This window comes from Protopterus annectens, chromosome 11.part0 (genome assembly GCF_019279795.1).
Source record: "Protopterus annectens isolate FY-2018-M chromosome 11.part0, PAN1.0, whole genome shotgun sequence".
NCBI lineage: Eukaryota > Metazoa > Chordata > Ceratodontiformes > Protopteridae > Protopterus > Protopterus annectens.
The window spans coordinates 539,455,286-539,599,464 of record NC_056745.1 but is presented as its reverse complement, the minus strand read 5'-3'; positions in this window follow the sequence as shown (position 1 = coordinate 539,599,464).

Below are 144,179 nucleotides of genomic sequence, written 5' to 3'. Positions count from 1 at the left end.
CTGCAGATGTCTTGTGAGGTACATTCCAAAAGGGGTGTTGTACTCTATAATGGGTCTAATGAGTGATGAGTAGAGGGGAACAATGACCTCTTTTTTGATGAGAACCCTTTTATGATGAGGTGTGCCACGTAGAAGGACTTCCTGACTACTGTGGCGATGTGACTATCAAAGGAGAGACTACTGTCCACCTGGGTCCCAAGGTCTCTTATCACGCATTCGGTGTTAAGTAGATTGCTGCCTATGTGGTAGTTCATGGGTACAGAGTTTTTACCAAAGGGGATGACACTGCACTTTTTGGCATTGAGCTTGTGGCCATGGCTCTGACACCAGGCATCTGTCTCAGTGAGGCCCTTCTGTAGGATGTCCACATCATTTGGGGACTTAACTATGGCTCCTAGTTTGCAGTCATCTGCGAACTTCGTTAGCCAGAGGCCTTCTGTTAGCCTGTACTTCAGAGAAGTCACTGCTTTTCGGTCAGATTTGGAGACTGCAACCTTTACAGTGTGGGATCTGTCAGTGAGCCACTTGGCAACCCATCTTGTGACATAGGGATTTATACCTAGTTTAGCTATAATTCCAGAATGGGGGATGGTGTCAAAAGCCTTGGCTTGATGAAAATGAAGAAGCTGGCAGAGGTACATGTGAAAGAGCTAACCATTTTTTTGAGTTGTCTATCGTTAAAATTGTTTATATAAGTTCTACACTCTGGCCGTGTGTCAGTACTTGTGTGGTTTTATTTTACTTGTATTATAAGATATATGATAAATATATATATATATATGTGTGTGTGTGTGTGTGTGTGTGTGTGTGTGTAATATAGATGTGTATATACCTGTGTATGTGCATGCATCCATCCACAACCCCTTTTAGCCATTTTTGTAGATGGGATCAGCCGGTCAGGTTGTCACATCACCAGTGACAATCTAGAGCATGGTTTACACCACTGGGGAATTAGCCCTACCACATGCATGTATGTGTGTTTGTTTGTATATGTATATACACACACACACACACTCACACACATATATATATATATATATATATATATATATATATATCAGTAGATAGATATATGCATAGACTATATATAGACACACACACACACACATATATGTATGTGTGTGTGTATATATATTTATATATATGTATATATATATATATATATATAAAATATATATATTTATATATATATATATATATATATATATATATATATATATATATATATATATATATATATATATATATATATATATATATATATATATATATATATATATATATATATATATATATATATATATATATATATATATATATATATATATATATCTATATATATATATATATATATATATATATATATATATATATATATATATATATTTATATATATATTTATATATATATTTATATATATAAATATATATGGTCAACATTTCAGAATGTCGGCATTCATATGGCCGAGACCATATGATCAATATTCAAAATGTTGACCACGTGGAACCGGCATATCCCTACAGTGTGGAATGGAAAGATTTCCATCTTCTGCACTGTAGTTTGATCTTGGAGTTATTTTTCATTTCTGGGGATGTGGTGGGTGGAGTCCCCCACGGGGGGTGTGCAGGGAGGCATAGCCCCCCTGCTAGCAGCGTGAAGGTACTTTTTTTGTGTTTTTTATTTTGTACTTGCATAGTTGACATTTCTCGGCATATGAATGTCGACATTTTGAAATGTCGACCATATCAAGTGATATATATATATATATATATATATATATATATATATATATATATATATATATATATATATATATATATATATATATATATATATATATATATTTATTTTTATTTTATTTTACATTTGTTAACCGGGCTAGTCTAGCTGGATATATTTCCATTTTCAGTAGAGGCCCGGGGAGAACAGCTCCAAAAAGAAAATGTAAAAAAAAAGTACTTACATGGTAAATAAAGCAAAAAGGTACAACAAGGGCACTTAGCCTAGTACTAATCTATGAACCTATGAACCAGTAATTAATACATACAAAAGATATTGACACTTTAAAAAAGCAGCAGTAAGAAATATTTACACTTAAGAGAGCAACAAAAAAGTATAACACAGTAAGGATCATGTGCAATTGTTCACATCAGGAGGAAAGGTTTTAGCAGTAAGTTGATTATAGTTTAAACAGTAACAGTCTTACTTATAAGACTAAGCATTAAAGTGTTTGGAAGTTAGTATAGAGGAGGAAGAAACAGAGGTGAAGAGTGTGGTTAGTCAGGGTTAGTACAAGGGCATATATATATATATATATATATATATATATATATATATATATATATATATATATATCCTGATATGTGCATTGAGGTCAGCCATTATCAACAGCAGTTCCCATTGCCCTGCTTTATATAGTAATAAAAATATCCTATATGTCTATGTCGATTCTATATGTATATATAAATATATATTATGTGTGTGTGTGTGTGTGTGTGTGCGCGCGCACACGCATGTGTTTCTACATTTCTCTCTCTTTCTGGCTGTCTCTATACATATATACACACACACTCCTGTGTGTGTGTGTGTGTATGTATATATATATATATATATATATATATATATATATATATATATATAATGTTATAGGGTTAGGACTGGGTAAGAGGATTGAGTGAGTGTGATTCTGAGTGTTTAGGGTTAGGTTATATGATAAATTTAGTGTGTGTGTGTGTGTGTGTGTGTGTGTGTGCGTGTGTGTGTGTGTGTGTGTGTGTGTGTGTGTGTGCGCACACGTGCAAATGTGTGATGATTCCCAAAAGTCTTCTGTAGTGGTTATCTTATGGGAACAGCTGTTTTTTTTTTGGTTAAAGATGCAGGTTAAAGTTAGAAGCAGGGTTATCTTGTGTTACTACTGTGGCACTAGGAGGCTTTGCTTGTTTCAATGGGTCTAATAATCCAAAAACTCTCATGCATGCATAAACCAATTAGCGCAGCTAATAGTAGAAGCATAGATGTAAATCCAATACAAAAAATAAGTGCACATGGTTGATGTACAGATTTACAACATAGTGCTTATCTACCTCTGTAGAACAAACTAACTGTGCAAGTTAAACAGTGTGACAAACACTGTGCCTTTATAAAGGATAACTGGTTGGGTGTTCATAAATTTACTCCCTGGCACGACTGGCCCTTCTTGAAAAGTGTGGAAAGGCTTAAGGGTGGGTAATGGCAAAGAGGAAATGTCCTTGCAGCTGAATTTATTTGCAACTCCTGTGAGCCTAGGACATCTGACTAAGTCACATCCTTGTATTGAAGCAGAGTTAGTGGGAATAACACGCTTAGGCCTTCTTTCCTGGTGACTCTTTGGTGAACTGCATGGACTTTCGATATGTGGGAATGGAGAAGTATGTGCTGTCTTGTCTGTACTGATGGCTGAGATCTTTTTCAAAAGACTTGGACAAAATGTATATGCATGGTATTTTAGACAGTATGTGCACTAGTGAGTGCATTTCAAAACTATAACACGTTTACATGACTACAACAAAAAAGGTATATCACCCAAAATGCTTTTGTGTTTCAGGCCATCTTGAGATGCCAGTATCTATAAGCTTAAACCAACTCATACATCTATAGGTTTTGGTTCTTTCAGGGGGAGCACATCATTAAATTGAATGTGTTTCTTCTCTTGCCAACCTCTGTTTCTCAACTCTCCTCTTGGGCAACTATTTATTTTCACTGAAATTATATTTTCACATTTCTTGTAAGTGTTACAAGCCTATGAATAGGGCTCTTTCAACCCTTAATAGCTTTATTATCATTTGCTGAAGATATCAGTTTCCACTGAAAATTGGTTCTTAAATTTTATGTTCATTAAAACATTGATTAAATATATAAAAATAGCCACACAATTCTCAGTTTGTGATGAGAAGCCTGAGTCAACTGGTTTGCTTGTTAATTGTTCTAAAATTGCTACAGTCATCCTTGAATTTCTGTTACATGTTTGTGATCTTGGACATACTGGATTAAACAATGGGTGTCAGCAGAGGTGAAAATTGTCATATCCAACTTGATGAGGTGATAAGTGCATTGGTTTCTGGCGTGGTATTGACTTTCATTTCACTGAATGAGATATTTAAATGCTGAGCTGTTTAAGATGTCTCATGCATTTAATGTATGAATTTATCTGAATGTGTTAACCAGTGTAATCTATTCATGATTTAAGTACAAAGTAGTAAAGTCAGATATTGTGTAGGTGCATCATGTGGAGAGACAAGGTTTGGCTTAATTGTTTGGGGTGGCTATGCTGTTTTATAAAATGTGTGTTGCTGTCTATAGGATTCTGCTCAGTTGTGGAACTCATAATCATAAGGGAAGGCTGGAGAAGCAGTTAGTGCAGTCTTTTTTAATTAAATTACTACTTTTTTTAAAGAATTCTAGTTTCATGTGGCTTATTAGCTATTTTTTTATACAATATTTATAGTGTTTTCCTTTTGTGGATAGTGACAATATGTTTATAATTAGTTTTGTTGAGTGGTTGTGAAATCAGAGTTGTCACTTCACCTCTTGTGATGTATGTGATAGTGATTATGGCCATGCTTTATTGCTCAGATACTGGGTAGGTTTCCCTGCTGGCTCAATTGAAACAACAGTCTGCTGCACACGACAACATGGCTGTAGTGAGACATTCTGGTACATGTTTACAAGCCTACTGAATGATGCTACAGGTTAGTGCATGTATTTATCTATGACATCATTTAAATTCTCTTTCATTGTTTATGTCAAATATTGAATTTGGATTATATGTTGTAGGAAGAGGTAAGTATGAATGATGCATTCAGTATATAGTTGCGCCATGTTTTGTGCATAACTAGCACCACATTGGAGCCTTTACAAGTCCAAAATCAGGTATAACTTTTAAGTATTACCCTAATTCACATTAGTAGGAGAATAACCTGACTGGCAACTAACTGTGACTTTCTCGTTATCCAGCCTGGTTATAGGCACAGCTGTGTGTCTCCTAGTGGAGTCTCCTATGACTAATATGTTGCGTTTATGGTAAACCCTTAGTGGTTGTGAGGTATGGGTATGTGGACTATGTGTGGTATGTGGTGTTAAGGGCTGTGGAGATCGCATGTATTTTTGCCATGGAGGTCTCCTTTGTTTGGGTATGTTTATGTGGAGTACCTCCGCATATGTAGGTGTGTGTTGTGTAGGTGCAGGTGGTGTTTGAGGTGTAGTGATTGTGTTGAGAACCTTTTCAGTGCCAGATATACTGGCTTGAGGTGGAGATAGCTTGGACTGTAGATTCCTAATGTAAATGTATCTCTCACAAATTGTGTTCCTAGCTGGTAGTAGTAGATGGTTGTCCGTATATGTGAGGCAGTTGCTACACTGTCTCAGGATGCCCATATCAACCAGACTGGCAGTAGAAACTGTAGGAAATTGTCCATCCATATTTGGCAGAATCTGAGGAAGAAAGGCCAGGGAGAGTTAAGGAGTGGGCCTAAAGGCCAAGTGCTTAAACCAAAACCAAAACTAAAAGCTTAGAATAACACTTACGAATAATTTAGACAGGCTGTAAACAAGCAGTAATAAATGCAACAGAAAATATGCAGTTGAACACTTTAGAGAACAGGCAGCAAGTAGCAGGAAAAAAGCAAAGCAAGATGAAGTAACAGAATAGTGGGAAGAAACACAAATTAGAAAAATATAAGCAGCTGAATAAAGTGTTTTTTTTTTTTTTTTTTGAGAGTTTTTGGATCAGTAAGAGATTCCAAGTTTTTGTTGATTTTTTTTTAATGCATTATTTGTATGTGCATGAGAAATGTAAGATTATAGGTTCATAGGTAAGGTAAGTACTACGATAGCTTCTCTTGCTGGCCATTTTATCTAGCTAATTTCCACTTTTGTGTTTGAAATAACCTATCCCAATAGGTTATTAATTGGCATTACCTGTCCCAAGGTTGATAATTTAAATATTACCCCTAAAGAGAATAACTGGGATCACACCATAGATAAGGATAGGGACCATAGATAGGGAATCTTGAGGCAATGTTACAACTGCCTTATGTACACAGACCACCCTGTCCTCCTCCCAACAAGCTCAAACATATGTGAGAGATGCAACTATATAGCCAATCTGGAGGCTGAGCTCTCTCAACCCAGTACTGGCACAGCCGGTCAGGAGGAAAGGGTAACCACACACACCACAAATCCAGTATCACATAGTCCCATCGCATCAGCAAACCAAACACACAAACACACAAAAACATACTCGGAGGCTCTAAACAAAAATCTGCCTAAGCCGCAGAGACCTCCAAAGCAGACATCTAAGCAACCCCCACCATGCAACAATACCCACGTAACACATAACTCACAAAGTCAGTGTGCCACATGGTCACAGCCCTTAAGGCTAAACAACACACTGGATACACTTGTAATAGGTGACTCTATTGTCAAACACACTGACGTCCCACTCACCAGACTGAATAAGGAGATGGTCACTGTAAAGCTGCCTGTCTGGTGCCAGGATCCGCCACATAACACATGCACTTAGGTCACTCCAAAGCAAGTACAAATATGACTCCGTCATTGTCCATGCTGGTGTGAATGACCTGAGACGTACCTCCCTGGACTACATGAAAAGAGACATAGAGGAGCTCTCTGATCATGTAGCCCAGGCCGGTATGACCCTGGCCTTGATTAGCATCTTGCCCTCACCAAGAATGATGCCACAGTATAAAGACAAAATGATCAATTTTAACAATTGGCTAAAGTGTAGGTGTCATTCAAAGGGGATCCAGTATCTGTCAGCCTGGGATGACATGCTCGACAAGCCACGTTGCTTCACAAGGGACGGCTTGCACCTGTCACCCCTGGGTTTTCGAATACTGGCAAAGGCTCTTGCCTCCTCCATAGTGCCTTTTTTAGGCAAGGCTCAAAAGACAAACCCACCTCCATAGAAAACACAAAGAAAAAACTAAGGGTAATGTTGTTCAACGCCAGAAAAAACTAAGGGTAATGTTGCTCAATGCCAGAAGTCTAAACCTCAAGATGCACGCACTCGAGACTCTCCTCAGTATGGAGAATATCGATATCTGTGCAGTAACAGAAACCTGGTTTAAGGCTCCCGAAAGCACCCCAGCACTGCCAGGTTATGCTTCATACCATGCTTTTCGGCCACAAAACTCGGACAGAACCACAAAAGGAGGGGGAGTATCCATATACATCAAAGATACCCACACCTCCAAGTTAGTGGCACTGCACGAAGCATCGGAGACCATCCATGTACAACTAACAGTGGGCAAAACTGCCTTTCAGTTTGTAGCCTGTTACAGACCACCCTCCCAAACACAGGAACTCCACTCTGCTTTCCTGAGAACTCTGGAAAATATGAAGGTCTCTCCAAACACCATTATATTGGGTGACTTCAACTACCCAAACATTGATTGGGAAAACTACTCAAGCCCAAACATCCTCGCCCAACGGTTCCTAGAATTTATAAACTCATATGCTATGGAACAACTGGTCACCACTCCCACAAGAGGGGAAAACATATTGGATCTGGTCATCACCAACATGGGGTCTCTATGTTCCACACCAGAGGTATACCCCTCATTGGTAAGATCAGACCATAAATTAATCTCACTGGACATCCATATTCTGTCACCACCCCCAGCCAAGGAAACCACGGTGAAGAACTTCTCAAAAGCAAACTTCACACTTCTCAAAACCAAGGTGGAATCTTTCAAAGGCCCTGGGCCAGTGGAAACTGCGGTTCAAAATGCAGAATCCTTTACAAAAGCATTCTATGGACACCTACAGGAATGCATGGAGCATGCTATCCCAAATAAAACCAAGACTCACTCCTCCAAAGGCAAGAGACCTGTCTGGTGGACCCCGGCCATAAATAAGCTATATAACAGAAGGAGGAAGCTACTACATGATGGAGCAAAATCCCAAAAAGGGAAGGCGTCTCTGATCAGTACTAGCAAGAAACTGCAATCCCTCATAAAATCATCTAAGGCGAGCTTCGAAAGAAACATTGCACAAGACACTAAGGATAATCACAAGGCCTTCTTTATTTATGTCAGGAAACTGGGAGGCAACTCCCAGATATGCTCTGAGTTAGTGCAAAATGACAAAAAATACACTGAACCCACAGACATTGCCAACATCCTGGCAGAAAGGTACAGTGCAAACTTCTCCCCCCCTTCCCCTCCAAAAGAGCAAATGTCTATCCCAACAGAATGTAGCCTCCCTGTTATCACAGATGCACAGGTGAGAGCTGCCCTCTCCAAAGCAAAAAACACAGCATCAATGGGACCAGACAGTGTCCCGGGCTGCGTCTTACATGAGCTCCAAGAAGGAATAAACCCACACTTAGACACTGTTCAATCTCAGCCTTACTAAAGGATATGTACCCAAGGAATGGCGTACAACAACAGTTGTCCCATTCCACAAAGGTGGTGCCACATCGGACCCCAGAAACTATCGCCCTATAAGCCTGACCAGCCTGGTCTGCAAGGCTATGGAGTGTATCATCATGGAAATCATAAACAAGCACATTGGAAACCTCCAGACACTGGATCCTACACAATTCGGCTTTAAGGGCAGATCTTGCCTCTTGAACCTGGTCGACTTCTTTGAAACTGTTACCAAAGCCATAGATGAAGGGAAGGTAGTCCACACAGCTTACCTGGACCTCGCAAAAGCCTTCGACACAATACCCTACTTGGGCATCATAAATAAGCTCACCAGCTTAAATATCAACCCCTATGTCACAAGATGGGTTGCAAACTGGCTCAGGGATAGAACCCACATGGTCAGAATTGCAGGTGCCATGTCAGACTCTAAACCAGTTACAAGTGGTGTCCCACAAGGCTGAGTCCTGAGACCTCTCTTGTTCGGTATATATTTCTCCAAGGTACAGGCTAACATGGGTGGATTTTGGCTGACAAAGTTCACAGACAACTGCAAACTGGGTGCCATAATTGACTCTCCGGCTGACACGAGCATCCTCCAAAAGGGTCTCACAGAGATGGATAACTGGTGCCAGAGCCATGGCCTAAAGCTAAATGCCAAAAAGTGCATTGTCATCCCCTTTGGGAAAAACAAAGTGCCCACAAATTACCACATAGGTGGTAATCCATTAAGTACGGAAGACGTAATTAGGGACTTGGGGACCCAAGTAGATAGTAATCTCTCCTTTGACAATCACGTTGCCAAAGTAGTTAGAAAGACCTTCTATATAGCCCACCTTATCACAAAAGGGTTCACATCTAGATCAAGAGGTCATTGTGCCCCTCTACTCATCACTTATCAGGCCCATAATTTAATACAATGCCCCGTTTGGGATGTACCTTACCCGACACCTGCAGCAACTGGAAAGACCCCAAAAGTACCTCACCAAGAGGATCAAGGGACTCAAACAGATGCCCTATGCACTTTGGCTAAAGAAACTCCAGCTCTACTCAGTTGCGTACCGCCTACTCAGAGGCAATCTGTGTCTGACAGAATTAATGGACATGCTCCACCTCAAGAAATCCAAATCCCTTAGAGCTACACGCTCCAGGGACTTAAACCTCAGAACAGAAATAAATAGGACATGCTGGAGGGACAGATTCATATCTCAGAGGCTCCCCTCACTCTGGAACAAAATCCCAGTCCATGTTTGGCAGAGCCCCTCACTGACCCCATTCAGGAGAAATCTTGACAAGTGGATGGGAGACAGTAAATTTACCCCTGGGGATCTCTTCAGTGTCCTTGCTAGACAGAGGTACAGTTAACTAACCTTATTATGGCTACCTTCTCTGACCTACTATACAGAGGCACAGTCAACTAATCTAAAAGGGTGGCGAAAGCCAAACACACTCTGGCTAGGCTTATAAGTGCCCTAGGGCAGATAGCCTAGTATCAACCTATGAAGATTTATGCCTAAGGTAGTGTCCAATGTGGCTCTTAACCAAACCATTCATTTGCCTACTTTTTACCCAAACCCAAAGAATAACATGGAGAGACTTCTGCATTCTTTGGACATACACAGACAGCTATGCTTCTACTTGGACAAAACTAAAGCTTTCAGAAAGACTGAGCAACTTTTAGTGGCATATGCTGCAGGATCACAAGGAAAGGCCATCTCAAAGCAGACCATTTCAAAATGGATAGGACACTGCATTCATTTCTGCTATTCACAACATGGCAAATCAGTGCCTAAGGACATTAGATCACATTCTACCAGGGCAGCAGCCCACCTCAGCAGCCTTCCTTAGAGGAGTACCAACCAAGGATATTTTGGAGGCTGCAACTTGGACTTCAGTGCACACTTTTACTAAGCACTACCACTTACCTCTTTACTCTAAATCCAGAGCAGGCTTTGCCACTACAGTTCTGCATGGCCTTATAGCCACTCCTAATTCTATTTAGACCCAGCCGCCCAACCTCAGCTTTGGGATTCAACCCAAGTGTAATGACTGCAACAGTGAAACACGATGAACATAGTACAGTTGCCTGCCATAAATGTAGATGTTAGTGTATTCACTGTTGCAGTCCAGGTTACCCACCCACCATCCCCCTTTCTTTGCTGGGACTTATCTGTACTTCTCTATCCTATACAGCCTATGTGGTGTATTTGCTTATAGATGAAGGTATTGCTTATTTTAGTGCATGCTTTTATAAGAAATGTTTTTTAGCCTACCCTTTTGGGGGCACCTGACATCTAGGGCAAGAAAAACTGAAGAAAATGGCGTTGGCTGCATCTTTTATACCCCTGGCACACTGACTTCAGGGAAGAGGCGACTGCAATCGACGCCGGACCAGGACTTTGGAATTCAGGCCGACTGTGTGTAGCCTGCCAGCAGGATAACCCAAGTGTAATGACTGCAACAGTGAATACACTCGAACATCTACATTTGTGGTAGGTACACAACTGTACTTTTCTAACAAAGATGATCGAGACTCCAGCACATTCCTTACACAAACTGACTAAAGTCCCTGTCACTGTACTCTGTATCCTATAGATTACTTTGGGGAGACTTATGCCTGGCTCACAGAGCAGTCTCAGACCCAAGCCTAATGAATTTGCTGAACATCTGTAAATCAAACGGGACTACAGCTACCCATTCCAGGGACCTAAATGTGGCCTGTGACATTAATAGGACATGCTGCAGGGACAGATTTGTCTCCCAGTGACTGCCATTTCTTTGGAATAGGCTACCAATTTGTGTGAAACAGAGCACCTCTATGACACTGCCTGTTCCTTCCCCTGCTGTCTAGCTTCAAGTGAACATTTATACTGGTTTGCTGTGGAAGGCTCCAAATTATCTTCACATGGCACCTGACCAATTGCTTCCTGTTCCACTGGTTTCTCCTTAATGTGGATATCTATTACTCTATCCTATTGTAGTGCCCATTGTTAAGGGGTGATGTACGCCTAAAACAGAAGGTGTCCACAAATCCATCCCTGATGGAACTGTTACACATTCACAAAACAAACTGCACAAGGGTCACCCAATCTAGGGATCTAAGCCTGATCTGCGAAATGAGCAAAATATGTGGGAGAGAGAGATATGTGTCTCAGAGAATACCCCTTCTCTGAATCAGGCTTCCTATTCATGTAAAAAAGAACCCTTCCATGACCCTTTTCAAACAGAGTTTGGATTAATGGATGGGGAATCGTAAATTCACTCTAGTTTTCAAACCAAAAGGATCCTTGAACCAGTGCTAGATCTTTCTGGTCTAAACCCTTTTGTTTACACTTTGAAGTTCAATATGTTATCTTTCACTATCTTATACCACTATTCCCTCTACTACCTTTCATGGTAAAGCTGGATCTAAGACATGTCTATTGTCACATTCCTATTGCCAGGCATTTCATAATATTAGTAGTAATTCATAATAAGATTAAAACCGTATATGATGTTACTGTAGTTCGTGATAGTGGCATATTGCTACTCACTTTGTTCATAGCATATGAAGTGGTTCATTGAACATGTCTTGTGTACTGGGTGTTCCAGCTGCTTGAATGTCAGAAACATGCAGACAGGGACTCCAATGGCTGTAAACCCATGTGATCATCTGCTCAAGCTCAAACTTGAATGTGAGTTCAGCACAGCTGCTGCACCATCTGCTCTCTTCCTAGGAATCAGATGCAAGCAAGTGTTTGGCGTTGACCACATAAGTGGATTTAAGGGAGATGGGAAGGTGTTTTAGGTTGGGGAAAAAGGAGTGGAGTAGGGGCTACAATGTTATGGAGTAGGACAGGGATTTTAGGTTTAGGGAGCAATGGAAATGTCAGGGGTACGGACGGGACACGGATTTTATGTTTTACAAAATGATGAGTATTTTGTGGTTGGGGATAGGGATTCCAAGTTTAAAGACAGATCATAGACCAGAGTGGGAAGGTTTAAGAAGTGATGAGAATGCTATGGTTAGGGGGGATGGGGATTTTAGGTTTACTGAACCACAGAGAGCATGATGTGCAAGGCAGTTTAGGTTTAGGGAATGATCTAGAATGGGAGGAGAAGTGGAATGCAGGTATAAGGAGCAATTGGGGCTTTATGGTTGGGGAACAGGCATGTTAGGGATCTTCATTTATGACATTCTTTATGGTGATGATTATTTGTGTGTGTGTGTATGTTTTCTCATTTTATTTGTTTTCTGAGTGTACTAATTTGTTTATTTGTAAACAGTTTTTGCAAAGGACTGTAATAAACATGATTTTGTTCTGTAAAAGCATTAAAATAGGAAAAAAGTGGCCCAATCCTCTAATGTGGTAAATAGCTGCATATGTGTTAACACTGTGTGTGTGTGTGTGTGTGTGTGTGTGTGTGTGTGTGTGTGTGTGTGTGTGTGTGTGTGTGTGTGTGTGCGTCTGCGTGTGTGTTGTGTGTGTGTCATATCTTTCAATATTTAGACCCAGAGTTATAGACAAAAATAATTAGGGCAAACCCTTCATATTAGATACTTTTACTGGTGCTGTTATCTCAAAATAACTTCAGAATTTAGAATGGATGGAACAAAAGTTTGAGAACAAATTAGAGGTGTTCCCCCAAATTCAGGCGGGACGAGGGGTAAGTGTGGGCTTGTGTATTGGACCTTTATGGTTTATGACTGAAAGTAAATTACTTTTTAGTTTCAATAAATTAAATACATTGATACATACATACATGTGTACGCATATACACACGCACATAATTAAATATTTATTAGCAAGGCTTCAGTAACAAGATGCATGAGGGTTACTAAAGACATTTAGTACCTTCAGAGAAACCCAGCTGTGACCCCCCCCCCCACCTCTGACTGCCTTTTTGTGTTGTACAGAGACCAGTTTGCACACATTTAAATATCTTCAACTTGTGAATGTTCTTCTTTGTCATTTAATGAGATTGTTTACTACAGCTGTGGCCTATGCTGAGACAAATTTGGGTATGAGGATGATTTGTGATGACATTTTTTTGACCTAAACTGGCTGAAAAAATGTATTATGAAGTACATCTGACCTAAGTAATACATTTTTTGTTTATTTGTTGTATTGTACCAGACAGTACATAACATACCCAGACTCCCATTAGTAGTTCGTTTGTTGTATCGTACCAGACAGTACATAACATACCCAGACTCCCATTAGTAGTTTGTTTGTTGTATCGTACCAGACGGTACATAACATACACAGACTCCCATTAGTAGTTTGTTTGTTGTATCGTACCAGACGGTACATAACATACCCAGACTCCCATTAGTAGTTTGTTTGTTGTATCATACCAGACAGTACATAACATACCCAGACTCCCATTAGTAGTTTGTTTGTTGTATCGTACCAGACAGTACATAACATACCCAGACTCCCATTAGTAGTTTGTTTGTTGTATCGTACCAGACGGTACATAACATACCCAGACTCCCATTAGTAGTTTGTTTGTTGTATCGTACCAGACGGTACATAACATACACAGACTCCCATTAGTAGTTTGTTTGTTGTATCGTACCAGACGGTACATAACATACACAGACTCCCATTAGTAGTTTGTTTGTTGTATCGTACCAGACAGTACATAACATACCCAGACTCCCATTAGTAGTTTTCCCTGCTGGAAAATATAATCTTCAAAGATAAAACAAAAACATCTGCAGTTTAAATAATTACAATAAATGACAGTCATTTAATATTTATAGACATTTTAGACAGTTTGTAGAGAAATTATAGGTAAGTTAGTCTATTACAAACAGGAATTGCAATATGAAGTAAGGGAAAAACAAGGTTATGGTATATTTAGAGAGAAAGTCATGGATCAGAATTTGATGGAAGTAAAGAAGGAAGTAAGTGAAGAAGGGAGTGTAAAGAGGTCCAAGGATTGAAATTTTGTCCTGAATTCTTATAGTTATCCACATTGGTTTTAAAGGTTGCAAGGTAAATAGTTTTTGCTTGATATGTGAAGTCATTCTATTTTACACATGTGGAATGCACTGGGTAAGGTACTTGTCATGCCATCTGGAATCATTTATGTGATAGTGCAGGTTCACTACTAGTTTCATTGTGATGAAGGTGTTCTTAAAGTGCAAGGTCATTCATAGCATGAGAACTGTAGTGGACATGACCCTGTCAGGGATTTGTAGGATGCTTTGTAGAGGAACTGATTTTTTACTCTATCAGAATATCTGGGGGTACTGAAACCAGAGATTTTTTTTTTGAGGAAACAAACATTAAAGGGCTTTCTTTTGACAATTCCAAAACTGATGGGGCTCCACATTTAAGAGATTTTTCAACATCCAGATTGAGGAGGTCTGAACACAGTACAGGCTGCCTTAGTCTATCCCTCTCTGCTGACTGTCTTTGCTATTTTAACAAATGTTGCTGCTGTAGTCTGCACTGTTGTTAAGAAAAAGGTACCTCAGTTCACTAGTGGTAGTGGGTTGCTGTCTGTAGCACTAATAACTAGACATGGGGAGTGCTCTGTGGTACTCCACTGGTGTCAGAACTGGAGATATAGCCACTCACCTGAAATTTCTGGGTTGTAATTGGGAGTCAAGTAAGTCAGGTTCATAGGTTGTTACTAGGTTAACGACCACTAGGGCCCTTACAAGCCTAGCTGCTCACCCCTAACCATTTGGGTCTCAAGTGTCATGAACATCCATACTGGGGGAGGGCATGTTAGTAGGGAGTTAACTAAGGATTTTTGGGGCGGGTGTTAGGATAATACTTTTCTTATTGACAGTCTCTGTCCATAAGGGACATGCGAGTGAGAATGGGGGGTAAATTTATGATTTCCCATCCAGTTGTCACAATTTCATTTGGAAAAGGTCAGTTTTACATGGATGAGAAGCCTATTCTGTAACGTGAGGATCCCTTGGGGCACATATGTGTCTTTCCAGCTTGTCCTGCTTATGTCACAAGTGAAGTTCTGATTCCTGGACCTAGTGTTTTGGTGCTGTCTGTTTTGCCCATTTGCAACAGACCCATCAGGGATGAGTCTGATGAAGCCCTGTAAGTCAGGCAAAGATCCCCTATCAGCAGTCTGCAGGGGTCTGAATACAGTGACAGAGCCTTTAGGCGATCAGTGTAGGACAGAGTATTCATGCTCTGAACTCTCCTGGTGAGAATTGTTTGTGGGTATTCCAATGGTTGCAAGTGTCTGCTCAGATACATGGCACAGGGGGCATTGTACTCCATGATGGCCATGATAAGGGCCAAAAAGAGTGGAACTATAACTCCCTTAATGGCATCATCTTACCTATAAGTATTATGTGGGCGTTTTAATTACGGAGCCTCAGGAAGGTAGTATTAATACATTCCACTGCGTCATCAAGACTGAGGTACTTCAGAGGATGCCAGTTACATTCTTTGAGGGATGAGAAGAATGTGAGTGGGTTAAAGTTCATTTTTTGATGTAAGTTATGGTAGATGACCAGTTTAGATTGGTATAGGTGTTTTTTGAGTAGGAATGTTGTGGAGTGATCACTGAGGCTATCTGATAAGCTGCCTGTTATATATGACTGGGGGCTCTTACTGACTATTACCCAGTCCAGGTTAGTGTGCTTGTTGGAGTTTTTATTTATCCTGGTTGGTGACTGGACTAGTTGGGTAAAGCCATGAAAGTTGAAGTGATGGGTTGGCTGGTTGCCAGAACAGGTTTGCCAGTCAATATTGAAATCACCTACAATTATGGTTTCTTGTGGGAGATGGTGGGTAGGCCAGCTGATGAGTTTTTCTACCAGAGTGATGTTTTGGCCTGGTGGGAAGTAGCATCCAATTATGTTAATGGTTTTGTTTTCATTTATTTTGAGATTGGTATATATTATTTCTTCATTGCCTATTTGTGGAGCTGATGAATTTAACAACTGGATGTTTAGAAGCTGTTTAAATATTATAGCTACAGCGCCTCCTTTCTTGTTTTGCCAGTCTACTGTCAGTATGGCGTAACCGGTAGGGAGGATTTACTCACTGTTAATGTGAGGTTTTAGCCAGGTTTCTGTCAGGATGACTATATCTGGGAGTACAAGTATATGGTGGCATGGACTTCATGGACCTAGTTGGATATACTTCTAACATTTACGCTTAGTAGAAGGAAGTCACTTGGCTTTCTATTGGCTGTGATTTGGGAGAAATTGTGGTTTCTAGTCTGATTATGAGCAGTGTTGTTGGAGATGGTAGGGCCAGTGTTGGGGTGGATGTCTACACTTAGGGCTAGTTTTGATATGCATGAGGTTATTAGTTTTCTCAGTTTTTGAATGTGTTTGTTTACTAGGGAAATTTTATAATATGTGCTTTGTGGGTAATAGGTATGGTGGGAGGGTTACTATGTAGAGTTGTAGGGATGCTTTTTGTTTGAGTAATTTAGTGGATAGAATATGTGTGGGGTGCATAGGGATGGTTCTTGAATTGGTGGGAGAGGAGCTGAGTGAGGGTGAGCCATGAGTGGTGGTGTGAGTAGTAGTACAGTGGTAGTGGTTGAGTGGGGGAATAATGGAGTTTTGGCAGTATGTAAGACGAGTGTGTGTGTGCGGGGTGGGGGGAGCTGCTTACAAGCCAAAGCAGAGTGCTCTCCAGGGGATAATGAATACTCGCTCATACTGGTAGACACATACTCAAAGTTAACTTTAGGTGTTTGTGTTTGCAGGCAGTTCGGACCCGGACTGCTCTTTTCTTATAACAAAGTATCCACCGGTTGGATAAAAGATAAAGGTGGTACCACAGCTGAATGTTTAGAGTGGTGTTAGTTTGGAGAGACTCTGCTTCGCATCAAGGGCATCCTGTTACAGAGCATGGAGATACTGTGAGACACATCTATCTCATCAACAAGTCTTATTCATGTCACCCTTTGGGGGCATTCCAACTGTTGCATAAGTCTGATCAGGTACATGTGAAAGGGGACATTATACGCAAAGATCGGTCTAATAAGGTCAAAAAATGGTGCGACTATGACTTTATTTGACATGGATGCCATGCCCTAACTTCTAAGTTGGGCGACGTAGGATGATTGTCTTACTGTTTTGGACACAGGTTGATCAAAGGCCATGTTATTATCTACATATGTTCCCAGGTTCTTGGATACTGTGTCATCTGTTAGGGATTTCTTAGTGAAGAAGTACTTAGCCTGGGTAGTAGTTTAGCCAAAAAGCACTATATTGCACTTCTTGCCAATGAGTTATAGTACATGGCTTTGGAACGTGTTAGTTGTGGTAAACCTGCTTGTAAGATGTTTGTGTCATGGGAGAATCTGTTATATGTCCCAATTATCCAGTCATCTGCAAACTTGCTTAGACTTTACGTCTCAGAAGTATACGACAAATAGGAGTGATCTCAACATGGAGCCCTGAGGTACCTAGCTTGTGAATGGTCATTTACTGGACATGGTAACAACAATCGTGATTTCCTGAGTCCCGTCTGTGAGAACGCTTGCAATCCAGTCAGATATGTAGCAGTTTATGGCCAAGTCATTGATTTTGTCAGCTTTACCTGAGTGGGATATTGTATCAAATGTATTAGCCAGGTCCAGGTTGGTGTTACTGTGTGCACCGTTTCCCCCGCATGCATTGCCTAAGTGCATTTCAGAAAAAAAGTACAAGTTAAGTAGACATAGCCTTCTCTCAACTAAGGAAAATTCAATTTGTGTCCAGTGTCTTTGAACAGAACATTTCCCTGTGAATTCAGTCTTTTGCTTTTCATATTGGACTACTCAGACTCATAGGCTTGTAGTTTCTGTGCTCATTTTATCGTTCACCTCATAATACTGCCTGCTGGTGAGACACTTGAGTATGTTTGCGATGTGACACATGTTGGCAGTGTGCATACAGCCGATCATGGCCCTATTGTTTGGCCGGGCGAGTGGTACATCAAGGTCTGTACAATTGCACATACCTGTGACTACCACATGTTTGATTTCACCTGGGTGAACATCAATTTCAGACCTGGCATTTGTTCACATGTTGCCAGTCATGACAAAGTATGCAGGTTCTTTATGTTGCATCCTGATTTTTTCAGAATCCCTCTTGAGACACAGCAACACCGACAATGGAACCACAGATCTCAACACCTGTGAAATTGTTTTAGCTGTTACTGGCCTTTACCTTTTATCATGCACGTCATTATTTTAAAGAAATTCCAATTGCATTTAGTCTAAAGCCTAGCGGCATAAGTAGAGTTAGCTGCAGATGCACCTGGAGGCATCACTCGGTCATAAATTGGCTATAATAAGATGATTAGAGTTACTACATCTTAGGTAGCCCTACACTGACAGGATGCTTTGTTACTCAATCTGTAACAGCCATAGAACTAAATACCAGAGTAATCTAAGGAACATGAATCAATTCAGAAGCTTACACACAGAATGAATTTGTTTTTAGCTCTTGTAATATGTGTTTTGATGTATTATATTTTAATATTGCATATATATTTATCTCTAATTTGGTGAGATAATTATGTTTTTTGGCATAAATGGTGTCTTCCATCTTATTTCTTACTGACCCTGTCATCGAGCTAGGAAATCTTAGCTTGACAGTCTGCCACTGTGAACCGCATAATGGAACTCCGAAATTGTCCATTCTTCACCAGAAGTAATGTATGTTCAAGAATAAGAATGTCGCCATGGCTTTGTTGACCACTGAAGTTAAACACAATGGTCTGTTATGTTCTAGGTTGCCCATTGTACCAGCTTTGTACATAAGCACCGCGATTACTTGCATCCTATCCCATATATTGACAAATTCCTGAAAATTACTGCTATATAGTTCTTTCAGCAGTTAATCCAAAAACTTCAAAGTCAATTGTGGGATATGTGCGGAAAATTCCCTCTAGTCCATTTATGTTATCCTCCTTCAAATACCAGTTCCCTTCCCATCTCCTGTTACTACATTTTTCATCTGACCATCCAGATCCTGTTATCTTCCTGGATTTGGACTAGGCTGTATGATTCTATAATGAACACAGATGTGAACTTGTCATTTAGAATTTCATTTCTTCTTTGGTCTCCTTTTGACACTTACAGGTTAACTTATCAGTTTCACACTCTACCTTCTATTCTTTTCATATATACCTAGAGGAGGCCTCTTGCTTATTAACATTTATTTTTAATAGGTTCATATGTTCATAGGTAGGTACTTGGCTGTCTGCCCAAAGGCATTTATAAGCCTAGCCGGAATGTGTTGGCTTTTGCCACCCCCTTAGATTTGTTCCCTGTGCCTCTGTCCAGCAGAGCCATTGAAGTGATGCCTGGGGTAAACTTTCTGTTTCCCATCCACTCTGTCAAGCTTTCTCTTGAAGAGGGTTAGCGAGGAGCTCTGCCTAATGTAGATTGGAATCTTGTTCCAGAGTATGGGAAGTCTCTGGGACAGGAATCTATCCCTCCAGCACGTCCTATTTATTGTTGTGGTGAGGTTTACATCCCTGGAGCATGTGTCTCGAGGAGATATGGTTTTCTGTAGGTGGAGCATGTCCATCAATTCTGGGTTGGACATGGCCTTGTATGTCAGGCAGAGATCACCTCTGAGAGGGAGGTATGCAACTGAGTGCAGTTGGAGTTTCTTCAGTTGAGCTGCAAAGGGCATCTGCTTGAGGCCAGTGATCCTCTTGGTGAGGTACTTCTGTGGCCTTTCCAGTTGTTGCAGGTGTCTTTTAAGGTACATACCAAATGGGGCATTGTGCTCTATGATGGGTCTGATGAGTGATGCACAGAGGGACCCAAAGATCTCTTTCAATCTGGATGCAAACCCTTTTGTGATTAGGTGGGCCACATAGAAAGAGTTTCTAACCACTTTGGTAATGTAATTATCAAAGGAGAGGTTACTATCTGCTTGGATCCCCAGAACCCTTATTACGTCTTCTGTATTTAGTGGGCTACCACCTATGTGGTAGTTTGTGAGTACTTTGTTTTTTTCCAAAGGGGATGACTATGCACTTTTTGGCATTTAGCTTGTATCCTTATTTTGGCACACTGAATGGAGGCACACCCGTAGGATAAGTATATTGTTGGTCGAGCATGGTTTTGTGTCTTCAGGACTATTTCATATATGTAATTGCATCATTATTATTATTTGTGAGACCTTGGTATTGCAGATAGTCTGTTAGTTGCAGCAGGGCACTGAATTTGATTAGGCCATGCACAGGGATAAAGGCAAAAATCATACTAAGCAAAGCCGTTGTATGTACTGTAAACCAAAAATATTTTGAGCTTATGTAAGTAGTATGAACCAGTTTACATAGACACTCTTGCACAGTCATTGAGAAGGCATTGCTTGTTAGACATGAGCCTGAGTAGCAAGTGGGTGGTGATATGACACAGGAATCACAATGTTCAAAATCCTGTGTTGCAGTTATGCCCTCCTAACAGCATTTATAGTCCAAGCCTTTGTACAGTGTGCTCCCTGTCACCTGTGCAGATGATGATAGCTGGTAACCTTGACACACTGTAACTTGTGTGAACATGTACTAATGTCTGATGCACAGTGTGAGAGAGCGTAACATGATGCAGCAGTCACCAGTTTGATGGCAAAGGGGTTTGTGTGGTGTGAAACATGTATTTTATGTATTTAGGTATCCTTAAGTAATTTGTAGGGCCTACACACATTTACAGAAAGGGTAGAGCGCTATGACATGTGCTTTTGGATCTCAGGTGGCAATATTTAGGAGAACTTGGAGTAAGATGTGCAATATTGCCAAAAGGGCACACAGCACTGCCTGGCACAGTGACTTGTAATAACGTAGACAGGAAAATTATGGAGTCAAAATTGTCATTCTATACTCTTGACACTGACAGTAGTGTGCTTACTGCCTGACTTGACAAGTTTAGTTAGTACAACTGCAAACTGGATGCTGCGATCCGTATTTGATTGAAGGGTGTAAACCCTCTTACGTGGTGTTTTCTGCGAACGGCACATCTCTTTTGTTGTTTTAAAAAGACCAAAGTCACATTAGTAATGTGAAAAATATGAATAACTGTGTTTGGCTGAGTACTGTCTGCTGCCAATTAACAGCTCGATATATGACCAGTGGAGCAGTAAGATTTGAAATATGCACAAAGAAAGGCAGGGAGGGCCTCAAAGTAAATGTACTAATATGAATAAAAGACTAAAGGATTGCTAAATAGTTTCAGCTGAATTAGAGGAGATCATATTAAGATCCCAAATGCCTCAGTTATATGCATTATGCAAGTGATACATACATGCACAAAATAATTAGTAGCCCCCCCAAAAAAAAAAAAATTCACTGCATGGAGTATAGAAAACAGTGAGTTTTCAGTACATAATTTTACTGTGCCAGCATCATAGACACAGGTTTGCTATCTACTGTTTTACAGTCCTTCAAAATGTGTGGAGATGATGAAAACATCATGTAAAATACAAAAACATGTCACTAGGCTAATGTCCCTCAAAGAGATTGTAAAACAAACATAAGTGAACATAGTAATGTCTTGTAGAAATAAGGCGGAAATAAAAAGTGTACACAATGAAATAATCAAAAATTATCCTCAACTCTTTTACGAAATTTAATTTGAAATTTTTTACATAAATCTTTCTGCTGCTGTCTAACAAATGATTGTGCAGGCAGAGGGGAAGACATTTGAAATGGCACTCCCTTCCTTTCAATTGTGAGCTGTAAGTTGCAGTGGCAGTTTTCACATCTCTGTAGTAGTATGGGAGGAGGGGACTGTCAATTCAGGCAGGACTACAAAAGAACACTTAGAACAAAGGCATCCAATTTAGCTGCAACTCTGTCTGCTGCTATATAACTTCAAATTATACTGTAAAGCAAGCTGTGATCTAAACATAAGTGAGGGTGATTAGGAACAGAAAAGAAGCAGGCCTAACACAGACGAAATCCAAACTGACAGTGAGTCACAGATTTCCCATTATATGTCAATGGCATGGGAATTCACTGTTACTTCCTTATGTCTGGCATGAGTCACAGAAAGGAGACTTGAAATGCTTTATGGGAAAGAGAAAGGCTTGAAAGAGAAGAAGATCACATTTATATAGCAAGCCCCATCAGTAGCCATGTTGTGGTAAAATAGCTAAAATTAAAAATAAAGCACTTGGAGTCAATTTTAGGTGTTAAAATAGGTCTGGAAACAAAGATAGACTGAAAAAAACATATTTTTTAGTTCTAGGGTGGAGTGTTCCTTTAAGGAAATTGATAGAATAACCCTATCCAATAATAAACAAATCAAATGATGTAACTACCATATCCAAAAATAAACAAATCAAATGATGTAACTCATCATAGAATATAGTATCATCTAAAATGAGCCTTGACAGTCTGGCCTTTCACCACCAATCTTTTGTGAAAAAGAGGATGACAACTGTCAAAGGGCAGGTATGTGTTGGTAAAGGTCTCCCTTCTAAATATGGAAGAAGTGTAGCATGGGTGAATAACATCTTTCCCAAGGGTTAAATCCAAAAAATTAATGGAGTTAAAATCAAAAGTACAAGTAAACCTCAGGAAGTTCATAAACCTTCCCCATTGATTATAAAACTGCTCCCATTGTTCTGTGCTGCCTTTCCTTGCTGTCTGGGCAAATATAACAGGGGATTCATGGGTGCTAAGAATAATATCCAGAGGTTATTCCATTCTATTTTTCCAACTTCCTGTTTGCAAAAGGAAGAAGCTTTCTGATGTTCCACCCAGTCAGAGGAAAGCAGTTGCACAACAAATTCAAAAGCTGCTAGACAAGAGAGTCATCCAAGTAGTCCTACCAGATCAAGTAGGATTTAGAACTTACTCACACATCTTTTTAGTGCTCAAAAAGACAGGTGACCTCAGAACAATTTTGGATGTGAGCAAATTGAATTGGTATTTAAGAAACTCACAGTTCCGAATGGGCATGGATCAGTCCATTCTGCCATTTCTTTGCAAGGATGACTGGATGTGCTCCATAGATCTTCAGGATGTATACTATCACATCAAAATAAAGACACTCCAAAATATATCTGCACATTTGGCATGGAGTCAATCATTACCAATTCATTGCCCTGCCCTCTGGACTCACCACAGCTCCCAGGGTGTTACGAAATCTATAGCAGTGGTGGCTGCTCACATGAGACTCAAAGGATTCTGAGTGTTTCCCTATCTAGAGAACTGGCACCTCCCTGGTCCCCCCATGCATCGCTTTCAGCAATCCAAGGACTATTTATTTCAATTTTGCCAATCACTGGGGATAACAATAAATTCCACCAAATCAAAGTTAACTCCAGTACAGAGCCTGGAGTGTATTGGTGCACATCTAAACACAGCAACATAAACTGCATCATTACCAACTAATCGAATAAACATGCTCAGATCTCAGCTTCATCAAATTCTTTCCCATCAGTCTACTACAGCCAGATTTGATTTCAAGCACTGGGATCTGTGGCAGCAGCCGTAATATTACTTCCCTTAGCATAATGCTATATGTGTGTTCCTCAATGGACTCTAGCTGTTCAGTTGTCTGTTCTTTGACAATCACCATCCTTTCCAGTCAAGCTTACTTCAATTTGCAAATGTCACATCTAGTGGTGGATCCAATCTGGGATTTATTTAGGCCAGCCCTTCTTTTCAGCACTCCCCCCCACAGGCCACAGTGGCCATGGATGTCTCCCAGTTGGGGTGGGAGGGCATTTCTTGGGAAGGACAGTCCGAGGCATGCTGTTCCCCCCAAGAGACCAGTTTTCATGTCAATGTACAGGAGATGAGAGCAGTCCTTTTAGAGCTGCAGGCATGCCAAGATGCTCTTCCTCTAGGGACGATTGCAGTTCAGACCAACAACATGCCTGTTGTCTGGTACAATCTTACCCACTTTGCAGAGAGGCTATGAGAGTGTGGCAATGGGCGAACTCCTCAAACCGCTTTCTAGTTGCAAATCACATTCTAGGCAAAACCAACATGTAAGCAGACAAATTAAGTAGGTCCATTCTGATGCCTCATGAGTGGTCTCTCAAACAATCTGTGGTGGAAAAGATTTTACTTCACTGGGGCCAGCCTTGCTGCAACTTCTTTGCTCACCCCCACAAGTGCAGTAGGTAATTGGCCCTGATCCCCCCACTGAGAGATGATGTAGTCCATGTTTGGCCATCCAATTAGCTTTATGAGTATCCTCCTGTTCCCTTGATTCCCAGTTTTCTACAGAAAGCAATCTGTTTGAAGAGCTCAGTCATCCTTATTGCCCCCTGCTGGCCACACAGGTGTAGATCCCCTTCCTTTGCTTTCATCTCTGTTATCCTCCATGGATCCTGGACCCAATTCCTGATGATCTGTCACATCCTACAGGGATGAGTCAGCCCGATATACAGGCCCTCAAAGTGACCTTATGGTTTCTCCACTTCCAGTAATTGTCAGACAACCCAGGCTTTCTTCCTCAGTATGTACCATTATATTATTATCTTTAAAAGATTCCACTAAGAAAGTTTACAAGAGTAAGTGGAAAAGATTCTCCCTTTGGGCATTGAAAAATGGTGTTGACCTTTTTTTTTATTTATTTATTTTTTTTGCTCCAGTGTCTGCTGTCCTTGAAATTTTGGCTGCCCTTTTAAAGAAGGAGCCATTTTTTGTAAAATTAAACTGCAATTGGTAGCCATTTCCAGTTTTCATACAGAATACAGAAATTATTCTTTGGCTTCTTCTAAATTATGTAAAGCATTTCTAAAAGGCATTTTTTTCCTTAGACCAACAATAAAGGATATTCACCTCCCTGGGATCTGACTGTTATGCTACAAGGCCTAACTCAAGAACACTTTGACCTAAAATTCCTTTCATGGAAAACAGCCTTCTTAATAGCTATTCCTTCTGCAAGAAGGATTTCTGAACTACAGTCTCTTTAATCAGACTCCCTACATAATGTTCCTTAAAGATAAGGTTACTATACAAACAAATTCTTCATTTTTACCTAAAGTAGCTTCTGAATCAAACACTAACCAATCCATTCATTTACCAGTTTCTTTCTAAATTTTTTCAAATAAAGGAGAATATATGCATAGACAACTATGTATTTATCTACACAGAACAAAGCAAATCAGAAAGTCAGATAAGCTATTTGTTTCCCTCTCACCAAAAAGACTAGGTTATCCCGTTTCTAAAGTAAAAGGATTGCATTTCTTGAATCTATCTATTCTCAACAAGACAGTTCCCTGCCTAAACCACCTTCAGCCCACTCAACTAGATCCATGGCTACTTCAACTGCTTTTTGGGCAAGAACCTGTACTTTATTCGAAAGGCTCACCCAGACTCTGCTACACTTTGCTGTGAGGGAAATGTTGGTTTGCTTTTTATTTGTTGTATTTTGTATTAGTTTATTGCCTTTTTATATTTTGAGTGCTGTGATTTGTTTTCTTTACCTTGTGTTTTGCTTGTGTTCTGCTTTTAACTGCATATTAAAACTTCAAATGACCCTACAGCTCTGTCTCTTGTGAGTCAGGCAGAAATTTGCAGAAATGTTTCCCCACCAAATACCACTGTCTTTCTAGTTGCCTTATGTTAATTTGACTATATATCTCATTTCCTCTCTGCTTTCACTGGCTTGTCTGAGTAAGCACAAAATTATCATTTTGTGAAATCACTCCCCTTCAACTATTTAAATTTATTGGCCATTCTACTGTACTCCATAGTACCGGAATACAAAAGTGATCACCCCCTTTCAATCTATCTTGCTGTTTTAAAAAAAGTGACTCTCCACTAAAACTTAACTTTTTAGACATGTAAAACTTAAGTTACCTACTTTCACATCTAACTTCTCTAGTGCACACTGCAGTGTTTAGGATAAACATTTTTTTTTCATCTTACCTTTAAGCATCCCTGTGACTAGCACTTGCTCTAATATCTGCTGGAAAGCACTTGGAAGTCTTAAACTGATACAAGCACTCCGCTCTCCTTGTTAATAAGGAGAAATTAATCATAGGCACTAAACAGCCTATAAGTGCAAAGTACCTTGCTAAGGTAAGGGAAAATAGCTCCTGTACTTTTCAAAAAACAGCACCAAACCAGGCATGTCCAAGGGTCAGCTTCCGTTGATTTCTCCTGTCCACCTGGTGAATCTGGGGCATACTGGGGCAATGCAACAATTGCCTCATGTACACAGACAACCCTCTCCTCCTACCACTCAACACTACAACCTGTGAGAGATGCACTTGCATAGCCAAACTGGAAGCAAAGCACTCTCCACCCAAGATTGTGCTAGACAGCCAAGAGGAGAAGGGTAACACCCGCACTACACCTCAAGCAACACACAGCCCTTCTAAACTCACACCACCAGCACCCACATATAGCAACACTAAATCCACATATGCGGAGGCCCTTAACTGTAGCCTGCCCAAGCAATAAGGACCTCCGAAGCTGAAACACAAACAAACATTAATCACAACCAAAGTGTCACATAGCTCACAACACCAGTGTGCCACCCAGCAACAGCCCCTAAGGCAAGACAACGTACCTAACACTTTAGTCATAGGTGACTCTGTAGTCAGGCACACTGATGTCCCACTCACCAGGCTGAACAAGGAGAAAATTACAGTGAGCTGCTTGTCGGGTGCCAGGATCTGCCATATAACTCATGCACTCAAGTCACTCCACAGCAAGTACAAATATGACTCTGTCATTGTCCATGTTGGAGTGAATGACTTGAGACATACCTCCCTGGACTACATGTAAAGAGACATGGAAGAGCTCTCGGATCATGTGGCCCAGGCAGTTATGACCCTAGCCCTGAGTAGCATCCTGCCTTCACCCGGAATGATACTACAATATAAGGACAAAATGATTGACTTCAACAATTGGCTAAGCTTCTGGTGTCATTCAAAGGGGATCCAGTATCTGTCTGCCTGGGACGACATGATTGACAGACCACAATGCTTTGCCAGAGATGGTCTGCACCTCTCGCCCCTGGGATTCAGGTTACTGGCAAAGGCTCTTGCCACCCCTATAGTGCCGTTTTTAGGCAAAGTTCAAAGGACAAAACCACCACCATAACAGGTACAAGCATGCAAAATCTGAAGGTAATGCTACTCAATGCTAGAAGTCTAAACCTCAAAATGCACTCTCTCGAGGCACTCCTAAAAATGGAGAACATCGATATCTGTGCAGTAACTGAGACCTGGTTCAAGGCTCCAGAGAGCATTTTGAGGTTTAGACTTCTAGCATTGAGTAGCATTACCTTCAGATTTTGCATGCTTGTACCTATTACGGTGGTGGTTTTGTCCTTAGAACTTTGCCTAAAAAAGGCACTAGAGGGGGTGGCAAGAGCCTTTGCCAGTAATCTGAATCCCAGGCTACAACTCTTACCGCACTTTTCGGCCACCAAACCAGGATCGAAACACTAAAGGTGGTGGAGTGTCCATATTCACCAAGGATATTCACACAACCAGGTTAGTTGCCCAACACAATGCGTCTGAAATTCTCCAGGTGCAACTAACACTAGGTAAGACTGCAATCCAAATTGTAGTTTGCTACAGATCCCCCACAATGCCCCAAGAGTCTCACTACACCTTTCTAAACATACTGTAAAATATTAATATACAACCAAACACCCTAATACTGGGTGATTTGAACTACTCTGCCATTAACTGAGAAAAAACTACTCGTGTACCAACACCTTTGCCAAACGGTTCTTGGAATTCATAAATTCTAATGCCCTGGATCAACTAATCTATTGTCCCACCAGGGGCTCCAATATCCTAGACCTGGTCTTTACCAACATGGTAAATCGATGCTCTACACCTATGGTCACCCCCTCGGTCAGGTCAGACCATAAGATAATCACCCTTAACATCCACATCGCACCCCCACTGCCCCAGTAAAGAAACCTCCATAAAAAACTTCTCCAAAGCCAACTTTATGCTACTCAAGTCAGGAGTTGCAAACTTCATGACACCCATGCAGACGGGAACTGAAAGTTCGACTGCTGAGTCCTACACTAAGGCACTGTACGAGCACATCCACTCATGCATGAATCATGCCATCCCAAATAGAATCAAGATGCTCTCCTCCAAGAAAAGGAAGCAAATCTGGTGGTCCCCTGCCATAAACAAACTTTACAACAAAAGGAAGAAACTGTTGCGGAAAAGAGGAAACTCCCAAAATGCAAAAAACACCCTTACCAGCCTCAGTAAGAAGCTGAGATCCCTCATAAAATCTTCCAAAGCTAGTTACGAAAATAAAATTGCCAAAGATTCCAAAGACAACCACAAGTTATTCTATAACTATGTCAAGAATCTAAATGGCAATGCTCAGATCTGCTCTGAGCTACAACAGAATGGCATTAAACATGCTGATCCCAAGGATATTGCCAATATCATAGCAGATCGATTCAGTGCCAACTTCACCCCCCTCTCACCCCCTAAATGACCCATCTCAATACCGGAAGATTGCCAAATTCTGGTAATAACGGCCACACAGGTACAAAACGCACTCTCCAAAGCTAAGAATACAGCATCCATGGGACCAGATGACATCCCGGGCTGTGTACTACACGAACTAAAAAATTAACTGGCACCTGATCTACGTGTAATGTTTAATTATACCCTCACCTCAGGCTTCATGCCTACTGAGTGGCACACAGCTACAGTTATCTCACTCCACAAGGGGAGATCCATCTTGGATCCTGGGAACTACTGCTCCATCAGTCTGATGAGCATGATCTGCAAGATCATGGAACTTATAAACAAACACATTGGTAACCTTAAAACACTGGACCCCACCCAGTTTGGGTTTGTGAAGGGCTGATCCTGTCTCCTGAACCTGACTGACTTCTTCGAATCAGTCTCCAGAGCCATGGATGAGGGTAAGGCACACAGCCTATCTGGACCTCGCCAAGGCCCTTGACACCATCCCACACTCTGGAATCATAGATAAACTTACTAAGCTGGGCATTAATCCCTGCGTCACGCGATGGGTTGCCAACTTACTTACTGGCAGAACCCACACTGTAAAAGTATCTGACTCCAAATCCAGCTCCAGACAAGTGGAGTATCTCAGTGTTCAGTCCTGGGACCTCTCTTGTTTGGCATCTACTTCTCTGAAGTACAGGCCAACACTAAGGGACTCTGGCTAACAAAGGTCACAGATGACTGAAAACTGGGAGCCATTATTGAATCCCCAAATTATGTTGATACTCTACAAAAGGGCCTTACAGAAACAGATGCTTGGTGCCAGAGCCATGGGCTCAAGCTCAATGACAAGAAATGTATAGTTATCCCCTTTGGGAAAAAACATGTACCCGTGAATTATCACATAGGTGGCAGTACACTAAACACCGAAAGTGTGATAAGAGACTTAGGGACACAGGTGGACAGTGTCTTACCTTCAATAACCACATTGCCACAACAGTCAGGAAATCCTTCTATGTGGCACACCTCATCACTAAGGGCTTTTCATCCAGAAAAAAGGAGGCAATTGTCCAACTGTACTCATCCCTCATTAGACCCATTATAGAATACAATGCCTCATTTGGTATATACTTCTCAAGACATCTGCAACAACTAGAAAGGCCGAAGAAATACCTCACTAAAAGAATCACAGGCCTAAAGCAGATGCCCTATGCTGACCACCTTAAAAAACTCCAGCTATACTCTGTCACATATTATCTACTCCGAGGCGATCTCTGCTTAATATACAAGGCCATGTCAAACCCAGAGCTGTTGGACATGCTACACTTAAAGAAATCCCAATCCCTCAGAGCCACATGCTCCAGGGATCTAAACTTTGTCATCACAATAAACAAAACATGCTGGAGTGCTAGGTTCCTGACCCAGAGACTCCCCAGACTCTGGAATAGACTGCCCATACATGTTAAGCAGAGCATCTCTTTGGCCCTCTTCAAAAGGTACCTTGATGACTGGATGAGAGAAAGGAAATTCACCCAGGGATCACGTCAGTTGCCCTGCTAGACAGGGTTCCAGGGAAGTAAATAGTGTGGGAAGAAATAGCCAGGGAATTGTTATGGCTAGGCTTGTACAGGCCCTAGGGCCGATAGCCTGCTACCAACCTATGATGCTATTTGTGTAGCAGCCACATGGTCCAATGTTCATGCCTTTGTTACTCATTGTTACTCTTTATCACTCTGCTCTCCTACCCTACCCCCATCCCCCCCACTTTCATTAAATCTATACCTAACTAAACCCCACCCCTACATTCAACTACATTGATAGGCTATCTCCACCCCACCCACCCTCTATACAAACTACCACACCCCTACTAAACCCAGCCACCTCCCTTAACACACTTACCTTCACCTATCTAATCTCCTTACATACTCCTATCCCTACTTGCTCCTCCTCCATCTCCATCCAACACTGTCTCTGTTAGTAAATACTGCTACCCAAATATCCTCTATACCACTTTCTTTCTCAGCTTCCTCTTCCACCTCCTTCCTACCAAAAGACCACATCTATACCTCACCACCTGTCCCCTACCTCCAAACTCTCTACATATCTCTAAATGCAATCTTCAACCAACTCTTTCCACTCCTACAGGTTTCTCTCCTATCTCAGTATACCACTCTATCACTATGCCTCTCTACACTGATATCATAATCCTAACTATCTTCCTTCATCTCTACCTACTCCTCCACCTTACATCATATCACACAACCCTCATACCTTTCAAACCATTACACTCACCATCCATACACACAGACTCTTCCTAGTTATTCCACAGTAAGCTCTACCTTATTTTCTCCAGACATAATTCTACAAGCCAAAGTAAAAATCCTCCATCTACACAAAGCTCACTATAATTATCCTAAACTAGACTACCACCATAGAACTAAAAAAACACCACCCTATAAATCAAACCACCCTTTCTAACTTAATAATATGTGGAGACATACACCCAAACCCAGGGCCACAGTCCAAAATCCATAACCAACCCAACTCCATAAAATCCTTAAACTTCACTACCATCAACCTACAAAACACCAGAAATAAAATTCCCCACTTCCATGCATGGTTATGCCAAAATAAAACCGATTTCACTGCCATAATCGAGACTTGGCTTAAACCATTCATCAACGATACAGAATTTCTATGCCCCAACTATACATGCCTCAGGAATGACGGACCATATAGAAAAGGTGGTGGCGTTGACTTGATATGCCCAAATATGTACACAGAAGTCTCTTTCACTAAACCCATTCCACAGTTCTCCTAAGCAGAACTTTTAGTAACCTTCCTAAAACCAAATAACTATAAAACCCTCTGCATCATAGTGTTAGAGGATATTCTAGCTTGGTCATCCAAACATATTCAAAATGAAACAATCATCCAAGGGGATGTAATCATTGATTGGTTAGATGTCACTAACCGAAGCCCTCAAACTAAGACCAACCTATTCAGCTACACTCAGCTTATCTCTGATATAACTAAGCCAAATACCAAAAAGAACCAAGGCTCGGTCTTAGATTGGATCCTTGTATCTGACCCAAGTAAGATCTCCACCTTTGGAACATTACCAGCAGCATCAGTGACCACTTACCAGCCTTCACTATACGTAAAACTTCCACAACTACTAGCAACCACCAATTAAAACAAGACAGATACCTATCCCAATTCTCTCCATAAACCCTAAATGAAATTGTACATCATACCAACTGGGCACCATTAAAAATTATACCTCTTGATGATGCAGTTGAATTATTCAATTCAACATTTCTCAAAATCTTAGATAGGGTAGCACCACCACGACTAAAAAGAGTCTAGACTAATCATGCCACTTGGCTCACCAAAGCCACAAAACAAATCATGTCCACTAGAGACAAAGCTTGGAAATCATGACAAAAATATAAAAACCCAGCTGACCTCACACTATACAAACAACTACGTAATCAGGCCAAACGGCAGGTAACTAAAAACAAAAAGGAATACTTCCATAAACTACAGGAGGACCAGCATAGGCTAAACCCACAAAAATTCTGGGGGGCATTAAATTCCTTTATACACCCAGACTCTAACACCAATCCTTGCCCATACCTTGATAAAACCCCATTGATAGAGCCATTCTCTTTAACTCTTATTTCATTGACACCATTGCCAAGCTGACCATCATTTTCCCTCCTTCTAACCCGAACTCATCAGACCAACAATCTGCTCATCATAAACCCCCCTCTACCAAATTTTTCTTTCTCTCCCATACCCACATGCACCATAAAAAACTCGTTCTAAAACTTAAATCTTGCACCTGTGCTCCTGACATCTTACCTTCTGAATTCCTAAAAATATCTGCAAGCTCCATCGCTTACCCCATTAGTATACTTATGAACAGATCAATTCAAGAATCTCACATACCTTATATCTGGAAGAAAGCATACATTCTTCCTCTGCACAAAGGTGGCAAAAATGCAGACATCTCCAACTTTCGGCCCATCGCTATCCTCTCTCCTATTTCAAAAATATTAGAAAAATGTGTCCATACCCACCTTCTCAACTCTTTAATTAATAACCAACTTCTCACCCCAACCCAACATGACTTTAGACCAGGCCATAGCACCAACACAGCTCTCATCTCCTTTATGGATACAGTAAATCAAGCACATGATTCCAATCTGATTGTCTCCACACTATTCCTTGAACTTTCAAAAGCTTTTGATACCATTTCACACTCCCTTTTCCTATCTAAACTCAACAATCTAGGTGTATTACCCTCAACCCTAAACTGGTTCTCAAACTACCTCTCTGGCAAATATCAATCAACTAAATGGCAGCAATCCTATTCCTCCTTCCTCAGCACTTCAACAGGTGTCCCCCAAGGTTCCATACCGGGCCCCCTTCTATTCAATATATTCATCAATAACTTCCATAACTCCTTACACATGGCACTGTGATCCAATATGCAGATGATTCAATCATTATCTGCATTGCTAAAACCCTTTCTGAGCTACAACTACTAACCCAAAATGTCTTCACATCCACTGAAAAATGGATGTAATTCAATCAGCTAGCACTCAACCCAAACAAGGCTTCTTCTTCTTTCCCGGTTAGGGGTTGCCACAGGGGATCACCTGTCTGCTTATGATTGGCAGTGGAGTTTATGGTGTTGAGTTGCCAGCCCAGCGCCCAACCTTCCACAGAAGTCACACACATGCATGCACTCACGCCTAGGGCCAATTTAGTGTCCAATCCACCTACAGCATGTCTTTGGGATGTGGGAGGAAACCAGAGCACCCGGAGGAAACCCATTCGACCACAGGGAGGACATGCAGACTCTTCACAAAAGGCACCCCTGCCGAGAATCAAACTGGAGAACCTCTTGCTGTGAGGCAGCAACGCTAACCGTTGCACCACCGTGGCTGGCCCTAAACTGATCCTATTCACTCCCAGAAAAACAACCTCTCTAAATAGAACTGAATTCTCTCTCCACTCCCAAAATAATACCACCATTGAAATAGTCTTGAGTACTAAACTACTAGGAGTCATTATTGATGAAACCCTAACATTTGATCTCGACATACTCAATAACATCAAAAAAACACATCAGAAACTGGGCACCCTTGATAGACATAGCTATTACCTCAATAACATTGCTAAAAAGACTCTAGCCTCAGCCTTTCTACTTCCATCACTGCTGTATGGTACCCCCATACTCACACTCATCTTTTAAAACAAAGCTCAACTCATGTTACAATAAGGTCGCCAGATTTGCAACCAATATTAAAGCCTCATCATACCACTGTTCCTCGCTGCAATAACTAAATTGGCTAGAGCTACCACTCTATCTCAACTACCTACACTTAACTTGTTGTTTGTCTTTTCGGCTTTTCCAGGTTAGGGGTTGCCACAGTGAAACTCTGGTCCGCTAATGATTGGCAGTCGATTTTTATGGTGCTGAGTTGCCAGCCCGACGCCCAACCTTCAGTGAAGGCATGCCCATTCACGCATGTCTTTCGGAGGCCACTCGACCACGGGGAGGACATGCAGACTCCACACAGAAGGCACTCCAGCTGAGAATCGAACAGGAGAACCTCTTGCTGTGAGGCAGCAACACTACCACTGCACCACCACGGATAACTACCTACACTTAACTACAGCACATAAAATGATATATAAACCCACAGCATGTCCTTCTCTCTCCTCCTTACTGTCATTGTACCAACCAAATAGACCTCTTAGATCAGAAAATAAAACACTGCTTAAAGTACAAAAACCCCACCTCCCAGCTGGTGAAATGCTCTATTCCTTCACTGTTTCCAAACTTTGGGATACCCTACCGACCACAATAACCTCCATCACGTACCCTCCATTCTTTATAAAAATCTCTCAGACAGCACCTGTCCTCCTCCTGGTTATGCCCATGCCAAAAATAACCCTGTCACTTTCTTCCCCTACTGTGCCACTCCCACTTCACCGCTCCTCTATCCACTCAACTGGTCAATATGTAGGTACTCTGCATGTCCTTATATCACAGTTAAATCAATGCCTAAGACTGTTTACTGCACTGCCTTCTATCTTTCTATGTGACTGTAACCATATGTCTGTATCTATATGTATTTGCCTTCTAGCTATCTATGTAATGGTAACTAGCTTTCTATCTTTTATTGTAGTCTTCAGTTTGTTTAATGTCATGTGGAGCTTTTCTCCCCAGGCCTCCACTGAAAATGGGCTCACCTTGGCCCAGTGGACCTTCCCAATAAACAAATTCAATAAATAAAATGCAATAAATAAATTATAAATTTGATCTAATATGTAGAAGCAGAGTTGCCTTTGACTCAGCGTTTCTCTGGAATATCCTTCCATGACGGCTTCCCAAGATCAAAGTAGCTGGGACCTCTGTCCCATTTGTTGAGGAAGAATGAAAATTACAACAGCAGATTTAAATTATACACTCACCATAACTAGGCATTTTAAATTAATAATTCGGTATTAATTAATAATTAGGTATTTTTATTCTTCCTCAACTTCCCTCCCATCCATCCCCCATCCATAAATCTTCTGGAGGAAACTATTGGATGGCTTATTGGAACTTATAGTTCCACATTTGAGCCCTGTTCTTTCAGCTATACCTTTTCTATCTGTTTTGTAGGCATTTTTGGCAACAAACTTGATCTGAGGTATTTAGGATGATCAAAGGCATTATGGGTAGAGGGAGGAGCTCAAGAGTTGGATTCTAGAGTATGCGGCTGAGTCGAATCCAAAGATTGGATCCAAACCCATTTGTTGAGGAAGAATGAAAATGTATGATACAGATGCCTAGTTCATTTCCAAAGCTCATTTCTAATCCACCTGCTGTTAATTCACACCTATAATACATTGTTCCTGATATGATCTGTTTAACACCAAAAGCTGACTATTCATTGATGCTGTTATGGTTTTTAATGTTTATTACTGCTGTTAGTAATTCACTTTTGTTTATAAGCCATTGAAGTGGTCAGTTGGTAAGACTGACCACTAGGCATCTGTACTGCAATGATCACAGTGATTATACTGTGAAGTCGGGAAGAAAACAGTCCTGTTAGGCACCTTTCTGACAGCTTTGTTAAGCAGCCTGCCTCTGCTGTTAGGCTCTAGCCCTAAACTAAAGCATTAGCAGCAGTGAGCAGCCTGCAAAGTAGAACATTGGGAGCTATTAAACACATCATCCAGCTATCCAAAAATACTATGAAATCTGCTTTTAATGCTGTTTGTGCTTCCCACTGCTTCTTCTGGGGTGGCTGTTTACTATATGTTACTGATTTAAAACTTTACTGTTGAGGTTGGCATCCATGTCTCAAACACACAGCAAGATGGTTATGATCCAAGACCCAATCAGAATTCTGTATATTTTATTTTGTCTCTGTTTTATCAAACTGAAAAACTCTTAATTTTCTATTCAACTGTTTGCATTAAGTGCTATCACCATTTCTACTCTCTCTTGAATGGAGTTGCAGCATGCTTCCAGTTACGCCCTGCCACCTAAAGGACCTAACAATCACTGTCCTGCCCAAGTACGCCATCCAGCAGTAGGATTGCATGTACAGCGACTGGACTTGCTTCAACAGTTTCAGGTGATCCTCTCCAGCTGAAAGTCCAAGTCAAAATTATAATCTGTGCATGTCCAGCTCATTATACCTATTTATTTAATTGTAGTGTCCTTGTCCCACTGGAAGCATGCTGCAAAGAAATTCCTCTGTACGCCTCTCTCACTCTTATGCTTTAGCAATTTATAAACCCTTATTCTTAGCCCTCTTACACTTTACCTGTGAGCTGCTCCTTTTTTTTGAGCCTAACCATATAATTTTTATGTTGTATTTGCTTACTTTCATTGTATTTGCTTACTTTCTGCCCCGATCATAATACTTGCATCTTACTGTTTTCCCTTATTATCTAGCCATATAATCATAAACAGCTGTTTATAATTTTTCCAGCTTTATCCCTAACTCTGAGTCACACACTCATTTTCTCTATGCTAATAGCCCACATTACAGCATGCTATAGAAAATGTATGTTAAAATAGTGGCCTTTCTTATCTGCACTCTAATCTATCATTGGTGATAGTTTTTGTAATCTCTGCGGTGTTTTTCAGCTTTCAGAAGTCGGGCGCTGAGATTTTTCCTGCAGGCTATAACATTATTCACTCGGATAGACTCCATAAGAAGGGTGGCAGTGTAGCATTAATCTACCAAAACTCCCTAAATATTGCAACCTACTCCAAAGCAGTCCCTACTTTCGGAAACTTAGAACTATTAGTGATATCCCTTCACATCAGTAGTAAAAAAAAATCTAACTATTGCAGTAGTTTACATTCCCCCAGGCCAATATATTCCCATCTTAGAGGATTTTCTATCCTGGATAAACCAGAATATCTCACACGAAACCATAATCCTAGGTGACGCCAACATTAATTGGCTAAATCTAACTTCCTCTTCTCCAGTAAATACCATAAACTTGCATACCTTCACACAGCTTGTTACCACCCCTACCCATGGTCTATCCACTGAATCTGAATCTACCTTAGACTGGATACTAGAATCCCACCCTCAAAATTATACAAACTCAGGCACCCTACCCAACATACTAAGTGACTACCTCCCAGCATATAGCCATAGGAGTCACCCCCAAGTAATCAAAATACACTCCTACAAAATATCCAGAAATCTCACCCACTTCAACCAAAATAAATTCATAAGTTTTTTTAAAAGCTCAAAACTGGACCCCACCAAAAATGTTCCCCTTAGATAAGGCTGTCAGCTATTTCAACAAAGTTTTTCTGGATACTCTCAATAGCGTAGCCCTAATACGAACCAAGCAAACAAAAATTAATCATGCCCCCCTGGTTAACAAAACAGACAAAACAAAGTCTCCTACATATTGACAAGGCATGGAAGGTATGGGAAAAAATAAAACAAAACAAAATCAGCTACAAACAACTCAGAAATAAAACTAAAAAACTAGTTGTACAAGATAAAAGAAACTACTTTTCATCTCAACTATCCTCCTAACACAACAATCCAAAATAATTCTGGAAGTCTGTCTCCACCCTACTTAATTCTGGCACCTTACAAAATCCATCCCCTGTACCCGATAAGACTCCGCAACAAATTTGCTATGACTTCAACACCCATTTCAGTTCCACCATTCAAAAACTAATCAAATACTCATCACCAGACACAATTTCAGACTCACAATATTCCACTAATTCCTCACATATTAATAACAGACCCCATTCCTTAGACAACTCAACTAGTACTCCCTTATCTCCTTCATTTAATATTCAGCCTGTACCCACTTCTTTTATACTCAAACTCCTAAGCAAACTGAAACCCTGCTCCCTTCCCTCAGAATATCTACAACTAGCAGCAAGTGCTATCGCATATCTAGTCAGCATTCTTATAAATCGCTCTATCTCAGAATGCTATGTCCCCCGGTTGTGGAAAAAAATCTATTATTACACCATTACACAAAGGTGATAATTCCTATGATCTCTCAAACTACTACCCTATTTCTATACTTTCTCCTGTATCAAAAATCTTAGAAAAATGTGTTCAGGCACAATTACTTAAACACCTGCTTTTGCCCCCACCCAACATGGATTACATCCAGGACACAACACCATCATAGCCCTGCTCTCATTCACTGATACTGTTCACAAAGCCTTGGAGCCTAGTCATCTTACCTAGTAATTTTACTGGACCTATCCGACATAGTATCTCATACTAAACTACTAAACCAACTATCAAAACTAGGATGCTCCACTAATGTACTCAGCTGATTTACCTCCTACATGAACAACAGGGAACAATTATTAAGATGGCAAAATGTTCAATCTGACTATCAAGCTAACAACATAGGAGTCGCACAAGGATCCATATTAGGGCCACTACTCTTTTAATACCTTCATCAATGATCTGCACAAAGCTACCCAACTAGGTAAACTCATCCAATACGCTGATGATTCCACAATAATATCCACCTCTAATAATATCTCAGACCTCTTTGCAGTTACACAAAATACTTTCACATCAATCAAATCCTGGCTAAATAATGCACAGCTCCTGTTAAACCACCAAAAATCTAAACTTTTACTATTCTCCTCAAATCTGCCAGATATAGACTTCAAAATTTTTTCTAAAGATAGTACAGAAATTGAAATAGTGAAAACGGCTAAATCGTTAGGCATAACAATAGATGACAAACTCACTTTTGAGCCACATATTCTCAATTTAAATTAGGCAAACTTTATTGTCACAAACTTTACCTGGACAGCCATACCAAAACAAAACTTGTCAGTACCTTACTCATCCCTTCCCTCCTATATGGTAGTGCCATTTTTACTAACCTCCACTCAACCCTTAGTAATAAACTAGAATCTTGCTATTATAAAATAACTAAATTTGCCTCAGGAAAGCCTAACCACACACACCATTAACAAGCTATTAGAGAACTGAACTGGCTCGAGTTTTCCCAGCATTTGTTTTATACCCAGCTAACTTTAGCCCACAATCTAATTTTCCAACCCAACTCTTGCCCAGCACTCAACTCCGTCCTTCGAGAACATTAAGATCCTCAGGCAAACAACTGTTAACTATAACCAAACCCAACAAAAGAGCTGGACAATGTCTCTACTCTCATAGCATTGCTAAACTTTGAAATGCCTTACCCTCCCAATTAACTCAAATTGACTATGTAAAAACCTTTAAATCAGCACTAAAATTGCATTACCTAAACAACTCCTCCTGCCCCTGCCAAACAAACAAGCCCCCTTAAAACTGTCCCTTAACTAATTCCTATTATGAAAGGTTCTAATTGGCAAGTCATAAAAAGTTTCAGCCTTGAGTTTATTAAGCAAAATTTTCACACACACATACTATATATGGTACTGTTGCATATTTATTTTATTGCTGAACATGTAACTTCTTAGCAGTGCATTATGATGCTTAAAGATTAGTAATGTAAAATCTCTACTATTCTGCATATCTCTGCTTTCATACATGTATCCTTGATTATTTATGTTAATTTAGAATACATTGCAATACTTTGTAATATATTATGGAGCTTTTTTCCCTCGGCCTCCACATGAAAATGGGTTTCTGACCCAGTGGACTTTCCCGGTCAACAAATGTAAATAAATAAATATGCTATTACTTATTAAACCAGCCTTTTAGTAAAATGTAAACCTATTCAGCCTGTTAATCAATAAAATGCTGAAACAACTAGCAAGCAATGAACTGTCATTTGATTCTGTTCAATTTTGTTTCCTAATCAAAAGTAATTTTAAATGTATTAGTTAGACATTTGGTATCATAGGAGCTGTTTAATTGCTTTTCAGTTAAGTTCCTAACATCATTTATTTGCAACTAGGTCTTCCTACACTGAGATTCCTGCCAATATATCACCTAATCAGTAAATCAGTTTGTTAGCATTTAAAGTACTATTGTGTCAAGAGTTAAGTGCTGCAACCTGGGGACTATGTGATCAAAATAATAGTAATAATGACATCTTTCTTGACAGCTAATCATCAATGTCACATCATACCTCAGCATTAATTATGTAAAGCCGTAACAAGAATGCTGTCTCAGCAGTATCTAGAATTGGCACTATATTAATTGATTTGGTTCTATAAAAGGTGTCACCTATTAATTAATCTTTTTTAGTCCAGTTTGTAAAACTGGATTTATTCTGTAAACATATTCATGTAGTTAGGAGTTAAAGAGTTTTATTTAATAGAAAATCCTGTAGTAGTTAATAATTAATAGCTGATAAGGAAAGATATGATTATTTTGGAGAGGCCAAAGGTTTATAAGATAGCGCCTGTGTGCACGCAGCTTTCTGAAGAATACTTTAATCCTGGTAGCAGCAGTCTAGGTAAGATATATTTATGATGGTTTCCCCTTTTTTGTGGAAAGATATGAAATAAAATGTTTGCTACTGCAGTATCCATGAAATGTGTGAAAAATATTCTGTCTTAACAAAACATATTCATAAGTGATTTATTCATTACAGTATTATATAAAATCATTCTTGTATTATAATACTGATGCCTAGATAATTAATTTTGCTTTAACATTTATATTTCATTGTTATCAAAATTATTTCTATATTTGCAACTTATCTTGTTAGTGCTTGCTGCTATTTTTATCTCAGAATACCTTTAAACATGAAATAAATCTTATGGTTTAAAATGAATTCCATTAGTACATACTCCAGTAAATAAATCTGTAGGCATCTGTTATGAATAAGTGCTATATGTATATTATTTGTTATGTTAATTCAGATGGAAATAACATCACATGAAGGCATTACCTTTCCGAGTAGTGTATATATATATATATATATATATATATATATATATATATATAGTGAGAGAGAGAGAGAGTTTTTTTCATAACAAAACCTGAATAGCAGATTTGTGGTACTAAGTGAAAATTATCTATAGTCTTAACGTCTGATAAGTTAACTATGAAAAGCTTGTTGAAAAGGTAGACTTGTATGTGAACTGTTGTACATTGTGGTAATATGTCATAGTCTCTGCAAAATAATTTACAAAATCATCAGTATTTTTCAAGAGGAGTGATTTCTATACTTCATAAATCAATCATGATTTTGTATCTTTTCAAAATATTTGTCAGGTGAATTTCAACTGCACCCACCTATATGTATATACAGCAGGGGCGGCCCGTGCTATTGGACTGTCGGACTGCAACCCCCCCCCCAGCTGTAAAAATAAAGAAATTAAAGAAAATAAAAGTTAAAAAAAAAAATTAAATTTCGCAGACTTTCATGCATGTGCACTAGTCCGGACTGCTGCTGAGACAGTCTGGAGCATGCGCAGACTGTTTCAGCAGCAGTCCGGACTGGGAAACATGTAAGAGCAGAGATCCCAGAAGTCTATGCAGTTGTAACTGCATAGACTGTCGCTGGAAACGGATCGGACTGCAATGTCGGCAGGCTCGAGTCTCGTCGGGGGAAGAATATCTCACATGGTGGATGTGCTCCAATGGACGTAATGCGCGGGCAGGTTTGTAGTGCACTAAGAGCTATGGATTTAATGGCACAAAGGGATCGCTCCAGGTAAGAGGGACAGCTATGGATTTAATGGCATGAAGGGATGGGATCTACATCACTCCAGGTAATGTGTGTGTGTGTGTGTGTGTGTGTAAATGCCCCAGTTGCTATATGGTGGTGTGGTAGGGAATACCTCAGGCTTGAACCCTGTACCTTGTATGCAGGTGGTAAGGATCTGAATTCCCTACCCACCACCATTTGTAAAAAAAATTACAGATTTTTGCCTCATATTTAATCTGATCTATTCCTCATAATATCTGTGGTTTCCAAATGTTGCAGTGCTTGATATTTGATGGTGCAGTGGTAGCATTGTTGCCTCACAGCTGCCGGTTCTCAGGTTTGATTCTTGGCTGGGGTGCCTTCTGTGTGGGGTCTGCATCTTCTCCCTGTGTTTGTGTGGGTTTGCTTTTGTGTCCTCCCATGTTACAAAGACATGTCTGCATTATGTCTTCCTGGGCCTCTGCTGAAAATTGTTTTTTTGTTCCAAGTCAGACTGTCCTAATTAACAAATGTTAAATAAAATTGACAGGCATTTGAATTTCAGACTTCAGGTTTCTGAATGTTTAATTCCTTACATATTTGATGGTGCAGTGGTAGCATTGTTGCCTCACAGCTATAGGTTTTCTGGTTTGATTCTTGGCTGGGGTGCCTTCTGTGTGGAGTCTGCATCTCATCCCTGTGTTTGTGTGGAGTTGCTCTGTTGTCCTGCCATTTTATAAAGACATGTATCTGCAGTATTTCTCCCTGGGCCTCTGCTGAAAATTGTTTTTGTTCTGTCAGAAGTAAAATTGACAGGCATTTGAATTTCAGACTTCATATTCTTCAGAAAATACATAGTAACACAACCTTTTATGCTAGCAATTTTCTAAGTTTATAAGATAAATATTTGAAATTTGTCCTTATTTTTGGGACTGTATTACCCCATTATTGGCTTTGTCCAGGTTTTTTGTGCTAAGGTTGACAGCTATGGCAAGAGCTGAATTCACTGAATATGTTTGAGGGCTGTATTCCCTCATTACTGGGTTTGTCCAGGTGTTTTGTGCTAAGAGGTTGACAGCTATGGTGAGAACTGAATTCATTAAATGATAGCCATTTAAGTTTCAGTCTTCCGCTCTTTCACAAAGCAGCTGATTTGGCGTGGTGGTATGTTGCTCTGACTGTTTTTCACAGGGACCTTGGCAGCAAAATGGATGGTGGTAACACAGCATTTTTCTTTCACAAAGCAGGTGATTTGGAGTAGTGGTATGTTGCTCTGACTGTTTTGCACAGGACATTGGTAGTAAAATGTATGGTAGTAACACAGCATTTTTCTTTCACAGAGCAGCTGATTTGGCATAGTGGTATGTTGCTCTGACTCTCTTGCACAGGGACCTTGGCAGTAAAATGTATGGTGGTAACACAGCATTTTATTCTAGCAACTTTCCAAGATTATACAAGCACTGTTTAATGTGTCCCTGGTTTTTGGGCTTTTGACCCCCCCCCCAATAAATTTGGCTTTTTCCAGATTTCTTGTGCTGCAAAGTTGAGATGCAGTTGAGTACTGAGTAGATTTTACAAGGAGCTGAGAGCTGCAGGGGAAGAGAAGTTTAGTGCTGCTTATGCTGTCAGCTTGCATTGTTAATAGCACAACAGGTTGTGTACTTGCTTGGGATGCAGAAGGTTGTTGGTTCTACTCCCACAAGGGGTGAATGCTGCCGTACTGAAAAAGTTCAGATACTAACTATGAGCCTGTTATCAGTTTGCCATCCATTTCCTATTGCAATATTACTAGCTTATCATTTTTAATGTAATATAGGCAATTTATTCCTCAGGGGCATCAGACACTTTATTTTTCAATGAAACCATGAAATATAAAGGTGTTTGCTAGCAGCAACCTCTTCATTAGTTACAGATTTATTTAATTTGGAATTATTTAGATGACTTTTTTACTTCTTCAGAGATTGTGCATATGATATATAATGGTGGACTTTAGAAGTTTGAGTAGACTTTTATGATGGAAATGTTCTGAACTGGGCAGTTTTGGCATTATGGGTGCATGCATTTTGTTTCATTGTTTACTGGAAAGATGTTCTGAATTGGGCAGTTTCGTCATTATTGGTGCATGCATTTTGTTTCATAGTTTACTGGAAAAATGTTCAAAACAATAGGAAGGTGTATCAAAGAGCACATGTATGTTTCATATGCAAGGGACCTATGATTTGAAAACACCCCAGAATTAATCTTTATCTGCCACTGGTAAAATGTATTTTCTTTGAATGTGGGTTTCAATGCTGTTTCAATGAATGTGAGTTCCAAGGGCAGAGAAGTTTTAATGCTAAGTTTGTTTAGCAGATGTCTTGGTGTTTGTGCTGTAAAATGCAAAATAAAACTTTCAAATGAAGTCCAAATCATCATAGAAGTAAGTCAGTATACACATTGGTGTTTATGGTAAATGGAGTGAAATAGCCAAGTAATGGATCATTGGAATGGCTGCAGGGGGAGGCTCCATTCGACCATGATTTTGTGAGGGGGAAGGGCAGCAAACTTAGACAGCCTCAGCTGAACTATACCTCCCAAATGACCAGATTTTCAAAGAATTAATAGATTTTTGCTTCTTACTTTTGGTTTGTTCCTCATACTATTTGTGGTTTTCTGGCAACTCATTTAGGAATTAAGTCACTAAATAATGACACACTGAGTTTCAGACTTCATAACCTTCAGAACAATGCATGCTAAAGTAAGTTCTGTTGTTCTATCAACTGTCTCAGTTTATACAAGATCAATTTTTAGTACTGTTTATATGTTCCCCCAATATATTTGGCCTTGTCCAGATTTATTGCATTAACAGGTTGAAAGGTACATGCAAATAAATTGCTTTATAGAATTAGGCATAGCCAAACCTCTCAACTGTTCCTGATTTTGGCTCAAAATGTTGTTCTTCCCCCTAATAATCCCTCCGCAAAATAGCAATTTTGGAAGAAAATATGGAGGGTTTACAATTAAGAAATAACTGTAATAATCAGAGTTATAGATTACTTTTATTTCAGAAATGCATGTAGATTCTTTTATTTTGTCTATTAAAGTGCCCCATTCTTTGACAGGTTCCCAGCTGTATTGTGTGGCTATTTTATATTTTTACATCACATTTTGGTCCATTTTTCATAAAATTGTGTTTTTTTTGGCAAATTAGTGACAAATCATTAAAAACTGAAGTTAGAAAATAATGACAGACATTTGAATTTCAGATTTATACCTCTCAATTGTACAGATTTTTGCAGAATGTCCAGATAATTGGCTTATATTTTTGGCCTGTTCCTCTTTCTCCTTGGCAAATCACTGGGATGATCTCAGAATTGCAGTAACTAAATAATGACATACATTTGAGTTTCAGACTTCTAATCATTAAGAAAATGTATATTAAAACAAATCATGTTACTGTAGCAACTCTGTAAGTTTATAAGAGCAATATTCAAAATCTGTCCCTATTTGTACCCCCATTTTATCAAGCTTTGTCCAGAGTTTGTGCATTAAGAGATTGAGAGGTATTCATACCATTCAGAAAATTCATACTAATGCAAGACCTATTCTATTATCTTTATAAGTTTATAAGAGCTATATTTAAAAATTGTCCTTATTTTTGGGTCTTTGTCCCACTTCTTTGTATGGCTTTGTCCAGATTTCTTGCTCTGAGGTTGAGAGGTATGACAAATGTGTCAGGGCCATCACAGTCTGCCAGAGACATTTCAAATTGTGACATATTTGTTGCACCCCACTCCCCCATGTAGTGACTCTGGATGTGTCGAAGCAAGGCAAGGAGTAGTTATGCAGTGTAAATGTGCAGAGTATCCCCCCATCCAAGTAGACACAAGTACTAGAGTGGCTTTTCATCTGTCCTTGATTTTTGCAGAATGGTCTGGTTTCTGTCATATTTTTTGTACTGTTGATTTATGCTTATTACTCAGTGCCTGTTGCTCTGTGTTTAAGTAGCAATACTTTAATGACCATCAGGTAAGCTTGGCTGAGATCGTAAGATGCAAGTAAGCTTTAATAAGCATACTGTTAAAGAATTGCCAACATTGAAAGCCTTTCTGTTGTTGCCATGTAGAGAATACTTAACTAGATAATGTATACGCCTTGGGTATTGAAAAGCATATGACAGTATTTGTAATAAAGGACAGGATTACATTATTTTAAGAAGCTCATTACACTTGGAGACTTCCAGTCATCTCTGCAGGCTTTACCCGTAAACTAAACAGAATGCCAATTGTGTGGTCCATAACCTGTACAGTAATCCTTTTAAGCAATGTATCTTGAGCTTATTTCTTTTTGCTTTTCATTTTTTACTTTGATCATGTTTTCCCCATGAAACAAGTAGATAGTTGTCAGGCAGCAGGTCTTTTTTTGGATAAGAAACATTTTTACAAGTGGAGCATCAGAGATTTCTACTTTCAGCATGTTACTTGGTACTTTAATAAAGCTGAATATAAATTATAATTAGAACTGCAGTGCAAGAAGTGGTTTGAGTTGAGTGCTGCTTGTTTTTCTTATACTTGATTTTGACTGGCATTCCATTAATGTATTTAAAAAGTAATTTATTTTTCATGCCTCACAACCTTTTTGTTTCCATCTAGATATTAAGTAAGCTGGCATGCAGCCAATGCACTGAATATTTTTATTCTTCTACACTTCATTTTGTCTTGATTGGACTTTCATAATGGTGGTTTGGCACCCAGGGCAGTGTATTTAGTTAGTTTTTGTGGTTTTGAGCATAGCTCCTCCCCTTTCTAGTTGGTCACACCCCTTCCCATTGACCCCACCCATTCAGCTGTCTCCTGCAGCCCCCCTTTGATTTGAAGTCACCAGCTGCCACTGATATACAGCCTGTTAGGAAATCCTGATCAAAGATTTTGTAACTGTTTTGCTTATTTGCAATACATTATTATACACGTTCTGGAATTTGCAAGTATCTTGATTAATGTTGTAATTATTTCTGTGATCCAATGTTTAGATTATAATGTCATGTTTAAAAAATACTGTTTAACTTTCTCTGTCTAAATGCAATTAGATACTGTCCAATGGAAACAGATCTTTGTCAAAGGCACAAAATGCATTCACTTACAAACATTTTAGCTATTCATAGTAATTAAGTAATATGAACTAGTTTTGACAGCAAGTTAATTCACCAAGTGAGTCCCAGTAAAGCAGGTGTATAATGAAGCTGGTGTTAAGTTTATATATTTGCAAATATATAAAAAGCATGTCCCAAACATTTCTGCCTCCTTCCTCTCGGCTCAGGAGGCAACAACCTCAGAATTAGTATATAAAATTGGTGGAGCTAATGGACTCTCTCACACATTTCCACAATGTTTTGCATGAGCTAATTTTGAGGGGTTTTCAAGCATTTTGCTTTGGCCATATTGTAGTTTCGGTAAGGCTGATTTTTCAAAATCATATTTGAGGATATGTGCCTTCATGCTGGTGCTCTAATCCCCTTAATAAAGAGGAACTGCAGTGTTCTAGAATACTCTCCTTTTTATGAGCAAATGTACAACCCTTTTGCATATGCAGTATATGGTGTGTTCTGATTTAATTGCTGTTATCACCCAGTGCGGGTATAGATTAAACTAAAGTATTACACTGGTGTTACTGTTTTTTTTTTCTGGTGTGTAATATGTTTATGTTGTCCAAGCCAAACTATACTTTGCTAATTGCATATCATATTTGGATATTGATAATGCAAGGCGTAGCCATGGCAGTTATTGTTTGGTATCAAGGCTAAGGCATGAGTGACCAAACATAACTCCACTCAGTTTTCTGGTTTTTGCTGATGAGGCATTCTGTCCTCTAAGGCTTTCCAACTGCAAGTCCCTCCCAAGCATCTTTTGTTTTCTCCCTACTTATCTTCCTTCTCCAAACATCTCAAAGTCCACCTATAGCAGCAGTCTGAATGTACATGCATGGGAACTATAACCTAATTGCACATCTCTGCATTGGTCCACTTCACCTTTTGCCCTTTCCTAACCCTTTATGAATTGTACTTCATAATGCTTATGGTTATATGTACCATACTGGCATTAGTTAGCTTTGACTTCTTTGCTTCTTACTTTTTTACTGTACAAGTATTATGACTTCTGCTGGCAACTGTGACTTATTTTTATTTACTCATCTCCTGTTGACCAGGTTTGTCCCACTAGGCCAGTAATCTCTCTTCAGGTAAGACCCAAGGTGGTATTTATACTACTAGGGGAAATTTTGGTCAGGGCATTAGGGAATTTCCCCTACTCTTTGATAGGTGCCATGGGATCTTCTCCATCCACCTGAGCTGCCACCAGTTCAAGCAGATAGGGCCTCAATTTAACATCTCATCCAAAGGACAGCACACTTAGGAGTGCAGCACCCTCCTTATGCTGTGCTGCAGTGTCCGCAATCAATCTACTTGTTGTGGGAATGGAACCCACAACCTTCTGTGCCAAAGGCAAGTGTGATCCCTGTTGGGCCACTGATACAGACCTGCTAATATTCACCTTTAGTTGCTTTAACAAAATAATTTATTATTCAGTATGTTATCTCTACCTAGAGGAATGGAAATATCTGTCCATCTAGCTATCAAAAAGACAGCTCAGGTCCTTGTAGTCAGATGCAGTAGTTTTCCAGCCTTATGGCACAAAACATCTCTCACCAACAAAGAAAAACATTAAACCATAGAGAAAACTGGCACTTTATGAACAATGAAGTTGGCTGAGAACAAAGAACCGCAAACTATAGTCAAGCTCAGTTGAGACTTCAAAGTAATTATGCACTTATAACTTGTTTAAAAAATGATACTTCTTTATTGAAACTAAAAGATATTAAATAGATGAGTGTTTCTGCCCTTAACTGTTCTTCATCAGATCATGATAGAGAGAGAGAGACAGGCAGACAGTCCTGTTTTGCAAATACACTAATGTGGTATATTGTGCATTGAGCACTGGACAGCTTGGGTCCAACTCTTTCCTCAAGATGGGAATCTGGGGGAGTTCAGGGGTCTACAGCGCTGGTGCTGTTGGCCTCGGTTTCTACTATATCACCTATCTTTGAGGTAGCGGAGAGAGCTTCCTTTCTATCTAGGGAAAGGACATCCTTGTCCCCCGCAGATCCTGTTTCTGTTCCACTGTTGGGTATGCCACTGAGACAGCCTGCCCAAATGAGCCTGAAGTCAGTCTCTAGGGACTCCCTGTCACTACCGATATCTTGCCAGACCATCCCACTGATGAGGTCCCTAGGAAGAAGACATGTAAATAGGAGACACTTGGACTGACCTCAGGAATTTCTCACAGAGTACACTGATTTTGATGAAGGGGAGGGGTCCCCCAGATCTCCATCTGAGGATGTCTCTTTTGGAGAAATTCTGGAACTGCTAGAGCAAAAAGTTGGATGGTATTCTGACCACACTTCCCTGGAAGAGTCTGTGTTCCTGGAGGACTCGGGGTCTATCTCAGTTACATCTTGGGTGACCCCTCCGGCTGATGAGCTATTAGATCTTGTCTCACAATACACATGGAAGGAACCAAATACTGTGTAGCCCATTCCCAACTGACTAAATAGATTTTTTAGCCCTCCCAAAGAAAAGAACACACTGGAATAGGGGGGAGGTCCAGTAGACACCATAGCTGTAGCAGCAGCCACAAAAAAGAGCTTGCAGATCAGAGCACATCTTTCCATACCCTAAACAAGGAGTCTAGGGCTTTGGAAAGCATGTCTACACCTCAGTGACCTTTGCCCTGTGGTCGTTCAGTTACTTGGCACACTTTACCAGGTTGCAAAGAGATTTGACAAAAGAACTCTACAAATCTCTTTCAGGGTCCATGTCTGTGGAAGACCAGAATAAATTATTCACAACTGGCCACCTTTCAGTCTATATTTAATGCATCCATGAGGTTGATTTCCCATCCTGCCGAGGGTAACTCGAGGGTGGCAGATTCGGACATACTTGTCAGGAGATATGCCTGGATGTGCTTGTGTGATTTTACAGAACCCTTCAAAGCTTTGTTGATCAGTGCTCCCTTTGATAACTCTTCTGTATTCAAAGTAATTAGGCGCTTATAACTTGTTTAAAAATTGAAGTGAAGGTGAAGGAAATGCTGTCCCAAAGTGAGCAAGAAGGAAAGACCGTGTCTGCAGTTGGCATCTGTTTCTCTATTCATCAGATACCATTTTTATGAAATCAGTGAAGAGTTAGGAAAATGTGGTTTGGTTTCGTAAGTCCCAAGGTGGTTTCCAAAATTCATGAGCAGATGGTTCTCCCAGAGGCAGAGGGGGGAAGTCTAATGGAAGATGCCATCCTCATTGCAGAGGTGGTCCACAAAATCAGGGTTTCGGGGATTTTTTCTCAGACAAACCCTGTCAGCACTCCTGAAAGTTTGCCCAGCTGTTTTTCATTGGAGGTAATTGGTGTGAATTTGTCTCTGTGCCTAGAAGTCTGGGCGTCCATCACAACAGATGCTTGGGTGCAGAGGATCATATCCAGAGGTTATTTCATACCATTTTCCCAAATTCTTAGGAAGATCCTTGATGTTCCATCCAGTCAGAGAAAGGCAGTAGCTTTGAAAATAAGAAAGCTGCTAGAAAAAGTCATCCAGTAATTCCCCCAGGCCAAATAGGATCAGGAATTTATTCAAGATTCTTTTTAGTGCCAAAGAAGACAGGAGACTTGAGACCCATTCTGGATCTCAGAAAATTAAATCAGTAAGTAAAATATTCAAAGTTCCAGATGGACACAGTTCAGTGCATTTTGCCCCTGTTGCAAAAGAATGATTGGATGTGCTTGATAGATCTTCAGGATGTGTACTGTCAAATCAAAGTAGACAGGCCAGAAAGCAGATATCTGCACTTCTGGCTGGGAGACAGTGATTACCATTTCAGAGCACTGCCCTTTGGTTTCACCTCAACCCCCAGGGTGTTTATCAAATGCATGGCTTTGGTGGTAGATCACTTAGTTCATTACATCCGAGTGATGCCTCCAGGTGCATCTGCAGTTACCTCCTACTGATGCCTGTAGACATCAAATATTGCTTGTTCATATTTGCATCAGTAATTCCAAAACTATTCTATGTATAAGGTTTTTAAAGATTTCATCTTAAAGGTAACACAATGGCAAACTCAACTTCATTAATATTTAACATCTGTCTAGCGCAGGTAAATATTACCTGTTGTTTTTATGGTATTAATAGATATAATTTTCACATTTTTCTAAATATCTCAGCAACCAAGCAACACAGAACTTTTTAGCCTCATATGACAGCTCATAGCTAGATGAATAAAATGCTGCTGACAGTACTGCTGTAACTTGAGTGGTTGGTGAAATATTGTAAGTTGATCACAAAATATTAGAAATGTAATAGTTACTGTGTTTACTGTGACTTACAAAATTTGGTTTAAGACCTAGAACCTAAAGAATACTACCACTATAATAAGAAGTTATGTACTCACCATAATATTCCATGTGAGTTGTTCATCTCGTCTTCATTCTTTACTGATGGGTTCGGAGCCGATTGCAAAGCTCGAGGTTTACCAGTAGCTCGAGACCAAGCCCCTTATCCTATAATGCATTGCTGGAATTACCTCAGATCTTGTTTGCTGCATGTACTATAGCCATATAAGTGGACTTCCTTCCCAAGGAGAGGAAGAAGAATTGAGCAACCAGGATGAGACAAACCTCTAGGTCAACTATCAGCCAGGTGGGGGAAGGAGGGAGGGACGTAAGAAAGAAGGCGAGATGAACAACTCACATGGAACGTTATGATGAGTACATAACTTCTTAATGTGAAGTTGCTCATTCTTGCTGTTCATTCTTTACTGATGGGTAGTGTCCCTAGCACCCTCAATCTCGGGTGGCTCACGGGAGTACATTTTTCAGGACCGTAGACCCAAAAGAAGCTCTGCCCCTGGAGGCCTCATCAACTTTCTAGTGAGTAATAAAGGTATGAGGTTTAGACCAAGTGGCTGCAGCACAAATGTTATCAAGGGGCAATTTGCCTTGGAATGCAGATGATGTAGAAAGTGCTCTGGTTGAGTGAGCTTTAATCTTGTGTAGTAAGGGCATATTAGCAGCTGAATAAACAAAGGTGATACAATCAGCCATTTAGAAAGCGTTGTTTTAGCCACTGGTCTACCTTTTCTGGCTTCAGAGAATGACACAGAGCTGGTCTGATTTCCTAACATCTTTTGCTCTGTCCAAATAAAATCTGAGCTGTCTTGTGAACGTCATCCTGAACAAACTTTGGGCAAAAAGGAGGGGCTTGTCCTAAGAGATACTCTATCAGCATGAAAAATCAAATAAGGAGGGCTGATAGATAAAGCTTAAAGTTCTGACACTCTGCGGACAGACGTAATGGCTACCATAAATATGGTTTTCCATGATAATAATTTGAGCTCACAAGATGATGCTGGTTCAAACGGGTGGAGAATTATACGAGACAGCATAAAGTTTATATTCCAAGGAGAATAAGGAGTTTTCACTGGAGGCCTCATATGAAAAGTTCCTTTGAGAAAGGCCTTGGACAACTTGTGGGACATTATGTTTAGCCAGTCAGCTCTGAGATGAAATTTAGCTATAGCAGCTGCCACTCCTTTATTTAAAGATCATAGTCAAGAATTCTAATATGGATGTCAAGGGGGCTTAATAAGGATCAATGTTCTGCATATAAGCCCATATGGAAAATCTCTTCCACTTACTTAAATATAACCTTCTGGTGGACAGCTTACGGGAAGACAAAAGGATCTGTTTTATCTCATTGGAAAAGTTATGAAGTCTGGCTATGAGGGGAACTGGAGCAGCCAAGCTGTCAGCTTCAGTGACTGCAAGGAAGGATGGAGGTCCCCTGACGGATGTGTCAGAAGGTCCGGAACTGAGTCCAGAATCCATGGATCCTCCAAGAGATGATGATGAAGAAATCGGAACCAAATCTGCCAAGGCCAATGAGGGGCTATAAGAATGATGGTCCTTCCCAGAGATTTTGTTTTCTGTAGAAATCTGGGTATCAACAGGATGGGATTCCTCCTATGCATAGAGGAGACCCGGGGGCCAATCATATATGAGTGTGTCTCTCGGGGCTTCTCTTGAAGGGAGAGTCAGGGCAAAGTAGCTTCTGCATTTTGTGTTGATGTGACTGGCAAAAAGATCGCAGCAAGGCTGGCCCCATTTGCGGAAAATCCTGTCCTCAATCTTTCTTGAGGGACCAGTCATGCGGCAACAAAATCCCGGTACATGTGAGGCAGAGCACCTCGCTGGCCTTGTTCAAGAGAAATCTTGACCAATGGATGGGAGATCGCAGATATACCCCAGGGATTACCTCAGTGTCACTGCTTGACAGAGGCACAGCAAAATAATGGGCATAGTTTTCTTCAAACTAAAGGGGTGGCGAAAGCCACAAAACTCTGGGCTAGGCTTATAAATGCCCTTGGGCAGATAGCCTAGTATGAACCTATGAACCAGATTGCCCTGCTCAGTTTGTCTGCTATCACGTTGGATCTCCCCGGGATGTGCATTGCCAACAGAAAGCGCTGGGAGGAGACAGCCCACTGCCAAACTCCAAGGGCTTCTCGGCAAAGGGGATAAAACCTGGTTCCGCCTTGCTTGTTCAAGTACCAGACTACTGACATATTGTCTGTCTGAATTGCAATCGTTCCTAGAGGAAGAGAGTCCTGGAAGTACTGCAACTCCGGAAGTACTGCTCTCATCTCCAGGATATTGATATGCAAATGTGACTCTTGATCCATCCATGTGTCTTGGGCAGTCTTTCCCTGAAAATGCCCCCCCACCCTATCAGGGAAGCGTCCGTGATCATAGTGGCTATTGGAAGGGGTAGTACAAAGGAGCGTCTTATGGTTACATGAAGAGACGTCAACCATCACTGGAGAGCTCTCTTGCAAGAGTTTGTAATTAAAATCGTATGATTCCTTGGAAGTTCCTGATAAGACCATTGAGTGAACAGCAGCCATTGAAGAATCTGCATATGCATCCTTGCTAATGGTATAGCCAAGATCACTGCAGCCATCAAACCCAATACTTTTAGAACTTCTGCGGCTGATGCTCTGTCTTTCAATACCAATGAGCTGACATGCTGGTGAAGAAGAAAGACTGTCTCGATTGGTAGTCATAGAGTGGTGGTGGAAGTGTCTAACTCTGCCCCTATAAAAATGATATGCTGTGATGGTGACAAGGCAGACTTTTCTGAGTTGACTGTAATGCCTAAGTGATTGCAAAGTGTCAGAGTGTATTCCCTTGCCTGAATCAGTTGATGCCTGGTGGTGGAGATAAGGAGCCAATCGTCTAGGTACAGAAACACCTGGAATCCTAGATGCCTCAGGTGAGCCATGACCACTGCCATGCATTTAGTGAACACTCTGAGGGCTGTAGTGAGACCAAAGGGCAGGGCTCAAAATTGATAATGATTGGCTCCCAGCCGGAAATGCAGGTGATCTCTGGATGGCCTGGCCATTTTTATGTGGTAGTACACATCCTTGAGAACTATCGAGCACATCCAATTGTCTTTCCCTAAAAAGGGAAGTATAAACTGTAGCGTGACCATCCGGAACTTCTCTTTATTCACAAATTGGTTGAGTCTGCTGAGGTCCAAAATGGGTCTTCCTGTTTTCTTTGGAACCAAAAAGAATCTTGAGTAAGTTCCAGATACTGTTTGGTCTGCTGGGACTGGCTGGATGACTCTTTTTTTCTAGCAACTTGTGGACCTCTATAGTTGCTTGTTTAACTGGGTGGAACATCGGGGATTCTCCTTGTGGGTGGGGAGTGGAGTGGAGAATGGTATGAAATAACCCCTGGAAATAATACTTTGTACCCAGCTGTCTTTTATTATATCTTGCCAGGCATCTGAGTACAATGATAAGTGACCCCCGACTGCCTCCAGAGCAGGACAGTCGGGCCTCCTTTCAGGAGTGCTGATAGGGCTGACCAGAGAAGTGATCTCTGTCACCCTGGTGTTGCAGACCCCCTCTGCCACGAGGGTGGTGTCTTCCATTATTACCCCCCCCCCCTCCTCTGCCCCTAGAGGGGGGGGTTCACCATGTGTGTCCTGAAAGGCTCCTTGGGCTTTTTGGAACCAAATTTTTCCTCGCCTTTGGGGTAAGGCCGAGTATGGGTGGAAAAACGGACTCCGGTAGACAGAGTCTTTCCCTGGTCAAAGTTTCCTTCACTTTAGGCCTAAAGAGAGATGAGTCATCAAAAGCGGTATTCACGAATAAAGACTTAAAGGGCTCCGCGAAGGAACACAAGCGCATCCAGGAATGTCTTCTGAGAGCAATTCCTGTACCCGCTGCCCTACTCATCCCATCAGCTGCATATGATACGAGACGCATGGACGAGTTCACAATGGAATTTAGGGTACCAAGTTGAGTGACAGCTTTGTTGGAAGCCCCTGCAGCTACAGTACCCTGAAGAGTATCTCCCAACTCCTTAAGGAGATCTCTTTGCAACCTAGTGAAATGGGTCAAATAGTTCAGGGATCAGAGTGTAAACGTTGCTGAACTAAACATGCATTTTCTATATCTAGCCATGATCCTGGACTCTCTTGTAGGAGGATGGATAGACGAGGAAGTCTCAGGCATTTCCTTGTTTGTGGCTGCCGCCACCACCATGGCATCAACAGGGACTCCTTTGGACAAAAAGGATTTATCAATGGGAGCAGAAATAAACTTGTTAGGCCTCCGAGGGACAGGCTCCATGGACTCCGGGGACTCCCACGCCCTCCGAGAGACCAACTGCATGATCTCATCAAAGGGATGAGACACCCAAGAGGTGGAAGGTTGAGACCCGAAAGCCTTCAGGAGAACTGACTCATCCTCAGTAGGGCTTTAGAATGCCAATCACCCCTCTGCCTAAGGATCTCGAGTATCTCCGCAAAGGAGATCTCCTCATAGGGGGATTGTGGCGACCCTTTTCACTCATCCAAGTCAGTGTCAGTTGTCAAAGACTCCTGTGGGGAGTCCAAGTGTCTCCTCTTGCACAATCTCTTCCTGGAGACCTCCTCAGTGGGAGCCTCTGGAGAGGTCTCAGAAGAGCCCTATAAGGCAACCTGAGGCTCAGGGTCTCTACATCTATCCTGGACGACGGAAGCAGAAGTGGACACAGGCACTTTGGGGGAAGAGCAAACCAAACCTGATACTGAGGATGTCTTTGGGGACAAGGCTCTCCTCATGGCTTTGAAGGCATCACGGCTCTGATGAGGGGTCAATGGACCCAAAAGAACTGCCAGTCCCTCCCTGCACTGAGGCTGTGGGCTCTGAGCCCAAGGTAGGAGCCGAGCTCATCCAAGCTGAAGCCCGAGAGGAAGAGTTGGCACCGACAAGTCGGTGTGACTATCCTCTCCGAACCCGACAGGAGAGTGTTGGCTCCTAGAGTCCCCGGTCAGTGCCGAGGACATCAGAGTAGATGGAACCAAGGACACTGGAGCAGATCTCTGCTCCAAAGGCCCCACAATCAACAGGTCAGCCCCCTCCAGCTCTGAAGGTCCAGTATGGCTCGGAGGAGGAGCAGTCAAATCCGGGGTAGTGGTCTTCAGTTCTGATGCTAGGGTCAGAGCAGACAACAATTTAGCAAGGTCTGATGCCCGTAAGAGCTTCTGCACCAATCGGTCCATATCCAAATCCGAGAGGCTGACAGAAAACCTAGAAGAGAGTGCACTGATGGTGCCGATTGAAGAAGTGGAGATGCAGGTGTCTCTGATGCCGGCTCCAAAATTAAAAGACAGTTGGCTCTGAGATCTGTGGAGCCGATGTCACAAGATCTTCCAATTTCTTGGACTTCTTGGACAGTTTAGATTCCTTGCAGTCCCCTGAAGATTTCGAGGACTTGCTGGCCCCATCCTAGTCATTCAATGCTTCATGAAACAGATGCTTCAGCAAGCCTCTGTCAACTAGCTTTCTTTTCCTCTCCAATAAGACACTAGAGGAAAAGGAGTGTCAAATACTGCAAGACTCCTGCAAATGTACAGCACCTAAGCAGTAGACACAATAAACGTGGCCATCAGTTACAGACATCTTTTGCCTGCAGTCTGGACATTTCTTAAACCCAGACTTTGGGTGCTTGTCCTTATCCTCACACATATCCCAATAAACAAATGCCCTAGGCTTAACACCAAACAAAGCACACAATAAGCCTTATAAATGCACACTCAGAATATAAAATATCAAGAACCACCTAGGCTCAAAAACACCACACAAAGCTTAGAGAACAGCCAAATTTACGGTATAACAGTAATAAACACACAATAGTCCCAAAAAAACAAAGGCCAACACTAGCTAATGTATATATAAGAATGCAGATAATTAACTAGGCCAAAACACGAGGCCACTAAAACTATCTAAACTATGCTAAATAACACACTTGGGAAAAGGGGAGCTTGTAAGAAGCTACACAAAACTACCAATAACTATACTAGGAACAATAGAGAAATTTTTTTTTTAAAATAACTTACGAAAAAACGCTTTTTAGATGAAAACTGGCTCAAGCAAAACTGGAACCTCTGATCCATGCCGTGGCAAACTAGATCTAAGGTAATTCCAGCAGTGCATCATGGGATAAGGGGCTTGGTCTCTAGCTACTGGTAAACATCGAGCTTTGCAAACAGCCGTATCAGAGCCAATGGATTGGCTCTGAACCCATCAGTAAAGAATGAATGGCGAGATTGAACAACTTCATATAAATAGTTTGTGCTGAAGAGTTTGTCATTTATACTTCTTTTATTACCTCTATAGTTCCAGAAATATGAACATTTGTTTGAAGTGGAAGTTACAGTGCAAACTTCCTGAGCTCCATTGGAGTGAATGAGTTAAGACTGCTAGAATTCTGGCTATTTCTCTATCTGCTCGAGTGGCTCCTAACTGTTCCGACCAGGCATCTACTTTTACAAGCAAGGGACTACTTGCTCCACTTGTGTCACCATCTGGGCATCTCAGTCTACAGCAAGTCACAACTCACTCCTACACAGAACCTGAAGTTAATAGTTGTTTGGCAAGACTTACTCAATCATTTAGTGTCTTTCTCTGCAACAGGAGTACAAACTCTCAGATCTCAGGTAAAGGAAGTGGCTGCATATCCATCTCCTTCAGCACAACTAGTCTTGCAAGCCTTACAGTCCATTGCAGCAGCGATAACTCTAGTTCCAATGGCCAGATATTATATGCAGATTCTACAGTGGACTCTTGTCAGTTCAGTGGGCTGTTCTTCAAAAACCCTTATACACTCTTCCAATTATGCAAGTTTGCAAGGGACTCCTCCTTTGGTGGAGTGATGAAATGTCTCAGGGCTGTCCTTTGGTTTTGCTTCTCCCAGTAACCACAATGATGACGGACATCTCCCATCTGTGGTGGAGGGGTCATTTCTTGGGAAGGATAGTCCAAGGTATGTGATTCCCCTCATGAAACCAAATTGCATTTCAGTGTCCTGGAGATCAGAGCCATCCTACTAGCATTGCAGTCCTTTCAAGATGCTCCCCCATGAGACAACTGGAATATAATCAGACAATGTGTCTATGGTCTGGTACATCAACATACAGGGGGAACGAGGTCTTATCCTCTTTGTCACGAGGCAATGAGAGTGTGGCAAGGAGTGATCTATTCCAGTCGCTTTCTCATTGCAACACACATACCTGGGAAATATAATGTGCTTGCAGACAAATCAAGCAGATCTCTTCTGATCCTCACAAATGATCTCTCAATGTCAAAGTGGCGGAAAGAATTTTCCATCGATGGGGCCAGTCATGTTGGGATCTGTTTTTCTTACCCCCTCCACAACAAGTGCAACAGGTTCATCACCCTGATCCTCCCCTCTGGGGGAGTCACTGAGAGATGCTGTAGTACAAAATTTGCCCTCCAGTCTTTTCTCTGCCTATCCTCCACTACCTCTACTCCCCAGGTTTCTACAGAAGGCCTATCGGTCGAAGAGCACAGTTATCCTCATTGCACTTTTTTGACCTCATTGAATCTTGTTTTCCTTTCTGTGCCTTTATCTTCTGTGTTTGCCCTGGGTATGGGACCCCAGTGCAGACTCTCTGTCTCATCCAATGGTGGTAGATCATCTGGGCATAACAAGCCTCAAGTTAACTATATGGTTTTCTCCAGTTCCATTGATGGGTAAACAGCCCAGGCTTCCCTCCCCAATCCGACAGATCCTCTTGTCCTCTCAAAAGGCTTCTACTAACAAGGTTTATAGAAGTAAATGGAAGAGATTTTCTATTTGGGCCCTCCAGAGAGAGAGATGGATTCCTTTTCTGCCACAATCTCCATAGCCCTAGATTTATTAGCAACCCTCTTTAAACAGCGGGCTAGCTTTTTTACTATCAACGTCCAGCTGTCTGCCATTTCTAATTTTCATACCAGCGAATATCCAACTTCTTTGCCTTCTTTTAAGTTTTGCAAAAACTTTTTGAAAGGCACGTTTACTTAGGCCCCCAATCAAGGACCCTGCTCTTACTTGGGACTGTGTATCTTACTTCAAAGTTTGACACAAAGTCCATTTTAACCTTCGGCCAAGTCAGTCCTAATTTATGTCCTGGAAAACATTTTTCCTAGTTGCCATTATAACAGCCAGATGAATATCTGAGCTCAGGGCCTTTTTGTCCAAACCTCTTTACCTGATCTTTCATAAGAATAGGGGTTCTTTATGTACTAACCCATGTTTTCTTTTAACCTAAGGTGGCTTTGAGTCTAACATTATTCAGGCCATTAACCTTCCAGTTTTCTTCTGAAATTTTTCCAGTAAAGGTGAATATATACTACTTCATTTGGACCTACATAGACAAGTTCATTTTTATCTTCATTGAGCCAAAGATTTCAGAAAATCTGTCCAATTGTTTGTCTCCTTTTCTTATAGTAGATTGGACATGGCATTTTCCTTGATTGAATATCCTTTGTCTATAAACAGAGAGGCATGTCTTTGCCCAAGGCTCCTGTGATGTTTATGGTGACCTCTTCAGCCTTTTGCTCAAGAGCTTTGATTGATGATATTTGTGCAGCTGCATCTTGGTTTATTGCTCATTACAAATTGGAACTGATTTCTAGGAATAGAGCTGTCTTTGGCTCTTTAGCACTATGAAATATCCTTCCATGAGAACCACCCAAGGTTCATCTAGCTGGGGATTCTGTCCCATCAGTTGAGGAATGAATGAAAATGACAACATCAAATACAAAAGTTATGTACTCACCATAACAATAGATCTGTGTTGTCCATTTTCATTCTTCTTCAACTTCCCACCCTCCTAACCCCTTTCCCTTTCCTGCTGGAGGACACCTAAGGGGGTTGATCTGTAGAATCCATGTTTCCTTGTTTGAATTCCAGTTTTATCTCTGCTGTTTCCTGTCAATTGAATCTGAGGTATGTCATGTTGGGAGGACTTATGGGTAAGGGAGAAGCTTGAGAGTTGGTTCTGTGAATTTACAGAAAGCGGGTGCACCAGATTAGGGACCCATCAGTTGAGGAAGAATGAAAATGGAAAACACTGATCCATCGTTATGGTGACTACATAACTTTTGTTTACCATCCCTTAATGTAACTTAGTAGTTTTTTCAGGGATTAAAACATAGAGGACTTGTACTGTCATCAAGTGACAACATAATCTAAATGCTCTTAATGTGTTATACTACCAAATTAATTCTGAAATGTAGAACTGATACGCTATGCAACTGTTAATTTTTTGTTTGTTAAATTGAGTAAATTAACTAGTCCTAGGACCATTTTCAGCTACGTCCTGTGCCATTTGGCAAAAAAGCTATTGCATACTGTGAACACAGGAGTGACCAGAACTGCAGTGGTAATTCATATAGTGAGACCTGCACACATGTCTACAACAAATGCGTTTACACTGTGGAGTGACGTAATATAACTTGGTCAGCATCCTGGAAATAATACCAAGAAGGTCATTACAAAACCCTACAGAAACTTGTACTGATTGTTAGAACAAGCATGTCAATACATGAAGCACACATTACATGGCTTCATCACAGTTGTTGTAATGCCAATATAATGTCCTTCCATTCCACTGTTGCAGTATTCTTATAATAGGGATCCCCTGCCAAGGGTGGTCTGATGTCCAGCCAGTATACCAAAGTTTTTAGGTTGCTATGGATACGCCATATGTCACATGTATGCTCCCTGCGTACAGGGTAGGGCATAAGGGTTATGTCTGGATGTACCATCCTCAAAGATTCTTTGCCACCAGTCTGAATACCATCTTCAATCGTCGGTCTGAATGCTTGCTTAGTTTGCTGGTTTACCAAGCTTTCTTTCAGGTAATGGCCTGTTGGAATTTTTTCTTATCTTTTTTTCCTTTGTTTTGATGCTTGTGGCATTCATGTCATCCAGAAAGGGTAAATGTCAGTGCGGGAGACACATACTCCATAAAGACCATCATGAGAAGTGTTGATTTTGTCTAGTTGCTTCCCACAAACCATGCATTGTATTCTGTTTGCCAGACTTTCATCTCAAAGACTCTGAATAGTCAGCTTTCCTCTTTGGCCATATATTTAGAAAACAGTGTCTTAGGATTTTGGCAAGAGATGCAATGGAAGTAATTTCCCCACTCCGAGGGTCCGGCATGCATGAAGAAGGCTAGAAGAGCTAGGTCTCATTCTTAGGCTATGTCACCCCACCAGATGGTCTCTCTCAAGGCTAGTGAAAGCCTGGAAGACATCCCAGCTCCTTTGTAGGATTCCTCTGCCATGACCGCTTCAGATGCCGACATGGATCCAGCTCATGCACTTCCCTGGTGGCCTCACAGTTGCAGACATCTGCTTCAGATGCTCAGGGGAAATCATGGCTGATTTTTACAGAAGGGCCTACGGGTGTTCCTCAGATTTTGGTTAGGGAGGAGGTGCCAACTACCATTATAGCGTGTCATAAGGGGTCTGAACCTTCTAAGTTTTACAAGGGTGACATCCCCTTAAAGAAGAAACAAAAAACTAAACATGTTTCTCCTGTTCCTAAGGACTCTGAGTGAATGGCAGAATTTCACTCAAGGTATATTTAATGCCATTATGACTTTGAAACCTCCTCAGGGAGTTTCTGTTCCATCTCCCCCTTGGTCCTCTACTTTTCTGAATAGGTTAGGGAACAAGATTCCTCTGTGGTGGAGGAGGATTCGGATGAGGATCCTTGGCTTGTTTTTCCCAGATTCCTTCTCCTTTAATCTATGGTTCTGAGGAAGAGGAGTCCACTAGTCTGACTTTACTTTTGAGGAGATTTCCTTTGGGGACACAATTTCCAGAATGATGAAATGTTTCAAATGGGATTGTGCCCAAGTGTCTGAGGTTCAGACAAGTTATTATGAGCTTCTGCAAATGAACTCTCCTAGACCTTCTGATTTTCTTCCTGTTCTGACTGCCTTGTCGAATGCCTTTTGTACTGCTTCTCAGGTTCCTTATTCTCAATCCCCCACTTCCAAAAAAACTGATAGGTTTTATAAGGTGCCTGATGATTGCAGGTTTCCTTATAAATGCCCCTGTGCTGACCCTTCTGTGGTGTCTGTGGCATCTGCAAGCCTTCAAAGTTAGTGTGTTCTACAAAGTTGCTTCCTTCTGATAAAGATAGCAGAACTATGGAAAAACTGGGTAAGAGGGTATATGCTTCTGCTACCCTTGCTTTTAGGGCTGTCAGTTATCAGACCCATATGACAAGATATATTTTGGCTTTTCTATCTCAGGCCTGTCAGGTTATTTCTGACCTTCTTGACTCTGAGAGGAAGACTTCTGCTCTCTCTTTGTTAGGTATGTCTTCTCAGGTGGCTCACCATTTTATTAAATGCAGTTATACTGCAGCAGATGCTTCTTCTGTGGCTGCTGGTTTTGCTTCTGTGCTGAGGAGCTATTTCTGGCTTCGGCTTCAACCTTTGCCTGATGATATTAAGGCTAAGTTGATGGGTGTTTCTCTGGGTAACAAGCATTTGTTTGGTGCTGCTGCAGGTTTATTTAAGTCCCTACAGGAAAAGGGTAAGACCTTATCTAAAACAAAGGAATTGCCATAATAAGCCAGCCTTTGATTGTAGGCAGTCTGACCCACCCCACAAAGGTAAAAAGGATTGTAGAAAAGCTCCCCCTTCTAAGGCTATCCAGACTCTTTCAGCTCAGAAATCTCCTTTTCCTGATAAACCAGGTGCTGTCTGACTACCCTATTCTTCTCAGCCACATTCCTCTTTCTCTTTGTCTTCTCCTATTCCTTCCTGTTTGGATAGATATTACTCAAGAGTCCTAGTTTCTTTCCATCATTCGCCAAATGTACTACATGGTCTAGAAATCTCTTACCCCTTTCATGGGCATTCTTCAGCCCCCTCAGGAATAATTACCCTGTTTTCCAGAGGTGCTTCAGAGTCTCTTGATTCAAGGAGCTGTTCTTGATGTTCCAGTTTCTGAAAAGGGGAAGGGGCTTTATTCTGAAATGTACTTGGTCCCCAGGAAAGAGGGCACTTGGAGACCCATTCTGAAGGCCCCTTCCCCTTGGATGTTGTCCCTTCAGACTTTGTTTCCTCTGCTTCCTCAGGCTTTTCTAGTTTCTCTGTTCCTCAAGGATGCTTGTCTTCATATCACTATTCATCCTCTTTTCAGGAAGTTTTTACATTTCTCTGTTGCTTCTTGGCATTTTCATTCTCTGCTTTGCCCTTTGTCCTTTGTCCTCTCTACTGCCCCAGGGGTATTAACCAAATGCCTCACTCCCATGATTGATTTTTACAGGCTAAGGGGGTTACAGGTCCTTCCCTACCTAGACAACCTTCTCTTTCAGACCTCCTCTCCAGAGATTCTTCTGCAGCATCTTCACTGCCATTTCTATCCTGTAAAGCCTGGGGCTCACTATAAATTTTCAAAAGTCCTTCCTGTTTCCTTCACAGGATCATGTGTTTCTGGGATGCAGGATCCAGACTGTTCCAATGCTGGCCTCCTTCCAAGGCCTTAACTCTCATTGCCTTCTTTCAGTCCATTCTTGCCCTGACCTCAGTTTCAGCCAGGGAATTTCTAGGAGCTCTGGTTTCATGGTCTCCACCATTCCTGTGCTCTCTCTGGCCAAAATCCACATGAGAATGCTTCACTGGTTTCTAAAGTCAGTTTGGCTTCAGCAGTCTCATCCTCTAGATTTCTTAGACCCTCTTCCATGCCTCATTCTGGAATTTCAGTGGTGGTGGTTTTGGCAGCTGTCAGTCAATTCAGGGCTTCTTTTTCAAGCTCCACTTCCCTCTCGAGAGCTGTTCATGGACACTTAAGATGTGGGATGGGGGCTTCCTTCGATCCTGTAAAAGTGGTTGCTCTGGTCACTTCAACAAAAGAAATACCGCATCATTGTCAAAGAAATGAGAACTCTTCTGTTGGCTCTTCAAGCATTTCATCCTCTTTTCACTCCAAGGCTCCTCAAGATACTTGCAGACAGTACCACAGTGATGTAGTATGTCAACTAGCAAGGGGGGGACAAGTTCTTAATCTCCTTTGCAGTTTAGCATTTCAAGTGTGGGAGCTAGCTATCCAGTATCAAGTGACACTTCAAGCAGTTTACATTGCCTCAGACTTTCTGAGCAGGGTCCCTATCAAAATCCCACAAGTAGATTTTTCACAGTGGGGTACTCCTCAGGTAGATCTGTCACTTCTGAACAGACAACTTCCTCTTTTTTTGTGCCAGAGCCTCATGCACTCTGGTCTGGAAGGTGGACACCCTCTCTTTTTCTTGGAAGGGGATGTTTCTTTATGCCCTCCCCTTCCTCTCATTACAAATGTCCTTTTCAAGATAAAGCAGGATGCTCACAAAACCTTGTTGGAGACTCCCTTTAGGCCCAGACAGCCTTGGTTCCCTTTTCCTTTGCATTTAGCCAAGGGCAGTCATCACAAGTTACCTCACAGGGTGGACCTACTCACACAGGACAAGGGATCTCTCATCCATTCCCACCAACCCACTCTTCAACTTACACTGCGGATGATAAAATTTTGATTTCATATAGACACCTTTTTTTTCCTGAGGAAGTTCTTAGTTCTGCAGGAGGCCAGGAAACCCACTACTAGGAAATCCTACTTATCCAAATGGAAGAGGTTTTCTGTTTGATGTCTTTCTCGGAATACCCTTAGCAACCTAAAGGATTTGATGTACTGGCTGGATGTCAGGCAACCCTTGGCAGTGGGCCCCTATTGTAAGGAACACTGCAACAGGGAAGAGGACATCTACCATTATAGTAAGATTTTACACAACTGTACTTTCTTCACACAAAGTCTTCTGAGACCTACACAGATCTCTGCATTGAACAGATCGAGATCTGCAACCAATACCATATAACTTAGGCAGGATTCTTGAAATAATACCAAAAAGGTCATTGCAGGAACCTATTAAGATCTGTACAGATTTGTGCAACAAGCATATCTGCAGCTAGAACCCACATCACATAAGTTAAACAATATTTTTGAAATAAAGTAAGGACGTTTACTGCAATACCATTCTAAGACCTGTACAGATCTGCACAATAGACATATCAGCTCTTGGGATCTGTACCATGTAATTTTTTGAAACATAGCTAGTCTGTATCAGTTAAACACTTCACCTGTTTGGCAGTCCTTGATCCCCATCAGTGTTACAAGACACTTTCATCTTTATTTTCTAGTTTCTCAGGTACCAGGCACCACATATAGTGCACATTACCATTGGCCTACCCTGTTTGGCAACACACATACACTCCGGTTCTTCATAATGACTTGTTTTAGAGGTGCCTTGCTGCCTAACTGTAAAAGCTTGGAAGGCCCATTACTTGTGGTACCCCCTTTTTTAACTGCAGAATGTCATACCTGTGACAGCAACATGAATCCTTACATTTCTGAACATTTCCATGAAATATCTGGAGAAGTGCATTCACAAGTAACTTCTTCAACATATTCTTCAGCAGCTTTTCCTGAAGAATATGTTGAAGTTGCCTTTGAATACAGTTCTCCAGAATTTTTGACAAAGGAGATAATATGATGATAGGTCAGAAACTGGTTATATCAGATGTTCCTCCTTTATGAAGGGGGATGATAGATTCATAGGTTTATACTAGGCTATCTGCCCTAAGGCATTTATAAGCCTAGCCCAAATTTTTGTGGCTTATGCCACCCCTTATATGAAAAAATACTGTGCCCATTAGTTTGTTGTGCCTCTGTCCAGCAGTGACACAGAGATGATTCCTGGGGTAAACCTACAATCTCCCATCCACAGGTCAAGATTTCTCTTGAACAGAGCCAGCGAGGTGCTCTGCCTCACATGGACCGGGATTTTATTCCACAGCATAGGGGGTCTCTGAGTGATAAATCTATCTCTCCAGCACGTCCTATTTATATCCGTGCTAAGGTTTAAGTCACTTGCGCTAGTGGTTTTGGTGGATTTGGATTTTTTGAGGTGGAGCATGTCCATTAATTCTGGGTTGGACATGGCCTTGCATGTCAGGCACATGTCACCTCTGAGCAGACGGTATGCGACTGAATAGAGCTGGAGTTTCTTCAATCTGGCAGCATATGACAGATTTTGAAGTCCCTTTATCCTTTTGGTGAGGAACTTTTGGGGTCTCTCCAATTGCTGCAGATGTCGGGTGAGATACATCCCGAATGGGGCATTGTACTCGATCATTGGTCTGATAAGTAAAGAGTACAGGGGAACAATGACCTCACTAGATCTGGATGTGAATCCCTTCATGATCAGGTGGGCAATGTAGAAGGTCTTTCTAACCACTTTAGCAACGTGAGTGTCGAAAGAAAGGCCACTGTCAACCTGGGTCCCCAGGTCCCTGATAACCTCTTCTGTGCTTAGTGGATTGCCACCTATACGGTAGCTTGGGGTTACCTTGTTTTTCCCGAAGGGTATGACTATACATTTTTTGGCGTTTAACTTCAGGCCATGGCTCTGGCACCAGCTATCTGTTTCTGTGAGTCCCTTCTGAAGGATATCCATGTCCGATGCACTTTCCACTATGGCTCCCAGTTTGCAGTCGTCTGCAAACTTTGTCAGCCAAAGTCCTCCCATGTTGGCCTGTACTTCTGAGAAGTAGATGCCGAACAATAGGGGGCCAAGGACCGAGCCCTGTGGGACACCACTTGTGACCGGCTTGGAGTCTGACATAGCGCCAGCAACTCTAACCCTGTGGGTTCTGTCCTTAAGCCAGTTTGCAACTCATCTTGTGACATATGGGTTTACATTTAAGCTGGTAAGTTTTTTACAATACCCGAGTGGGGTATTGTGTCGAAAGCCTTTGCAAGGTCAAGGTAGGCTGTATGGACTGCCTTTCCCTCATCAATGGCCTTGGTGACTGTTTGAAGAAGTCGACCAAGTTCAAAAGGCATGATCTTCCCTTGAAAGCCAAACTGGGTCGGGTCCAATGTCTGCAAGTCCCCTATATCTTTGTTTATGAGCTCCATTATGATCCTCTCCATAGCTTTGCAGACTAGACTTGTTAAGCTTATGGGGCGGTAATTACCAGGGTCCGTAGAGGCACCACCTTTGTGGAGTGGGACCACAGTTGCCGTCGCCACTCCTTGGGCACGTATCCTGTGGTAAGGCTGAGATTAAACAGCTGCCTTATGTGCGGGTTTAATTCCTCATTTAGCTCATGTAGCACACAGCCGGGGACACCATCCGGTCCCATTGATGCTGTGTTTTTAGCTTTAGAGAGAGCAGCTTTCACCTGCGCATTTGAGATGTCTGGGAGGCTACACTCCGCTGGGATAGTTATCTCTCCTTTAGGGGGGGAGGGGGGTGAAGTTTGCACTGAACCTGTCTGCCAGTATGTTGGCAATGTCTGTGGGTTCAGTGATTTTTGTATCATTTTGGACTAATTCTGAGCATATCTGGGAGTTTCCACCCAGGTTCCTAACAGCTGAAAAAGGCCTTATGATTGTCCTTTGAATCCATGGCAATTTTTCTCTCAAAATTGGCCTTAGTTGATTTTATGAGTGCTCGTATTTTTTTACTAATAATGATCAGGGGTGATTTCCCTTTTTTGGATTTTGTTCTATCATGTAATAGCTTTCTCCTCTTTTTGTAAAGTTTGTTAATGGCTGGGGTCCACCAGACTGGACGTTTGCCCTTTGTGGAAAGAGTCTTGGTTTTATTTGGGATTGCCTGATCCATGCAGTCCTGGAGGTGTTCATAGAAGGCATTTGTAAGGGCTTCCGCAGCTTGGGTTGTGGTTTCCACTGGCTCAGGGGCCTTGAAGGATACCACACCAGTCTTGGGTAGTGTGAAGTTTGCTTTAAAGAAGTTCTTCACTGTGGTCTTTTTTGTTTGGGGTGGGGGCGGGATGTGGATTTCCAGTGAGATTAGTTTATGATCAGATCTCACCAATGAGGGATATACTTCCGGTGTGGAGCATTTTGTCCCCATGTTTGTGATAATGAGATCTAGTATATTTTCTCCTCTCGTGGGAACAGTGACTAGCTGTTCCATGGCATTTGAATTTATGAACTCCAGGAACCATTGGGCTAGAAAGTTAGGGCTTAAGTAATGTTCCCAGTCTATATTCGGGTAGTTGAAGTCACCCAATATGATGGTGTTTGGAGATACATTTCTACCCTCCAGTGTCTTCAGGAAGGCTGTGTGGGGTTCCTGAGTTTGAGAGGGTGGCCTGTAACATGCTACAATTTGTAGAGCAGTTTTGCCTATGGTTAGTTGCACCTGGATGGTTTCCGAAGCTTCGTGCGTTGCCACCAACCTGGAGGTGTGGGTATCCTTTATGAATATGGATACACCCTCCTTTTGTGGTGTGGTCCGGGTTTTGGGGTCGGAACGCATGATATGAGGTAAAACCTAATAGTGCCGGGGTGCTCTCAGGAGCCTTGAACCAGGTTTCAGTTACAGCACAGACATCGATGTTCTCCATACTGAGAAGGGCCTCGAGTGCGTGCATTTTGAGATTTAGACTTCTGGCATTGAGCACATTACCCTCAGTTTCTTCCCATTTTTGTTTTCTAGGGTGGTAGGTTTAGAATTTGAGCCTTGCCTAAAAAAGGCACTATGGGGGTGGCAAGAGCCTTAGCCAATATCCGGAATCCCAGGGGTGACAGGTGCAAGCCGTCCCTTGCGAAGCAGCGTGGCTGGTCAAGCATGTCATCCCAGGCAGACAGACACTGGATCCCCTTTGAATGACACCAGACATTAAGCCAATTGTTAAAGCTGATCATCTTGTCTCTATATTGTGGCATCATTCTTGGTGAAGGAAGGATACTGCTCAAGGTCAGGGTCATACCTGCCTGGGCTACATAATCAGAGAGCTCCTCTATGTCTCTTTTCATGTAGTTCAGGGAGGTACGTCTGTGGTCGTTCACACCAGCATGGACAATGACTGTGTCATATTTGTACTTGCCGTGGAGTGACCCGAGTCCTTGAGTTATGTGGCAGATTCTAGCACCCGATAGGCAGCTTACTGTGACCCTCTCCTTGTTCAGCCTGGTGAGTGGGACGTCAGTGTGTCTGACTATGGAGTCACCTATGACAAGTATGTTTGGTGTTGTATTTGGCCTTAAGGGCTGTGACTGCTTTGCACACTGCTTTGGTGGTTTATGTGTTGCTTGTGGGGTGTCTTGAGGAAGCAGTTGTTTGGGTGTCTGCTTTGGAGGCCTCTGCTGCTTAGGTAAATTTTTACTCAGAGCCTCCGAGTATGTCTTTGTGTGTTTATGTGTTTGATTCAGTGGTGTGGTAGCATTATGTGAGGCTGGTTTTGTGGTGTGTGTAGTTGCCTTCTCCTCCTGTCTGGTCTTGCCAGTCCTGAGTTGAGAGAGCTCAGCCTCCAGTTTGGCTAAATAGCTGCATCTCTCGCAAGTATTTGTGTTATGTGGTAGGAGGAGAGGGTTGTCTGTGTACATGAGGCAGTTATAACATTGCCTCAAGATTCCCAGATTCACCAGCTGGACTGGAGAGGAGATTGACAACTGACATTTGGACATGCTAGAATAATATTGGGAATTCCTTAATTGAAAACAATGGCCAGTGGGGAGTGAGGGTGTAGTGCTTTTAATTTTTAGTGCTGACTTATATAATTGCTTTAGTGTGCAAGTGCCAGGTAACTTGAGTGCAATGTGTTACAAGTAACTAAATGCAAAAATGACAAACAGTAACTTTCTTTCAAGTGAAACAAGGAAATAAGTACAGTAAGCAATGCAGATATCACTAGTGATCCACAGAAGTGCTGAGAAGCTGCGTATTAGGTGGAATTAGCTTCCAGGGAAATAACAAGCAAACAAACAACAAGCATATAAACAAAGCTAGATTCAGCAGGCCTGGATCTAGTCTATGCTAGAGCAAACAAGGTGTACCAATTTCAGTAAGATACAGTTCAAATATTCAGGCACTATAAACCTTTAACCAGAAATTCCCAGCTCAGAAGGGCAGAGTCCAGCCTCTTCTCCTACAAGAGTGCAGACCACGAACCTTCTTAATGTAAAATAACTGGCCTGAAGCCCAAGTGCCTAAACCAGAACTAATACACTTGGACACTGGGCTCTCAATTAGCAGTTCCCAACTTAGAAGGATGAAAGCTACCTGTCCTGCCACCACAGTGCTTGCCACAAACCTTCCTAATGTAAAACAACTGGTCTGAAGCCCAAGTGCTTAATCCAAAAGACTTAGAATGATAGCTACACTTTAATTAAGTTACAACCAAGCAGTAATAAATACAATTGAATACTTTAGAGAATGTCTGGATTAGTGCTCAAGTTACACAAACAAAGCTAGATCCAGCAGGCCCGAATCCAGTCTATGCCACAGCAAACAAGGCGCACCAACTTCAGTAAGAAGCAGTTCAGATATGCATGCACTATAAGCCTTTAACCAGAAATTCCCAGCTCAGAAGGGCAGAGTCCAGCCTCTCCTCCCACAAGAGTGCAGACCACAAACCCTCAATGTAAAATAACTGGCCTGAAAGCCCAAGTGCTTAAACCAGAATTAATACACTTTTAGAATAACAGACACTGAGCCCTCAATCAGCAGTTCCCAACCTAGAAGGATGTAAGCTACCTGGTCTGCCACAACAGTGCAGACCACAAACCTTCTCGGTGCAAAACAACTGGTCCGAAGCCCAAGTGTTTAAACCAAAAGGCTTAGAATGAGTTACACCAAGCAGTAATAAATACAACTGAGTGTTTTTAAGATGATGCAAAAGTAAAATGAAGTAGGTAGAAACACAAGTACAATAAAAGCAGATGAAATTTTTTTTTTTTTTTTTATCTGAACAAGTGCTGAGATCAAAGAAACAGATTTGAGTGCTGAAACTAGAAAACTGGCTAGTTATAAGAAAAAAAACAAGCTAGAAGGCTTCCCTCAAACACAGAAGGGCTTGGGGGCTCAGAAGCCTACACATAGTCTATACCACTTAACAAGAAAGGCAGGAAATAAGCTTAATTTTTTTTTGTCTGTTTCCCAGATGCTCTCTTTGTACACAGTAGGAGTGCCTGAAATCAGAATATGATCTCACTGCACTCTGAAAACCAGGAAACCCAAGAACAGGCAAAGCCTTCGTAGACCTTAACGCAATTTATTGACACAAATAATCACAGCGTTTTCGCCACACACATATGGTGGCTTCTTCAGAGGAAACAGAGGCAACCAAACACTAGCAATTAAATAGTAACAGTTAATTGGATTCAACTGCTCACAATCAACCAAAATTTATGCATCAAGGATGCCTTCGTAAAGGCTATACATTAACTTAAAAAGAAATTGCTCATAGCTTAAGTACATACACCACTATTAATAAAAATCAATTACAAGTATATTAAAAAGTTGTGGCCATACAATAAAGTCACAATAATTAAACAAAATGGACCACAAGTTATTAAAAATCAAGTTATGACTAACTTGAGGAGGTGGTTCCTTGTCCTAGTAATTTAGACAACTTACCTGGGTCCATTCCCCCTCCTGAACCAGTTTCCCATAGGGCTTCTCCCTGTAGTTTAGTAGTTTCATCACCACATTTGGGGTGAATTCTTATGAAATACAGAATATCCTGTTTAAAAACTGTTTTTTTATAACCAGTAATGTAAGTGTTGGTGAGAAACTAGGTGATAGACCTTTTGTAGTGTTTAGAAGAGGTAGAAATATTAAAGAACTGTTACAGACCCCTTTTGGTACTTGTAGTGCTAGATCTAATGGCTCTTTTGCCTGTGGTCTTTGCAATTTCTGTCCACACATTAAAACAGGCAGTAGTTTTTGTATTGAAGGGAAGAAATATTTTATACATCATCGCATTTCTTGCGATACCAAATCAGTTGTCTACATCGCCTTTTGCACATGCTGCCCAGCCTTCTACGTTGGGAAGATGGATAGAAGGCTTAAGGACAGATTGTACCAACACTTATATGCAATCAGGAATAAGAGATGTGAAAATGCACTTGCCAAGCACATTTGTTCTTTTCCTGGGCATGCATTCACTTTCATGGGTATTGACCATCTCCCTACTCCACCTCGTGGTGGACCGACTGCTCTTATGCTTGAGACAAATGAATTGCTATGGCAACTTAAGCTTAATGCCTTCAACCCTCCGGGGTTGAATGATAGCTGTAATATCGCACCTTATCTCAAATTAAAATCTTACATGAGATAGGTGCTTGATTCTCTATTTACTTACTAAAAGGACTTTTTCCATCAGCTTATTAAATGTGGGTGTAACTTACTACCACTTAGTGGCAGTATTGTCCACCTTTTTGTTGGCATTTGATTTAGTAGGTTCTAGTTTGATTGGGCTTACTTACATCAATTTTTATATTTAATGGGTATATTTACATGGTATATATGGTCCTGTCTACACTACTTGTTTCTATATTGTATATTTTTTATTAGAGAGTTACTTATTTGTCTTTATTGGTCGAAATAATATTCTATCCAGAACGACCATTAGACAATACTTTTACTTAATAAGTGTATACAGGAACCTGTGATATTACCCTTTGTTTTTCGTGCATCACTTTTTGTGTATTTTTTTGTACATTTTTTGTACACCTTTGCACATTTTAAAAACACACATTTATTTATACTTTGTGTGTGATACATATATATATACTTTTTAGTCATAACTTGATTTTTAATAATTTTTAATAACTTGTGGTCCATTTTGTTTAATTATTGTGACTTTATTGTATGGCCACAACTTTTTAATATACTTGTAATTGATTTTTATTAATAGTGGTGTATGTACTTAAGCTATGAGCAATTTCTTTTTAAGTTAATGTATAGCCTTTACGAAGGCATCCTTGATGCATAAATTTTGGTTGATTGTGAGCAGTTGAATCCAATTAACTGTTACTATTTAATTGCTAGTGTTTGGTTGCCTCTGTTTCCTCTGAAGAAGCCACCATATGTGTGTGGCGAAAACGCTGTGATTATTTGTGTCAATAAATTGCGTTAAGGTCTACGAAGGCTTTACCTGTTCTTGGGTTTCCTGGTTTTCAGACGTTTGTGGTCTTTTCGCAAGTGTATATCTCACTGCACTCAGTTGAGTGAGCAAATGAGATGGGCCCAGAGGCAGGCTGAGGGGCGGGCAGTTTCAAGGCCACTAAGATCAACACCAAAACAAAAACAGAGAGGGTGGGTGGGAATAACTGCAGAGCAGAATAACTGCCACTTCAGCTAAATATTCCTTCAACACAGTTTAAATCAAATTAAATACTGTATTTTTTTTAAAAGAAGTGCAGATAAAGGTACTTAAATTCTCTTATACGTCCAGTTGAATATAACCAAGTTCTTAGCCGGTCAAAGCTGAGGTTTTTAAGCAGAAAATATTTCACAATGCACCAGTTAAATAGGCAAGGACAGGAAATCAAAGAATGTGGCTACCCCCACACCTGTAATTACTAGCAAATAACAAAATTCAGCAAACACTAGCTTCAGTTCAAGTTACTGAAGAGCAGAAGATTTTTTTTCTGTATAGAAGGAATGTATGATTCCTTGATAGATCATTTAATTAGAAGAGGCACAGGCTAGGCTATGAAACTGGCAGCCAGCTTGAGATATTCTGCTGGGAGATTATATGCTGAAAGAGAACAGGGTTTTAGTTTAAGAAGTAGCGATTTGATGTAGGAGGTTGGGATGAGTGTTAGGCTGAAATGGGGGGCTTGCTGTCTGAGGTGAGGGCATGTCAGGATAATTGGGAGGGAAATCTTTAGTAAGGGCTTTAATGCTTTCTGTAAAATGTGTGTTAAACTGAGCAGCTATTTCAGAAGGGGTGTTATTTGGGGCATGACTAGGAGTGGTGGATGTTCCAGGATGGAGTATATTATTATTAAAATATCAGAATTGTTTTAAGGTTGGAAGACTGATTTAGTAAAGGGTTACTGAAGTAGATTTTCTTGTCTGTAATAATCTGTCTTTTAGGTAGGTTTTAGGGAAATCTATATTTTAACCATTCTTTCCAAGCTGTATTTCTTTCATACATTAGATGCCTGCTTTGAGTGGATAATCAAGGAGTATGTTTATTTTTTCTTCTTTTTATTATGGGTGGAGCCAGCCCATTGAGGGTTTTCAAGAGCAGTGAGTTAAATTTGTGTACAGCTTTGCTGAGTGGAATATTTTTCAGGGCAGAACAGTTAAAGGAGCTTAGAATTCTGTTAAATGTATTAGGGTTAAAATTTGTGAATTTGAGAGGGTGCCACTAGAAACATACTTAGTGGAACAGGACACCAAATCAAGTCAGGAACTGTGATAGTTATGTGTGTGTGTGTGTGTGTGTGTGGGGGGGGGGGGTTGAATCAATCATGTCTTGGTTTGTGATTTACTGTTGAGTTGCCTGGAAGAGAAGTTTTTTTTTTCAATTTATATTTTCTTACCACTGTTTTTCACTGTTTGTAGGAAGGAAGAGATAGCTTGTGGACAAGAAGATTTACTTTGATATATATTTTCTTGTTTTGCTTTTAATTTTTACTGTTTGTTGTTAGAAAGGGATAAGTTTTAGCTGGGCAAACTTTAGCCATCCTGAGATACCTAGTCTGTTATAAAATCACACAGACTGTAGAGAGAACAATCCAGAGCTTATCTAAACAATCATGTCCTTGATTCGTGATTTATTGATCTTTACTGCTAAAAATAGGTGTGACTATGAGCAATAGCAAGCACATGACAAAAAGGAATTCCAGCTTTTGTCTTACTTTCAGAACTTGTATGATCAGAACAACAAGTTTAGTACTAAATTGCATATCGTTTGTGTGATTTTTCTCACAGAAGTTGATTTAAGTTCTGCTTGAATTCTGTGCTAACTAATTTTGAGTATTCTTTTTTTTTTTTAATTTTTTTACTCATTTGAAGCTGAACATGGATTCCTTAAATGACTATGCCATTAATGATTTGCTAAAGCACACATATCTTTTACAGTGTAATAAATGCCGAGTATATTTAAAGGTAACACTTGATAACTGTAGTGATCTGTGTTCCTCATGTCAAAAATTAGATTATTTGCTTATTATTATTGGTAGTAAATCTAGACTTGCTGATGACTGTACTTGTGCAATTGGTATGGCTTGGAGAACTGTTGTTACATATATTAAAGACTGGACTAGCGAGATAAATAATGCTATGCAAAGAGCAAATAGAACACATTTAGGAAAGGATGTTTCTATTGTCTGTAAAGATCACTCAACCCCTTTGAAACAAGATGATGCCCCTGACAACTTACGTGCAAGTATTCAACCTTTTCTAAATAGTAGAAAAAAGAGGCAAGGGGCAGATGAAAAGGAAGAAATCAAAACTAAACATGGAAGGATTAAAGAACATTACTGTAAGAAAAAAGATAAGACAGACATTGACAACATGGCTCAAGCTGTGGATATACAAAGTCAGCTGGATGTGAATTGTATGCTTCCAAATGTAATACACAATGAAAACAGCGGTATTAATAAGGCTAATGGTGATGAAGACATTCTTTTGCAACAGTTAGAGCAAATATTACTGAATACGAAATTGAAGATTCTTCAGATCTAGTTAGAAAAAATATTCTTGTAATTGGAGATTCAGTTATTAGAAGAACTAATATTTAACATTTGCAGAGAAGTTAATGAACATCAAATAATGTTATGCTTGCTGGGAGCAAAAATAGAGGATGTGAGACAAGCCTTAAAATGCTTTAATCTAAGGAAGGTATGGATCTGTTTTTATTCATGTTACAAATGATCTCATCCACAAGGGCTCTGACTGTTAGTAAGGAACTTGCAGCCCCTTTAGATATATAGCTTGTACTGGTGTTTGGACATATTTTTCACAAATCACATATAAAAAGGAGAGAGTTCACCGTGAATTAAAATATTTTTTTTTTTTTTTGGGGGGGGGGGGGATACCTACATGAAAAAATTGTTCCTATTTAAAAAATGGAACTGTGTAAAGCATCCAAGCCTAGTTTTGGGCACACGTGTTCAGACAGGATGGCATGCATTTGTCAAGATTAGGGGAGACAATTTTTACATTAGATATTTTGAAATATTTGACAAACACTAGGCAGGATTTTTGCCAGGTTGAAAATTTAACAGTTGACAGATAGTAACATTTGATGCATCTCTGATGGTTGTTAATGCTAGGCGCATTAATAATAAAAAAATTTTATTGGAAAATTTTGCTATGTTCTCACAAGATTGATGTGTTATTGTTTGTGAAACAAAAAAAATCAGGTGGAGGTGTTATGATAGGGATTAAAGATAGTTATGAGACCTGTGATTATTACATGTTCAGTGATAACACCAATGCTCTAAACTGTGTAACTGGGCAATAAAGACAATCCTGGAACATATAACAATTGTTAGTGTATAGACCACCAAAGTCAAGTGCAGATGACCTAGACAAATTTGTACATTTCTTGGATGAAACACAGGAGGGAAAAATAATATTAGTTGGGGAATTAAATTTACCAGAAACAGACTGGAATAATATTGCTTCAATAACATTAGTAAGGAAATAATATAAGGGGAGGGAACATACTAGACATTGTTTCTGTTCCTAAAGAAATTGCTGTTACTTCAAGTCAAGTTTTACCAGCATTGATGTGCAGTGATCATTGGGTTATAAAGGTTAATTTGTTGCTAGATAATTCTGGCAAACTGAAATCTAAACCAATGCACAGAAGGTTAATTACAAATTATATGGAAGCAAAATCGTTACTATGTAAAATTAACTGGAGTGAGGTGTTCAGTAGAAAAACTGCAGATGGAATGTGAAAAGTTTTGAAAGAGAAATTGTTTGAGTGCAAAAAAATAAAAAAAAAATGTTTAACATCAGGATCTAGGCATACAACATCAGGGGGCTATATTTCCATAAGAACAAGATATCTGATTAAGGTGAGAGACAAAAAATTAAAAAAAAATGGAAGATAGGTCAAACTATAACTTTGAAAACTGAAATAAACAAGCTGGACAAACAGATTAAGCATAGTATGATACAAGATCAAGAAAAATTTGAAGAAAAATTATATAAAGATATTGAGCATAGTAGGAAACCTTTTTATAGATACATAAGATGTAGACTGAGTAAAGAGACACAAATTGATAAACTGTTTGCAGATTCGAAAATTTATTCCTAGACAAAACAGATTATAGATATATTTACCAAATATTATGCAAAACAGGCTCCACAAAAGGGATGATAAGTTGTCCTAGCAGTAACCCCAGATACTGGAATCAAATTAGATTATATTGAAAAGGAACTATGCAAACTGGATCCAAGCAAAGCACAGGGCAGAGACTGAATTAGTAACAATGACCTGAGAACACTTCAGCAAGAATATCATTATATCTATTATTTACTAAGTCATATAAATATGGGGAGATTCCTCAAGATTAGAGACATTCACTTATTAAACCTGTCTTTAAGGGAAAGGGGAGTAGGACAAACCCAGAGTCATATAGACCCTTAAGTCTACTTTCATATTCTGGAAAAATAATAGAGAAGGTAATATTGGATAAGTTATTGCCAGAATTGGATAGGTTGGGACTTGAAACCATATATCAGCATGCATATGTTGAAAATAGATCTATTACCACCTGTAACATGATGTTCCATAACAATGTTATAACAGCTATGAATGAAAAATTGTGATATAATTGATATAGATTTAACTTTGGCTTTTGATAGGGTCATACACAAAACACTGATCAATAAATTATTACAACTAGGTACTGATATACTCTTGATAAGAGAGATAGCCGCATGGTTTAACAAATAGAACATGGCAAGTATCATACAGGTGAAATCCTTGGTCACAGTCAGAGTGCCCCACAGGGCTCTGTCCTAGGCCCTTACTTGTTTAGATTGTATCTTTCAGACCTACCTTTTTCATCTGAGGTGTTCAACAGTCTATATGCAGTCTATATGCAGATGACCTGAAATTGGGAAACTGATTATATGTGTTACAGGTAAGGCATGTCTGCAAAATAACTTGAGTAAATTGACCATTTGGGCACAGGAGAATAATATGCTGATAAATGCATGAAAAACTAAGCGTATGAGATTTGGGAGACATAAATTGAAAGGTGAATATTTAATACATCACACAGTGATTGAAACTGTAGACTCATTTAAGGACCTGGGTGTATGGGTAGATTCAGCTATGAGTTTTTCTAATTGTATCAACCATTTGGTTAATGACATTATTTTTATAGGTTGTATAAAAATATTTATAAAGTCTTGGAAATCAAAAATGATGAAGTCATTGTTTGTTAGTTACATTAGACCCAAACTTGAGTATCTAATAACAATATGGAAACCCTATAAGAAAACAAGCATGAGTAAACTGAAAGAGTACAGTGGAAATATACCAAGGGCATCCATAGATGTGAAAATTTAAGTTATTATGAAAGATTAAAATATCTGAAGTTGTACAATGTCTCTTACAGATATCTAAGAGGAGGTGTTATTCAGGTATATAGGACATTTAGAGAAAACTACCTCTAGGAACGTTTGGGATTATCAAAAAGTAAAGAATCATGTAGGAATGAGAAGTATACTTGTTGGTTGTCTGAGAGAGTAGCTGATGCATGGAACAGACTATCAAATGACATTATAGCAAGTATTAGTGTAGATATTTTTAAGAACAGCCTTGGCACTTTTTATGGGACCAAACATTTTGCTATATTGGTAAGCTAAAACGGCATCAATGCCCGTATTTGAAATATTTTTTATCTATGTGTTCAATTAAATGCACATGTTCTTGTGAAATGTAAATTAGGTCTAGCCTAGCCCAGTTTTTGTATCTTGGGGAATAATATGTAAATTCACTCCAAACTTCTAGTACTGAAGTCACATCTTCCATGCCACATATTTTCAGAAATGTATTTAAAATCTAGCTGCTTTTGTTATATTTTCCCTTCTGGTCCCCCCAGACACATCTTCACTATCATTCCAGTCCCCATCTATAAGTAATATCCCTTGCTGAAAGCTAATTATTTCTCCCAGAATTTTCTTAAGCCATATTATAGCAGTGTTCGGTGGTATATAAATACATGCCAGTATAATCCTCCTCTCTTGCCAGTAGCCCCTTAGTACTACAAATCTACCATTATTTTCTTTTCTATCCTCTCTTATTCTATTGGAACTCCTCTTGCAATTAATAAGTACTCCTCTCTTCCTTTGCCTGAGATACTTTGCTGAATAACTATCCTGAAAGCCTCTCTTTATCATATTCAAATATTCAGTTCTTTGCAAGTGGTCTCCTGTAGCATATCTATTTGCACTGTGCATTTTAATATAGTTCACTACTCTTTTTTTATATTTATCTGTGAGACCATTAATGTTTAAAGACATTATAGAAAGTGTTAGATTCTTGAGAGATTTTTATTCCCCCTTTTATGTATAACAGCTTTTTTGTTAAATGTTTTTTTTAGCTTATATGTTACATGCATGTACTGTTTGGCAGGTTAATCTTTTATACAGCTGTTTCTTGTCATCTCCATTTGAGCCTATATCACAACTTACAGAATTTTTTGTGTTATTGAAAACCCTCAAAAATACGCCCCCCCAGTAACCCCCCTAAAACCAATTAACTTAATAATAACCCGCAAACTATGAACATCTTCAGATATTGAAGTTTTACCCTCCTAATAGGAACAGATGTTCCAAACTGACAGCCACACAGACTTGAGCTGTAAAAGAAAGGTTATCCATGCTAAGAGAGATGGTATAGTCTGTGGATGTTCTTTGTGTTTCACTGTTGCAGTCATTACATTTGGTTATCTGCTTGTAGGTAGCCCTCAGTTGGCCTGATTAACAAAGTCTTGGGTCCTGCATCAGTTGCTGTCCCTTCTTCCATGACGTCAGGTCATCAGGGGTATAAAACATGCAACCGATGCCATTACATCAGTCTTTCTTGCTGTGCAGTGCCCGAAGCAGAAGCAGTCCACAAGTGCCGGTCAGCAGACTCCTGAAATTTTTGTTTTTGAGTTTCAGAACTGAAGTCTTCAACTGAAGCCAAGTACCCTGTTAGGGAAACTATTTCTTGCTCCTTACCGATGTATAAAGCTATGTCAAACCCAGAGCTGTTGGACATGCTACACCTAAAGAAATCCCAATCCCGCCGAGCTACACGCTCTAGGGACCTAAACCTTGTCACCACAATAAACAGGACATGCTGGAGGGATAGATTCCTGTCCCAAAGACTTCCCATACTGTGGAACAGGCTACCCATCTATGTCAAGCAAAGTTCTTCATTAGCACTCTTCAAGAAAAATCTTGATGAGTGGATGGGAAATAGGAAATACACCCCGGGGATCACTTCTGTGTGTCTGCTCGACAGTGGCACAGGAAAATAACTTTCTTGGGTGGCATAAGCCAGGGAACCTTGTTGGCTAGGCTTATGTAGGCCCTTGGGCCGATAGCCTAGTACCTACCTATGTCAGTAAAAGTTAATAATTGCATTACTTGTGGAAAGCAAATACCTCATAAAGATTTTCATTCATACTGTATTCCTGCCTAGGCCCTGACCACGATGTACCTTGCTGCCAGTTTTGTGCTTTATTTAATCAGTGCACTATCTGTCATCAGTATATGTTCGCCTCTAAATATTTCGGTTCTCGGTTTAATTATCCAGAAATATCATTGGTTAGCCATCTGACTACCGGGATTCTGAAAAAATGCAAAGATAAAGACAGAGACAGGCTGCCAAGGTCCAAACCATGCTTCTCCTAAGCCAGTCGCCAGTTCGACGGTACTCAGCGAGGCGCTTTCGCAGCCCCTGATATTTGCTACTTCTGATTTGCAGGTCTCTACTGAGACCCATTCGGAGTCTGGTATGCTGCGAGATGCTTCAACTATGGAACCCATGGATGTCTTTACCTTGGATGGGTCCAGAGCCGCTGTGCAGGCACTGGCTTCTGAGGGTGTATTCAGGCCTACGGACTTGCATATTAAATCAACGCCTCCTTCTTTACTTAGGCCTAAATCTCAATCCATGCCTAAAAAAACGACACCCAGGCCACATGCTCAGGCCTTTATGCCTAAAAAACAAATGATAAGAGTGGCTGAAGATCTAATAACTCTAATCAGGGGTAGCCAACACCCCCCCTTCTAAGAGGCCTAGGACTGAAGTTAATTATGAATCTTCTGATCAGGATTCATTTTTTTCTGATTCTTCTGATTATCTGGATTTGCCCTTATCTACTTATGAAGATTCTGATGCAGAGGACTCCATTCCCTCTGCTTCCCCTCCTGAGGATTTTTCTTTTGGGGAAACCTTACATACTCTAAGGGAGCACTTCCACTGGGAAAGCCAGGATTTTTCCTGATTCAAAAAAGAGGCTTAGGGATTTCCTTCTCCTACCTCAGCATAGGCCTTTAGCTATTCCTCCTGTACTAGACATTGTTGATGATGCTTTTCTGGAATCTAGTTTGACCCCTGATTCCCTTCCTCCTGCTCCCAGAAAACCTGACAGATACTACAGGGTCCCTGAGTCCCACAAGTTCCTTTTTAAAAATCCTATTGCAGATCCAGAAACTATTTCACAGGGGCCCAAGGGCATTAAGGCTTCTTTTTCTAAAAATCCTACACCTTCTGATAGAACTCCGGGGCGCTGGATAGATGGGGTAAGAAGGTTTACACTTCTGCAACCTTCGCCATTAGGGCTTTAAACTGCCAGTTTCATATGTTAAAGTATCAGCAACATGTTATTGGACTGCTTAAACAGAAAATGATGTTGATTCCTGACTGTGTGGAAAATAAAGAATTACAGGATTTAATGCATTCTGCTGAACAAGTTGGAAAACATACTTTGCAATGTGGTTTTGATTCATTAGAGGCCTCTTGCAGGGCTGCTGTTACTGGGTCTGTGCTCAGAAGACATGCTTGGCTTAAGGAGCAATCTTTGCCTGATCATGTTAAAGCTAAATTGTTGGATGCTTCTTTAAATCAGGACCGCCTGTTTGGCAACAAGGCTGAGGAAGTTCTTAAAAAGATGGAAGATAAAGCTAAATCTGTGAAAACTGTTAAATAATTTTTACAAATTCAGCTTCCTAGATTTAGTAGGCACTGGCCCTCAAAGAAATGGTACTTTCCAGCCCCTTCCAGGTCTTCTCAAGCCAAACCCAGACACAGCAAAAGCCCCAGATTTCAGTCCCAGGGGGCACACAGAACTAATCATTGTGGGGCCTCCACTTCCAAATCTGGGAATAATAAGACTCCCCCCTATGATAAACTGTCTCAATGACTTCCTTTTAAAATTTCCAAGCACTTATCAACTGACTGCCCCTTTAGGGGGAAAGATTGCTCTTCATGCAAAGAATTGGGAACTCATTACCCAGGACAAATGGGTTTTAAATGTAGTGTCCCAGGGATACAGATTTCACTTCCACACATTGCCAACACCAAGCTGGTGGCTGGACCTACCCCCAAATCAGTGGACAAGTACTTTCTCTCTTAAGCATGGGGGCTATTCAACTGGTAGCAGAAGAGGAAAAGGGACAAGGTTTCTACTCAAGACTTTTCTTGGTACCCAGAAAAGACAATTCATGGCGTCCTATCTGGGACCTGTCTACTCTAAACACCTTTTTGGAGATTCCAAAACTCGATGCTGACTCTTCACCAATTACTTCTTATGCTAGGCAAAGATGCCTGGTTGGCAACACTAGATTTAAAAGAAGCATACCTACACATCCCAAACAGGGAATCTTGCAGAAGATACCTATGCTTCAAAGCACTATCAGTTCTCTGCACTGCCATTTGGCGTATCTACTGTGCCCAGAGTATTCACAAAGTGCCTAGTTCCAGTTATTGCATTTTGCAGGCAAAGAAATATTCAGATATACCCATACCTGGATGATTGTCTAGTTCAGGCAGGAAACCAGGACATACTTTTGGATCATCTGGCCTTTGTACAAAGGGTTCTAACTTGTCTGGGGTGCACCATAAATGAAAAGAATTCGCAACTGGTACCCTGGGCTTACCTCACACCAGAGAAACAAGTTAATTTGACAACCTACTTCAAACAAGTGGCTTCAAAATCCCTGCTATCTGCAAGACAAATACTGCAGCCCTTGGGGTTCATGGCCTCCTGCATCCTTCTAATTCCATATGCAAGACTGCATATGAGGAAACTACAGTGGTATTTAAAAAGCCTATGGTGTCAACATTCTCAGGACCTAGAAACAATGATTCCGATAATAACTTGCCTATGCCTAGAGTTCCTTTGGTTGGCAGAGGCCTGCCACCAAAATGAGGGACTACCTTTTACACCACCCCCTGCTGCCCAAACCCTAATAACAGATGCATCAGACTATGCATGGGGGGCTCACCTGGCAGGGAAGTGCATTCAGGGCAAACGGAACCCAAGTCAAATGCACCTGCATATCAATCAAAAAGAAATGTTAGCTGTACAGAATGCTCTGACAGCCTTTAAGGACCACATTCTTCCAGGACAACTAATGGTAAAGATGGACAACACCACTGTTATGTAGTACATAAACAAGCAGGGAGGTACACATTCTTACCCCCTCTGCAGACTAGCCATGGCATTGTGGAACACAGCCTTGAGCTACCAAGTGCACCTACAACCTCAATATCTGCCAGGAAAATTAAATACACTGGTAGACGGACTAAGCAGAAACCTCATGGACCCACATGAGTGGAACATGGAACCAAGGACTTTCAACATGTTGACAAGCAAATGGGGGGAGCCCAGATACAGACCTGTTTGCCTCTCACCAGAACTACCAATTGGACAAGTTTTGCACAAGGACTCCCCATAAACAAGTCTGGAAAGTGGATGCTCTGTCCTTCAACTGGAAAAACTTATCAGTCTATGCCTTCCCCCCTCTGCCTCTGCTCTCCAAAATACTACTAAAAATCAAACTGGACAAACCAAGGATGATTTTGATTGCTCCAGATTGGCCGCACCAACACTGGTACCTCCTCCTGCGCAGTGTGTTATGGTTATCTCCATGGCACCTGCCTCAGACTCCTTCCCTGCTGTCTCAGCAGGAGAACCAGATTCTGCACCCTCAGCTTCTAACACTGAACTTTGCAGCCTGGCTAATTACTTAATCTCTCCTTTACCATCCCTCAGCAAACCTGTGATGGATATCATTTTAGAGGAAAGGAGGCCTAGTATTAAAAAATCTTATGCTGAAAAATGGAAAAGATTCTTTGCCTGGAACCAATCTCAAGGGATGAGCACAGCAGCACCCAATTGGCCTCAGATTTTACAATACTTAACTGAGATGCTTCACAAGGGCCTGTCTTTTTTCCTCCATTAAAATCCACGCCTCAACCATTTCAGCTCATTATAACACATAACCTCCCCTCTTCTCTCATCCACTGCTCAAGCAGTTCCTCAGAGGGGCCAAAAGTTTGAGACCACCCAGGAGAGCTCCAACCCCAGCCTGGGAGCTTAACTTTGTCTTGGAGAAACTCACTCTACCTCCTTTCGAGCCAGCTGCTACTGCAGACTTAAAATTTCTTTCTTGGAAAACAGCTTTCCTTTTAGCAATCACTTCAGCTAGAAGGGTATTTGAATTACAGGCCCTTATGGCAGTGGAGCCTTTCATCATCTTTCATGCAGACAGGGTATCCCACAGAACCAATCCATCCTTCATGCCTAAGGTGGTATCCAGTGTGGCTCTTAATCAGTCAATTCATTTGCCAACCTTCTTTCCCAACCCACAGAATAAATTTATTTATTTTATTTTATTTATATTTGTTGACGGGGAGTGTCTGACTGGACATAGGTCCATTTTCAGTGGAGGCCCGGGTAGAAAAGCTCCCCAGTTAAAATAGACAGTAGTTACATTGGATTACATAGCGATTAACAGTTTACATAGCAATTACTTACAACATATTTACAGATGAAGAACATAGTACATCAGTAGACAACTAGAATCTTTATCTGTGAAGTACATAACAGACATTAACAAATGTGATGAAGTCCATTCGGACGAAAACGCTGTAACTGTGAAGGCGTTCATTCTGTGTACTACTATTTCGTGGTTTTGTGTGTTAATAAAATTGGAGGATCTTTTCCAGCCTGCATTCGTCCTCGCTTTCGTGTTTTTTGCTTTGGTTAGTGGAGTTTGGAGTTTGGAGCAGTATATTACAGACATTAACAAATGTTACAAGAAGAAGTTCCTGCTGTATAATAAGTATTGGCTTATGAGCATCTGAGCTTGCTATAATCAAGGTGGTTAGTGGAGTGGAAAGAAAGGTAGCGGTTGGATGGGGAGGGTGATATTAGAGCGGGAGTTGCAAGGGCATAGCCAGCATGTTTATAGGTGCACTTTTAGTAAAGTTTTGAAGTGGGTGCATCTTGGTATGGAGGTAATTGTGGGTGGGAGGGAGTTCCATAATTTGGCTATGGTGCAAGAGAATAGTGCCTCACCAGCAGAGTTATTGGCTTTAGTGATCTGCAAGTGTTTTTTTTTTTTGCTGGATCTTAGTGGTCTGGTGGTGCGATAGGGTTGGAGTAGATTCTGGAGGGATGGGACATTTAGTGGATGATTTACTAGTTTGTGGGCAAGTGAGAGTTGATACAATTGAAGGAGGTGAGGGAGTTCAAGCCAGCTCAGTTCAGCAAGTGAGAGACAGTGGTGACTACGGTAGGATGCCCCTGTGGCGAATTTGGCGATTTTGTTGTAGCAGGTCTCTAGCTTGTTTAGATCGTATTGCCTTAGGTTGGTATATATTGGACAGGCATAAAGTAGGGTGGAGATAAGGTGGGAATTTGCTATTGAAATCTTTGCTACTTTGGTGAGAAGTTGCTTATTTCTGTATAGCACTCCTAGTTTTTTGTGGACTTTTCTTATGGTCATGGATATGTGAATGTCAAATTTTAGTTTATTGTCTATTTCCACTCCTAGCAATTTGGTGTGTTCAGTTGGGTATATAGTGGTGGTGTCTTTTGCTATGATGATAAAGTGAGAGTTGTTTTGAGTATGTTTGGTGGGTTGGAAGATGAGTAGTTTAGTTTTGTTTGGGTTGAGTATTAATTGGGCATCGGATAACCAAGTTTCAACAGAGAAAAAGGCTTCCTGTGTGACTTTTTGCAGTTTGGGTAGGGACCGGGCTGAGCAGATGATGGTTGAGTCATCTGCGTATTGTATGAGTGTGCCATGTTTGGTGGCAGAGGCTAGATTATTGGTGAAAACAGAGAAGAGTAGGGGTCCAAGGATGGATCCTTGGGGAACCCCTATGGAGACAGGTAGTTGGGGAGATATGTCATTCTGCCATACAACGGATTGTTGGCAGTCAGACAGGTAACTCTGAAACCAGTCAGTGACTGATTGTGAGAAGGATAGGTTATTGAGGACAGAGATAAGTTGTTTGTGTGGGACCATGTCAAATGCTTTAGATAGGTCTAGGAAAGTAGCAGAGGAGAGAGAGCCATTGTTTTTATGCTGAAGGATAGTGTTAGTAAAGGAGAGTAAGGCAGTGGTGGTGCTATGGTTTGGTCGGAAACCATGCTGAGTATTGGAAAGGAGGTAGTCTGAGACCTGAGAGTGTATGCATCCCTTTAGTATTTTGGATAGTGAAGAGAGAATAGCTATGGGGCAGTAATTGGTTAGTTCTGTGGAGGGGAATTATATGTGATACTTTCCACAGTGTGAGAACGGAATAAAGGGGAATGGATACTGCATTGCTTAGATGTGCACAGACAACTTAGATTCTACTTGGATAGGACTAAACCTCAAAGGAAATCTGAACAACTGCTGGTGGCATTTGCTGCAGGGGCGGAGAGGAAGGCTATTTCAAAGCAAACCATTTCTAAATGGATAAGCCATTGCATTCATTTCTGCTATAAGCACCATGGAAAACATATCCCCCAAGGGATCAGACCTCACTCCACCAGGGCTGCATCTACCTCTACAGCCTTTCTCAGAGGCGTCTCTACCAGGGACATCCCAGAAGCTGCTACCTGGAGTTCTGTACATACTTTCACCAAGCATTATCATTTGCCAATTTTCTCTAAATCCAGAGCTGGCTCTGCCACTGCAGTCTTGCAGGGCCTTATAGCTGGCCCTAATGCTATCTAAATTCCTCCTCCCAACCATAGCTTTGGGAATCTACCCAAATGTAATGACTGCAACAGTAAAACATGAAGAACATAGTACAGTTGTATACACTTACCATAAATGTAGATGTTCGAGTGTATTCACTTTTGCAGTCCTGGTTACCCTCCCTCCAGCCCCGTAACTTCTTTTGGCTATACCTCTACTTTCCTTTACTATGCTTAAAAGCCTTTTTGGTGTATTTGCTTTTTTGTTGGAGGTATATCTTTGTACTTTTATATTTAATTGCTTCCCATTAGGGAGGCACCTAACATCTGGGGCAAGAAAAACTGATGTAATGGCATCGGCTGCATGTTTTATACCCCTGATGACCTGACATCATAGAAGAAGGGACAGCAACCGACACAGGACCCAAGACTTTGTTAATCAGGCCGACTGAGGGCTACCTGCAAGCAGATAACCCAAATGTAATGACTGCAACAGTGAATACACTCAAACATCTACATTTATGGTAAGTGTACACAACTGTACTTTCTATTAAGTGCTGTCTGGTTTTGTCTTACCTTTGTAGCTGTCTCAGCTGGGAAAGCACTTGAATACTTTCAAAAAAAGATGTTCTCCAAGCTATTTCTCTTTATCAGAGTGTCTGCTACAGACATGAGAACCAGACACAAAACTGTTTATTAGAAAAAAATCCTTATAATATTCAGTATTCTTTTTCATTTACTTGCTTTCTATTAAAACTCATTACTAGATTAAGTTAATGGCCTTAACGCAGTCATTCCCCTATGCAAGAATGAGAAAAAGCACACAAATTTTTCTTTTGTCATGCTCTTTTAACCAGAACTTTTTTTTCATTGCAATGCCTACATTTCTTAAAACTGAACAGGGAAAAGGAGAAGGGAGAAAGGAACAAAAAAAAAAAAAAAACCAGGAGCTCCTATTTTATCTCCATTACAGATAAAAATAACTGAAAAAAATGTGCTTTATAACATGCAAAGAAAATCATGACCCATTTTAATACTACTATTAAAAATGTTTTATTTAGTTAATGTTTCCCCTACTCTTCTCCTGAGTATTTTTCCAAACATTAATGACATGAAGTAGGGCATGTGCCTTAGAGCCTCCTACAAGTTTAACAAAGTCAAAAAAGTCCAATATTTCTAGATTTTCTTGTTCTGTCATGTTTCAAAAATGTAAGTATTGCTTTCTAATCCCACATTTGTTAGTTTCCAAGTTACTATTTTTATTCTCCAAACTTTAATGACATGACATAAAGCATATGTTTTAGAGTCCCCTACAAGTTTAACAAACTTCAAGAAAGTCCAATATTTCCAGATGTTCTTGTTCTGTTTTATGTTCATCTTCTCCCAAACCCTGTCTCTGCTTCATTTCTTATGTACTCTCAATTCTTCCAGTCAACTCTTGTGCATTTTCCTGCCTCTCAAGCATTTTCTGATGAACTACCCAAAAAGGTTTTACTGGCACAGTCTCTCTCTGGTCTTTATTACAAGAATATCAAGAAGCAGAATCTCCTTCTGTTTCACAGCTCAGTTGTGTTGGACAAACTTTTGTATTTCTTCCTTAGTATGTACTTCATCAAAAAATGATTTTTAAACACCTTTATTGAATTATCACTTATGACATAGGCAAATTTGCATTTTTATAAAAGTAATCAAACTGTGTTAACAAGTTCATGTTTACAAACATTATACTTCATATAAATTGCTATATATCATATAACCTAAGCAATGTTACATAAATTATTCAATTCCTGCCCCCTTTTTAAATAAGAAATATCTTTATTAAACCATCACTTACAACATATACAATCATACATTTATATAAATGAAAACAAACCACACTGATACAATCCTAGTTGCAAGCAGTTTACATCACAAACCATACACTCCCAGTTGAAAGCATTATACATCACTTATAAAATACCAAATCATTTTCAAGTCAAGCATTACACAGCTCATCCTGCCTTCTTTTAAACTTCATCCCTCCCCTGTATGTATTGCTCCCACAATTCCCATTTTTCCTATCCTATCCTATCCTATCCTATCCTATCCTATCCTAAGGATCTCAATTGCAGTTTTATCTCAGTTACTATATTCATTACTTCTAGTATAGTTGGTTTAGATTTTGATTTCTATTTTCTAGTAGTTGCTTTTTTGGCAGTGTCCATAATTAGTCATAGCAAGGGCTTACCATTTCTAAACAATTCTGATTCTATATCATAGCTCAGAAGAATGATCTCCCTGGTAACACCAATCTGCATACCCAGCATCTCCAACAGTGCATCTTGCAGGAATCCTTAAAGTCCGCCAACTCACCGCACTCCCAGAAAATATGTCTCCAATTACCTTTTTGTTCCCCATCACACCTCCAACATTTGTTGTCTTCTTGAGGAAAAATTCTCAGGAGTCTACCTGGGGTATAAAAATATCTATGTAAATGTTTCCAAACAAAAATCCTAAATCTTCTAGATTTTGTTGTAAAACATGATTTTGTTCCACCAGAGAAAAATATTTTGAAGATAGCTGGGTATAACAGTTTGAATCTCACACTTGCTTCTCAACATTCACTGAATAATGGGATAATGTATTCCTCTTCTGCCTGGTGTACAATGAGTAGTCATTCTTCACAAATACTCTGCTGTCTCCCACTTTTAGTATTTTGTCCTTCTGCCACAGTTTTGTCAGACTCAACTCCTTCTGCTGGTAAGACTGCATCTTTACTATTAAAGGTGTAGGCTGTTTTCTCATAGCCAGGTTTGGAGCACACACATGATGTGCCTTTTCAATTCACAAATCCTGTTGTAGAATACCAGTCAAGTTGCTTATTTGTGCTTTCATAAAATTAATACAGTCTTTTCCTTTCAGCTTCTTGGGTACAGCAGAAAATTTGAGGTTTTCCCTACGTGCTCTGTCCTCTAATTCTATTATTTTTTGAAACGTCTCTTCTTGTGCAGTGTCATATTCAGCCAAGCAGAGATTTTAAAGCTTCTTCCATTTTTTCCAGCCTTTTGTTGTTTGAGTTGATATACTCCATCGGTGTTTGCTATTTTAGTCAGGTCTGGTGTGCTGTTGCCTTATACTTTCCTCTATGTTACTGGAAGTCATGTCTGGAGCTTGCACTGCTTTTTTTTTTGAACAGCTACAGAACTTTTCCCAGAAAGTGTTTTTGGTCTACTTTTGTAGCTGATTTTCCTTCAGGTCCTCTATATTTCTTTTTCCTGTTACCCAGGCAATGCACTTACTACCCAGTTACTGAAATTTACCTAGAAATCTAGTTCCACTGGCTTTCTCTGCTGACTTTCTGTTTTCACACTGGAAGAGTTAGAATTAAGCTGTTACTTAATGTGCAGCCATCTTGGAAGCCTGATTAACAGAAATGGTGTCATTACTTTTTTAGAGTCTGTCATGCAACTTGTAATTAAGAAAGAATATTCTTAAACAGACAATTTGCAAAACTTTTGTTAAAAAATATTCAAGCATTCCAAGATGATATGCTTGTGGTCATGCATATGTGTTTAGCCATATTGTTAAGTCATTAAAGAAGCCAGTGTTGTGGTACTTCCATAGTTGTCAGTATGTAGAAGACCATACTGTAGCAAGCAATGAACAGAATCAGGATAACTGGAAACGGAGTCTTTGTGACCTGAATGACTTTAGCAGCTAATTATATTTGTCAGTCACTGTTTCTTTGCATTTTTGTAAATTAATAGTCATTACTTCAAGTCTACTACTTCTTATCTTCTGCTGCCCCATTCATTTGACTTTGATCAGTGCCTCCTCATGTGAATTCTGTCTTTGCACTATATGGCTGCAATGTGTTAGTATTAGTTTTGCTATTAGACCTTTCAATGAACATTCAGAATTTATTTCCATAAGTGGTGACTGTGACTGATTTTATCTTATAGGTTCAATGGTAACTACTAGGCTGTCGAGCCCTGAGAATCTTTAGAAGCCAAGCCATACACCCCCATGAAGTTTTTAGCCATTTTATTGTATGTATGAATAACCAAGAGGCAAATAAAATATTTACATGTTACCACATGTGGGTTAAGGATGTTAATCTTCTTTTAGTAGATGGAATTCTCAAGTTGTCTCCCATTGATTTTTATTATTCTTGGGAAAACTATTTATTTGTTAATATGGACATTTGTTTACAGTGTGATGTCTTTGCTCTTTAATAACTCATACAAATTTAACACAACCTTCTTCCAAGTTAGTTGTTGTGTCTTTCGGCTTTTCCCGGTTAGGGGTCGCCACAGCGGAACTCCAGTCCGCTAATGATTGGCAGTAGATTTTTACATGCCGAGTTGCTGGCCATCAAGGCCAACCTTCAACGAAGGTATGCCCATTCACGCATGTCTCCACACAGAAGACGCTCTAGCTGAGAATCGAACAGGACAATGTCTTACTGTGAGGCAACAACGCTACTGCAGCACCACCACCATAAATGTTTTAATTTCATGACTCCCCATTCACATAAAACAAAGCTCATACTTGTCCTTATTTAAGTGCAGTTTGGATCTGTGGATGGCAAATAGAAGATTTACCGAAGGACTGCCCCTGTACTACTAATGGTTAGAGAGAGTTCCTAAATGCTTTATACCATGCATGGGTCCCTTTGAATTAACTATGGTATCATCCGAGTTATTTTCACTAGGGGTAATATATGTACGTATTGACCAAGGGATGGGTAAGGCAAATCTAACACCATATGGGATAGATTAATTCAAGCATTAAAAGGGAAATTGGATAGAATTAAAATGGCCCACAAGGTTAGGGCAGCTAGGCTAGTACTTATCTATGAAAAATTACTTCTTTCTCTAGATATGACATAAATTGTAAAATTGAAAAATGCATACATAAGTAGCTTCTTAAATATCTACTTTATGGCAATCACCTAACCACTACACAGCATGGCTTTAGACCTAATCACAGTACCTCCACTGCCCTGCTCTCCTTCATACATACTGTTGCAGAAGCCATGGACAACAATCATCTTGTATCTTGTCTCTTTCTTGACCTTTCCAAAGCTTTCAACACTGTGTCCCATTCTAAACTTATTGCCAGATTAACCAACCTCAACCCCCCCGCCATTTGGTGGTTCTCTAGCTATTTCTCAAACAGATTCCAGTCTGTTAGGTGGCAATCTGCCTTGTTCCCCTTTCCTTCCTATCCAAACCGGTGTCCCTCAGGGCTCAGTGCTTGGGCCTCCCCTTTTCAGCATCTTTACTAATCTACCCTCCTCCTGCACATCTTCTACTCTTATACAATATGCTGATGACTCTGTCATCTCTATCTCTGATAACTTCCCTAACCTCCATTCCTTAATACAACACACTTTCTAATCTGTTGGAAAATGGCTAACTGAACAACTTATAGTTAACCCCAAAAAGACATAAGCTCCTACTTTTCCTCCCCAAATCCCTCTCTCACCACAAATCCACTTTAACCATTCTCTCTCTCAATCAAACCCCGATCACTTCTGATCCCCAGACCAAACTACTTGGAACAATAATTGACAACCAGCTAAAATTTGACATCCATATACAACAGAGTATCAAAAACACAACCAAAAACTAGGCCTTCTCTACCGAAACAAAACATTTCTAGCCCCCCCAATACTAGACCCTCTCTTGCTCAAGCCTTTCTCCTTCCTTCCCTTCTCTATGCCTCCCCTATCCTAAACTAAACTGAACTACAGTAAAAATTAATCTAACTTGATGCACCATTACCAGACTCCATGGTCATTCCTGTTGTCTGATGATTTTTTTCTGAAGAAAAAATGTTTCCACTTATGCTAAGTTCTATGTAGACACAATATATATATATTAATGATGCTACTGCAAGTCTCAGGTGGCATAATTAATGTATGTTATCCATGTCTGTATGAAGTAGATGGAGATAACAAAAGCTGATATCTTCATCTAGTTCACATGAAAGTTCTCCTTTGTTTTTTATGTAGAGATACGTATGCAGTTTTCAGTCCTTTTGCTTCTTAGTTGTTATCTGTTAGGCTTCCATCTGCTAGCTGGAATACCCTTTTTTCTAGGATGTCTTTTAGAAGGAGGTTTATTACCACTTCATTGCACTCTCAGCATCTTTGAAAAGGCAACATTTTAAAACTGTGGTCATCTAGTATATCATGCTGATCTAAACTAACTACCTATTATTACACTGTAGCTTTAGTAAACTACAGCTTAAATTAAGACCTGTCCCTTATAGTAGACTATCAAGGCTTTATTGCAGTGTGTAACTAAGTACAGTGATAAGCGAGTAGCAAATGGAGTATTTTCTCCATAGTGGTAGGACTATGACACCGATAACAAAAGTTTGCTGGCATATTTCCACTGAGACATCAAGCAGCACTGTTGAAGTCCATTGTCTAGGCATTGCTGCTGTGTAATAATGCTCTGTTCTAATATCAAGCTGCAGCACAGAGCATGTACATGGAGTTGTTTGTGGTATGATGGTCCTCTGGGGGACTGGCTAAACTATTGTGGTACAGCAGCTTGATAGAATGCAATACTTTCAGTAATGAATGAGTAACCAGCTCCTGTGAATTGAACTCTCTTAAATTCGCAAACACATGAAAAAGATTTGAAATATAGTTCCCAAGGACAAATTAAAATATGTGCCTACAAAAACCTAAATATGCACAATGTTTCTACTCTTGAGACCACATACCACTTACTTCATGGGAAGGTATTATGTAGAATTGGTGTGGCACTGCAAGGGAGTAGGACAGTATGATGATGGTGTTGATGCAATGGCCAACAATGTGGCTGCTGTGAGTAAAAATCTAAAATACCTGGCAATCCTTGTAATAGGTTATGAATGGAGGTATTTATTTCCACCTGGAATAAATAATTGTAGCATAGACCAAGGAATCAGGTTTGCATCTAAAGTAGGTAATGTGTCTCCTCCTAGGTAAAAAAGCAAATCCTTAAAGCATGAATCATAGCCTTATGCAGACAAAATGCCTTAATGTTCTGCCTATTCTGCATACTACTATTGTCAGAATGGGTCATCAGTGTGTTTCAATGCTGTATAATGCTGGAGACAGAATAATGACACTACTAAGTAGGGAGGGCAGCAAACCTTCCAAACAGATATCCAAGAAAGCAAGTAATAAGGCTTAGGCAATACCCCTGGAAGGTAGAGAACTATGCACAAGATTGGAAGATTGCTGGATGCTTGGCCTCTTCAGCAGTCCTGGAGTTATTTCCTCTAGTAGTGATAACCAATCAAAGACTTAAACTGAACCAGATCAGACACTGCCTTATATCCTAGGCAAATGTCACTAGTAAGTAACCTATTAAAAACAGAATATAATGGAGATTAATTAAGTCTTTCTGAACAGTGCAAATTCTCAGTCACAAAATTATTTTATCTGGTATGGAATTATTTTACATTTTTCATATTGTTTCAGAAAGCTTGTTCAAAGGCTACAAAGTACAGTACTATATTGAATCAGTGAAGTATAAAATGGGACATTGATTTTACTGGAATGATCAGATGCCACCACTTTCATTGTCATCATAACAATCATTTTCCAAACTGCTTGTTTTGGAGATGGAAATAGTGCTAGGTAGCTTATCACAGTAGAACAGACTTCTCTATGCCGATATCATGTCAACAGACTCCTTCCAAAATGTACATGCGGTGGCTGTACTCTGATGTTCTCCCAAAATGCCAAGATCCTTTCTGTGTCATAAAGACTGAGCCCATCTACCCTGTGAAGGAATCTTGTTTATGACACTTTTATGTGTGATCCCATCCCTTTGGTCACTCTCCAAAACTCATGACAGTAAGTGAGGATGTGACATAGATTAATGCTGAACTGAGAGCATTGTTCAAGGACTCAATCAGCAGTGTATTCTAGTATAATGCTTGCATTTCTGTCACTGTATCAGTCCACTCCCAGGTCTCCCATGCATTAACTTATGAACAATATCTGTGCTGCCCTGACTGAATAGATGAATAAAACCCTGACTACAGCTCAGAGCCAAGTCAACCTGGGTTCACTTAGTGGCTTGGACAATTGATGGAGCTGCAAGTAAGGGGTGGAGAAGGTGAAGTGTGGTCAGGGCACAAAGAGCAATAGGAACTGCCTGGCAGAGGCTGGGAAATCAGTTGCAATGTGTATAGTAAAGGGGCTGGGCAGCCTGCCATTGGCAGCAACATTCCAAAATTTGGTGTAGGGGGTTGCGTGGTTTGTCCCCTCAGGGAACATCCCCCGAGGCCAGCCACAGCACTCACATCAAGGTGAAACAGGATAGGATTAAAGTAGAACCCCCTCAGCTGATGGTAGGACAGCATCACCCCCCCCCCCCCAGATGCCCTTAAGATCCATGCTTGCCCCAGCATCAAATTCAGTAATAGTCTGGGACATTGGATTGGCTGGTAGTCCCAGCATAGATTGGCTGTCTATGTGACTCCAAGGGAGAAAAAAATGCAGAAAGAAAAAAACGTATGTACAAGATCCCAAAATTTCTAAACAACTCCACCTTAGTACTTGCTCTCTTTTCATCTAGATGGAACATTCAATCGATTCTAAGGATGAAACATTCCCTTTACTTTGGAGTTGCTCCACATTCAGCAATAAATTTCTTCAGTGCATGCTGTGGATTGCAATCACTTGAACCTAAGAAAACATTGTCTACAAGCAACAAAGATGCACTGCATACATATTCAGACTGGATGCCCCTCAGATCTAAGCTGTTCCTTGTTATCATATCTGTGAAAATCAAAAACACAAAGGGAGACTATACACACCCCTTGGCAGAGTTCTAAATTCAGTTAGAATGTTTTCTCTAGTGCCAAGGATGTAGATGTAAGACTTACTACCCAAATACAGAGACTGAATGGCACTTGGCATTGGTCCTGAGACCATGTAGTGTTGCAGCATTTCCTACAAGACATTCCATAGTACGCAGTCACATGCCTTCTCCAAATTCACAAACATATATTGTCAGTATTGATGAATTTCCATGAATCCCCTACTATCTGTGTAAGGACAAAGGTTAGAACAGAAACATTGCTATTATCTGCCTGTGACATTGCATCCAAAAGAATAAGACATATTCAGTGGAATCAGGAGTTTCTCAAAGGACACCTTTTATCAACATCCACAGTTAAGGCCAGCAGTTCTTCATTCTCGCTGAGAAGAGACTGTGCAATATTTTACTGTCTCCTTAGTCACCAGCTGACTTGCCAGAACTTATATGAGACCTACCCAAAAGTCATTCTGCAAATCCTTGCCAAACTCTTCCCACAGCTCAGCTTTTGATTTGATCATTACTGAATTTTTAGAGCACAAGGCCTCAGGTCTGACAACATGACAACAAATGACTAGACATGTTTTTTTAGAAATATTTAGGTTAAAGAATCTAACTTTTGTAAATGCACACTGACCTAAGTTTAGATAGTTGTCTCCCATTGTTACTAGAGTCTTTCTTTATGATTTCACCATTTGTTTTGGAATTATAATTTATATATTTTTGTTGTCATGTTTCATAGTGCTACATTTACTGACATTAAATAAGAGGTCACAAATATTAAATTACCTATTCATTTTTAGTAAGCTACTTTGGAGAATTTTGGCATGATTTATAGAAATAATTGTCCTGTCCCAATTTTGAATCTTCAGCATATCTAGTTATCTAGAACCCATTTCACACTTTTGCATCTAACCAGAACAATGCAAAAAAAGAAGTGTCCCCATACAGAGCCCACCGGTGTGTCCTATTGGGATAGAAGGTAAATGCCTATCTTAATTTCTTGTGTCTTATTGCATAGTCATTCTTTTATCCATTGAACTGTGTATGGCTTGACATTTAATGTTCACTATGTCAGTTATTCCCCTATGTGAGAATTCAGGCATCCTGAATTCAGTCAGAGAATATCAAGAGTTAGCATTAGTAGATTCAGCAGAATTTTGCATTGGTGAATTCTGATGTACTAATCATTACTTTTAAATAATAGTAAATCCTTTCCCTTCTGTAAGGTCAGTCAACAAACTACCTTGTAGCAGTGTAACCAGTATTGGACAAGTACTGACAATTCATATTATAGCACTGAGTAAAAAAATGGATGCCCAGTGTCATCAGCATCCTTCATTAAGAAGCCACATTCTTGTGATGATAGGTACACATTAAACTGCATCCATTTATGTCTTGTCAGCCTCTGAGGCACCGTGTTATCTGAATGTACTTATTTCATAAACTCCATGACACAGACATAGTGGAATGGTACTCTGCAGACTGGGATATCATACAAGACATAGTGGACACATGTTGGCTTCATATGCAGGTCTGTGGGAGTTGTGAAGCACCTATCCCAGTGGATACTGTCTTTACATGTACTACTGGGGACACAGTGGAGGTATCTCAGGCATTAACCTTGTGAATACTGTATCATTTTCTCAATGCAATGCTGCTGGTGCATGTGGGCGTGAATATGTGGATCCCACATACCACAGAGAAGTGAAGGAGGGAACACCGTGTCACATTTCTGTGATATAGCCTATTTCCCTAAGATACTTGGGGGCATAAACTGCAACCGTAGGGGCTTTTATTTCTCTATGGGGATAACAAGGGCCTCTCCTAGGAACTGTTATGCACTGGATATTATTTGCAGTGTGTCTGCAGGCCACCTATACAGTTGTTATGATTTCCACATGTGGCACACCTGTGAAATGTACTAATTGTTTGCAAGGAGGGTGACTTATCCTAGGGGATATTGGTAATATCAGATATGCCTAGCAACCCTAGCTGATGATATTTAGCAAAAATCCACAGACTTAAACAGGCCAGGGGTACAACTATGTTCTTCTGCAAATAAAGGTCATTGTGGAGTGTGTGTCTGAGCTGCTGATGGCATACTTTCACTGTCTGGATACATCCAGTAGAGCCCTGCAATTTAATCTTGACACGTGCAAAACTATTTTCAATATGTGCAGTGTCATACAATATCATACTTGGGAGTCAGTTACATTTGTCGGGGGGGGGGGGTGTAACTGCAGTAACTGGCCCCAGCAGACAAGAACTGGAGGCTGAGTTAGACTAGCAGCAGACAATGCCCATGAGAGATGGAGATGAGCACAGTGTGCTGCAGTGACTTGCACATAGTTTTTTTCTAAAGTAAGGAAGATACACAACAGTAAAAATGATGCATACAAATGCAGTACTAGGCTGAACTTACCTATGCATACACTGGCCACACTGTGCATCAGACATAGGCAACCCAGTAACAGCATAGAAAGGGTAGGGCATAGTTATCATCATTTGCACTGGTGGTGGAGTGCTTGTGTAGATGTCTTTCACAGGGAAGTGTGCAAGTGATGAGGACACTGAAAAGGAGGACTAAACTGGTGTGTAGCAGCATTGTCTTTGTGGGATGCATTAATGTAAAAGGCTTCGGGAAAAACCAATATCACTGGATGTCTGCATGTGAGAAGCACTAGAAGCTGTGAAAGTGTGGGTGTTTATATGTTGGGAGACAACATCAGCAGTAATTGCCACACTGCAGCTCAATTTACTGATCAGATCCAGGGCATGCAAGGTAGAAGGTTAAGTATCCCATGCATTCATCCAGTCATGAAAGCTTCCTGTACTAGGAGTTGTGTGGTTGTACCATGGCTGTGGATAAATGTCAGCATGCTGTGTGACCATGAACAATGTCTTTTAGCAGATGTGCCACTGCTGTGACAGCCATGATCACCTTCACAACAGTAGTATTGAAAATACTACTGCATGAACATGACCTAGGCCATCCATGGCCACAGTGACCATTATTTTTGGATGTAGTAGTTAAGTGGCTTTCTGGATGGCACCTGAGATGGCATGACATGCACACACACACATGGGACACACACTCCTGGAAGTCATTCCATAAATCCTAAAGTAGTCTTGCTCAGTCTGCAATTTCTGTGGTGGTACTAGCCTGTACCTCCATAATGGCCCTGTACATGTGTTGGGTCACAGCCTTTGATACAGCAAGTTCAAGAGGAAGACACTGATGATGTCTACAATGGGCACCAATACCCACCCCAGCACACCCTGTCTAATGGGGATATTCATTTTGTTGAACATCCTGAAGGGTGTACCATACTTCCCTGACTGTGAATGCCCCCAGTAACCTGCCTTCCCTATGGGCTGAGTGTATCCTGGGTGTATGTAAACAGAGGCTTTGTCCATGGTCTGTACAGGAGATTGAGGTCACATTCCCTGTATCCAAATAGGGGATTCCGTGGTCACATTCACTGTGTCCCCCCCCCCCCACACACACACACACTGTACTTTCTTACCATGCTGTCTCATCACTTCCATTTTCATTTGAGGTTGAAGATCTTCCATCTTCGTGTGGTAGCAATTCGACAATGGTTGCGGTGGATGGAGAATTACCTGTTAACACAGCAAAACAGAATACCCTGTGTAAGTATAACCCAGCACCAGAAGCGTTCATCAAAATCAGAAGTAGTAATAGTATTATTTGCAAACCCAACATTTAAATACCATACTTTTTGCAGCTGGGTGTGCAGGTTTAATCCCTGAAGTTCCTGTATAACCCAAAGCAAGCAGCTTTACTAAGTTTGTAAGTGAATAATTGTGCAAAGGTAACTCCCAAATCTGCTCTGAATTAGTGGTCAAAAATACCATATACACAAATGCCACAGATATAGCCAACTTGCTGGCTGACAATTTCAGTGAAAACTTCAACCCCCTGTCCCCCCCATCAGTAAACCAGGTCATTAATGCCCTCTCAAAGGCAAAAAATACAGCCTGCATGAGGCCTGACAACATCCCTGGCTGTGTCCTACATGAACTCTGGTAAGAGCTCTCAGCACCACTAGACACCCTATTCAGCCAAAGCCTGTACACCAGCTTCATCACAGCAGTATGGAGGACAGCCACTGTCAACCCTCTACACAAAGGTGGAGTGTCCACCAACCCAGGCAGTTTTAGGCTCATCAGCCTAACTAGCCTGATCTGCAAGGCCATGGAATGTATTACCATGGACCTTATAAACAAGGACATTGGCAGCCTCCAAACTCTTGAACCAACACAGTTTGGTTATGTCAAAGAGAGATCATGCCTGTTAAACTTGGTTGCCTTTTTTGAGACAATCACCAAAGCCATGGATGAGGGGAAGACAGTAAACACCACCTACATTGACCTAACCAAAGCCTTCAACACTATTCCCCATTCGGGCAAAATAGATAAACTCTCCCAGCTAGGAGATGGTATCTGCAAAGCAAACAAGACCAGAATTACCCATTCTAAAGACTTAAACCTTGCCTATGAAATGAATAGGACCTACTGTATCCCAGAGACGACCCCTTCTCTGGAAAAGGCTCCCCATCCATGTGAAGCAGAGTTCCTCCCAGCCCAATTCAAGTATAATTTGTACAACTGGATAGTGAACAGGAAATTTATCTCTGATTTGGCACCTATGTAGCTAATGGACACAGGCAGCCTGTAAATGATTAATCTCCCAGGCCCCTGTTTGTAAACGTTTCACTTCCCAAGCCCCTGCTTACACTTTATCAAGGGCAAAAGAACTTGTCAGAGATTTGGGATGCATGTCTAGGCTTACAAAGGCCCTTGTTTTCACCTAGAAAACATTTATGAATATACTTGCGTAAAAAAGACCCACTTTGGTGGCAACCCCACAGTGACATTACATACATTTGTGCAAAAGCAGTATATGAAGTCAGGTGACAGCACACTTACAGGAAATTTTCTATTTATCTTCTGTTGATTTGCCATGGGGGATCAGGCATAAAACAGCAAAGGTAATAAACAGGGTAGGATACTAGTTCTGTCATTGCTCTGACATTGCTACCATGTGAGCATTTTGGAATGGCAACCATAGTTTGAATGGCATAATTTAGGACTAATGGTTGTCACACTGGGGATCAGTGACACATCAGGTATTATGAACTGTTTGAATGAAGACAAAAAGCCTGCCAAGCATCATTTCAGTTATTTGTTTACATATAACCACAGTGGGACCAGACTCTAATGTAAACAGTTGTAAGGTCCTAACAGGATTGTCTCGCAAATTAATACCTACTTTATAAACACAATCCTCTCCTTAGTTACAGGGAGCAATTCCGCCCCACCATCTCTTCCACCTAATGTGGAAACTAACAACTCTTTTGACCTCAGACCTGTCCCAATTAACACCATAAGAACGATGCTATAAAAGCTGAAACCTTCCTTAACAACTGACCAACTCCCCAATGAGTACCTCAAACTTTCAGCTGATGCCATAGCTCTGCTTATCTCCATTCTGGTAAACAGGTCTATAGCAGAACAATATGTCCCAAAATTATGGAAAATTTCCTGTATCACCCCTCTACATAAAGGAGGAACATCAACAGAATTAAACAGTTACAGACCAGTAGCCATCCTTTCCCCGTGTCAAAATTCTAGAAAAATATATCCACACTCAATTACTACAATACCTGTTATCCACAAACTTATCTCTCCCTCCCAACATGGTTTCAGACTGAAACATAGCACCACCACAATTAATTTCTCTAACACCATCAACCAACTGAGAAATTCAAGCAAGCAAATAGCATCAATCTTCCTAGACATGTCAAACGCATTCAACATTGTCTCCCATCAGAAACTCCTTAGTACTCTTGCCTCACTAAACCTATCAAAGACTTCCGTCTCCTGGTTCCTAAGCTATCTTTCTGACAGAGAACAAGCAGTACAATGGAAATCTGAAATCTTACCACTTCTGCCTGTCTCAGAGTGCCCCAAGGGTCCATACTAGGACCCCTTATTTTCACCATCTTCTCCAATGATCTAGTCTCATCCACAGCACACACTAAAGTAGTTCAGTATGCGGACAATTCAACTTTAATCTGCTCAGCAGATACCTTACCAGACCTCCAAATAGTAGCCCAACAAGCTTTTAATGATATAGAAACATATCTAAGTAAATCACAACTAATCCTCAACCCCAAAAAGACATCGTTAATATTGTTTACTAGTAGCAAACATTCACCGACCACACCTCCTTTCACCATTCTCTCAGCAAACAACACAGTCATCCAACCAGTTGAGCATACAAAACTCCTTGACTTGACAATCGACAACAAACTCAGATTTGACCAACACATAGCCATCACAATTAATAAAGTTCACATCAGACTTGGCTCACTTTACAGAAGCAAGCCATTCCTCACTGACAATACCAGATTAGCCATATCCAGAACCTTCATCCTCTCTACACTCCTATATGGTTCCCCCCTCTACCAACTTAAAAAAACAGACTTAACCAAATTGGAAACTTGCTACAACAAAATAGCCTGCTTCGGAGCCAACCTTCCCCACCAAACCCACCATTGTATTGCTCTACAGAAATTAAATTGGCTCGAGCTACCTTACCTTCTCTATCTCTACCATCTTAAATTCACACACAGTGTCATCTTCCATCCTGACAGTTGCCCATCCCTCAAGGAACTTGTTCCCTACTAATGTCCATGAAGTCTAAGATCTGCAGACAGAAACTTTCTCACAGTAAACAAAATTAACAACGCTCATGGTAAAGCCCTATTCTCAAATCAAATATCCAAATTGTGAAACTCTCTACCCCACACCCTCTAAAACACACCTGAGTCTACCAATTCAAACTACTATTTGAACATCTATCCAAGAACTGGCATTGCTCCTGTGCCAAACCTGACTGCCAAGATAGCTATAACTCTCTCAACACACTGTCCACTCTTTACCTTATTTTCTCCCTCTCCTCAGTGATTATTGCTACTCAAAAAATGATTATATAAAGGAAATCTCATTTGTTCATAACTATTATTTAATATATACACAGTACTAATTTTATTTTTCTCACAGGGGTCTTCACCAAAATGCTTGGGTGTTTTTCTTTTTGAACTTGTATCTACTAGAAAACTGTATTGAATACTACTTTGTATAGACAAACTAGATGTGTATTCTCCGTTTTACTCTACATATACTATTGTACTATCTAATTATTGTATTTTGCTTATATTTCTGTGGAGCTTTCCTCCCTGGGCCTCTGCTGAAAATGGGCTTCTGGCTCAGTCGGACTTTCCCGGTAAACAAATGCAAATAAATAAATATTGACTTTGGGATCCTAAAAATAGAGGTTGCAAATGGAAAATAGGTGCATGACCGCCAAATCAACACCAGTGCACTGTGCGAACATGTACACAAATGCATGGATATCGCCATACCCAATAGAACCAAGATGCTCTCCTCCAAAAAAGGAAGCCAATCTGGTGTTCCCTTGCCATTAACAAACTCTACATTAGAAAAAAGAAACTGTTGCAGAAAAAGGTGAAGTCCAAAGATTGGAAGAACTCCCTTATTACCCTCAAAAAAAGTTGCGATCCCTCATCAAAACCACTAAAGCTAGCTATGAAGGCAGAATTGTGGCAGACACTAAAACAACCACAAAGCCTTCCACAGTTATATCAACAATCTCCACGGTAATACCCAGATTTGCTCTGAGTTACTGAACAGTGGTACCTCCTATACTGAGCCAACAGATATTGCAAACATACTGGCTGACAGATTCAGTGCCAACTTTAACCCCCCCCCCCTCCCACCAAAGGACCAATCACAATACCGGAAGAATGCCAGGCACCCAACATTACTGCAGCATAGGTTAAAGCTGCATTGTCCAAGGCCAAGAATACAGCTTCCATGGGACCCAACAATATCCCTGGCTGTGTTCTCCATGAACTACAAAGTGAACTGGCACCACAGCCACCTCAGGCTTTGTCCCTACAAAATGGCCCACTGCTACAGTCATCCCTCTCCATAAAGTGGGAGTGACTACAGACCCTGGGAATTATCGCCTCAGCCTGATGAGTCTGATATGTAAAGCATCATCATGGACCTAATTAACAAGTATATAGGGAATCTCCAAACTCTGGAACCCATGCAGTATTGTTTTGTGAAGGGTAGATCATGCCTGCTCAACCTGGTTGACTTCTTTGAGTCAGTCACCAAAGCTGTGGATGAGGGCAAGGCAGTTCATACAGCCTACCTCGATCTGGCCAAGGCCTTTGATACTATTCCCCACTCAGGAATTATTGATAGACTCACCAAACTGGACATCAACCCCTGTCACTGGGTGAGTTGCAAATTGGCTCACAGATGGAACCCACAGTGTGAAAATAACAGACTCCAAGTCAGACTACTGAACAGTCACGAGTGGAGTCCCACATGGATTGGTCCTGGGTCCTCTCCTGTTTGGCATCTACTTCTCAGAAGTACAGTTGCAATCTGGGAGCAATTATTAACTCCCAAAGTGATGTAGACATCCTACAGAAAGGCTGAGGCCAACGACTGGTGTTGAAACCATGGCCTTAAGATTAATGCCAAAAAATGCGTCATTCTCTTTGGGAAAAACTCAGTTCCCACTAATTACCACATTGATGGTAGCCCACTGAACACTGAAGGCATTATAAGAGATCTGGGGACACAGGTTGACAGCAACCTCTCCTTCGACCACCACATTGCCACTGTGGTCAGAAAATCCTTCTATGTGGCACATCTCATTACCAAGGGTTTTTGCACCCAGGAAAAAAGAGGTAATCATCTATGTCTACTCTTCCCTCTTTAGACCAATCAAAGAGTATAACACCGCATTTGGCATGTACCTCACTAAACACCTGCAACAGCTGGAAAGACCACAAATGTACCTCATGAAGAGGATCCTAGGCCTTAAACACATGCCCTACATGGACAGACTCAAAAAACTCCAGCTTTTCTCTGTCTCATATCATCTATTAAGAGGCGATCTCTGCTTGACTTACAAAGCCATGTCTGACCCAGCCCTGTTAGAAATGTTACACCTAAAGAAATCCCAATCCCTCCGCACCACATGCTCCAGGGACCTCAACCTCATTAGCACAATCAACATAACATGCTGGAGGGACAGGTTCATAAACTAGAGACTGACCATGCTCTGGAATAGACTTCCCATACATGTCAAGCAGAGCACTTCACTGGCCCTTTTCAAGAAAAATCTTGTTGAGTGGATTAGAAATAGAAAGTTCAGCCCTGGGATCACTCCTATGGCTGTACTTGATAGAGGCACTGGGAACTAATGGCAGCATGATGCCAGGGCATTGGCCTAGTACACACCTATGAACAGGAAAATGCTGAAGAGCATATTGTACATACAATACAGTAACTCTCGAAGGTGCAACATGTATACTAGGCATTGCACTTGACTAGTCGACAGAAGTCAGCACAAAGTACAATATGAAAGGAATAGATGAGTGTACCTACTTATGTTTAAACTCTGCATCACTGGTGCTTTTACAGAATTAGAAGCAGACAGATCATACAATGGGCACTCAGCTAATATACATCAGAAAATGAAAGGAATTGAAGACTGTTTCTACTAATGTTTGAACCTTGCATCACATGCATTTGTTTGTAGAGTTACAAGTCAGTCTGAAAGCCACTGCATATGGCTAGTATTTAGGGTTGCCACCTTTCCTTGTGGCTAAAACAAGAGTCAGGCCACACCCCTCGCATCACCTGTAACCCTACACATTCCTGCCCCCTCTCCCACCCACATTCCGCCCATTTTGTGATGTCACTATGACATTACCTGATGGGGAACACCCTCTTTTCCATTCCTGATGCCTGCTTTCAGCCAATTTACTATGCTTTTCTATAGAAAAAAAATAGTAAATCAGCCAATTTAACAAACTCCGATAGTTGTTGTGTCTTTCGGCTTTTCCCGGTTATGGGTTGCCACAGCTGAACTCCGGTCTGCTAATGATTGGCAGTAGATTTTTACGTGCCGAGTTGCCAGCCCTGACGCACAACCTTCAACAAAGGTACACCCATTCACGCATGTCTCCAGACAGAAGACGCTCTAGCTGAGAATCGAACGGGACAACGTCTTACTGTGAGGCGACAGCACTACCGCAGCACCACCACTGCAGTTTAACAAACTCCGATAGTCTCTTCCCTTTTTTGAAACAGAATACCGGAGTTTGTTCAGTTTTTTCCAGACTACTGGAGAATCAGTTTGATTTCTGGATAGTCCAAAAAACAAACGGAGGGGTGGCAAGCCTACTAGTATTCAGAGAAAAAAGTAAAGCATGAAAAAGAGAGGGAGAGAAGACTGCTTCTGCTCCTGTTTGAAAGTTGCTTCCTTCAGATGCTTTCTGCAGAGATAGTGGTAGTCATATCATAAAATAGTTGGACTTAGCTTACATTCAGGAATGAGCACAAAATTTGACATGGAATAGACAAAGCACTCTGCTTGTTGTTTTCGCTTTGCATTGCAAGATAATAGCAAGCTAGGCCATTCATTTCCTGAAAGGCTACTTTTGCCTGAGGATAAAAAGGCTTAGGCAAAACTAATGAATGACTCAGTGAGAGCAACTGAATTTGAGATGGAATCTAACACCTTTATAACCCCCCACAGTCAAACCTGGGACATGCCCAGAAAGCCAGACTGAACATGTAAACAAAGACCAGAATCAAAACAAAAAAGAATCCCTGGGACTGTCCCTTTAATACCTCCACTCACTGCAGTGCCATGGGTGTTATTTCTGTTGTTAAAAATACTTGGTACATGTTCTATAGTTAGAAGCTGTACAACAGGCACATTGACACAAAATGCTACCAATAAAGGCAAAAAAAAAGGCCAGTCCTTGAATGTCTTTACATGTTCTGTAAGTACTTGCCTCTGTTTTTTACCCCCGTTTAGACCTACCAGTCCTTAAACACTGGCTTAGACTTGTTCTACCATTTTCCCTCCACCCATTCAAAATAACTTTTAAACATAATGTTGTCAGTAGTTAAGTAACACACTAGCTAATAGTAACTTGATAAGGTGAAATCATCACTCATCACACCCATCATAGAATACAATGCACCTCTACTCATCACTCATCAGACCCATCATAGAATACAATGCCCCATTTGGGATGTACCTTATAAGACACCTGCAACAGATGGAAAGACCACAGAAGTACCTCACCAAGAGGATCACTGGCCTCAAACAGATGCCCTATGCAGCTCGACTGAAGAAATTACAGCTGTACTCAGTTGCATACCGCCTACTCAGAGGTGATCTCTGCCTGACATACAAGGCCATGTCCAACCCAGAATTGAAGGGCATGCTCCACCTAAAGAAAACCTTAACCCCGCGAGCCACTTGCTCTAGGGATCTAAACCTCACCACAACAATAAATAGGACGTGCTGGTGGGATAGATTCCTGTCCCAGAGACTTCCCATGCTTTGGAGCAAGATCCCAATCTACATCATTCAGAGCTCCTCACTAACACTCTTCAAAAGAAATCTTGATGAGTGGATGGGAAACAGAAAGTTTACCTCGGAGATCACTTTAGTGGCTCTGCTGGACAGAGGCACAGAGAACTAATCTCAGGGGGCGGCGAAAGCCAACACATTCTGGCTAGGCTTATAAATGCTTTGGGGCAGATAGCCTAGTACCTACCTATGAAGCTGAGATTCAGTGCTTTACACAATCAATAGTAGATCCAGCTGTTATACGTCTCAGCTCTTTGAATTTTTCCATAGCACAAGGAGGCTTGCTGCTTGCTCTTGCATTATATTAGGCAAATTTAGGGGCCTAGAGTTGCTGTAAAACATACTGTATTTGTTTGTTATATGCAGAGAAAGTGCTACCATGTTTATGATCTACCCCATGATTGCTTCCCATGTTTTCATTATTTTCCTCCATTTCCATCTCAACCATTCAATTTAGTCACAAAATAGATGAGATTGACAGTATATTAACCACTTAATGCTTATGCTTCTTGCTGCATCTTTGTGTCTGATCATGCAGAGCCTCTGGGAGGAGCATACATGCCAAACATTGCTGTGAGCACACCTCAGTAGTTCCTGTTACTGCACATCCTTCTTGTTTTGATTTCTTTCAAGGTTAATTGTTAACAGACTCTATGAACGATAGTGGGTTGTCACAACTGTGGCTGTCTTTCTGAAAACCAGGGCATATATCTTTGATGTATTCTTTAATGGTGTGGGCAAGTTGTTTGTTCTTACTTCTTTTCTGTATAATCAAGAATGTAACACTTGCCTCTGCTTATATACGTAACATCTAAAAATTCTGTACTTGAGACATCATGTTTCTTTTTAAACTTTAAAGGCTCATAACAGTTTTTTACTACATTTAAACATCTGAACTAGTTGTCCTGGCTGTCTTTCTATAACAAAATCCCATTGACAAAAAATAAAGAATATTAAGTAATGTTAATAATAAATATTTTTGACCAAACAATTTAGTCTCGTTATACCCTAAATAAGGAGAAATGTGCAGGCACCATGCTAGAACTATGGGCTTTACAAGTTTTTGTAGTAAAAAATAAAACACGCTGTAAAATGAATATACAAAATGTAACTATCTTTTGAATGAATTATTTCATTTCCAAAAGTTTTTCAAAGCAGCTTTCAAACCCTCCTCATGTTTAATATTTACATAAAAATGTATTTATTTCAGTTTGTTATATTTTAGGTTATTTATTTATTTTCATTTTTTTTTACCCAGGAAGGTCTGACAACTCATAAGAGGCCCTTTTCGATGGAGGCCCATGAGGAAAAGCTTTGTTAGGCAAACAGCTTTCAAATAAAACAATAAATAAATAAAATAATACATCTGAAGTGAAAAAGGTACAGCACCATATGCAGTTTGATCAAAAAGAAAAATAGTATGTATAGTTTAATTAATATTGAAACATACTTTATGTTATACATATTTGTGCCTAGTTAATGTACTTCAATCTTCCTTTATCGGACATATGCCAAGCTGAGCCTGAAAATTTAGTTACTTTTTAGTTTACCACAATCCTTTTACAGCTGGCTTTGCCTTCAGTATGTTTCATAGTTCATTAAAGTCTTTCTAGCAGCACTAGCTTTAATAAGTATTTTTTTAAATAAATTCTTTGGTGAAGTATGTATTTATTGATATTTTATATTTTTCTTGAATTCTTGATAGTGATATTTCTACTTCGTTATGGTTTATAAACTGCTTAGAACAGAACACCCCCACATGTAAGTTTTCTTACCGATTTCAACACACAGATGGATGTTGATAAATTCACATTTTTTGTTAAGATGTAGAAGGTAATGGAAACAATTTCACTTTGCTGTTTTCTGTTCCTTTTTTATAGTACCTTTTCGATATTTTTAAAAATCTTTACATGTTGAATAATAGATTTAAAATATGATTTCAGAGTTATTTGGATTTTCTAGCATGATGGAGTCTGATAGTTGTAGCTAGTTTTTTATATGATGGTAGTTTTCAGTTTTTTTACGTTATCTACCTAACAGTAAGTTTGTGCTATGTTTTATTTTCAATGTCCGTTAACAAATCTTGATTTTTTAAAGAGTATTATTTAACTTCTGTTGTTTCTGCAGAATATCAGTTCAGAGTCTTATTTTGTAGCAGCACTTTTAGTTGCAGTGACGTATAGTCTATCTGAAGTATGCTTAAAATACCACCTTTTAGCAGTACAGAACTCTTGTTATTTCAGTAATAGTACTTTGCGCATGAAGAAAGAGTAAACCATTGTTAGGATGCTTTGAAAATATTTCTTTGCTGTTTTAAAGGGAGAATGAGAGTGTATTTATATTACTGTTGTAGTGCTATCCTGACATTTCGGTATGCAGATCTAGCTTTGCAGATTAGAAAGTGGAAGTAATGAAAAGTATGATTACCCCCCCTTTTTTTTTACAGACCACAGTGCCTTGAATGGATATGGGTTAGTCAGGCACAAACTGGCATTCTGAAATAATTCTAAATTTCATGTTATTTCTTTCATTATATTATGCAGTACATGGTTTGGGATACTGTCTCTAATTTCAGAAGTGCATAAAAATGCCTGTACATTACAGGTGATTAAGAAAGCTGAATGTTCTATTTCAACACCAGGTATCTGGATTAATATTCCAGTACTGACAACACTTATTGAAAAGAGAAGAGATTTCTTTATTTACATATTTTATTATATATACATATTTGCACTGTTTACACATTCATATACCTGTCATTTATTTCCATTTTTAAATCTTAACATATAATATATACAGAAAAACAATTATTTCTATGGTCATAATTTCAAGAAAATGAAAACATAAAAATTGATTTTCCAAATGATCAACTATGTTTTTAAATTATTTATCCCCCATCCTTTCTTCCACAACCATATTTCTATTTCATGTCTGTTTTTATTGTACAGTAAGCCATCACATCTCCTTTTCCATAATCTTCAGATTGTTATAAACAATATTCCATTCTATTTATTGTTTCCCTTATTTTCCTTATAATATATCCATTGTTAAATGGGAAGGATTTATAATATATGTTCCTTCTTAAAACTTCTCCCAAACTGTTCCTTTTTTTTTTGCATTCTAAAAACATTTTGCTCTTTCTTCTTCACCACACCTATCACATTTTCTTTCTACCAGTACCTTGTATTTCATATTACTTTTAACTGGTAACTTATCCAACAAAATTGTTCACAGGCAATCCCGTTCTTCAAAAAAAATTGTGAAACGGTTTTCTTCTATTTTTTATAACACTTCTTACATGTTCTCTGGATTCCTTTTAAGCCTATACTATATATTTCTCCATAATAGTGGCATGCCATAATTTTCTGCTTTCATAATTCTGATTAATTTTCATCTTCTATAATTTAATTTTATTCTCATATCCTTTCCCTTCCATCTTTTCTTGTTTACTGCTTTTCCCCTCCTTCATATTTTCATATGTCTTCATACTTGCATATAATATTTTTTCATTATTTGCATCTGTCTCGTCTGTATTACCCAGAAAAAAACATAGATGTCTAGTACACCACAGGATTTTTTTTATTCAAAACTCCTCCTTTTATTGTATATCACCATCATTTTTGTAGTATTTTCATTTAATATTCAACACGTCTATTTCATATTTATTCATTTCCTTATAATATGCATAGCTTATACATCTAATTCTGATGATGGTTCATTCATACATTATTTTATCACCTTCTCTATTTCTTCTGTTGTCATATTTCCAAAAAAAAATTAACTTTTTCAGATTTTTTTTTTTCATTTTATATTCATCTTGCCTGTCCATTTCCTTTTTTTCATACATTTTCAATACAAAATTCTTTTCTACATCCGTAATATCTTTTTGTTTGCATTCTGTGTCTTCTCCATTGCCATCTAATATAGCATCCATTCTTCCTTCCCTTATTTTACTTCTTTCCCTAAATAAGGGGAAACCTCTTCTTTCTTTCCTTTCAGAAAATAAATATTTTCCTGTATAACAATATTTTAACTTTTTCACTAGTTGTTTAATGCATATTTATCTATTGTCCTTATTTTTGTCATTTCCTTGTTCTCTTCCTCACACTTCCGTAAAACTACTTTATATTTCGTCTTATTTCTTTTTTATACTTCAGTTATAGCACTGTGTCTACTTTTTATAAAGTGGTCTCATTGTCATACAATCTTTCTATAATATTTCTTTCTCCCTTATTTCTTCCTCCTTTTTAATCTCTGCAGTTAATCTCTTTATCCTCTTTTATTATTTTGCTGTATTCCCCTATTCTAGCCCATATTGCTCTATGATCTGAAAACTCTGTCATCTGTACTCCCACTGTTATTTCTTTCATGTTCTTAGAGTGAACTATACAGTCAGTTTAAGTCTTAAAATTATTTTTTTTTATATGTCCATTCGCTATTCTTCCCTACTTTTAAATCTCCACATTTTAACTCCTTTAACATCACAGTATGTTGTGTTATTTTTTCCCCTTTTCTTTCCCCAAGTTGCAGTTAAAATCTCCTACCTTTACTGTTGACATATTTACTCTCACAATTTTTAGTTTTGTCAAACAACTGTTTTCTCTCTGTCAAATTAGTTTTTACATAAATCATTATTAATCTTTTACAGTTTTGTTTCATTTTCATATCACATAAAATTACCCTTCCTGGTACTGCTGTTGTTACATCTAGAATTATCATTCCTTTATTTTTTTTTATAAGCATTCCTAATCCAGAACATGCCTTATGCCCTGTTGTCTATACAATTTGCCCCCTTCCCCATACTGTCTGTATTCTTTTCCTTTTTTCTTCCTTGTTAAATCTGGTCTCTAGTAAGCAAAAACAATCTGCTTTTATTTTTTACACCGTTCCACCACCACCAAACCTCTTACATAGTTTCTAATGCTGTACACTTTTATTCTAAAATTCCTATATCATCATCCATCTGCTACCTGGAGTTCTGTACATACTTTCACCAAGCATTATCATTTGCCAATTTTCTCTAAATCCAGAGCTGGCTTTGCCACTGCAGTCTTGCAGGGCCTTATAGCTGGCCCTAATGCTATCTAAATTCCTCCTCTCAACCATAGCTTTGGGAGTCTACCCAAATGTAATGACTGCAACAGTGAAACACGAAGAACATGGTACAGTTGTATACACTTACTATAAATGTAGATGTTCGAGTGTATTTACTTTTGCAGTCCTGGTTACCCTCCCTCCAGCCCCCTAACTTCTTTTGACTATTCCCCTATGCAAGAATGAGAAAAAGCACACTATTTTTTCTTTTGTCATGCTCTTTTAACCAGAACTTTTTTTTTTTTTCATTGCATTGCCTACATTACCTAAAACTGAACAAGGAAAAGGAGAAGAGAGAAAGGAACAAAAAGAAAAAAAAAAAAACAGGAGCTCCTATTTTATCTCCATTACAGATAAAAATAACTGAAAGAAATGTGCTTTATAACATGCAAAGAAAACCATGACCCATTTTAATACTACTATTAAAAATGTTTTACTTAGTTAAGTTTTCCCCTACTCTTCTCCTGAGTATTTTTCCAAACATTAATGACATGAAGTAGGGCATGTGCTTTAGAGCCTCCTACAAGTTTAACAAAGTCAAAAAAGTCCAATATTTCTAGATTTTCTTGCAAATGTAAGTATTGCTTTCTAATCCCACATTTGTTAGTTTCCAAGTTACTATTTTTATTCTCCAAACTTTAATGACGTGACATAGAGCATATGTTTTAGAATCCCCTACAAGTTTAACAAACTTCAAGAAAGTCCAATATTTCCAGATGTTCTTGTTCTGTTTATATCCATCTTCTCCCAAACCCTGTCTCTGCTTCATTTCTAATGTACTCTCAATTCTTCCAGTCAACTCTTGTGCATTTTTCCTGTCTCTCAAGCATTTTCTGATGAATTACCCAAAAAGGATTCACTGGCACAGTCTCTCTGTGGTCTTTATTACAAGAATAGCAAGAAGCAGAATCTCCTTCTGTTTCACAGCTCAGTTGTGTTGGACAAACTTTTGTATTTCTTCCTTAGTATGTACTTCATCAAAAAATGATTTTTAAACACCTTTATTGAATTATCACTTATGACATAGGCAAATTTACATTTATATAAAAGTAATCAAACTGTGTTAACAAGTTCATGTTTACAAACATTATACTTCATATATACTGCTATATATCATATAACCTAAGCAATGTTACATAAATTATTCAATTCCTGCCCCCCTTTTTTAAATAAGAAATATCTTTATTAAACCATCGCTTACAACATATACAGTCATACATTTATATAAATGAAAACAAGCCACACTGATACAATCCTAGTTGCAAGCAGTTTAAATCACAAACCATACACTCACAGTTGCAAGCATTATACATCACTTATAAAATACCAAATCATTTTCAAGTCAAGCGTTACATAGCTCATCCTGCCTTCTTTTAAACCTCATTTCTCCCCTGTATGTATTGTTCCCACAATTCCCATTTTTCCTATGTATCCCACCCTTTTCTAATGATCTCAGCTACTATATTCATTACTTCTAGTACAGTTGGTTTAGATTTTGATTTCTATTTTCTAGTAGTTGCTTTTTTGGCAGCGTCCATAATTAGACACAGCAAGGGCTTACCATTTCTAAACAATTCTAATTCTGTATCATAGCTCAGAAGAATCATCTCCCTGGTCACACCAATCTGCCCACCCAGCATCTCCAACAGTGCATCCTGCAGGGAATCCTTAGTCCACCAACTCACCACACTCCCAGAAAATATGTCTCCAATTACCTTTTTGTTCCCCATCACACCTCCAACATTTGCTGTCTGCTTGAGGAAAAATTCTACCTGGGGTATAAAAATATCTATGTAAACGTTTCCAAACAAAAATCCTAAATCTTAAAGATTTTGTTGTAAAACATGATTTAGTTCCACCAGAAAAAAATATTTTGAAGAAAGCTGGGTATAACAGTTTGAATCTCACACTTGCTTCTCAACATTCACTGAATAATGGGATAAATGTATTCCTCTTCTGCCTGGTGTACAATGAGTAATCATTCTTCACAAACACTCTGCTGTCTCCCACTTTTAGTATTTTGTCCTTCTGCCACAATTTTGTCAGAATCAACTCCTTCTGCTGGTAAGACTGCATCGTTACTATTAAAGGTCTCGATTGTTTTCTCATAGCCAGGTTTGGAGCATACACATGATGTGCCCTTTCAATTCACAATTCCTATTGTAGAATACCAGTCAAGTTGTTTATTTGTGCTTTCATAAAATTAATAGTCTTTTTCCTTCCAGCTTCTCTGGTACAGCAGAAAATTTGAGGTTTTTCCTACGTGCTCTGTCCTCTAATTCTATTATTTTTTGAAACATCTCTTCTTGTGCAGTGTCTTATTCAGCCAGCCACAGATTTGCAGTTTTATTGCCTTATCTGAATATCTGTTTAAAGCTTCTTCCATTTTTTCCAGCCTTATCTGTGAAAATCAAAAACATGAAGGGAGACTGATGACACTGGACATCCATTTTTTACCCAGTGCTATAATATGAATTGGCAGATTTCTAAACTCAGTTAGAATGTTTTCTCTAGTGCCAAGGATGTAGATGTAAGACTTACTACACACATACAGAGACTGAATGGCACTTGGCATTGGTCCTGAGACCATGTAGTGTTGCAGCATTTCCTACAAGATATTCCACAGTACACAGTCACATGCCTTCTCTAAATTCACAAACATATATTGTTAGTATTCGTGAATTTCCATGAATCCCCTACTATCTGTGTATGGACAAAGGTTAGAACAGAAACATTGCTATTATCTGTCTGTAACATTGCATCCAAAAGAATAAGACATATTCAGTGGAATCAGGAGTTTCTCAAAGGATTCCTTCCACCTTTTATCAACATCCACAGTTAAGACCAGCACTTCTCCATTCTCGCTGAGAAGAGCCTGTGCAATATTATACTGTCTCCTTAGTCACCAGCTGACTTGACATAACTTATATGAGACCTACCCAAAGTCATTCTGCAAATCCTTGCCAAACTCTTCCAACAGCTCAGCTTTTGATTTGATCATTACTGAATTTTTAGAGCACAAGGACTCAGGTCTGATAACATGGCAGCAAATGACTAGACATATTTTTTTAGAAATATTTAGGTTAAAGAATCTAACTTTTGTAAATGCACACTGACCTAAGTTTAGATAGTTGTCTGCCATTGTTACTAGAGTCTTTCTTTATGATTTCACCATTTGTTTTGGAATTATAATTTATATATTTTTGTTGTCATGTTTCATAGTGCTACATTTACTGACATTAAATAAGAGGTCACAAATATTAAATTACCTATTCATTTTTAGTAAGCTACTTTGGAGAATTTTGGCATGATTTATAGAAATAATTGTCCTGTCCCAATTTTGAATCTTCAGCATATCTAGTTATCTAGAACCCATTTCACACTTTTGTATCTAACCAGAACAATGCAAAAAAAGAAGTGTCCCCATACAGAGCCCACCGGTGTGTCCTATTGAGATAGAAGGTAAATGCCTATCTTAATTTCTTGTGTCTTATTGCATAGTCATTATTTTATCCATTGAACTGTGTATGGCTTGACATTTAATGTTCACTATGTCAGTTATTCCCCTATGTGAGAATTCAGGCATCCTGAATTCAGTCAGAGAATATCAAGAGTTAGCATTAGTAGATTCAGCAGAATTTTGCATTGGTGAATTCTGATGTACTAATCATTACTTTTAAATAATAGTAAATCCTTTCCCTTCTGTAAGGTCAGTCAACAAACTATCTTGTAGCAGTGTAACCTGTATTGGACAAGTACTGAAAATTCATATTATAGCACTGGGTAAAAAATGGATGCCCAGTGTCATCAGCATCCTTCATTAAGAAGCCACATTCTTGTGATGATAGGTACACATTAAACTGCATCCATTTATGTGTTGTCAGCCTCTGAGGCACAGTGATATCTGAATGCACTTATTTCATAAACTCCATGACACAGACATAGTGGAATGGTACTCTGCAGACTGGGATACCATACAAGACATAGTGGACACATGTTGGATTCATATGCAGGTCTGTGGGAGTTGTGAAGCACCTATCCCAGTGGATACTGTCTTTGCATGTACTACTGGGGACACAGTGGGGGTATCTCGGGCATTAGCCTTGTGAATACTGTATCATTTTTTCAATGCAATGCTGCTGGTGCATGTGGGTGTGCATATGTGGTTCCCACATACCACAGAGAAGCGAAGGAGGGAACATTATGTCAGATTTCTGTGATATAGCCTGTTTCCCTAAGATACTTGGGGGTATAAACTGCAACCATTGGGGCCTTTATTTCTCTGTGGGGATAACAAGGGCTTCTCTTAGGAACTGTGATGCACTGGATATTATTTGCAGTGTGTCTGCAGGCCACCTATACAGTTGTTATGATTTCCACATGTGGCACACCTGTGAACTGTACTAATTGTTTGCAAGGAGGGTGACTTATCCTAGGGGATATTGGTAATATCAGACATGCCTAACAACCCTAGCTGATGACATTTATCAAAAATCCACAGAATTAAACAGACCAGGGGTACAACTATGTTCTTCTGCAAACAAAGGTCATTGTGGAGTGTGTGTCTGAGCTGCTGATGGCATACTTTCACCATCTGGATACATCCAGTAGAGCCCTGCAATTTAATCCTGACACGTGCAAAAATATTTTCAATATGTGCAGTGTTGTACAATATCATACTTGGGAGTCAGTTACATTTGTTGGGGGGGAGCGTACTTGCAGTAACTAGCCCCAGCAGACCAGACGTGGCGGCTGAGTTAGACCAGCAGCAGACAATGCCCATGCCAGATGGAGATGAGCACAATGTGCTGCAGTGACTTGCACATAGTTTTTTTCTAAAGTAAGGAAGATACACAACAGTAAAAGTGATGCATACAAATGCAGTACTAGGCTGAGCTTACCTATGCATACACTGGCCACACTGTGCATCAGACATAGGCAACCCAGTAACAGTATAGAAAGGATAGGGCACAGCGTTGTGTTTGTGGGATGCATTAATGTAAAAGGCTTCGGGAAGAACCAGTATCACTGGATGATTGCATGTGAGAAGCACTAGAGGCTGCAAAGGTGTGGGTGTTTATATGTTGGGAGACAACATCAGCAGTAATTGCCACACTGCAGCTCAATTTACTGATCAGATCCAGGGCATGCAAGGTAGAAGGTTAAGTATCCCATGCATTCATCCAGTCATGAAAGCTTCCTGTACTAGGAGTTGTGTGGTTGTACCATGGCTGTGGATAAATGTCAGCATGCTGTGTGACCATGAACAATGTCTTTTGGCAGATGTGCCACTGCTGTGACAGCCATGATCACCTTCACAACAGTAGCCTTGAAAATAGTACTGCATGAACATGACCTAGGCCATCCATGGCCACAGTGACCACCATTTTGGATGTAGTAGTTAATTGGCTTTCTGGATGGCACCTGAGATTGCATGACATGCACACACATATGGGACACACACTCCTGGAGGTCATCCCATAAATCCTAATGTAGTCTTACTCGGTCTGCAATTGCTGTGGTGGTACTAGCCTGTACCTCCATAATGGCCCTGTACATGTGTTGGGTCACAGCCTTTGATACAACAAGTTCAAGAGGAGGACACTGACGATGTCTAAAATGGGCACCAATACCCACCCCAGCACATCCTGTCCAATGGGGATATTGATTTTGTTGAACATCCTGAAGGGTGTACCATACTTCCCTGACTGTGAGTGCCCCCAGTAACCTGCCTTCCTTATGGGCTGAGTGTATCCTGGGTGTATGTAAACAAAGAGGCTTTGTCCATGGTCTGTACAGGAGATTCAGAGCTCACATTCCCTGTATCCAAATAGGGGATTTCGTGGTCACATTCACTGTGTCCAGCACAACCCCCCCCCCCCACACACACACACACACACACACCACACACTGTACTTTCTTACCATGCTGTCTCATCACTTCCATCTTCATTTGAGGTTGAAAATCTTCCATCTTCGTATGGTAGCAATTCTACAATGGTTGCGGTGGATGGAGAATTACCTGTTAACACAGCAAAACAGAATACCCTGTGTAAGTATAACCCAGCACCAGAAGCGTTCATCAAAATCAGAAGTAGTAATAGTATTATTTGCAAACCCAACATTTAAATACCATACTTTCTGCAGCTGGGTGTGCAGGTTTAATCCCTGAAGTTCCTGTATAACCCAAAGCAAGCAGCTTTACTAAGTTTGCCAGTGAATTATGGTGCAAAGGTAACTCCCAAATCTGCTCTGAATTGGTGATCAAAAATACCACATGCACAAATGCCACAGATATAGCCAACTTGCTGGCTGACAATTTCAGTGAAAACTTCAACCCCCTGTCCCCCCCCCCATCATTAAAGGACATCCCAGCACCTGTCCCCCCTCCCCTCATCACCAGGGAGCTGGTCATTAATGCCCTTTCAAAGGCAAAAAATACAGCCTGCATGGGACCTGACAGCATCCCTGGCTGTGTCCTACATGAACTCAGGTAAGAGCTCTCAGCACCATTAGACTCCCTATTCAGCCAAAACCTGTACAGCTTCATCACAGCAGTATGGAGAACAGCCACTGTCATCTCTCTACACAAAGGTGGAGTGTCCACCAACCCAGGCAAGTTTAGGCTCATCACTCTAACTAGCCTGATCTGCAACAAGGACATTGGCAACCTCCAAACTCTTGAACCAACACAGTTTGGTTATGTCAAAGGGAGATCATCCCTGTTAAACTTGGTTGCCTTTTTTGAAACGATCACCAAAGCCATGGATGAGGGGAAGACAGTGCACACCACCTACACTGACCTAGCCAAAGCCTTCAACACTATTCCCCATTCGGGCAAAATAGATAAACTCTCCCAGCTAGGAGATGGTGTCTGCAAAGCAAACAAGACCAGAATTACCCATTCTAAAGACTTAAACCTTGCCTATGAAATGAATAGGACCTGCTGTATCCCAGAGACACCCCCTTCTCTGGAAAAAGCTCCCCATCTATGTGAAGCAGAGTTCCTCCCAGCCCAATTCAAGTATAATTTGGACAACTGGATAGTGTACAGGAAATGTATCTCTGATTTGGCACCTATGTAGCTAATGGACACAGGCAGCCTGTAAATGATTCATCTCCCAGGCCTCTGTTTGTAAACGTTTCACCTTCCAAGCCCCTGCTTACACTTTATCAAGGGCACAAGAACTTGTCAAAGATTTGGGATGCATGGCTAGGCTTACAAAGGCCCTTGTTTTCACCTAGAAAACATTTATGAACATATGAACATACTTGTATAAAAAAGACCCAGTTTGGCCACTTAGGTGGCAACCCCACAGTGACATGACATATATTTGTGCAAAAGCAGTATATGAAGTCAGGTGACAGCACACTTACATGAAATTTTGTATTTATCTTCTGTTGATTTGCCATGGGGGATAAGGCATAAAACAGCAAAAGGTAATAAACAGGGTAGGATACTAGTTCTGTCCTTGCTCTGACATTGCTACCATGTGAGCATTTTGGAATGGCAACCATAGTTTGAATGGCATAATTTAGGACTAATGGTTGTCACACTGGGGATCAGTCACACATCAAGTTTTATGAACAGTTAGAATGAAGACAAAATGCCTGCCAAGCATCATTTCTGTTATTTGTTTACATATAACCACAGTGGGGCCAGACTCTAATGTAAACAGTTGTAAGGTCCTACCAGGATTGTCTCGCAAATCAATACCTACTTTATAAACACAATCCTCTCCTTAGTTACAGGGAACAATTCCGTCCCACCGTCTCTTCCGCCTAATGTGGAAACTAACAACTCTTTTGACCTCAGACCTGTCCCAATTAACACCATAAGAATGATGCTGAAAAAACTGAAACCTTCCTTAACAACTGAGCAACTCCCCAATGAGTACCTCAAACTTTCAGCTGATGCCATAGCTCTGCCTATCTCCATTTTGGTAAATAGGTCTATAGCAGAACAAATATGTCCCAAAATTATGGAAAATTTCCTGTATCACCCCTCTACATAAAGGAGGAACATCAACAGAATTAAACAGTTACAGACCAATAGCCATCCTTTCCCCCTGTGTCAAAATTCTAGAAAAATGTATCCACACTCAATTACTACAATACCTGTTATCTCACAACCTTATCTCTCCCTCCCAACATGGTTTCAGACTGAAACATAGCACCACCACAATTAATTTCTCTAACACCATCAACCAACTGAGAAATTCAAGCAAGCAAATAGCATCAATCTTCCTAGACATGTCAAACGCATTCGACATTGTCTCCCATCAGAAACTCCTTAGTACTCTTGCCTCACTAAACCTATCAAAGACTTCCGTCTCCTGGTTCCTAAGCTATCTTTCTGACAGAGAACAAGCAGTACAATGGAAATCTGAAATCTTACCACTTCTGCCTGTCTCAGAGTGCCCCAAGGGTCCATACTAGGACCCCTTATTTTCACCATCTTCTCCAATGATCTAGCCTCATCCACAGCACACACTAAAGTAGTTCAGTATGCGGACAATTCAACTTTAATCTGCTCAGCAGATACCTTACCAGACCTCCAAATAGTAGCCCAACAAGCTTTTAATGATATAGAAACATATCTAAGTAAATCACAACTAATCCTCAACCCCAAAAAGATATCGTTAATATTGTTTACCAATAGCAAACATTCACCGACCACACCTCCTTTCACCATTCTCTCAGCAAACAACACAGTCATCCAACCAGTTGAGCATACAAAACTCCTTGACTTGACAATCGACAACAAACTCAGATTTGACCAACACATAGCCATCACAATTAATAAAGTTCACATCAGACTTGGCTCACTTTACAGAAGCAAGCCATTCCTCACTGACAATACCAGATTAGCCATATCCAGAACCTTCATCCTCTCTACACTCCTATATGGTTTCCCCCCTCTACCAACTTAAAAAAACAGACTTAACCAAATTGGAAACTTGCTACAACAAAATAGCCTGCTTCGGAGCCAACCTTCCCCACCAAACACACCATTGTATTGCTCTACAGAAATTAAATTGGCTCGAGCTACCTTACCTTCTCCATCTCTACCATCTTAAATTTACACACAGTGTCATCTTCCATCCTGAAAGTTGCCCATCCCTCAAGGAACTTGTTCACTACTAATGTCCATGAAGTCTAAGATCTGCAGACAGAAACTTTCTCACAGTAAACAAAGTTAACAACGCTCATGGTAAAGACCTATTCTCAAATCAAATATCCAAATTGTGAAACTCTCTACCCCACACCCTCTAAAACACACCTGAGTCTACCACTTCAAACTACTATTTGAACATCTATCCAAGAACTGGCATTGCTCCTGCGCCAAACCTGACTGCCAAGATAGCTATAACTCTCTCAACACACTGTCCACTCTTTACCTTATTTTCTCCCTCTCCTCAGTGATTATTGCTACTCAAAAAATGTATATATAAAGGAAATCTCATTTGTTCATAACTATTATTTAATATATACACAGTACTAATTTTATTTTTCTCACAGGGGTCTTCACCAAAATGCTTGGGTGTTTTTCTTTTTGAACTTGTATCTACTAGAAAACTGTATTGAATACTACTTTGTATAGACAAACTAGATATGTATTCTCCATTTTACTCTACATATACTATTGTACTATCTAATTATTGTATTTTGCTTATATTTCTGTGCAGCTTTCCTCCCTGGGCCTCTGCTGAAAATGGGCTTCTGGCTCAGTCGGACTTTCCCGGTAAACAAATGCAAATAAATAAATATCGACTTTGGGATCCTAAAAATAGAGGTTGCAAATGGAAAATAGGTGCATGACCGCCAAATCATACACCAATGCACTGTATGAACATGTACACAAATGCATTGATCTCGCCATACCCAATAGAACCAAGACGCTCTCCTCCAAAAAAGGAAGCCAATCTGGTGTTCCCTTGCCATTAACAAACTCTACATTAGAAAGAAGAAACTGTTGCAGAAAAAGGTGAAGTCCCAAGATTGGAAGAACTCCCTTATTACCCTCAACAAAAAGTTGAGATCCTCATCAAAACCACTAAAGCTAGCTATGAAGGCAAAATTGTGGCAGACACTAAAACAACCACAAAGCCTTCTACAGTTATATCAACAATCTCCACGGTAATACCCAGATTTGCTCTGAGTTACTGCACAATGGTATCTCCTATACTGAGCCAACAGATATTGCAAACATACTGGCTGACAGATTCAGTGCCAACTTTAACCCCCCCCCCAAAAGAACTAATCACAATACCGGAAGAATGCCAGGCACCCAGCATTACTGCAGCACAGGTTAAAGCTGCATTGTCCAAGGCAAAGAATACAGCTTCTATGGGACCCGACAATATCCCTGGCTGTGTTCTCCATGAATTACAAAGTGAACTGGCACCACAGCTGTGTGCCCTGTTCAATCACAGCCTCACCTCAGGCTTTGTCCCTACAGAATGGCCCATCCTTCTCCATAAAGTGGGAGTGACTACAGACCCTGGGAATTATCACCTCAGCCTGATGAGTCTGATATGTAAAGCATCATCATGGACCTAATTAACAAGGATATAGGGAATCTCCAAACTCTGGAACCCATGCAGTTTTGTTTTGTGAAGGGTAGATCATGCCTGCTCAACCTGGTTGACTTCTTTGAGTCAGTCACCAAAGCTGTGGATGAGGTCAAGGCAGTTCATATAGCCTACCTCGATCTGGCCAAGGCCTTTGATACCATTCCCAACTCAGGAATTATTGATAGACTCACCAAACTGGGTTGAGTTGCAAATTGGCTCACAGATAGAACCCACAGTGTGAAAATAGCAGACTCCAAGTCAGACTGCTGAACAGTCACGGATGGAGTCCCACAGGGATTGGTCCTGGGTCCTCTCCTGTTTGGCATCTACTTCTCAGAAGTACAATTGCAATCTGGGATCAATTATTAACTCCCAAAGTGATGTAGACATCCTACAGAAAGGCTGAGGCCAATGACTGGTGTTGAAACCATGGCCTTAAGCTTAATGCCAAAAAATGCGTCATTCCCTTTGGGAAAAACTCAGTTCCCACGAATTACCACATTGATGGTAGCCCACTGAACACTGAAGGTGTTATAAGAGATCTGGGGACACAGATTGACAGCAACCTCTCCTTCGACCACCACATTGCCACTGTGGTCAGAAAGTCCTTCTGTGTGGCACATCTCATTACCAAGGGTTTTGCATCCAGGAAGAAAGAGGTAATCATCTATGTCTACTCTTCCCTCATTAGACCAATCAGAGTATAATGCCGCATTTGGCATGTACCTCACTAAACACCTGCAACAGCTGGAAAGACCACAAATGTACCTCACGAAGAGGATCCTAGGCCTTAAACACATGCCCTACATGGACTGACTCAAAAAACTCCAGCTTTTCTCTGTCTCATATCATCTGTTAAGAGGCGATCTCTGCTTGACTTACAAAGCCATGTCTGACCCAGCCCTGTTAGAAATGTTACACCTAAAGAAATCCCAATCCCTCCGCATCACATGCTCCAGGGACCTCAACCTCATTACCACAATCAACATAACATACTGGAGGGACAGGTTCATAAACTAGAGACTGCCCATGCTCAGGAATAGACTTCCCATACATGTCAAGCAGAGCACTTCACTGGCCCTTTTCAAGAAAAATCTTGGTGTGTGGATTAGAAATAGAAAGTTCAGCCTGGGGATCACTCCAATGGCTGTACTTGATAGAGGCACTGGGAACTAATGTTGGCATGATGCCAGGGCACTTCTATGGGCTAGGCTTGTAAAAGCTTCAGGGCCATTGGCCTAGTACACACCTATGAACCTATGAACAGGAAAATGCTGAAGAGCATATTGTACATACAATGCAATAACTCTCGAAGGTGCAACATGTATACTAGGCATTGCACTTGACTAGTCGACAGAAGTCAGCACAAAATACAATATGAAAGGAATAGATGAGGGCACCTACTTATGTTTAAACTCTGCATCACTGGTGATTTTACAGAATTAGAAGCAGACAGATCATACAATCAGGGCACCCAGCTAATATACATCAGAAAATGAAAGGAATTGAAGACCGTCTCTACTAATGTTTGAACCTTGCATCACATGCATTTGTTTATAGAGTTACAAGTCAGTCTGAAAGCCACTGCATATGGCTAGAATTTAGGGTTGCCACCATTCCTTGTGGCTAACACCCCTCGCATCACCTGTAACCCTACACATTCCTACCCCCTCTATGACATTACCTGATGGGGAACACCCTTTTTTTCCATTTCTGATACCTGCTTTCGGCCAATTTACTATGCTTTTCTATAGAAAAAACGTAGTAAATCAGACAATTTAACAAACTCCGATAGTCTGTTTCTTTTTTTGAAACAGAATACCGGAGTTTGTTCAGTGTTTTCCAGACTACTGGAGAATCAGTTTGATTTCTGGATAGTCCAGAAAAAAAAAACGGAGGGGTGGCAAGCCTACTAGTATTCAGAGGAAAAAAAGTAAAGCATGAAAAAGAGAGGGAGAGAAGACTGCTTCTGCTCCTGTTTGAAACTTGCTTCCTTCAGATGCTTTCTGCAGAGATAATGGTAGTCATATCATAAAATAGTTGCACTTAGCTTACATTCAGGAATGAGAACAAAATTTGACATGAAATAGACAAAACACTCTGTCTGTTGTTTTTGCTTTGCATTGCTTGTATGCTTTAATGCAAGATAATAGCAAGCTAGGCCATTAATTTCCTGAAATGCTACTTTTGCCTGAGGATAAAAAGGCTTAGGCAAAACTAATGAATGATTCAGTGACAGCAACTGAATTTGAGATGGAATCTAACACCTTTGGAACCCCCCCCCCCCCCCACAGTCAAACCTGGGACATGCCCAGAAAGCCAGACTGAACATGTAAACAAAGACCAGAATCAAAACAAAAAAAAATCCCTAGGACTGTCCCTTTAATACCTCCACTCACTGCAGTGCCATGGGTGTTATTTCTGTTGTTAAAAATATGTGGTAGGTGTTCTATAGTTAGGTGTACAACAAGCACATTGGCACAAAATGCTACCAATAAAGGCAAAAAAGAGGCCAGTCCTTGAATGTCTTTACATGTTCTGTAAGTACTTGCTGCTGTTTTTTTAACCCCATTTAGACCTACCAATCCTTAAGCACTGGCTTAGACTTGTTCTACCATTTTCCCTCCACCCATTCAAAATAACTTTTAAACATAATGTCGTCAGTAGTTAAGTAACACACTAGCTAACAGTAACTTGATAAGGTGAAATAATCACTCATCACACCCATCATAGAATACAACGCCCCTCTACTCATCACTCATCAGACCTGTCATAGAATACAATGCCCCATTTGGGATGTACCTTATATCACCTGAAACAGCCGGAAAGACCACAGAAGTACCTCACCAAGAGGATCACTGTCCTCAAACAGATGCCCTATGCAGCTCGACTGAAGAAATTACAGCTGTACTCAGTTGCATACCACCTACTCAGAGGTGATTTCTGCCTGACATACAAGGCCATGTTCAACCCAGAATTGATGGACATGCTCCACCTAAAGAAAACCTTATCCCCGCGAGCCACACGCTCTAGGGATCTAAACCTCACCACAGCAAAAAATAGGATGTGCTGGAGGGATAGATTCCTGTCCCAGAGACTTCCCATGCTTTGGAACAAGATCCCGATCTACATCAGGCAGAGCACCTCGCTAACACTCTTCAAAAGAAATCTTGATGAGTGGATGGGAAACAAAGTTTACCTCGGGGATCACTTCAGTGGCTCTGCTGGACAGAGGCACAGGGAACTAATCTAAGGGGGCGGCGAAAGCCAACACATTCTGGCTAGGCTTATAAATGCCTTTGGGCAGATATCCTAGCCTAGTAGCTACCTATGAAGCTGAGATTCAGTGCTTTACACAATCAATAGTAGATTCAGCTGTTATACGTCTCAGCTCTTTGAATTTTTCCATAGCACAATGAGGCTTGCTGCTTGCTCTTGCATTATAGTAGGCAAATTTTGGGGCCTGGAGTTGCTGTAGAACATACTGTATTTGTGTCTTGTATGCAGAGAAAGTGCTACCATGTTTATGATCTACCCCATGATTGCTTCCCTTTTTTCATTATTTACCTCCTTTTCCATCTCAACCATTCAATTTAGTCACAAAATAGATGAGATCGACAGTATACTAACCACTTAATGCTTATGCTTCTTGCTGCATCTTTGTGTCTGATCATGCAGAGCCTCTGGGAGGAGCATACATGCCAAACATTGCTGTGAGCACACCTCAGTAGTTCCTGTTACTGCAAATCCTTCTTGTTCTGATTTCTTTCAAGGTTAATTGTTAACAGACTCTATGAACAATAGTGGGTTGTCACAATTGTGACTGTCTGAAAACCAGGGCATATATCTTTGATGTCTTCTTTAATGGTGTGGGCAAGTTGTTTGTTCTTACTTCTTTTCTGTATAATCAGGAAGGTAACACTTGCCTCTGCTTATATACACAACATCTAAAAATTATGTACTTGAGACATCATGTTTCTTTTTAAACTTTAAAAGCTCATAACAGTTTTTTACTACATTTAAACATCTGAACTAGTTGTCCTGGCTGTTTTTCCATAACAAAATCCCATTGACAAAAAATAAAGAATATTAAGTAATGTTAATAATAAATATTTTTGACCAAACAATTTAGTCTCTTTATACCCTAAATAAGGGGAAATGTGCAGGCACCATGCTAGAACTATGGGCTTTACAAGTTTTTGTAGTAAAAAATAAAACACGCTGTAAAATGAATATACAAAATGTAACTATCTTTTGAATGAATTATTTCATTTCCAAAAGTTTTTCAAAGCAGCTTTCAAACCCTCCTCATGTTTAATATTTACATAAAAATGTATTTATTTCAGTTTGTTATATTTTAGGTTATTTATTTATTTTCATTTTTTTTTTTAACCAGGAAGGTCTGACAACTCCTAAGAGGCCCTTTTTGATGGAGGCCCATGAGGAAAAGCTTTGTTAGGCAAACAGCTATCAAATAAAACAATAAATAAATAAAATAATACATCTGAAGTGAAAAAAGGTACAGCACCATATGCAGTTTGATCAAAAAGAAAAATAGTATGTATAGTTTAATTAATATTGAAACATACTTTATGTTATACATATTTGTGCCTAGTTAATGTACTTCAATCTTCCTTTATCGGACATATGCCAAGCTGAGCCTGAAAATTTAGTTACTTTTTAGTTTACCACAATCCTTTTACAGCTGGCTTTGCCTTCAGTATGTTTCATAGTTCATTAAAGTCTTTTTAGCAGCACTAGCTTTAATAAGTATTTTTTTAAATAAATTCTTTGGTGAAGTATGTATTTATTGATATTTTATATTTTTCTTGAATTCTTGATAGTGATATTTCCACTTGGTTATGGTTTATAAACTGCTTAGAACAGAACACTCTCACATGTGTAAGTTTTCTTACCGATTTCAACACACAGATGGATGTTGATAAATTCACATTTTTTGTTAAGATGTAGAAGGTAATGGAAACAATTTCACTTTGCTGTTTTCTTTCTGTTCCTTTTTTATAGTACCTTTTCGATATTTTTAAAAATCTTTACATGTTGAATAATAGATTTAAAATATGATTTCAGAGTTATTTGGATTTTCTAGCATGATAAAGTCTGATAGTTGTAGCTAGTTTTTTTATACGATGGTAGCTGTTTAGTTTATCTACCTAACAGTAAGTTTGTGCTATGTTTTATTTTCAGTGTCCGTTAACAAATCTTGATTTTGGTTAACAGTATTATTTAACTTCTGTTGTTTCTGCAGAATATCAGTTCAGAGTCTTATTTTGTAGCAGCACTTTTAGTTGCAGTGACGTATAGTCTATCTGAAGTATGCTTAAAATACCACCTTTTAGCAGTACAGAACTCTTGTTATTTCAGTAATAGTATTTTGCGCATGAAGTAAGAGTAAACCATTGTTAAGATGCTTTGAAAATATTTCTTTGCTGTTTTAAAGGGAGAATGAGAGTGTATTTATATTACTGTTGTAGTGCTATCCTGACATTTCGATATGCAGATCTAGCTTTGCAGATTAGAAAGTGGAAGTAATGAAAATTTTACAGACCACAGTGCCTTGAAAGGATATGGGTTAGTCAGGTACAAACTGGCATTCTGAAATAATTCTAAATTTCATGTTATTTCTTTCATTATATTATGCAGTACATGGTTTGGGATACCGTCTCTAATTTCAAAAGTGCATAAAAATGCCTGTACATTACAGATGATTAAGAAAGCTGAATGTTCTATTTCAACACCAGGTATCTGGTTTAATATTCCAGTACTGACAACACTTATTGAAAATAGAAGAGATTTCTTTATTTACATCTTTTATTATATATCCATCTTTGCACTGTTGACACATTCATATACCTGTCATTTATTTCCATTTTTAAATCTTAACATATAATATATACACAAAAACAATTATTTCTATGGTCATAATATCAAGAAAATGAAAACATAAAAATTGATTTTCCAAATGATCAACTATGTTTTTAAATTTTTTATTTATCCCCCATACTTTCTTCCACAACCATCTTTCTATTTCATGGCTGTTTTTATTGTACAGTAAACCATCACATCTCCTTTTCCATAATCTTCAGATTGTTATAAACAATATTCCATTCTATTTATTGTTTCCCATATTTCCTTATAATATATCCATTGTTAAATGGGAAGGATTTATAATATATGTTCCTTCTTAAAACTTCTCCCAAACTGTTCATTATTTTTTTGCATTCTAAAAACATTTTGCTCTTTAACTTCTTCACCAAGCCTATCACATTTTCTTTCTACCAGTACCTTATATTTCATATTACTTTTAAGTGGTAACTTATCCAACAAAATTGTTCACAGGCAATCCCGTTCTTCAAAAAAAATTGTAAAACGGTTTTCTTCTATTTTTTATAACACTTCTTACATGTTCTCTGGATTCCTTCTAAGCCTATACTATATATTTCTCCATAATAGTGGCATGCCATAATTTTCTGCTTTCATCAATCTGATTAATTTTCACCTTCTATAATTTAATTTTATTCTCATATCCTTTCCCTTCCATCTTTTCTTGTTTACTGCTTTTCCCCTCCTTCATATTTTCATATGTCTTCATACTTGCATATAATATTTTTTCATTATTTGCATCTGTCTCATCTGTATTACCCAGAAAAAAACATAGATGTCCAGTACACCACAGGATTTTTTTATTCAAAACTCCTCCTTTTATTGTATATCACCATCATTTTTGTAGTATTTTCATTTAATATTCAACACATCTATTTCATATTTATTAATTTCCTTATAATATGCATAGCTTATACATCTAATTCTGATGTTGGTTCATTCATACTTTATTTTATTACCTTCTCTATTTCTTTTGTTGTTCTGTTGTCATATTTCCAAAAAAAAAAAATTAACTTTTTCAGATTTTTTTTCATTTTATACTCATCTTGCCTATCCAGTTCCTCTTTTTCTTACATTTTCTCTACAAAATTCTTTTTTACATCCGTAATATCTTGTTGTTTGCATTCTGTGTCTCCATTGCCATCTAATATAGCATCCATTCTTCCTTCCCTTATTTTACTTCTTTCCCTAAATAAGGGGAAACCTCTTCTTTCTTTCCTTTCAGAAAATAAGTATTTTCCTATATAACAATATTTTACCCTTTTCACTAGTTGTTTAATGCATATTTATCTATTTTCCTTATTTTTGTCATTTCCTTGTTCTCTTTCTCACACTTCTGTAAAACTACTTTATACTTTGTTTTATTTCTTTTTTATTCTTTTTTATACTTTAGTTATAGCACTGTGTCCACTTTTTATAAAGTGGTCTCATTGTCATACAATCTTTCTATAATATTTCTTTCTCCCTTATTTCTTCCTTTTTAATCTCTGCAGTTAATCTCTTTATCCTCTTTTATTATTTTGCTGTATTCCCCTATTCTAGCCCATATTGCTCTATGATCTGAAAACTCTGTCATCTGTACTCCCACTGTTATTTCTTTCATGTCCTTAGAGTGAACTATACAGTCAGTTTAAGTCTTAAAAAATATTTTTTTATATGTCCATTCACTATTCTTCCCTACTTTTAAATCTCCACATTTTAACTCCTTTAACATCTCAGTATGTTATTTTTCCCCTTTTCTTTCCCCAAGTTGCAGTTAAAATCTCCTACCTTTACTACTGACATATTTACTCTCACAATGTTTAGTTTCGTCAAACAACTGTTTTCTCTCTGTCAAATTAGTTTTTGCATAAATCATTATTAATCTTTTACAGTTTTGTTTAATTTTCATATCACATAAAATTACCCTTCCTGGTACTGCTGCTGTTCTCATTTCTTTATTTTTTTATAAGAATTCCTATTCCAGAACATGCCTTATGTCCTGTTGTCCATACAATTTGCCCCCTTCCCCATACTGTCTGTATTCTTTTCCTTTGTTCATCCTTGTTAAATCTGGTCTCTAGTAAGCAAAAACAAATCTGCTTTTATTTTTTACACCTTTCCACCACCACCAAACCTCTTACATAGTTTCTAATGCTGTACACTTTTATTCCAAAATTCCTTTATCATCATTTTTTTTTGTTTTACTTCCAGATTTCATTCTTCTTTTCCTTCTCTCAATTCTCCCATTTTCCCTTCACTAACTATTTATAACTTCACATTTTCTAATTCATGTCAGACTCTCTTCACCATGTCACTCCATTATGCTTCCTCTCCTTTCATTGTCTCTGCCTGGTTCATCAAATCTACCGGCACTTGTGTCTCTCATAATTTCTAAATCTTTGACAATTATTTCATCTCCTCCTCCTTCCTTCACTAAATTAATATGAAGTGATGTCTCTCTGCAGTAGCCTAAATTATATGAGTTATATCCTGTACTACAAAAGCTTCAGGATACCTTCCACACAACCAAACCATTAGTCAGCCTGGACCGAGTTGACTAGATGTTAGGTTTGGGTACCAAGCCCTTCCAAATTTTCATGACAATAGAGAGTGGGACTCTAAAACCCTGAGATGACAATGCTAGGGAAAAGAAAAATTACATGTCCACATCCTGGCAAAATTATACAAAAATAAATTGGTTGGAGGGAGGGAGTGGCTTCTACAGCAGTGATCATTTGAACATCTAACCTGTCCTACACAGCACCCGGGTTCCCTACCTGTAAGAACCACCTTAGGGATCATGTGGTGTATTGGAAAACTGTCCTGCCTCCCCACAAGAACCTATACTAAAAAGAGTGTATGTACCTTACTGCTTAGTCTTTTGTGCCATTCCTTGATGTTATTGTCTTACCCAGCGTGCGATAGCCAGCAGCCCAACATTGACCCTAACCTTCTTGGCTCCTTAGAATATTCCATTCCTTTCCTCCCCGTGCTGCTCCTTATATCTGTAATTTCTCATTTTGGTCAGCAGATGGCAACACCCATCCATTAACTGTTTTCACCCTAATCTTATAAGCTCTAACCTTACAATTAATAAGGAAAAACTAAAAAAGAAATAAAATCTCCAACTAACTTCTTTACCTCTCCACCTTGTTAATTCTATATTTCTTTCCTCTCTCGACTCACCACCCTGTCCCTAACCCCTGTGACTACTTACCTTATGATTCTTACTTAGTATCTCTTCACCTATCCTTACTGATTGTTTTTCATTGCCTCGTCCTGGTCTTCATCTCCTGGCTCATCCCACTCCGTTCGCCCTATGGACTCACTCCGCTCCCCTACCCTGCCCCCAATTTCCACCCACCCCCACTGCCTCTACATTTAAACTCTACTAACCACGCCCACTCCAATCAGCCTCTGCCTTCCCCACCCCCTAGCTCCTAGCCCCACCCTACCACCTCTCAGTCATCTAGCATTACCACCCCCAGCCTTACAACACTCCACTCACACCAATCATCCCAGCTACAATCCCAAATCACAGCAATGCTAACAAAACCTTCCTCAGTTATAATCCATCTACTACTATTACAAACTATCTAACATACATCACCAAACCCTTCACTGCTACTCACTCCACCTATTATCACATAACAAGTTCAGTCCCTAAACTACACACACACTCCTCTACCTCCATAAGCCCTCACCTATACTCCTGCAACCCCTCGCTACTCTTCCCCTTCAAACTATTTACCACCTATAAACATATTACTCCAAGCCTGACTTGCAACACTTCCATAAAATATATAACCCTTAAACTATGCCCTAAACTCTCAAATTACCTGCATTTTCATCTTTACCAACTTACCACTAGCCTGCTTTCTGGTGATATACACCCTAACCCTGGCCCCTCTTCCAGTAGTCCCTCAACATCCCCTTCCCATACACCAACATCCATAAAAGCCATCTCCTTCTCAGCATTAAATGCTCAAAGTATATGTAACAAAATCCCTAACCTCCATGCCTGGCTTCTTCATAACAATCCTGACATATTGTCAATTTCTGTAACATGGCTAAAACCCTCCATAAAGGATTCAGAAATTACTCCTCCCGACTACAATATCATCAGGAAAGATAGAACCCACAAAACAGGAGGTGGAGTTGCTCTACTCTACTCTTCTTCCTTTTCAGTTACTCCATTTTCTAAATCAGTTCCCCAATTTGCTAATGCTGAAATACTTCTAGCCCTACTCCACCTAAACAAACATAAAACAATATGCTTAGCCTCCCTCTATATCCCTCCTGGTGATAACATACCTATTCTTGAGGACATCCTCTTCTGGCTCTCCACCAACATTACTAATGAAACTGTTATCCTAGGTGACGTTAACAACAACTGGTCCTCAGCCAATGCCCTACAACCCCCCTAAATATAAACCTTTACAACTTTCATCAGCTAATCGGTACAATAACCAAACCATCTAAGGACCATTCCTCTGGAAGCACCCTACACTGGATTCTGGTATCACACCCACACCTTATCTCCAATAGCGGTACATTCCCTGACTCCTTCAGTGACCACTTACCTACATTCGCTCACCGTCACTCTTCATCCCTACAACTGCCACATACCACCATCTCTGTACACTCCTTAAAAAACTTTAACCCCAACACCTTCTCAGACTTAAACAATTTCACTGGAGTCCCCTAAATGCACTTCATCTAGATGAAGCTGTCACCTACTTTACTACATCATTTCTAAACCTTCTAGACACCCTGGCCCCCCCTAAAAACGAAAGGAATTAAGAGCCAAACTATCCCATGGTTAACCAAAAATACCTTAGCTGTCATGTACCTCCATGATAAAGCCTTGAAAAACCACTATAAACACAACCCCCCCAGCCACCCTAAATGAATATAAAATACTCCACAACAAAGTTAAGAAACTTATCACTTCTGACAACAAATCCTACTATATCACCCTCCAAAACAATCACAAGACCAACCCAAAAAATTTCTGGGACAGTAGCTCCTCCCTCTTCAACCCTGGCAAAAAAGAAAACCCATACTCTGATCACAATATTTCTGATACCGTCCTAGCCTCCCAATTTAACAGCTTCTTCATTGACTCCATATCTAAACTAACATCATCATTCACAAACAACTCCACTCACCCACCAAAAATTCCCACCACCTCTTCCTCCTTCCACATCCCTCTCTTCTCTCTCAAACCCATACCTGTATCTACCATAAAAAAACTCCTCCTCAAATTAAAACCTTGCTCTAATGCCCCTGATGACATCCCTTCCTTCTTCCTAAAGACAGCTGCTGCTGATGCCATCACCTTCCCTATCTGTATACTTATAAACAGGTCAATCCAAGAAGGTTATATACCCCAAATTTGGAAAAAAACCTACATTATTCCCCTCCACAAAGGAGGTAACAATAATAACATCTCCAACTTTAGACCTATAGCCATCTTATCTCCCATCTCCAAACTACTTGGAAAATGCATTCACGTACAACTACTACCATACCTCACCAACAGCCACCTACTAACCCCAACACAACATGGTTTCAGACCCGGTCACAGCACCTCTACTGCACTACTCTCCTTTCTTGAAACTGTAAATAAAGCCAGAGATTCTAACCACATTGTCTCCACCCTCCTCCTAGACCTATCTAAGGCATTAGATACCATCTCCCACTCCCTACTCCTGACCAAACTCTCTGACCTACATCTTTCATCCTCCTGTATCAATTGGTTTACCAGTTACCTTGCCAACAGGCAACAATCTGTTAAATGGAAGAAAACTACCTCCTCATTCCTCAACATAGTCACTGGTGTATCCCAAGGTTCCATATTAGGGCCCCTACTATTCAACATCTTCATTAATGACTTCCACCACAATATCTCAAATGCTAAAATAGTCCAATATGCAGATGATTCTACAATTATCTGCGCTGCAAACTCCATTCCCTCCCTTATAAAACTAACTCAAGATGCCTTCTCAACAACTGAAAAATGGATGCATGATAAACTCATGATATTCACCCCATCCAAAAGCATAATTATCGACATAAATTCTTTCCTTATAACCAGTTACAACAACACATCCCTAGAAGTCATTTCCAGTGCTAAACTGTTAGGAGCTCTCATTGATAATCAGTTTAATTTTGATTCCCACATACAAACAAACATTCAAAAAAAACACCACAAACTTGGTATGTTCTATTGCCATATTCGCTTCCTCTCTCCATCCACTAGATTCCTCCTCTCTACCACATATCTAATCCCTTCTCTCCTTTATGGGGCCCCACTCTTAACCAACCTAAAATCCTCTATCAAAACAAAACTCTCCTCCTGCTACAACAAAATCGCCAAATTCACCACTGGCCATAGATCCTCCTCCCATCACTGCACTGCCCTCCAAAAACTAAACTGGCTAGAGCTCCCATACTACCTTACCTACATTCAACTAACTCGTGCTCATAAGCTCTTTTTCAAGCCCTCACTCTGTCCCTCACTCACCTCAACCTTCACCATGCACTAACCTAACAGACCCATAAGAACCAGCACTCAGAACCTTGAACTCCACAAACCTGCCCGTCCAGCAGGCAAACTCTTTCTTTTTCCCTTGCCCGTCTCTGGAACTCACTCCCACCTCATATCCGCAGTACCAGCAACCTTCCCATCTTCAAAACTCTCCTCCACTCACATTTATAATCTCTCTGGGAATGCTCATGTTCCCATCCTGCATAACATCCCCAGCTACTACCTTACCTTCCCCAGTCTACAATCACATCCCCTGTGGGAACACACACATTGTAAATAACCTCTTAAGTTAATATCTTCTGCATATACCTACTAACTATTGCCTTCATTTAACATTCCTTAATAAAAAAAAAAAAAAAAAAAAATTTTTGTAAATTGATATGAATTGTCACTATGCTTCACATTCCAGCTGTATGAACATTTTCACATGCTTATATGTACTCTTCTGTTCACTTTTACAAACTATTACACTATTGTATTGTATTTTTTACTTTATTATTTTTACCTGATATTATGCTATTGTATTGCATTTTTTTACTTTTTACTTTATTTTATATTTTTACCTGATATTGTATCTATGGAGCTTTTCTTCCCAGGACTCCATTGAAAATGGGTTCACTTGGCCCAATGGACCATCCTGGCAAACAAACTTCAAATAAAATAAATAAATAAAATCTATGGTTTTAAGGTATGTGTACACATTTGTACAATGTTCATCATTATGATCTCTGCTGTAGTAGCCTAAGCTACATGATTAAATTACTGTGAAAAAACTGGTAGGTGGAAGGAGAAGAATCCAGAAACCTCTGTTGAATGGGTCTAGCAAAGCCTGTCATAGACTTGAAAAAAATCTAGTTTTTAGTACTTTCTGGAAGTATGCACTGAAGACCAAGTTGCAGCTTTTAAAATACTTCGAGTCCAAACCTTTCCAAAAATCCATATATGAATCCAAGGTCCTGATAGCGTGAGCCTTAAATCTGAGTGGAATAGTTTTGTTGTGGTGGGAGTAACAAAAGTTAATAGTCTGAGACAACCATTTGGAAGTAGTCTGCTTTGACACAAGTTATCCCGTCTCTTACCTTCACAAGAAATTAGCAAGTTTTGAAAGATTTCTGTCAACATAATCCAAAGTATGAAGTATCCTTTTCCCCTCATTTTAGGTTGTGGAAAGAAGGTAGGGAGAGGGATAAACTGGCTTGAAATAAACTTGGATACCACTTTAGACATAAAGGAAGGATTAGTTCTCAACGAATCCTTCTCTCTTTCAAAAATGAGATGTTTGACCCACCTTGAGAGCTTTCAGCTCAGATAATCTTGAAGAAGTCAGAGCAATGAATAAACCTGTTTTCCATGTTGAGAACCTCAAGTCAGCCTGATGAGCTAGTTCAAATGTAGCATGTTGTTAGCACCTCTAAAACAAAATTAAAATCACAAGGAGAAACCACTGCTTTTCTGGGAGGCTTCCTATGCAGAACCTCTTTTAAAATCATGTTTACATGGGACTGCATTGAAAGAGGAGGACCAAAGGATAATCATGCTGAGATGGCCAATTAATGAACCTTGTTTGAGGAGTAACACAGGCCATAGGACAGTAAATCTCAGAAATAATATAAAACCAGGGAAAGACTAGCCCTGAACAAATGCTGGTTCTTTTGCTGGCACCAACTATAAAACCTTTTTCCATTTGTTAATATATGATTTTCTAGTACCAGGTTTTCTTGCCTCCTTTAATACCTGCTGCACAGCTTCAGAAAACAGGTGCCTAAAAGGTTTTAAGACGGTACCATCCAGGCAGTTAGTTGCAGCCTTTGGTGTCAGGATATATCAAACACCCCTGATCTTTTGTGAGTAAATCCAGACTGTTATGAAGCTTGTGCTAATTATCCTTGACTAATTCTAAAAGAAAGGAGAACCATTGTTGCCTGGAGATGAAGGCAGTCACCACAATGATCTTTGGGAATCATAAGTACAGTGGACAGAAAGATATAGAAAGGGTGGAAAAGCATTCAGCTACATTCTTGTCCAAGGAAAAGAAAAAGTATATGTCTTCCAAAACGTCTTGCATAGAGTGTTAAGGATAGAATTTTGCCAGTTGATTGTTTATAGAGGAAGCAAAAAGGTCTACCTGAGGTGTTCCTGAAGATGAATATAATCTTGGAAGACTCCCTGATTCAGTTTCCATTCATGCTGGTATGCCCTGGTCCTGCTCAGGTTGTCTGTCACACAATTTTGCTCTGACAGAATGTAAGATGCCTGTAGAGTGAAATGTGCTGTAAAGCTGTATCCCGTGTTATCATGGCTACTTTGCATAAGGGATAAAATCTAGTTTTCCCTTTCTTGGTTATATACACCACATCACTGGGGTGTTGTCTATAAACACTTGAAGACCTCCAAGGGACAAAAGATGATTCTGAGAGTTGAGAGCATTTATAAGAGCTAGCATCTCTTTTATATTTGCATTTTGGTCTGTCATTCATATCCCAAAGACCCTGCACTTTTTATACCCATTGACATTGCTCCCCAAGGTGTGTCTGAGGCATCTCTTGTGACTGACTGAGAGATATGGAGTAAGAGCGGAGAATCGGAGACCTGTATTCTGACAGATTTGATGTCTCCACCACAAACCTTATGAATGGAATTTGAAAAGTTGGTGGGTGCTGATGAATGAAACCTAGAGATTTCAGATACCTTTGTATCTTTCTCATGTGTAGTCTTAATGGTATCATAGATGCCACGAGATCCAGAGTCCTAGGTATTCCCTCAGTGAGACTTAGGTCTGAGTGGAAGACCCCAGGAACAGATCTAAATACAGATGTATTATTTCATGTGGATGAAAGGCTGTTTGTAATGCAGATGAATAGGAGTTAGAGAAAACTTCTGAATGTTCTCTTGGAATCCTGCTTGTGAAGGAGATTCTTGACCAAAGAGAGAGATTCTTGGCACTTTGAAGAAACTCTTCAAAGATAACTAAGTCATCTAAATGTGGATCCATGTGGATACCATTCAGCCTACTGTCACAGGAGTTGGACACATTATGAACACTCTTGGAGGAGAGGTGTGCCCAAAGGGTAAGGCACATAACTCATAATGTGATCCAGACACACAAAATGTTAAGAAATACCTGAAATCTGGATGAATAGGAATGTGATGATAAGCATCTTTTAAATCTAAGGTTATTATGAAACTGAAATGAGGAAGAAGGGGTAACAAGTTGTGAAGTGAAAGTATTTTGAACTTGGGCACTATCACAGACTAGTTCAGGTATAAAAGATCCAAACTGGTCTCCAGGAATCTTCTTTCTTTGGCACCAGAATCATTCTTGAATAAAATCCTTTCTTTAACAGAGGAGGAGGAACAGCTTCCTCCGAGGCAACATCTGTTGCATGGCCAGGAAGAAAGAGAAGAGTATGTTCTGGCAAATGAGGAGGAATCCCCTGGAAAAGAGGAAGATCCTACCATTGCCATCTGTAGCATAGGTGGATCACATTCAGGACACATTCATCAGAAACAATCTGTTGCCAAAGAGAGAAATGGAGATTCAACATTTTGGGGGAATAAATGGCTGTCTCAGGGAACAAGTTCCTCATATAGTCATCTGATTTATTTGACTATCCTTTCTTCTGGGAGTCCTTGATTTCTTCTGGGGACCTCCCAGCCATTGTTTTTAAAATGTCTTCTTACTGCCATTCTGCTGGGACTGTTTATTTATTTTGCCAAAAGTTGATGAGGGAGCAGAGAATCCCTTGGAAAATTTAGAAAAGGAGGGGTGAAAAATCTGAGAGATTCCCGTCAACATTACTCTCCCATCACATTGATAACATCTGCAGCAGAAGGGAAAATGGAGAATTCAGAGTTACATTTAACATAATCTGGGAGATTCTGAGAACATAGCCAAGCAAACCTCCTTAAACAAGTTCCAGTGGCAGTAGCCATGGAGGTAATATCTACAGCATCAAACAAATTTTAAACAATGAATAGTGAGATGAGAAACAGAAAACTAAATTGTACAATACAGATTTTCCTCACAAAAGGAAAATGAAGCCAAAACATTCCTCATGTTTTCACGGTTATCTAGGACTAGGATAAACTTCACCCTATAAGCCTGGCAGTTTAGAATTTTAAAAGTTAAATTCACTAAAGCTGTAGCTGCTGGGTTGGGTCTGGGAATAGTGTATAAAAACTTGAAAGACTGAAAAACTTTATACAATCTATGTGTTTGCATTTAGGGGCAATAGGCTGATTGTTAGGGAAATTACAGGCTATGACAAAAACATCCTCCAAAGTTGGAGGAATAGGTGGTGGAAATGTCAGTTGTAACAAATCATATTTTCTGAGGGACTGAGAAAGCTCAGTATTTTTCCAGTGAAAATATTGATTCATTCTGGAAATAGTCTTAGAGAAAGTGAATCCCTCACAGGGAGAATCAAATACCACACTGCTCTTAGAATCTGAATAAAAAATCTGAGGAGGACAAACTCCATCTGTCCCTTTTCCATTTGTCTACAGGTTAAATTTCTTGAAGATTTTCTGCGAAAAAGGAATATATTTTTATTTTCCAGAAATAGACTTATAAGAGAGGTCAAGAGCCTGCACAAGGTCCTGAGCCATGCCAAATACATTATTCTGGTCTGGAGTAACTGACACAGGAAAGGACAAATGTTTAATTTTCTGTCTCTTTTTGATAAGAATATATGAAGAAATCTATCCAATAATGCCAGCGACAACTTCCCTAGGGATGAGCACAACATTCTGGCTAAGCAGGGACATATTCCCTACCCCTTCTCCAGGGCCAGCAAGAATGACACTCCCTGACTCATTAAGGGGATGGAACTAAACTGAAGAACAAATCAGTGGTCTGAGGAACAAGCTTTGGCTACAGCAGTCACTCACTTGTGATGGAATTTATCAGCCTGCTATGGTGGCAAAGGCTGCTTAACAATCTTTTTCATTGTGTGGCTGGAAGAAGATCCAACAAAGGAACCATTACATTGTTCCATGGTCAAGCCAGAAAATGATGCTTGATTCCAGAGGAAGTTTAGCAGCAATAGCAAGCAAAACAGGAAGGTAGCAAAAAAGCATTTTTTTCCTAAAAAACCCACACACAGTAAAGAGCACTTAAAATGCGTTCTCTAGCCCCACAAGGTAGAATAACAGTTTTTGCACAGACAAAGTAGATTTAAACAACATTGCAGTGTCAGTAGCTTATCCATTAAATTTACATCACTTTTACTATTGTACATACTACTTCCATTTCCATTTCCTTAATTATCATCTATTATTCCCATTGCTTTTTCCACAGCCATTTTCTTATTTCTGCAAATGCATCTTTGTCCCTTCTGTTTTTGTTATATGTTTGTCTTTCGGCTTTTTCCCGCTAAGGGGTCGCCACAGCGGAACTCCAGTCCGCTAATGATTGGCAGTAGATTTTTACAAAATGCCGAGGTGCCAGCTCGACGCCCAACCTTCAACGAAGGCACGCCCATTTACGCACGCATGTCTTTCGAATGGTACCCAACCGCGGAGAGGACATGCAACTCCACACAGAAGGCACTCCCAAGCCAAGCCAAGAATCGAACGGGAGAACCTCTTGCTGAGAAGTGGTAACGCTACCGCCATACCACCGGGGCACTATATACCTTCTTTTCCATAGTACCCAGATTTTAACAAAAAATATTGTATCCCATGTATCAATTTCCTCCTTCCTTTTTCATATTTACCATGCAATATTATTTCTATATTCTTTTTTTCTTGAAACATTTCCAACTCTATACATTTTTTAAACTTTTCCCAAAAAGTCTTATTCATTTTATGTTCTAAAACTCAATGTTATACATTTTCCTCTGCCTTGTAATCACAACACATTCATTTTTCCATTGCTTTATATTTCATATTTCCCTAAACAGGTAACTTGTTCAACAAAATTCTCTACAAAAAGTCCTCAACTATGTAGAAATCTTCAAAACTGTTCTTTCTTTCTTTGCTTCACTGCATTTGTAACGTCATCTGATAGATCACTCCATGGATTGATTGATGATGGATAGAATGGAGCATTGAGATTAAGAAAGAACTTATGTATTGTTACTATTATGTAAAAAGCCCAAAAAGATTAAGAGAGAAATTAGAGGAAAGAAAAATACTTCCACAAGAAAAACTGTCAGAAGCTTCAAATGAAAATTTGTGTTCATTAATACAACAGATTTGTGAAAAACAGTATATAGATCAAGAAACTTTGATCTGTTTGGAAAAAGAAGCATCTGAGGAAGTGCAAAAATATAAACAACAAAACCTAGAGATAGTTGAAAAGTATAAAAAAGAAATATGGACATGGGAAAGAGAGAGAGATTTGATGTGGTGCAGTATTTATGCAAAGGAGAAAGCCAAATAAATCAATGTAAAGAAGGCAGCCCCAAAGATATTCAGAGAAATACAGGCAAAGGCATCTGGATATGGAAAATTTCACAATAAAAAAATAATATTACAAAGATGGAACGCAGAATAGAAAATTAGTGAAGCAGAAGTTAAAAAAATAGAAGTTGAAGTTATGGAGTGCATGTGAAGTGAAGGATTTGGTGTAGAGGGTCTAACACAGGTTATTCACAGCATGATAGAGTGAGTCCCTAAAGTAGGGATAAACAGGAAGATCAGGAGACATCTGAAGAAGAAATATGGACATGGGAAAGGAAAAGAGATTTAATATGGTGTAATATTTGTGCAAAGGAGAAAGTAAAACTAACAAATACAAAAAGAGCAGCACCAAAGATATTTGAAGAGAAATTCAGGCAAAGGAATCCAGACATGGAAAACTTTACAATACAAAAAATAAGAAGACAGAGAGGAAAAGTAGAAAAGGAGATTAGTAATGGAGAAGTTAAAGAAATAGAAACTGAGGTTATGGAATAACCGCAAAGAGAAGGATTCAGTGTAGAAAATCGAATGCAGAAAGCACCACAACAGGACAGAGTAATGGATATCCAAATTAAGGGGGAAATCATTTGAACAGGAAGCAATTGGTGAGGTGCCATACCAAGATATTTTGGATCCTTCCACAGGAAACCAGTGTAAATGTTCACTTGAAGCTAGACAGCAAGGAAAGGAACATGAAACTATGGAAACTCTGATGCAGTCAATGTTGAGGAGTGATAGGCCAGTGAGTTCCTATATAACAGGTCAACGGATGGCACAGTATGAAATTGAAGGGAAGGTGCCACAGGAAGATGCTATAGAACTTTCTACAGAATGCCTGCAGGTGAATGGAAAACAAGACATTCGCCCTCAGTTTGGAAGAAAATGAGCTAAGAGAAGAGTTGCTTGATTTAATAGACATAGATATATTAAGATCAATGAGAGAAATAGAATGCAGAAGGTCAATAAAACCCAGAAAGTCAGAAGTCTGATAAAACAAATGAATGCAGTAATTAGGACTGTCCCTTGAGATGCATGTGATGTAACAGAAGTAAACAGGATATGTTACTGTGCAGCTAAATTAATAACTGATAAAGCTCTACCACAAGAACACAGGGTAGCGAGGAAAAGGAAGGGGAGAAATCGAATACCATCATGGAAGTATCAAATAGAGAAAACAATGAAGCAGTTAAGACAAGAAGTGTCGCTGTTAGAAGACTAGAAAAGAGGGAATAGAGCAACAAAAATACTAAGAAAGATAGATGTGATAAAAGTAATGCACAGTATTAGAACAGACCAGGATCTGTCATGCACTATTGCAAATAATAAATTACAAATTTCAGCATAGGCGGAAAAACTTAGAAGATACACAGATAAATATAAAGGAAAAGTACAAAATAAGCAATTTATTGATGACCCAAGAAAGTTTTATAGAGAATTGGGAAAAAAGGTAAAAGGAATTGAAAAAACACCAAAAAAAAGAGGAAATAGAAACATTTTGGAGAAGTATCTATGAAGATCCTGTGGAACATAAAGATGATAAATGGATAGATGAAGTAAAAGAAAGAATAAGAAGTTTAAAGGTTCAGGATATGAAATGCGATGAAGTAACAGCCAGAAAGGTTGAAATAAAGTTAAGAAAAGCCTCTAATTGGAAAACCCCAGGCTCAGATGCAGTACCAAATCTTTGGCTGAAAGTATTAACATCTTTGCACAAAGATTTAGCCATGAGTAAGAACTATTTATATGTGCACACTGAACAGATACCAACCTAGTTAACAACAGGAAAAACAATGCTCCTACTTAAGAGTGAACCTGCAAGCTACCCTAAAAATTATAGACCAATAACTTGCCTTCCGACGATGAATAAACTGTACATGAGAATTGATGCCAACAGAGTTTAGAGACATTTAGAAGAAAGCTCAATTATGGCAGTAGCACAAAAGGGCAATAAAAGAAAGTCATATGGAGCAAAGGATCATTTCTCGTTAAATAAAATCATAGTGGAAAACT